Source organism: Zootoca vivipara, chromosome 14 (genome assembly GCF_963506605.1).
Source record: "Zootoca vivipara chromosome 14, rZooViv1.1, whole genome shotgun sequence".
Lineage (NCBI taxonomy): Eukaryota > Metazoa > Chordata > Lepidosauria > Squamata > Lacertidae > Zootoca > Zootoca vivipara.
The window spans coordinates 1,919,052-2,063,230 of NC_083289.1; the positions used below are offsets into that span (position 1 = coordinate 1,919,052).

At 44.9% G+C, this 144,179-nt stretch overlaps 1 protein-coding gene across 1 annotated transcript; it reads left to right on the forward strand.

Moving 5' to 3' along the window:
- The first annotated feature begins 17,088 nt into the window (after positions 1-17,088).
- Positions 17,089-105,073, forward strand: CHRNA7 (cholinergic receptor nicotinic alpha 7 subunit). The gene is made up of 10 exons (XM_035103153.1): positions 17,089-17,143; positions 26,486-26,625; positions 70,448-70,492; positions 76,540-76,649; positions 89,281-89,360; positions 93,439-93,606; positions 96,731-96,925; positions 101,328-101,414; positions 102,243-102,352; positions 104,436-105,073. Exons 1-10 carry the CDS (start codon positions 17,089-17,091, stop codon positions 104,952-104,954), a joined length of 1,509 nt encoding a protein of 502 aa, XP_034959044.1. The 3' UTR covers positions 104,955-105,073.
- The last annotated feature ends 39,106 nt before the right edge of the window (positions 105,074-144,179 follow it).

Genomic DNA, 144,179 nt, shown 5'->3' on the forward strand with positions numbered 1-144,179 from the left:
CTCCACCCCCCCCCCCAATCCAGCAAATTCCATAATCAGCAGACCAGTTATAAACCTGTTAATCCATCCTTATAATCACAACATCACTTTCCCTTCACCCCACCCCCTGTTTACAGTCTTTTGCCATCCAGGCCACCATACAGGACCCCTGAATTTCTTCTCTTCTCTGCATATTTTTTCCTTCTTCCCTGTGGGCGTTCTGGAGTTCCAATAATACCAATCGTGCCCCCCTCAAAGGCAGGGCACTCCATCCAACTTTTTGTAGAGTAAAGTCATCATTTTTTTCGTGGTGTGCTTCATTTTGTGTTGAATCATCACAGTCCTCATCTTCATCTTTTCCTTCCAAATCACAGTCACCATCATTGTCATTCTCACATTCATCTTTTTCAGTGTCAAAAGCTTCATCTTCTAAAAAATCATATTCTGCCATCACCATCTGAAATTGTTGCTGTAACTCTTGCCGTCGTGTCTCCTCTTGACATAGCTCTATTCTTGTTTCCCACATTAAGGTCAAAACAGACCGCTGGAACTCAGGGGAACACTTTTTTGTTGACATAGTTCAATCCTGCCAAGGTCAAAACTTGTCACGTGGGGTGGAATATGATCACAGTTTATTTTCTCGACTCCATTTTAACAAACTGGCTGCATTCTTCAAGTCTTATTAACAATAAAGTTCGAACTCACATTTCACAAACATTTAAACCAAAAAAGAAATTCCACAAAGTCCAGAAATACAAAGTGAAATAAAAATTGACTTATAAATCCTGATCAACTCACTGGGTTGTCTGGGCTGCCGGCTCCCGAGGAAAAGAAAGGTTTTTCTTAGTCTTTACCTCTTGCTGCAGGGCACTCACAGCCACAGTCTCTCTCTCTCCCCTTTCACCCTGCATCAAAGGGGAGATTCTCTTTGATGCCTTTGAGGGATCCTTTTGAATTGCAAATCTTCTGTTTACGGCTTCGGGTTTCTATTTACTGTCTCTTTTGTTGCCGTGGGGGGGGTGGCTTCCTCTTTTCTCCCCTCTCTCCCAGATCCAAATTGTTTTATAATCCAAATCATGAGGTTACTTACAGTCTTGTTTCCAATCGTTTTATTTTCGGAAGAATCCAGCGCTCTCCGCCTTCGGCTTGAAGCTTCTCCCTGCTAGAATAACGTTGCCGCTCAAAATGGCCCCCGCGACTTCTACCCTCCTCGCTCCGGAGCTCTTATTAGAGCTAGCCGAAGGGTTGGGGAGTCCGGATTGGGGCTGTGCCGAGCAAATTTGCCCCCGGGACGCCCTTCCCGAGGTTCTAAGGGGCGCAGCGGCAAATCATAAAGTATTGAGTTGGAATGTGAATGGATTGAATAACAAAGCAAAAAGAAAAAGGATCGAACATGAAATTCTTTTTTTTTAAAAAAAAGTAGCTATAATTTGTCTTCAGGAAACACAAGTAGCAAAAACAAACAAACAAACCATAAAAGAGTGCTGGTTAACAAAAACTAGGGATGGATTTTATTTCAGCAGATAATGCAAAAAGATGTGGTGTAAGATTCTATATTAAGTCTGCACTTGAACCCAAACTAATCCAAAAAGATGACAAAGGGAGAATTCTAGTGGTACAAATTAAAATCCAAGGAGAAAAGATATTATTGGTAGGAATATACACACCAAATGAAAACAAATCAAAGTTCTTTCAAAAACTGGAAACAGATCTTCTGGAGTTTGCAGATCAGAAGATAATATTAATGGGAGACTTAAATGTGGTATCATCATTAGACATGGATAGAACAATTAGGGGGAAAAAAGTTACCAAAGAAGGTACGCTACCAAAAACTGTTTTTGACATGACACAGACATTGAAGCTAATAGATATTTGGAGAGTAAAACATTTGTTTGATAAACAGTTCACTTTTTTCTCTCATGTACATGGTAGTAGTACCCGACTGGATGTGGTTTTTTGGATTTCAAAAGAATTAGAACTAAAAGTTTAAATAATTGAAATAGACCCTAGAACATTGTCAGATCATAATCCTATAATAATGGAAATCCAGAAAGAAAATCAATCCACTTTTAGATGGAGATTGAATGAATAATTACTAGATGATAATATTCTGTTAAAAAAAGCAAAAAAAGTTCTGGGAGATTATTTTGAACTAAATCTTAACAATGGAACCAGGCTGCAAACAGTGTGGGATGCGAGCAAAGCAGTTACGAGGGGACTGTTTATCCAACAAAATTCAATCAAGAAGAAGGTAAGAGAAAAGAAAAAGAAAGAAATTTTGGATGAAATATTAGGGAAAGAAAAAGAATTAATAAAAAAACCTAATAAGGAGGCAACTAAATGGGCACATAAATTATTACAAATTCAATATTCAATGTTGATCAATGAGGAAATAACTTGGAAAATTAAAAGGATGAAACAAAGTATTTTGAACATGTCAACAAGCCAGGGAAACTACTAGCAAGGCAAATGAGGAAAAGTGAGGGGGGAAAAAAACCCTACATAAATAAAAAAAACATAATGGCAAGGTCACTGATAAACCAAAGGAAATAAGGGAAGCCTTTACTAAGTATTTTACAGACCTTTACAAAAAAGGAACTGAAAATAAGAGCCTGATGGAAGAATATATAAAAAGTAGTAATATCCCAAAAATAAAAGCAGAAAAGCTAATATTATTAAATGCCAAAATAACATCACAGGGAATACTTGAAGCAATAAATCAAGCAAAGACAGGTAAATTTCCAGGACCAGATGGAATATCAGCAAAATATTATAAAAAATTAAATGAACAGCTTGTGATTCCCTAAAGCAGGCATCCCCAAACTTTGGCCCTCCAGATGTTTTGGACTACAATTCCCATCATCCCTGACCACTGGTCCTGTTAGCTAGGGATGATGGGAGTTGTAGGCCAAAACATCTGGAGGGCCACAGTTTGGGGATGCCTGCTATACGCCTTCTTCAGTAATTTAGAATTATCATCTATAATATCCCTTTGGAATTTAGAAACTATGTAAGTAAATCCTCTCTTATTGTCCTCTTTTAAAATTTTGTTTAGTTGCCTGTGATGCAACCAACTCTGAAGGTGTTCCTTTATCTCATCATAATCTTAAAGTTTTAGCTTTCCTTCTTGCAATGGATCTCTATATGTTGGCCACATTCCTTTCTTTGTTGATGCTTTGGATGATAATGCTTCAATACGTGATAACCACCACTGGGTTTTAATTTCCAATAAATCTTTATATTTCCCCCATATCTTTAGTAGAGATTTTCTTATTATATGGTTATGGAATCCTTTATGTACTTTTGCTTTCCCATACCATAGGTATGCATGCCACCCAAATCTGTTGTCATGTCCTTCTAGGTCTATTGCCTCTTTTTTCCAATTCAATCCAATCCCAAATCCAAGTGAGGCATGCTGCTTCATAATAAAGTTTAAAATCTGGAAGGGAAAAGCCTCCTCTTTCTTTTACATCTGTAAGTATTTTATGTTTTATCCTTGGCCTTTTCCCACTCCAGATGAAAAGTGAGATATTTCTTTGCCATTTTTTGAAGCAGGCATTATCACTTATCAGTATTGTCTGAAAGAGGAACAACATTATTGGCAGTACGATCGTTTTTATTGCTGCAATTCTTCCTAAAAGGGAAAGATTCATCCTATTCCATATTTCTAAATTCCTTTTCATTTCATTCTATTTTTTTCATAATTATCTTTATAAATATTAAGGTTTTTTTGTTGTCAACCATATTCCTAAATACTTTACTGTCAATAGATTCTGATAGTTCTTTCTTTTCTAATTCTTTAAGGATTTTTAACTAACAATTTAGTTTTATTTTTATTTCCTTTAAAACCTGCCACCTGTCCAAACTTGAAAGCTTTCAATTTATATTCACTTTATTCTTATTCCTACTACTTCTTTGTCTGCTCTGATATTCCTTGCCAAGACCTCCAGGACCAGAATGAACAAAAGCGGTGATAACGGACATCCTTGCCTAGTTCCTTTCTGTATTTTACATTGGTTTGTTATCACCTGATTAATAATTAATTTTGCATTCCATTCTGAGTATATGGCTTGTATTCCCTTATTAAATTTTGCTCCAAATTCCATTTCTTAAAGAACTCTTTTCATGAAGTCCCAAGAAACATTATCAAATGCTTTTTCTGCATCTATAAACATCAGAGCTGCTTGCTTTTCATTTCGTGCTTCCAGGTATTCAATAATGTTTAAAACATTTCTAATATTATCTTTTATTTGTCTACCTGGAAGAAATCCTGCTTGATCTTGATGTATATATTCTTGAAAAGTTTTTTCCCCCATTCTGTTAGCAAGAATATATGCAAACAATTTGTAATCATTATTTAATAATGAGATAAGCCCATAATTTTTGACTAATATTATACTGTATCTGAATCTTGTTTTTGCATTAATGTTATATAGGCCTCTTTCCATGTTTCCGGTGCTTCCCCTGTTTTTAAAACCTCATTCATCATATCCTTTAGGGCAGGCATCCCCAAACTCCTGGGGAAGATGGGGATTGTAGTCCAAAACATCTGGAGGGCTGAAGTTTGGGGATGTCTGGTGTATAGTATACTTTTGGAATGGGAAACTAAAGATGAAGTTCAATTGTATAATTTATAAATTGTATAATGTATAAAACAGAACAAAAGAACTGTTGGAGATACAAAGAAGGGGAAGGTACATTTTACCATATGTGGTGGGACTGTAAGATTATTTTAAAAAATTGGGATATTGGATATTTGTTATGAGAAGAATATATATATATATATATATATATATATATATATATATATACACATATACATATATATATACACACACACACAGCTGCAAAACACCTTTCCTCAGCAGTACTCAACAGCATTCCCTAACAGTACACACTACACCACTTGATCAACTTAAATACAGTGTTCAAATAATCAATTACCCTATCACATCACTTCATTCGGTGCAGTAGGTAAGCTCCCCCTGCTAATTAGTTAAATTGTTAAGATACCTCAGGTGTGCTGAATTGTCAAATACCCCACCCCCAACAGCTTCTACTCCTGCACCTGCCAGCAAGCTAGATGCATCATCACATTCCAGGGATACATTGCGGCCAGACAAAAGTCCTTGAAGGACTGGTGAGGAGCTGCTGTCTGATAGAGGGCCTGATAAAGAGCCACACTCCATGAGAACAAAGCTAGAGAGAAGAAGAAACAAGATGTACTGCTCAATGATAATAGTAAGACTTGAATTCTCTAATGACAAAGCCTTAGAAAGCTCCTCTAGGACTTGGGTCTAAATCTATACATTTTTAAAAGGTACACTGTGACTATTACTGTATTCAGAATTAGGTATGACAGTTGATAAATTGCAAAGCTTAATTTATTGTATTATTCAGTATAGAACCATTTACTTCCTGCCACATACAGAAACACTATGTTTGTGTGCATATATACAGAGTGAGAGTAAGAGAGAGAGAGAGAGAGAGAGAGAGAGAGAGAGAGAGAGAGAGAGAGAGAGAGAGAGATGATCTAGATCTAGATACCCACTCTCACAAGGGAATCTAAAATCAAGGCTTTGAAAGTGCATTCATAATCTAGATAATGGTAAAGGAACCCTTGACCATTAGGTCCAGTCGCGGACAACTCTGGGGTTGCGGCATTCATCTCGCTTTATTGGCTGAAGGAGCCGGCGTACAGCTTCCGGCTCATGTGGCCAGCACCATTTACCTTCCCACCTATTTATCTATTTGCAGTTTGACGTGCTTTCGAACTGCTAGGTGGGCAGGAGCAGGGACCAAGCAATGGGAGCTCACCCCATGGCGGGGATTCGAACCGCTGACCTTCTGATCGGCAAACCCTAGGCTATGTGGTTTAACTCACAGTGCCACCCGCTTGTCTGCAATTACTTAAGAAGCTACACTGGGGGAGATGAAAGCAGTCAACATCCCCAAACAGAAATCTCAAAAGCTCTATAGATACCACCAGTATTGCAATGAATGTGTGTGTTTACATTTCAATTTGTTTGAAAGCAAACAAATTCTTAAAAGCATATAAGAACACATCTCATTATAACATTGCAAGGTAATTTACAGAACAAAATCAATATCACACAGGCAGGAAGATCCTAAAAGAGTCAACATTAGAGATAGCCAAACTATCCAGTAGGGCTAATGCTAAAAACCAGTGCTTGGGAAGCCCTCAGAATTAAGTATGCTTAAACCATATGATTCAGGACACATAAAAAGATGTCCTCCTTCATGCAATGTAGTTGAACTATGGAATTCTTTCCTGCTTGGCAGGGGGTTGGACTGGATGGCTCACTCCCACGGGCATTTGATTGGCCACTATGAGAACAAGATGCTGGATTCGATGGGCCATGGGTCTGATCCAGCAGCCAGGCTCTTCTCAGGTTCTTATGCTCCAGTAGATGCCTGACGTATCTCAGTGGGAACTGCTGCAGCAGCTTCCAAAGCATCAATTCTCTTTAATCTCAGGATTGTCTCACACAAGCATTTTGCAAGCACATCATTAAATAACACTCTGGAAACCATCCTCAGAGAAAGGTTGTGTTTATTCAAATATGACAACTTGGAGGGTTTGCAAACTGTAGATCAACCTGATTAACTGAATCAAAATATAGTCTGTGCAGAGAAGTTCCCTAAGGCAGAAGGGACCAACTCCTTACTGGGCACATTTCCAAGCTCATCCTGTGGCCCCACAGCCAAGGTTTGGGAGGACTTCTCCCTTCTCACCAGGGACCCAGGTGGCGCTGTGGTTAAACCACTGAGCCTAGGGGTTGCTGATCAGATGGTCGGCGGTTCGAATCCCTGTGACGGGGTGAGCTCCCGTTGCTTGGTCCCAGCTCCTGCCAACCTAGCAGTTCGAAAGCACGTCAAAATGCAAGTAGATAAATAGGAACCGCTACAGCGGGAAGGTAAACGGCGTTTCCATGTGCTGCTCTGGTTTGCCAGAAGCGGCTTTGTCATGCTGGCCACATGACCTGGAAGCTATACGCCGGCTCCCTCAGCCAATAATGCGAGATGAGCGCGCAACCCCAGAGTCGGTCACGACTGGACCTAATGGTCAGGGGTCCCTTTACCTTTACCTTTACCTCCCTTCTCACAAAGAGCACCTTGACCAGTGCACCGGCTCCACCAGTTTGGCATTCACCCTCATGTGCTTGCTGAGCCCAAAGGACACCCCAAGGCCCCTCAAATCCAAGCTGGCATTGGATGACCCAGGAGTGCCCTCAACCCAATATTGCCTCAGGTATTTCCGCCAGATCTTAAAATTCACTTTCTGGTCTGGCCAAAAGCCAATTAAACCAATCAGAATGCCACTCCAAGGGTCATGGACTGGCTGGGCACAGAGGAGTGGTGGGAAGCACCAGTTGGGGGCTGGAGCCCCCTAGGGAACCTGCAGGGAAGAAGGCTCAGAGTTGGTGATGGATCAATGAATGGTCAGAGGGAGAAGAGGGAGCAGACTGGGAGGAGGAAGTGTCAGAAGCAGAAGAGGTGACAGGGGTTAGTGAACAGGAAGAGGCTGCAGCAGAGCACAGTTCAGGCTCCAAGGCTTGAAGACAGAGAGGCAGGTGGCTGAAGAAGCCAGGGAGTCTCTCCCTCCTGCTGGGAGCAGCTCCCCTGCCCCCTGGCCTCATACAACTCAATGATAAATGAAACAGGCAGAGCAGAGGGGGTGTGCAGGCAGACACAGCCTGAGACTCTGTGGGGAAGACCCTGGAGAGGGGGAGTCCTAGTGGGCTCACAACTGCTTCATCAGGGCAAGACCTCCTCAAAAGAGTTGCTGAGACCACTAGGTCGGAGCTGTGATTTGTTCCCTTGGATAAAGAGTTAATTTCACAGGCCTCAGTTGATTTATTGTTTTGTTGCTGACTTATGCCTGACTCCAGCCTTGACACCAGGATGTTGTTGTTGTTGTTGTTTAGTTGTTTAGTCGTGTCCGACTCTTCATGACCCCCATGGACCAGAGCACACCAGACACTCCTGTCTTGCACTGCCTCCCGCAGTTTGGCCAAACTCATGTTCATAGCTTCGAGAACACTGTTGAACCACCTCGTCCTCTGTCGTCCCTGTCTCCTTGTGCCCTCAATCTTTCCCAACATCATGGTCTTTTCCAGGGAGTCTTCTCTTCTCATGAGGTGGCCAAAGTATTGGAGCCTCAGCTTCACGATCTGTCCTTCCAGTGAGCACTCGGGGCTGATTTCCTTCAGAATGGATAGGTTTGATCTTCTTGCAGTCCATGGGACTCTCAAGAGTCTCCTCCAGGATAGAAACTCCCAAAAGTATGAAGCAAGTGCAAAAGGGAAGTCCCAGGGTCAATCAGATCCCCCCCATTCCTACTCACCCCTGAAACAGCCAGCTGAGGGGAAAAAACCCCAAACCCAACCACAATTTTGTTAGATCTTCTTCTTCTTTGGCAATCACTCATAGACAATGAGATTGAAAATGACGGCAGTTCTGCGTACAGGACGCTCACTGCCTGTGTTAGCTGTATATTCCATGTTCCAAAGTTCAATTGTCTTTTACAACCGCTAGGTGGTGACCCCACTGGGCGCGGCAATCCAGTCAGCGGGAAAGGGAGGCAGACTATGTTTAGGGCATCTTTTCTAGCCCGTCCTCCTTTTCAGGGTGAACAGAGTGGATCATAAAAAGGGCTGCTCAGTCATGGATACAGGTGCTGAGCTGCTCAACTGCCTCATTCCTTAAGTCAGAATGACTGAATCTGTGTCCACCGCCCATGTGCCGGTTCATGACTAGGGGCTTGCAGATTTCACGATCCTGCCCCCGTTACCATTTGCCTATCACCATGGGACATCACCTTGCCTACAAAGGTCCGTATAGTTAAAGCTATGGTTTTCCCAGTAGTGATGTATGGAAGTGAGAGCTGGACCATAAAGAAGGCTGATCGCCAAAGTATTGATGCTTTTGAATTATGGTGCTGGAGGAGACTCTTGAGAGTCCCATGGACTGCAAGAAGATCAAACCTATCCATTCTGAAGGAAATCAGCCCTGAGTGCTCACTGGAAGGACAGATCGTGAAGCTGAGGCTCCAATACTTTGGCCACCTCATGAGAAGAGAAGAATCCTTGGAAAAGACCCTGATGTTGGGAAAGATTGAGGGCACTAGGAGAAGGGGACGACAGAGGACGAGATGGTTGGACAGTGTTCTCGAAGCTACGAACATGAGTTTGACCAAACTGCGGGAGGCAGTGCAAGACAGGAGTGCCTGGCGTGCTATGGTCCATGGGGTCACGAAGAGTCGGACACGACTAAATGACTATACAACAACAACAACAACAACAACAACAACAACAACAACAACATGGGACTTTTGGGGTTTGGGTTGGATTTTTGGAAGATGCCTGTGCGTGATTTTGATTTATGTGTGTACATCAGTGCATGTTGACCAACACACAGTCTTCGCAGTAGGGCTCTGTTCCGATGGCATGAAGTAGTCACAACAAACCGGTAGATTCCTATCTGCTGCAGCCTTCATCTGCCTTCGCAACTGTTGTAACATACCGCTTGTTAGCATCGGCCTGTTCTGCCGTTGAAGACTTCTTGGATCATTCTTTGTCTAGCTCCTTCCCTTTGACCTTACTGCCTTGGGTGACCCTGCTGGGAGTACGAGATTCCCAATGGCTTCGCTCGCAAGGGTCATAGGAACATGCAAGCCCACTCACCATGACAAGGTGATGATTCAGCGAGTGATTGTTAGATCTAAGGCCTTTCTTGCATAGGTACCCTCTCTGTGGAACTCCATTCCTTGGCCACCTCACTACTGAGTTGACCAATGTGCTTTTATGTAGAAATATGAGCTGGGGTGGGACGCGGGTGGCACTGTGGGTTAAACCACAGAGCCTAGGGCTTGCTGATCAGAAGGTTGGTTCCTGCTCCTGTCAACCTAGCAGTTCGAAAGCACGTCAAAGTGCAAGTAGGTAAATAGGTACCGCTATAGCGGGAAGTAAACGGCGTTTCCGTGCGCTGCTCTGGTTCGCCAGAAGTGGCTTAGTCATGCTGGCCACATGACCGGGAAGCTGTACGCTGGCTCCCTCGGCCAATAATGCGAGATGAGCACCGCAACCCCAGAGTCGGTCACGACTGGACCTAATGGTCAGGGGTCCCTTTACCTTTTATGAGCTGGGGCTTCTGGAAGGAGATTGGGTTTTGGCTGCGCTGCATGTATGTGTGTGTTACTTTCATATTAAGTAGACAATAGTTGTATACAGGGAGCAGCTGTGTCCTTTTTGTGGAGATTTATGAGTGCAGCCTGCAAAGAACTTTCTGAAAGTACAGTGGTACCTCTGGTTGTGAACGGGATCCATTCCGGAGGCCCATTTGCAACATGAAAAGGCTGCATCCTGAAGCACCACGTCTGCGCAGGTGCGTGACATAATTCGGCGCTTCTGCGCACACCGAAAGCGTGATTTAGCACTTCTGCGCATGTGTGTGTGCTGAACCCAGAAGTAAGTCATTCCGGGACTTCTGGGTTCAGCGCGTCCATATCCTGAAAAGACGCATCCTGAAGCGGGCGTAACATGAGGCACGACTGTAAGAACTTCCCAATGCTTCTTTACTGAAGGTTTTTAAACAGAGGTTGGATTGTCATCTTCCAGGGATTCTCTAGCTGTGATTCCCATATTGCAGGGGTTGGATGAGATGAGCTTTGAGGTCCCTTCCAAATCTACAATTCTATGGTTCTGTCTGTCATGTTGTGAGCATCACCCAGCAGACTTTAGTTTTCACTTGCTTTCCAGTTCCCTTTAATGGACCCAATTGTCAGAGAGCAGTTTTCTGGTTGGATCAATAAAATTCTTCTTGATTTGTTTGTATGGATGTAGAGGTAATGTCTACTATGACTTTGGACCAAGACTTCAAAACCACTCATAACAGCCAGCGAAGCAGTAGCAACTTTGCTCTGACATCACAGCAGAGCAGGTAACCCACGGAATACACATGTTTATATTGCCGCATTATGGAACTGCATCCATGTCCCCCTACATAGGGTTTTTCATGGGAGGAATTCCAGTGCAGAAGGCTGAGCATATTAATAATAATTATTATTATATGGGTTTCCCCAGCCACTCTGAGCGGCTTCCAACAGAAAAATAAAACACAGTAATCTATTAAACATTAAAAGCCCCCCTGAACAGGGCTGCCTTCAGATTAAAGAAAACAACTCTGTATGTTCAAGATTTCACATCTGCCTTTGGAGTGTGTGTGTGTGTGTGTGTGTGTGTATTTAGTCAGCTCAATACAAAGTAGCATATTCAGTCGATGTTCATATCTTTCTTTTTTTCCTGCACACTAATTACTTGGAATTTATGATTTAAAGATCGCAGCCTAATTGTTTGTTTCCCTTGGAAATGTGGCTTTACTGTATGTTATGTTTTAGGGAATTGTGAAATATCCTACTGATGCTAATCTGTATAAATAAAAGATTCATAAGGCTCTTTGACAAATGGAACTGGCAGCTTGCAAGTCTGCTTTTGACAGACACTTTAAGTAAGATCTACATTTTTGTCTCTCTCTCTCTCTCTGTATGTGTGTGTGCTCGCACGCGCATATGTGTGTGAGAGATCTCATGCTTGAGGTCATTACCTATCAAACACTCATGAGAACTGACTACATTTCACGGACAAATGACACTGTCCCATTAGATTATTTGATATTAATATTAAATGCAAATGTTTCAGTGTCTCTTCAAAATGCTTGTAATAATAACAGTCATCCTCTGATTGGGATGAACCATATGTGTTCCACAATTTTGCCTGAAGACAGGCAAAGGACAGAAAATTGCTTTGGGAAATGGAAGGCAGTGTCCTAAGAATCTCAGCTCCCCTTTTTAAAAAAATGGATTTTGGTCCCTGGTGCCTGAAAAAGCACAGAGGCAGTAACAGAGGGCAGCACAACAGAAGTTTCTAAAACTGCATGTGGGGTAAAGAAATTGCAGAGAGAAATATATATCTATATCTATCTATCATCTATCTACCTACCATCTATCTATCTACTGCCAAGATATCTATCTATATCTATCTATCTATCTATCTATCTATCTATCTATCTATCTATCTATCATCTATTTATCTATCCCTCCCCTCCCATTAATGCTAGAAGCCCAGGTCATCCAATGGAATAAAATGGCAGTCGATTCAGGAAAGTAAAAAGTTCTTTCCTGAATTGAAGTCCGTCACACAACTCAGTGAATTCATGGAATTATCTGACATGAGATATGGGGTATAGATGGCTTAAAAGAGGGATTTGACAGATTTGTGGATAATGAGGCTGCCCCTGGTTCCGTTCCTAGCCATATCAGAGGCATCCTGTCACTCTGAATGCTGGTTGCTGAGGAACTACAGAGAGTGATCAGGAACACCCTTCTCATGGGTGCTCCTGAGCTGTCCCATCGATCTGCTATGAGCAGTGCTTGGGCAATGATCTTGGCTCAATCAGGAATACTGGAAGGGTCTCAGTGTGCAAAATAAAAATAAATAAATCACTGTTAATTGGAGACTGGCCAAATATTACCCAGTGAGCTTCATGGTGGACTGATGATTTGAACCCTGGCCTTCCAGGTCCTAGTAGAACATTTCCACCTCAATTTTTTAAAATTCATTTTGCATATAAACACGCCACATACACATAAAAACATAATAATGAACATAATAATAAAAAGAAAACAAAAACAAAAACAGACAAAAAAACAAAAACCAAGAAACAATCTCATAATTATAGTCCTTATTTCTTAACATTTTGACTTCCTCAAGTCCCCCCTTACTGTGTTTCATTATAAATCATCTTTAGTAATTTCTATCTCATAATTTCAATCAATTAATTATCTAACATTCTTTTCACTTATTCTTACTTAGCATTTATATATAATTCTTAAAATACTTAACATATCTATCCTCTACAGCCTATATCAACTTCTAAATGTGAATCACACATTTCAAATATTGCAACTCTTTTAAAAATATGCTTTAAATTTCTTCCAATCTTCTTCCACCGATTCTTCTCCCTGGTCCCACAGTCTCCCGGTTAGATTTTTCAAAGAAGTCTCTGGTGCTGACAGGATAGCAAGGTTGACACCAGGTAGGCTTCTCTGAGAAAATAATTCCACAAATGGGACACGTCATACCACAGCAGGAAGGTTACCTGATCACTACCTTGGGGGAGAGCCTCTCAAGATGATCTCAATGCATGAGCAGGTTGGTTCAGATAACATATTTAAATATATTGCTTTAAAGAAACTCATAACTGAAGAAATGCTGACGAAATGAACTGGGCTTCAGATGGTTCATTATTTAAGAGTAATTTAATGAACCGAGAAAGAAATGTTTGTGGAGTTCAAAAAATTAGTATTACAATTGGGGAAGCAGCATGAAAATGAAGCCAATATTCGTATTGTCATAGCCCACAACTCAAATAATGCATTGTTAAAGTGACCTTTCTTAAGTGAGACATTACTAGCAAAGCTATATTAGAGAATATAGAAGTAGCACTAGGACTCATGGACATCCCATGATGCTGGATGTTGAAAGATTTAGGACACAGTAAAGAAAGTCCTTCACACAGCACATGGTTCAACTATGGAATTCACTCCACCAAGAGACAGTGAGGGCCACAAACCTGGGTGGTTTTGAGAGGATTAGACAGATTCATGGAGTGACCTGCTAACTCTGATGGCTAGGTTCTAACTGTACTGTTGGAGGCAGGATGCTTCTGCAGGCCAGTTGGTGGATATAGCAGGAGAAGACTCTGGTCCTGCTTGGGAGTTTGCCATTGTGGCATCTGCTTGGTCCCTGTGAGAACAGGATGCTGGATTAGATGGGCCATTGGCCTCATCCAGCAGGCTCATTGGATGTTCTTAAGACCTTAAGGTAAAGGGACCCCTGACCATTAGGTCCAGTCACGGACGACTCTGGGATTGTGATGCTCATCTTGCTTTATTAGCCAAGGGAGCCGGTGTACAGCTTCCGGGTCATGTGGCCAGCATGACTAAGCCACTTCTGGCAAACCAGAGCAGTGCACAGAAATGCCGTTTACCTTCCCGCTGGATTTACTTGCCCCTATTTATCTACTTGCACTTTGAGGTGCTTTCAAACTGCTAGGTTGGCAGGAGCAGGGACCGAGCAACGGGAGCTCACCCCGTCACGGGGATTCGAACCGCCGACTTTCTGATTCGCAAGCCCTAGGCTCTGTGTGGTTTAGACAACAGCGCCACCCGCATCCCTTTCTTTTGACCTTAGAGTTGGTTAAATACAGTCATCATTAGGCTTATTAGCCAATCCACATCTTCTTGACTTCTTCCAACCTTCTGTGGGAAATGTTTAGAAAGATAATCAATTGGGGAAGATCTTTGTTTTTTTAATGTCAGAAAGCTCCTTAATAATTAGAGTCATAGAATCATAGAGTTGGAAGAGACCACAAGGGCCATCCAGTCCAACCCACTGCCAAGCAGGAAACACCATCAAAGCATTCCTGACAGATGGCTGTCAAGCCTCTGCTTAAAGACCTCCAAAGAAGGAGACTCCACCACACTCCTTGGCAGCAAATTCCACTGTTGAACAGCTCTTACTGTCAGGAAGTTCTTCCTAATGTTTAGGTGGAATCTTCTTTCTTGAAGTTTGAATCCATTGTTCCGTGTCCACTTCTCTCGAGCAACAGAAAACAACCTTTCTCCCTCCTCCATATGACATCTTTTCATATATTTGAACATGGCTATCACATCACCCCTTAACTTTCTCTTCTCCAGGCTAAACATACCCAGCTCCCTAAGCCGTTCCTCATAAGGCATCCTTTCCAGGCCTTTGACCATTTTGGTTGCCCTCTTCTGGACATGTTCCAGCTTGTCAGTATCTTTCTCGAACTGTGGTGCCTAGAACTGGACACAGTACTCCAGGTGAGGTCTGACCAGATACAGTGGTACTATTACTTCCCTTGATCTAGATACTATACTCCTATTGATGCAGCCCAGAATTGCATTGGCTTTTTTAGCTGCTGCATCACACTGTTGACTTATGTCAAGTTTGTGGTCTACCAAGACTCCTAGATCCTTTTCACATGTACTGCTCTCAAGCCAGGTGTCACCCATCCTTTCATTTTTTTTGCCCAAGTGTAGTACTTTACATTTCTTCCTGTTAAAATTCATATTGTTTGCTTTGGCCCAGTTGTCTAATCTGTTAAGGTCATTTTGAAGTGTGATCCTGTCCACTGGGGTACGATCATAGAAAACGTTTGACATTTTTTTTTGCTTCTAACAGTTACCACTATTGTGGGTTTTTTAAAACCTTGCATGCTTGCATGCTGTACCATGTTACCTTGTAAATATTGTTTGATATTTCTAAGTAAGCAATATTTTTCTTAACACCTTTCAAAGGAATTTGAATAATGCTTAATGTCTGTGCAATATCTGTCATGAGTCATGACCCCTAGGAAAATCCAGGTGTATATCACATTCTGATGAATTTTATTTTTGAAATTTATACACTGCTTGATTGTAAAAAAGCAGCTCACAAAAAAAACACAAAATAATAAATTTATCATTTAAAATGACGCTTTAAAACACTCAAAAGAGAAAATCAGCAATAAACTTAAAACAGATTAAATCATACATCAAGTTTTTTTTAGCAGGCACTGAAATGGGTAGAGTGGTGTCAAGAGTGGTGGGATGTTATAGAACATATGTGAGCAGTCTTTAGAAACATTCCCCCCCCCCTGAAGAACTCAAGTAGCCTACAGATTGACTGCTGAGAAGCAAATTTTAATGAGGTGAATGGATGTTATTATTTGTATGTTTCAAACAGATCTTATATACATGCATATAGTTTTAATTATTGTTTTTTCCAAGTTTTTTAGCGAGTCTTGTTTTTATCAGTAAGCCACCTTGAGTCCCACCAGAGGAATAGATTGGGTATAAATAAATAAATAAATAATCACAACCTTACCACCAAGTAAGTGAGTGAGCATCTTGAGTAGCTACTCTGACAAAAACTTTTTGTGGAGCCTGCATGGCAAAGGGCACAATAAACTCTTTCCTTTAAAGAAAAGAAAAGTTGCAGATTTATATTGTCAACATAGTTATAAAGTAGCCAGCGGGTGTTGAGTCCCAGATACGTACGTTCAGGATTGCCGCCTTAAAGTGTCAGTGTGAGTGACAATTTAATTTTGAATTTATTTTACAGCAGATCTTTACACCGTGCCGCACCCCGCACAGAGAGCGCCTCCGAGGCTGTGAGAAGCCCCTCTCCATCGCCACGAATCTGCCTCCGCACAATTCCGACAACCGGATCCTCGATGCCCAGTTACGTTTACTCGGAAGCAAGTGCCGCTGTCACATTAACGGGACTCCAGGTGGACGTGCAATCGGATCTCAGGCTGAAAGCAATGCGACGAAGTCCTGCCAGACTCCCTTGCACGCTGGCTCGGGAGTCGGGAGGAAGCCCTAAAAACACCCAACGGCTTCCTCCCCGCAGCCCCCCCCCCCGGGAAGCGTGCGCCTGCCATGTGCGCCTGGCCCCGGGCAGGCAGGCAAACGCCGCTGCGGAAGCACCGCCAACTCCCCCGGGCAGTCTCTGGAGCGGGAAGGGACTGAGCCTGAGCCAAGCCAGAAGGGGCCATAGGTGGTTGATGGCTGTGGAGGAGGGAGGGAGGGAGGGAGGGACGAGAGAGGAGGAGGCCGGGGCCAGCCTGGGCGCTCCCCCTATAAAGGCGGCTCTGCCCGGGCTGGGATTCTGCATTCTTGCCTGTCGCTGCTGCAGGATCAGCCTCCTTCTGGCAACGGATGGTCCTCGCCGGCGGATCTACTCGCAAGGAGGGAAACCCGTCACGTGGGGAGAGGAGGGAGGGGGTGGTCGTGGAGGAAAGAAAGCAGCGCCAGGCGATTGACATTCCGGCGCCGCGGCTGAGCCGGCAGCTGGCGGAGGAGAGAAGCGGAGATCAGCCCCGAGAGGCCGCCAGCGCGGGGCTCCACGGCCCGCCGGCTGCGAGGCATTCCCGATCTTCCCGCCGGCCGCCGCTTCCGGACCGCAGGAGACCCAGCTTGGGCTGCCGGGGCTGCGAGAGACCCGCCGCCAGGATCCCGGGATGGGGACCCGGGAGCTGTCCGTGGTGCTGATCCTCGCCGGGGGACTCGTGCACGGTGAGCCGCTGCCTCCGAGCGAGGAGCCGTCCTTGGTGCTGAAGGAGAGTTTGCTGTGGTGGCTTAGGAGTGTCTGATCAGGACTTTTGGTCTGGACCGCACACATCTCACAGGCATGGCTCGCCCCCGCCCACACACACATCGCCCAATACATGCATTCTGTCTTAGTCTGGATGATCTAGTCTGGATAGAGAGGAAGTTTCCTCTGAGCTTGTGGGTGCATTTCCATCTCCCGATATTTCCCATGCATATTGGTATTTGTGTGGCTTCCAGAGAAGAGGGTGTACTTTGATGATATTTATGTTATTGATGTATGGTGTGTATTTTAAGACTCTTAGAGCCTGCCTTTTAATAGGGTTTTTGGTGCGGAGAACCCCTCCCTCCCACAAAAACCTCCATAATAATGATGTAAGTAATATGTTAGAGTAAAGAAAGAATCACAAAAAGAATATACTAGCCAAACAAGGACAAAGTGTGGATTGCTTTCAGCATGCATGATATTGGACCGGCTCTGCATGTCTCTTTAACCAGCCTCTCTGGATAAAGCTTGGAATTGGCTCACCTGATCATTGCAGAATATCAGGAAGGTGCTCAAGATAGTGGGCACCAGCAGGTAAGGTGAAAGATTAGTATTATCAACTCCCAATTCGGCTTGAAGATCATTAGGAGCTTGAGAACATGAGAGCTTAAAATGACAAGAGTCTTTTGGCACTTTAAAGAACAACATTTTTACAAGCTTCCATGGACTAGAGACATAGGCAACCTTAACTCTCCAGGTGTTTTGGAACGACAGCTCCCATGATCCCTGACCACTGGCCCTTTTAGCTAGGGATCATGGGAGTTGTTGTTCCAAAACACCTGGAGAGCCAAGGTTGCCTATGCCTGAACTAGAGTCCACCTTGTCAGGTTTTCTTTATTGCAATTACTGTATAGCATTTATATCCCAGCCTTTTCTCCAAGGAGCTCAATATGGTGTACATGGTTCTTCCTCCTCCTCGCTTAATCCCCACAACAACCCTGTAAGGTAGGTTAGGCTGAGAGGAGCAGTGACTGACCCAAGGCCCCTCAATGAACTTATGACTGAATGGTTGGAACCCTGGTCTCCCAGGTCCTAGGCCAATACTTTAACTGCTTCACCACACATGGCATATGTGTATATAAGTGTATATAAGCACTGAGTGTACATACACATGGTATTGGGGGTGATTGTAAACAGGGAGGTCAGAGGGAAATTGAATGCAGAGAAGTATAGGCAGTGATAAACATGTAACTAACAGAAGTAAGTCACAAAAGCAGTTAAAACAGAAATCCTGTCATTGGTAAGCCAAATAACACATCTAGGTGGAATCTACACACTAATAATAATAATAATATGAATAATAACAACAACGCTGTGAAACTGATTTTTTAAAAAACGTTTGGAAAAATAGATTGAATTTTGCATCTAGTGTCACATTTGTGTATTGCACTTTGCAACACATTTAAAACATTTTATTTGCAGCTGTGAAGCTGAGTCCCTATTGTGCTGTGGGGGGCAGCGTGGCACCCCCTCGCTACTGTGGCGGCGGCGCAACCGCCATCGCGGAGGCCCCAATGTTTCTGGCCTCGCCCCTCACTTCTTCCTGGTGGGGCGGTGGCAAGGGGTGGGCCAGAGATCAGCGTTAACGGTAGCCGCTGATGCCCCTCGGCCTCCGTCTGAGTAGGAAGAAGACAAAGTGCGCGGCAAGCCGATCCATAGCGTGCTTTGTCTTCTTCCTACTCAGGCGGAGGCGGAGTGGCGAGGGGCGTGAGCGGAGATGCTCCTTGCCGCTCTGCCTGAGTAGGAAGAAGCACATGTCGCACTATGGATCAGCTTGCTGGAGCGCCGCCCCCCGGCAACCCGCTCCGTAGTGCGACGTGTGCTTCTTCAGGCGGAGCGGCGAGAGACGCCCCTTGCCACTCTGCCTGAGTAGGAAGAAGCACATGTCGCACTATGGATCGGTTTGCCAGTGGCAGTGCTCCAGTGCCCGGATCCAAGGATCCGGGTGCTGGAGCGCCGCCCCCCTGGCAACCTGCTCCGTAGTGCGACGTGTGCTTCTTCAGGCGGAGCGGCAAGAGACGCTCCTCGCTGCTCAGCCTGAGTAGGAAGAAGCACACATGCGCTATGGAGCGGGTTGCCAGCGGCGGTGCTCCAGCGCCCGCATCAAGCCCAAGGTGTACAAATCTTGGCTTCATCAAATAGATACAAAGCCTGAAACCCAGTACTTGAGAGTAAAGTTCTGTTGAATTCAGTGGGACTTAGTTATTTCTACACAGGTTGTAGTTGTGCTGTGAAGCTGAAAAACTAACTTAAGAGGAAGCCTGATTGAACTTGACAGGGGTTACTTTACTCAGAAGTAAAGTAACATACAAAGTAAAGTGACATACAAAAGATTGCCCTATTAGTGCAACTGTTTGAAAATGAATTAGGAAGACTAATTCCCTTTTTAAAAAGTATCCTTCAAAGCTTGAATTCCAAAGATACAGTTGGTCCATTCTTATCATTTATGTTAAACTGCACAAAAATGCTATGTATTATTAGAATAATAGATTCATAGAATTATAGAGTTGGAATAAACCATGAGGTCACCTAGTCCAGCCCCCTGCAATGCAGAAATCTTTTTGTCCAATGTGGGGCTTGAACCCAGAACCCTGAGATTAGGAATCTCATGCTCTACCAACTGAGCTATGTTCATTTATATGGTTGAGTGTGTGTGTGTGTGTGTGTTTGGTGAAACTATATAAAGATGCAAATACTTCAAGAGGAAACTTTGAAAATGTGGACATTAAAAAGAAAAAAAGAAAAAAGAATCCTGAACCGTTTGCCAGTTTTCATATTTGTGTGAATCTTCATTTCAGTTCCTATCCTCACAGCAGCTTTTGATCCTCCTGCTTAAGTGTGCAATTTTTTTAAAAAAGGTGAGCACATAAAGTGTTATGGGAAAGGATTATCCTGTCAGATAACCAGTGACCAAGCAGCACACCAACCCCCTAAATAACTGCAGGACGGCTGTGGGAAATCCTCACTCTCTCTGTCTAAATTATTCATGCACCCATTTGGGACCAAATCAACCTTCCTCGTTGAAATGTTTCAATATTGACTCAAAGCCCTTGAGTGAGGGTCTAATTCTGACATGATATTTTCACATATGCAGATCCTTATCAAAATGCATGCATTTGTGTGTGCATGGTTATGCTAGTGTGCATTTGTGGCATGTGCAGGAAAGCTGATGTAGGATTGATGTTGTTATTTTCTATAATAGTCCCATCAATGAATATGACATTTGGTAGAGTGATAAAATCAAATACAATCTGAATTTCAGAAGCAGAGGGAAATAATTAAGGGAAGGAGGAAGGATGGGGAAGAGAAAGAGATGTAGATACAAGCACAGCAGTACTTTCTAACATATGCATTCGGATGACAAATAAAATGGGTGGTCCCTCATATTTTTCCTCCCCATTCCTTTTTCCTTTTGTGTCATGCCCTTAGAGTATAAGCTTGTGGGCAAGAGCAGTCTTACTTTAATTGATCATATCTAATCTGCATTGAGAGCTTTTTCAGCGGAGGAGTACAAGGCTCTAAATAGACAAACATTACAAAATGCATAAATCATTGCATGTACAGAAACACAATGTGAGGAACAACACCAGTTTGCCAAAGCTATCTTCTTAAAGTAGAGAAATGTCAAATTGGTGAAAAGGCTAGTATCCAATGGTAGCCAAAAACCCTGAGCAGAGAGAGATCCTTTGCAACACTGGCCTTCATTCAAGCTAGCATTGACAAGGAATGTTTGTACTTGCAGTAAGCTGTGTTTTAGGGCTTCTTATAAATGCCAATCCCAGTGGGCTTGCTCTAAGGGCAATTGTCTCTAACCAATCAGCTTTGAGCAGAAATTGGTCATGCTATGGAGTTCCCAGGGAGAAACTCAACAGCGGGCTTGTTACCATAGTTGATCAGCTGATTTGCACTTCCAGCAACCCTGCTTTGGGCAAGCATTAGCTGAGCTACAAAGTTTTCATTGGGAACTCTCTAGCACAGCAGATCAAGTTTTTGGCTCTTCTAGCAAGGCCGCTTTGGGCAGGCATCAGCTGTGCTATGAAGTTCCCAGTTCCAGCCTGTTTGCAGTTGCCTCCAGGCAAGCATTCCTTGCCAAGGAACAGTTGGGAACATTGGGAACATTGTAAGAAAATAGAAAGGGCCTGCCAGATCAGGCCAATGTCCCATCGAGTCCAGCATCCTGTTCTCACAGTGGCCAACCAGATGCCCCAATGGGAAACCCACAGGCAGGACCTGAGCACAAGAGCAGCCCTCTCCGCTCCTGGGGTTGCCAGCAATTGGTATTCAGAAGCATTGCTGCCTCCAACTGTGGAGGTAGAGCAGGGCCATCATGGTGAGTAGCCAATTCACCTTCAAAGCCATCCAAGTTGATGGTCATCACTGGCTCCTGTGGGAGAGAGTTCCATAGTTTAACTATGGACTGTGTGAATAAGTACTTTCTTTTATTCGTCCTGGACATTCTTCCTCAGAAGCCACATCACCACCTGCTGCACACTTGATGGCACATATGAGGTCAGGTGTGAGGGGCAAGTAGGTGTGGTTTTGGGGAAAATTGACTTATTGGCCAAATTTGGACCCCCACCAGGCCTAATTTAGCCTGTGGGGTGGATGTTTCCCACTTCTTCTGCAAGAATCAGGAGGAATGGAGCAAGCAGCATGCAGACCTAGCATGCAGACCAAATGGAGCAAGCAGCATGCAGACCTAGTGGTGGGACGAAAATATCCTTAAATAAGAGACATGGGGGAATGATCAACGGTCTTCAATGTCTGTATACTAATGCACAGAGCATGGGAAATAAACAAGATGAACTTGAGCTCTTGGTACAGCAAACTAAATATGACATAATAGGCATCACTGAAACCTGGTGGGATGAGTCTCATGACTGGAATGTAGTAATAGAGGGATACAATCTATTTAAGAGAAATAGACCAAACAGGAAAGGAGGAGGAGTAGCTTTATATGTTAGGGATATGTATACCTGTGAAGAGATCCAGGATTTAAAACTTCAAAGCCAAATTGAGAGTATCTGGGTCAAAATTAAGGGAGAGAAAAACAACAGTGATCTCATTGTGGGAGTTTACTATAGATCCCCAAGCCAAACTGAGGACACAGATGGTGCCTTCCTGGAACAGATGGCCAAGCATTCCAAAGGAAGTGAGATAGTAGTAATGGGGGATTTCAACTATCCTGATATTTGTTGGATGTCAAACTCAGCCAAGAGCATAAGGTCGAACAGATTCCTCACTGGCCTTGCAGACAACTTCATTGTCCAGAAAGTGGGAGAAGCAACAAGAGGATCAGCCATTTTAGATCTGGTCCTAACCAATAGTGATGACTTGGTTAGTGGGGTAGAAGTGGCAGGATCATTAGGTGGGAGTGACCATGCTCTTCTGGAGTTTATTATCCAGCGGAAAGGAGCAACCAAGCATACTAAGGTCCAAATTCTAGACTTTAAGAAAGCCGACTTCAGAAAACTTAGGGAAACGCTGGGTGAAATCCCATGGACAGTAATACTAAAAGGGAAGGGAGTTCATGATGGTTGGGAGTTTGTTAAAAGGGAGATATTAAAAGCACAACTTCAGGCAATACCAATGAGACGGAAACATGGAAGGTGCCTAAAGAAGCCAGGCTGGCTATCTAAAGAACTTTTGACTGAGTTAAGATTTAAAAGGGATATGTACAAAAAATGGAAAAGGGGGGAAATCTCCAGAGAGGAATTCAAACATATAGCCAGCACGTGTAGAGACAAAGTCAGAAAAGCTAAAGCACAGAATGAACTCAGGCTCGCCAGAGAGGTTAAAAGCAACAAAAAGGGCTTTTATGGGTATGTCCGTAGCAAAAGGAAAAACAAGGAAACAGTGGGGTCATTCAGAGGAGAAGATGGTGAAATGCAAACAGGGGACAGAGAAAGGGCAGAACTCCTCAATGCCTTCTTTGCCTCAGTCTTCTCCAAGAAAGAAAACAACGCCCGACCTGAAGAATATGGAGCAGATGATTCAGCAGGGGAAACACAGCCCAGAATAAGTAAGGAGGTAGTACAAGAATACTTGGTTAGTTTAGATGTATTCAAGTCTCCAGGGCCAGATGAACTACATCCAAGAGTATTAAAAGAACTGGCAGAGGTGATTTCAGAACCACTGGCAATAATCTTTGAAAATTCCTGGAGAACAGGCGAAGTTCCAGCAGACTGGAGGAGGGCAAATGTTGTCCCTATTTTCAAAAAGGGGGAAAGAGAGGACCCAAACAATTACCGCCCAGTCAGCCTGACATCAATACCAGGAAAGATTCTAGAGCAGATCATTAAGCAAACAGTCTGTGAGCACCTAGAAAGAAACTCTGTGATCACTAAAAGTCAGCATGGGTTCCTGAAAAATAAGTCATGTCAGACTAATCTGATCTCATTTTTTGACAGAATTACAAGCCTGGTAGATGAAGGGAACGCTGTGGATGTAGCCTATCTTGATTTCAGCAAGGCCTTTGACAAGGTGCCCCATGATATTCTTGTAAAGAAGCTGGTAAAATGTGGGCTAGACAATGCTACCATTCAGTGGATTTGTAACTGGCTTACTGACCGAACCCAAAGGGTGCTCATCAATGGCTCCTCCTCATCCTGGAGAGTAGTGACTAGTGGGGTGCCACAGGGTTCTGTCTTGGGCCCAGTCTTGTTCAACATCTTTATCAATGACTTGGATGATGGGCTTGAGGGAATCATAGCTGCCAAGTTATCCCTTTTTAAAAGGGATTTTCCCTTATGCTGAATAGACTTCCTCGTGAGAAAAGGGAAAACTTGGCAGCTATGGAGGGAATCCTGAGCAAGTTTGCAGATGACACCAAATTGGGAGGGGTGGCTAACACCCCAGAGGACAGGATCACACTTCAGAATGACCTTAACAGATTAGACAACTGGGCCAAAGCAAACAAGATGAATTTCAACAAGGAGAAATGTAAAGTACTACACTTGGGCCAAAAAAATGAAAGGCACAAATATAGGATGGGAGACACCTGGCTTGAGAGCAGTACATGTGAAAAGGATCTAGGAGTCTTGGTTGACCACAAACTTGACATGAGTCAGCAGTGTGATGCAGCAGCTAAAAAAGCCAATGCAATTCTGGGCTGCATCAATAGGAGTATAGCATCTAGATCAAGGGAAGTAATAGTACCACTGTATTCTGCTCTGGTCAGACCTCACCTGGAGTACTGTGTCCAGTTCTGGGCACCACAGTTCAAGAAGGATATTGACAAGCTGGAACGTGTCCAGAAGAGGGCAACCAAAATGGTCAAAGGCCTGGAAACGATGCCTTATGAGGAACGGCTTAGGGAGCTGGGTATGTTTAGCCTGGAGAAGAGAAGGTTAAGGGGTGATATGATAGCCATGTTCAAATATATAAAAGGATGTCATATAGAGGAGGGAGAAAGATTGTTTTCTGCTGCTCCAGAGAAGCGGACACGGAGCAACGGATTCAAACTACAAGAAAGAAGATTCCACCTAAACATTAGGAAGAACTTCCTGACAGTGAGAGCTGTTCGACAGTGGGATTTGCTGCCAAGAAGTGTGGTGGAGTCTCCTTCTTTGGAGGTCTTTAAGCAGAGGCTTGACAGCCATATGTCAAGAATGCTTTGATGGTGTTTCCTGCTTGGCAGGGGGTTGGACTGGATGGCCCTCGTGGTCTCTTCCAACTCTATGATTCTATGATTCTATGAATTCTATGAATTCTATGATTCTATGAATGTCTCCCACTGTTCAGAGGATGTACATGGAGAAAGCACTTGAGAAGAGATGGCTATGTTGTTTGGATAGTGAAACGTCTTCTCACAACTGTAATCCTGTACAGACACAATGCATGCTAATAATGTGGGACCTTCACTTGGTCCAAAATGCAGTGCCCAGGTTGCATTCAGAACTCTTATAACTCCTGTTTTAAAACTGCTGCATTGGCTGCCAGTTGGTTTCCAAGCCCAATTTAAGGTGCTCATGCCCCAAATATCTGAAAGGTTGCTTCCTTCCCTAGAGGCCTTCTTGGGTGCAGAAGCGCTGGTGGTGGTCCAGGAGATAGGGCATTCTCTGCTGCAGCCCTTAATTGTAGGATTCCTTCCCCATAATGATTGTGATCCACCCTGGGAGCTTATAGGGAAGGGCTGGTAATAACGCAGGTTAATTACAACAGCTGCAGCAGCAACCCAGAGAAGTGAGCTTTGCAGAGTCTACAGCAGCAGCAACTGGCCACCTAAATATTTAGTATCATGTGCACTTGTGAGAGCTGGCTCTGTTTCCTTTCCCCTGAATAATGTACACTTTGTCCAGACCCTATTGGATGGATTTATAGAAGCCAGGATGATTTCCTAAATGTATCTTGACAGGTCATTTTGACTCTAGCCAAACTCATACTCCCACTCTTGTCTAGGGCTCTTTTTGCCGGTAATTCCCAAATTATCTCTGGCTGAAGGCATACTTTGTGTTCCCTGGTCATCCCCACTGGACCTCGGGGGGTGGGGGGTGGGGAGAGATTAGCTTGTAATATATTCTTGGCTGCAGGAATAAGAAATCTCTCCCTCCTCCCTCTCTCTGTGTGTCTATATCTATGGTTGGAGTCTTCTTCATCTGTTTAAAGCCACGGCATCATATCAAACCCTCATCCTTGATACAACTCTCAATTAAATATAGCTTTGTGCCTTTCCAAAGATGCCTGATTTAGAAGGGCCAAGGGAGTGACCTGGTCCTAGGCAGATCTCTCTCTCTCTGTGCTTTGAACTAAAGCAAAATTAAAAGTCCACATCCAGATTCTGCACCAAGAAAAGATGACTAGTGAGCTTTGGGACTGAGCAGGGATTTGAATCCAAGTCTCCCTATTCATTGTAATCACTACACCACACTGTGTCTTATTACTCTCAAGGGTAGATGCCAGGCTAGACTGAGAAGCAGTGGATTGCCTGAGGCAGTCTTTGCCAACCCTGGCAGCCTCCATTTGTTTTGCTTGCACTGGCGCTGATGGGAATTGTGGTTCAAAACACCATGGTGGAAGCACACATGACATTACCTACAGAGTGCTTTGTGGAGTTGAGATTTAAATGGAGCCTTTCTGGCTCAAGGGTTGCACTCTGAGCTCTTGCCTGTCACCATATCTCAGTAAGATTATTCAGTAGCATGACAATTTAGCTCTTTGGCTCTACCCACTGCTGATTTGAGCAGAGTTTTGAACATGTCAATGACATTGAGTTGACAGTGACATTTTTGTAAACTCCTCTCTATTTGCCTCTGTTTCTCCAGTGTCCCTGCAGGGGGAGTACCAGAGGAAACTCTACAAGGAACTTCTGAAGAATTACAACCCTTTGGAAAGGCCTGTGGCCAATGACTCCCAGCCACTCACTGTCTCCTTCAGCCTCAGCCTCAGGCAAATCATGGATGTGGTAAGTCTTTTCATTTGTATAATTCAGATCTCAATGACTGATAAGGTCTTATGTAGTAGAAGGTTCACTGGCAAACACTGGAACCAACTCCAGGGGGCCGTGGGTGGTTTGGCACCCACAATAATACATTTGCATGTGTAGACCTTTTAACCACCCCCAAATAAATTCAGACAAGATTCAAATTTTTGGTTTGGTTTTTGGCAGAATTTAGGCCACAAATTTATTGATTACAATCAAGTGAGTGGCTGCATAGGCTCTGGTTCAACTAGCTCCCTGCACCCTTGCAAGCAGCGCTGACCCAGGGCACACTGTAGGTTAGCCTTGGGTAAACACCCGGCTTAGTGAAAGGCGGTGTTCAACCAGTCCACCAGCCAGATGCCCCCCTGGACTCTGGCTCCAGACACAACCCCTCTAAGGGAAGACCAACCAAGAGTCCCAGGATTCCTTTAACGAAATACCCAATGCATAGGGTTGGCTAGACCGCTCTGCCACCCCTATTACCTGAACCAGAGCCTATCCACAATCTTACAAGTTGTGACGATTTGCTACACGGCAGGTGAAACCCAAATGGCACCAGCCAATCAGCCAAGTGGGGAAATTCCTGCTGTGCCCCTGTCCCAACGACAGATGACACACGATGGCATAGCAAGGTCATGCGTGCAAGCCCTAAATATAGGGAGAGGTGGGCAGATGTTCCGATGCACTGGCCCCAAAGAGGAAGCTCAGAGACACGTGCATGGGCTTAAACAGAGGTCCCTTGATAGACTTTAGCTGGCACCCCATTGGTCTAATTGCACCCAGCATCAAGGGACCTCCAATAGGGTGTTGTGGCTATCCAAACGTTTCCACCCACAACACAGGGTCTGGTTGCCAGGTCGCACTGCAACACATGCCCTCTTGTTAGGGAGGACCCAATTTGTGGGGCTGGGCCCACACAAAGTTGAAGCCCTTCATTGCAGTCACCCACAATTTTTGGTGTGAGGTGGCACGAACGAGTATCCTGGCAAATATACAGGTTAGTAGGCAGTGCAAAAAGCTACACAGGGAAGGTTCTCTTTGTTTGTCAAAATGAACAAGCATGGTCTCTTGTCATTTCTCAGGCCTTGAAGTATTTAATTCTGCTCTGATTAAAATCCCCTCTAATGTTATCATTTACAATCCAGTCTTCCATAGCTGAGTTTAAGATGTTTTAGTCAACAGCGACTAGGTGGATAAAATCAGGTTAGGATTGGAGTAGGCTGATGGATGCAAACTAAAATGTTGCTGCCTGGCTCATAAATGCAAGCCAACCATTTCCCTTTCTTATGACTACTAAGGATCATACTCCTTCAAGGTTAACTACTACACCATGAAGGTGCCCTGGCTCATTGGTAGAGCTGATAACTTGCAGGTGGAAGATCCCAGGTTCTATCCCCAATGGCAGTTCCAGGGGTGACTGGAAAGACTCCCTGCCTGAAATCCTGGAGAGCTTCTGCCAGTCAGTGCAGGCAATATTGATCTAGATGGACAAAAGGTCTGACACAGTGTGTTTTATTTTATTTATTAAATTTATATACCGACTTTCATCAAAAGATCTCAGGGTTGTTCACAGAATAAAATACAAGATAAAACACAAGTAAATAATTAAACCAAAACAACAAAACTATAACACCCCTCCCACAAACACATTTAAAAGGCTGTAGAATATTAATCAGCTTAAGACCTGGTGAAAGAGGAACGTTCTGGTGCCTAAAAATATATAATGAAGGGACCAGGTGAAGCTCCCTGGGGAGAGCATTCCACAACTGGGGAGCCACTGCAGGCCTTTCGCCCATTCTTGCGTTGCCACCCTCCGGACCTCACTTGGAGGAGGCACAGAGAGAAGGGACTCAGGTGGTGAACGCAGAGTCTGGGATGGTTTATATCAGGGGTGTCAAACTCAAATTCATCGGGGGCCGCATCAGCAGTTTGGTCACCCTCAAAGGGCCGGTAGTATCTGTAGGACTATGTGTCCACTCTTTACTATCATAAATTATTGTCACTGCATTCAATTATTACTGTTTTTTGTAATAATGTAAGTAATAACTAACATAGTCAGAATAATGGCAAGTAGATATTCAAATGTACAATTATTGTATAATTTATTGAAAAATGATTTTTGGTAACTGCACTGGGTGGTGGAGGCTCGCTAGGGTTTCATGCAGGAGCTTTGCAGAGCTACTGGTACCTGGAGATGCTGGGGTCCTTCTGCATGCAGGACAGATGTTCTGCCAGTGAGCCACCACCCTTCACCAAAGGGACTGGCTGAGGTTGACTCACTGGAGCTGTTCTCCTGGTTCCAGGGTTTAAGGGCCAGAAGTATAAAGCAGCATCCTACCGTGTTTTCCCTTTTTTAAGACACCGTCTTATAACTTTTTTTCCTCAAAAAAACACAGGGTGGCTTATTTTCGGTGGGTGTCTTTTTATTATTATTACTGCAAGTGGTTCCAGCAGCACGCGCAGAGGTTCATCTGGACCTGAGTCTTTTTTTCTTCTTTTTGGTACCAGGTGAAAACATTGTATTACCCCAGACTTTTTAGATGTGGTTTTATGACCATGTTACTGCTGATTTTTTTTTATAAAAAATGTGTTCTCCTTTAAAGTTGGTTTGAATGAGGCTCGGGGTGCTCTGCGTGCGCTGCTGGGTGTCGACCCAAGCCCCTGGGAGCCGGCAGGAGGAGGAGGAGGCTTGCTGGGTTGTCACCCAGCAGCGCGCGCAGAGCACCCCGAGCCTCCGGCAGCCAGCAGCAGCAACGCTCCCAGAGACTCGGGGTGCTCCGCGCGCGCTGCTGAATGACGACCCGACAAGCCTCCTCCTCCTCCTGCCGGCTCCCAGAGGCTTGGGTCGGCACCCAGCAGCGTGCGCAGAGCGCCCCGAGTCTCTGGGAGCGTTGCTGCTGCTGGCTGCACTTTGAATCCTCCTGCTCCTCCACGCGGCACTGCTGGGTGCTTTGTCTGTGCTTCCAGGCGCCGAGCCGTGGCAGGAGGAGGAGGATCCAAAGTGCTACAGAGCACTGCTGCGTCGCAGAGGCTCGGGACTCTCCGTGCGGCGCTGCTGGGCGCTGACCTGGCATGCTGCCTCCTCCTTCTGCTGTGGCTCGGGGCGCTCCACGCAGCGCTGCTCCAGCCGCCTTTCTACCCCCCCCCCAGGTCCCAGCTGTTTGTCGGCGCTTTGTCGGCACGGCGCTTCAGCAGCAAGGTCCCGCTGCTGGGTCCCGCTGGCTGGGGCGCTCGGCGGGCCACATGACGAGGTCTGGCGGGCCGGATTTGGCCCCCGGGCCTTGTGTTTGACACCCGTGGTTTATATGGAGAGAGCCTGTCCTTGAGGTATTGTGGCCCTGAGCAATTTAAGCCTTTAGAGGTCAAAACCAGTAGCTTGAACTGGGTTCAGAAGCTAATTGGCAGCCAGTGCAGTTGGCCAGGATCAGTGCAATATGTTCAAACAGTCTCTGCACTAGCTGAAATTTCTGAACCATCTTCAGAGGCAGCCCTACATATAACACGTTGCAGCCATCTAACCTAGAGGTTACCAGAGCATAGACAACAGTAGTTAGTAGCCAAAGTTGATGGAAGGCAATCTGTGCCAATAAGGCCACCTGAGCCTCGAGCGACAGCAGAGGATCCAGGAGGACCCCAAACTACGTACGTGGTCCTTCAGAGGGAGTGTAACCCCATCAAGAACAGGCAACCTCCCAGCCATCTGGTCTGGGGAACCAGCCTCTACTAGTGCCTCAATCTGATCAGGACTGAGCTCCCATTCAGTCCACTGTATGGCAGTTTCCAATTTTTTCTGGACCATACCAGGTGGCATGGGTGTAGCCAGGATTTTTTTTGGGGGGGGGAGGCAGGCATTATGTTAGGAGGGGAGCAGAATTGAGTTACTTGCAATGCAACTGATCAGTTAGTTAAATATTTTTATTTATTTACTTGATTTAGGGGGCAGTTGCCCCCCCTGCCCCCTGCCGACACCCATGCCACCTTATGAATGCATTGGGCCATAATAAATTCTCCATTGTGCACCTTTAGAGTAAGATTACCAGATTTCCCCCCAAAGAATCCAGGAACACTTTTTTTTTAAAAAAAAGGGGGGGGGACATATTTTTTAAAAAGGTTTTTTTTTAATTAAAAAAAGAAGTAATATCTTCTCTTTTATGGTCTCCTCTGTCACACGGACTTCCTCTGGGCCCCGGCCTGCTCTCTTGGAGTGCTAGCTGCCGTGGAGGAGGCTCAGGTTGGGCCTTGGCTTGGCCACATGTCCTTGCCCTCCTGGTGCTCTCCTACGTCTTCTCCTCAGCAGCGGCAAGGTTGGGGCTCCCCTCTTTTTTCTCCTTCCTCTTTCTCTCTCTCTCTTTCTTCTCCTTCTCCTCTTCTCCTTCTGTGTGCATCGGCTCCGGGGGTTTCCTGGCCCCAGAGCACCACTGGGCAGTTGGCTGGGTGGCTGGACACTCTCACTCCCGGCTCAATTTAGGTCGAGTGTGTGTGTGTGTGTGTGTGTGTGTGTGTGTGTGTGAGCAGTTCCCCCAGTTGATGCGCCGGGCGTCTCCGGTTCCCCCTCAGCAGTCTCAACAGCCCAGAGCCAGCCTGGTAGCGTAGTTGGCTCTGGCTGGCTTCAGGAGCAACTCGATGCTTGGCATCTGCCATTTTGTCTTGTGCCATTGAACCAATCACGCAACATTCAATCCCTACTATAAATCTACAACACTTAAAATATAAATCCGGGGACATTAAATGAAATCCAGGGACATTCCGGGGACAGATTTTGTCTGGGGACAGAGTTGTAAATCCGGGGACTGTCCCTGGGAAACAGGGACATCTGGTAACAATACTTTAGATGCCTCCTCTCTCCTCCATTTCTGGTTTATGGCTTTAAAGAAGACTGTTAAAACATTGCATTTCAGTCCTCTGGCTTCTGCTCTGTATATTCCATAGCAAATATTCCTGTGCTTTAATGGCAAGGCAATAAACTTTCTGTTATTTATAGGATGGATTAAGCTATTTTGCTCCTTTAAGTAGAACATTTTGCTGGTGGGGGGAACAATCTAAGAAAATTGATTAGAGTTATATAACTGTTTTTGTTGTCTAAAGCTGTGAAATTGTTTTTTCAGACACTTTGGGAAAATCCACTCTTGAAGTTTTTCCTCCCAGTGTGACACTAATAGAAATTCTGCAGTTGATCTGTTTGATATGTGAATGGCCAACAGGCAAGGGCAACTTCTGGTGATTCCGTATTCTTGGGTATATCAGACATAGGATTGCAAAATTTAACAATAGCCACAGTAGATGGAAGTCAAAGGCAGGTTGTCAGCTGATTAGGATAATACTCTGCACCTACTTATTTATCTGGAGAATTTTTATTCCACCACCATTCCATTGTCAAAACAATGCTCAAGTTGGCGCACAACATATTTAAACCCCCTGAAAGGCACCTAAGTTTCATGATGCACTTCATAAAATGCATTAACAATGGCATCTTTTGCATACTAAATTGAGCAGGTGGCCAAGCATCAGGGATGCAGGAAGCTGTGGCCCTCCAGATGTCAGACTCCAACTCCTATCAGCCCCACAAGCATAACCAATGTCTAGGGATGATTGGACCAATAGTTCAACATCTTCCCCATCCCAGCCATGCACAGGGGTAGCAACAGATACATTTTAAAAAGTGCCACAGGGTTCTGTATTGGGCCCATTGTTGTTCAACGTCTTTATAAACAGCTTAGGTGAAGGGATTAAGGGGATGCTCATCAAATTTGCAGATGACACCAAAATGGAAGGGGTAGCTAATGCCACAGAAGACAGAATAAGGATACAAAATGACCTTAACAGATTGGATAACTAGGCGCAAGCTAACAAAATGTATTTCAAAAGGGACAAATGTCAGGTTCTGCACTTAGGCAGGAAGAACCAGATGCACAAATATAAGATGGGGGATACTTGGCTTGCTAGCAGTACATGTGAAAAGGATCCAGGGGTCTTGGTGGACCAGAAGCTGAACATGAGCCAACAGTGTGATGCAGCAGCAGCAAAAAAGAAAAGAAAAGAAAAGAAAAAGCTATTGCTATTCTAGGCTGCATCATATCAAGGGAAGTACAGTAATAGTCTCACTCTGTTCTGCCTTGGTCAGACCACATCTGGAATACTGTGTCCAATTCTGGGCACCGCAATTTAAGAAGAATGTTGACAAGCTGGAACGTGTGCAGAGCAAGGTAATCAAGAGGATCAAGGGTCTGGAAACTAAGCCTTATGAGGAACGGTTGAGGGAGCTGGGTATGTTTAGCCTACCTTAAAATATCTCAAGGGTCATCACATGGAAGATGGAGCAAGATGTTTTTTAAGCTCTGGTGTGTGGAACTTGAACCAATGGCTTCAGGCTACCAGAAAGGAGATTCTGACTAAACATCCAGAAGAACTTTCTGGTGGCAAGAGCTGTTTGACAATGGAATTCTCTCCCTTGGGAGCTGGTGAACTCTCCTTCCTTGGAGGTTTTTAAGCAGAGGTTGGCTGGCCATCTATCATTGATGCTTCAGCTGAGATTCCTGCATTGCAGGGGGTAGCACTAGACCACCCTTGGGATCCCTTCCAAGTCTTCAATTCTATGATTCTAAAGACAAGTTTTAGGAACAAATTGAAGTGGAATGTAGCATAAAGGTAGCCCTGACCATCAGGTCCAGTCACGGATGACTGGGGTTGTGGCGCTCATCTCGCTCTATAGGCCGAGAGAGCCAGTGTTTGTCTGCAAACAGCTTCCGGGTCATGTGGCCAGCATGACTAAGCCGCTTCTGGTGAACCAGAGCAGCACACAGAAATGCTGTTTACCTTCCTATTTATCTACCTGCACTTTGACGTGCTTTCGAACTTCTAGGTTGGCAGGAACAGGGACTGAGCAATGGGAGCACACCCCGTTGCGGGGATTCGAACTGTCAACCTTCCGATTGGCAAGCCCTAGGCTCTGTGGTTTAGACCACAGTGCCACCCGCATCTCCCAAGGAATGTAGCATAGCAGTCCCCAATAATTCAGCATTTAAGATCCCCCAAAGTAGAATCCATTGCTAGCCATAAACTTCCCAATTACTTTCTCTCTCTGCTTTGCATACTTAGAAGGAATCATTGACTAGATGACTTGCCGTATTGCCTACCTCCTCTGACACAGCCCCTGCTCCATCGCTCACCTGATTTTCTCATAGCAAATGTCCTTTGGCCTTCTCATTCCTTCATCCCCTTGCTTGTTAATTCACAGCTAACTCAGCACAGCTGGATGTGCCAGGCATTTGCATGGATGAGAATGGCTTCTGTGGGGAAAATGCCCCTCTTCAAAAGGAGAAGAGAATCTGGAAAAGCAAACCATTGCTAAAGTAGCAGGCAAATTTGGCACTGGAACCCAGAAGATATATAAGCTGCTTATCAAAACTCTGCAGCCTCTCCTACTTACAGTAGCCTTAGGAGAAGCTCATCAAATCAACATTGTTCTTTTAATTGTTTGAGTTTTGTAAGCAGATTGGAGCGGGGGGGGGGGGAGCCTATCCTCCCTATCCCCCATTCTATTTTGAGATTGTTCCCTTGTGAAACCTTAATCCTCCTCAATTTGCCACCACACCAGGAAGAAGGCTCAAGACAATGAAATGTAGGTATTTTATTAAAATTTAACAACTTGAGGACCTGCAAAACAAAATTGATTAACCAAATTCAATCAATGTAACCAAATCAAATTAAGTTTGTGCAGGTGGTTTTCAATAGATGGGAGTAGTTCAACCCACATCACCTGTGCATGTTAACAGCTACAGTTGGGGTGTATGAGCCCCCCAGGCACATCGTGTCTCCCTTGGCCAACATTCACCCCATGTGTCTGCCTGGTCAGAGGGCACCCCTCCCCAGCAGGCCTCCCTGCAGGCCATGCCCAACAAGAGCAACACTACCTCAGGTAGGATTAATCTTTCCTTAAAAACTCTCACTTGCCTAGTCTACATGCCAATTAGTGTGGAGGAGGCAAACAAGAGAAGACCCAAAGCCAGTCAGGACCCACCCCCTCAAATTCACTACTCAGCCCCTTGGAAACAGACTACTTGCCTTAAGGTCCACACTGCAAAATGGGGGTCAAATTAAGAAGAGGAGAGAGTACAGGTGGAGTAGGCTTAAATCCCCTGCCCTGCCTCTCCCCATTGGGCAAAATTGCCCTCGGGCAATAACGGTCTCCATCTTGCCTCTTCTTCCAGGAGAGGATGGGTGTGAAAAATTTGCCCCCCCCCCAAATAGTGGGATGGCATTCTTAGGAGGCAACTTGAGATTTATCCATTTTGTTGTTGTTTTTTAAAATTCAAACATATTTCTAACTAATGGTCTATCCCAAGCAGTTAAATATTCTACAGGCACAACTTTTTATAAAGCATTATCAATAATATTTGGAATAAATGCACTTTTCCTTCATCCCTCATGGGAAAGATCACAGGGTTGTTTTATTCTGGAATGAAATTTATCAGGAGTTATCAAAGAATACTAAAACACATATTCAAATTTATTCCCAGTTTTCCCTACTAAATATGTGGAAGATATTTGAAGATATTTTTCCAAAAGGAACTTTTGACATGGATGCTGCCAGGAATTCTGTAGCACAGCAGTGTAAGCTATTTTTAAAACTTGATTATATCCTTATGCTATAAATATACCTGGAATTTGGTTATTGCAGAAAAAAGTAACACATAAGTTACTGGTCTCTAAGGGACAGGAAGTTTCTGATAAATTGCATTCAGTATGGGGGGATTTTGTTTCATATAGTTTTCAGATTTGCAGGTATCTCTCTCGGTGCCATGGAGAGAAATATGGTTGTCATGTTTTTAGGTTGGATTTTATTATGTAATATCTTTAGGTTTTGCACACCGCACCTTTAGTTGGACGTATTATTGAGAATTTTTATTGTTTACCTGTGCTTCTATAGTAATTGAAAAACTTATAAATATATATTAAAGAATAATAATACTAATACAAAAACCTGCATTCGAGATACAACTTAGACTTCATAGAGCAGAAGACCCAAGACGAGGGTCACCCATGAGGATTTTCATTGGTTTTGCTAATTAGCAGCTCACATGGCTAGGGCTGGCCCTGTCATTGGGCGGAGTGAGGCAGGGGCCTCAAGCGGCAGATGCTAGGGATTGTGGCAAGAGCCCACCATTCAGCCTAACTTCACATGAACTAGCCTGCTCTGTGCTCCTTAAGCTAACTACACAATAGCTGTTGGTAGGGTGCTGTTGCTCAGCTGCCCTCAGAAGGCCAAACATGTCCTGGTGGTTCCTGAGAGGAGATCTCTGTGCAGTGGGGTTGCAGTGGCAGTGCCAATCCAATGCTCCTGTGGACACACCTGCGCCATGCTGAGGTCGCTGTACCTCCCCTTCTCCCTCTCCAGAATAGGAATAGGAATAGGAATAGGAATAATTTATTGGCCAAGTACCAAGCATACTTGGAATTTTACTTTGACTACATTGCAATGTAAAAAACGTACCTCATACAAACACTATTCTGCTCACAATACAATACAACAGCACAGCAAAGGAACCCCACCCCACAACTGGCCTCCCCTTCCACTACCCAACTACGAATTTAACAGTTTGATGGCACAAGGAAAAAAAAAACCTCTTCCTGTGCCTAGCCGTTTTTGTGTATAGAGTCCTGTAGCGACGTCCAGATGGAAGTAAATAAAACAAATGATGACCGGGATGCAAAGGATCTGCGACAATTCGCTCTGCTCTCTTCCTACCTCGGATAGCATAAAGTGTCTCTATTGAAGGCAAACTAGCACCAATTACCCTTTCTGCAGTTCTTATTGCTCGTTGGAGCCTTTTCTTGTCCAGCTTGGAGGCTGTGCCATACCAGGCAGTAATAGAATTACAGAGAACAGTTTCGATGATACCTCTGTAAAATTGGATCAACACTTCTTGGGGCAATTTAAATTTTCTTAGTTGTCACAAGAAATACAACCTCTGGTGGGCTTTTTAAAATAATACTATTGATGTTGCCTGACCAATTTAAGTTTTGAGAACTTATAGAGCCCAGAAACTTAAAGGACTCTACTAGTACAACCATGTTACCAAGGATGGAAAGTGGTGGCAAGATGGAAGAGTGCCTTCTGAAATCGACCACCATTTCCACTGTCTTTTGGGCATTTAGCAGCAAGTTATTCCTGCTGCACCACGAAACAAGATGGTCCACTTCCCACCCATACGCAGATTCATCCTCCTCCTGGATAAGCCCAATAACTGTTGTATCATCTGCAAATTTCAAGATCTTAACTGATGGGTCAATTGAGGTGCAGTCATTTGTGTATAAAGAGAAAAGCAGTGATGTTCAGCATTGGTACTCAGAGAGTACCAAACCTGAAGAGAACATGTTTTGTGCCACCCAGCTGATGGAGAGGTTTCTGGGCACCATTGTCATTTGTTTACCCCACTCTCTTAATCCAGAATAAATAGCACTGGGATATGAAAAAATAAGAATAATAAGAATAATTTTATTATTTATACCATGCCCATCTGTCTGGGTTGCTCCAGCCTCTCTGGGTGGCTTCCAACACATATAAAATCATAAAATCAAATCATGTTGCAACATTTGGGACTTTTTAGTTTAGAGGAAAAGGCAAGTAAGAGGCAATACAGTATGATAGAAGTTTATAAAATTATGCATGGCATAAAGAAAGTGGATATAGAAAAGTTTCTCTCTCATGACACTAGAACTTGGGGATATCCAATGAAGCTAAATGTTGGAAGATTCAGGAAAGATGAAAGAAAGTATTTTTTCATGCAGTACATAGTTAAACTGTGGAACTCCCTCCCGGAGGAGGCAGTGATGGCCACTAACATGGAGGATAGGACAAATTCATGGTAGAGAGGGCTATCGCAAGCTACGAACCATGATGACAATTGCTCTGCCTCCAGGGTTGCAGGTAGTAATGCTTTGAATGCCACTTGTTGGAAAGCACACAAGGGAAGGGTGCTTCTGTGCTTGAATCCTGCCTGCTCCCCCCCCCCCCCCTCACAGGTATCTGGTTGGCCACAGAAAGAACAGGAGGCTGAGCTAGAAGGCCCCTGAGCTCTGTTTTTGTTACTTTTTTTAATTAAAGATTTTCTTGAATTACAGAAATATGTGCAATGTCTCTCGGAACATTTTTGAATCAGTTTCATTTGTTGAGACATTAGGAAGAAAAGGGGAAAAGAGGTCACTGAGCTCTTTTTATTTAGAAATAACATAATAGTCTTAAATGGTCATCTTTGAAAAGCATTTGTAAATTGTATATGCCACTTTAATTGGAAATGTTTGAAGCAAAAACAAATGGAGTATTCCTTTTTAAAGAAAACACCCCCCAGCCCCCACCTCTTTCAATCTAATTATAATTATTCCAAGTATCAAGATTTCATCCTAACAGAAACATATGACCTTTAAAACAGATTACAACCTCTCCATGTATCAAAGTTTCATCTCCCTTCCTTCCTTAACAGCATAAAATTCTTGGTCAACAAATCATCTGTTTTATGCAAAATATTGATCCCTAAGAATTTTACAGCTTCTTGATCCATGTAAAAATAATAATTGCAAAACTTCCCAGAGCTGGTTATCTCACCTGAATCATCACTCACCCATTATTACTGTATTTTCAGTATTTATCAGCTAACCAGGTACTGCTGCATAATTCTTGGCTTGTAATTTAAAAACTCCATAAAGTAAGCACAAGCCTCTTACTGCATGTGCTCGCACACCTCTTTCTATGCTCGCCAGCATCCAAGGACTCTGCTTTAATGGAGTTTATATGGTTTTCACTTGCCCTAGGATCTCATGGATTATTTTATTATTTCAAATAATAAAATAAAACAATAAGGATGCATTCCAGCCTATTGAAAACTCTCACGGGCAGTGCAGGGCAGGGCTGGGGAGACTTGGGGCTTGGGAGGGAGCTTAGCCCAGGAAGTCTGAAGGGCTTGACCAAGAGGCCTGGAGGGCTGCCTTTGGCGAGTGGGCCGAGGTTCCCCATCCCTCCACCTTCACACTATATGTTTAAGGGGGATTAGAGATTAATGATTGGGGGGGGGCTAAGTAGACAAGGGCCTTGACCACAACTGGCAGGCATTTCTTGTTCACTAAGGCAAAGCAGTTTGAGCATATCACACCGATCCTGGCTCAATGACACTGGCTGCCAATTAGTGCTGGTTTTGACCTATAAAGCTTTAAATGGCTCAGGGCTGCAATACTTGAAGGACCACCTCTCCCCATATGAGCCAACCCAGCCCTGAGATAATCCTCCAAGGGCCGCCTTTGTGTTTGCCCTCCATGAGAGGTCTGGAGGGTGGCAACATGAGAGCGGGGCCTTTTCCTATGGTTCCTCCCCATTTGTGGAATGCTTTCCCAATGGAGATTCACCTGGCACCTTCATTATACTAGCTAAGAGATATTATACATCTTTAGGTGCCAACCAGGTTTGGGGCTGATTAACGTTCTATGTCCTTTTAAATGTGTTTGTGGGAGGAGTGGTGTTTATTGGTTTGTTTTGTGCTTGTTTTTATTGTGTATTTTGGGTTTTTATTTTGTATTTTTTGCTGTGAAGAATCCTGAGATCTTTTGGTAAAGGCCAGTATAAATAAGTAAGTAAGTAAGTAAGTAAGTAAGTAAGTAAGTAAGTAAATAAAAGAATAAATTGTGAGGAACTAAGTTGCAGTTAAGTCACTAATGAGCACTCAAAAGCACCAGGATGGTGAGCAGGGATTCCCCAAGTCTTTTATCTAGGCTTTGAGACTTGGAGGTAGGGAAAGGGACCCACAGCCAGAGTTTTGGGGCGAGTGTGTGAGAGCTATGTGAGGCATCCTTCAACCCAACCAGAAGAAGGGGAGCCAGATGGGACAGAAGCAGTTGGTATATTGCTTTCAGCTCAGCCTGGCATCAGTCTTGCAGAGGTGACTCCTGTTTTGGACAGGTTCCCACACGACGTTTGAATAGGAATAGAGGAGCATAGACAGCCCGTGAATCTGACTTGGTTTAAGGCATCTATCTAACTCAGTATTGTCAATGCAGAGTGGGAGCAGATATCCAGAGTTTGAGACTGCAGACACATCAGAACCTACCTGGAAATGCCAGAGATTGAACCCGGGAGCTTTTGCATGCAAACCAGGTGCTCTGCCACTGAGTGATTGCCTTTTCCAAATCTTTGCTTATCTCCATGCTTTGTAAATATAATTGTGTTCTTAGTTTGTCTTATAGCAAGTGTCTCACCTCTTTATTCAGAGTCTCACCTCTTTATACCAGATTCTATTATTATTTATTAAATATGTATACTGCCCCATACCTGCAAGTCTCAGGGCGGTTACAACATGAAATCACAATATAAAAACAGAAAATACATAATAAAAAAAACAACAACCCAATAACCTGCCCCCGCCCCAACATATTTTCAAAACAGCCAAAGGCCTGGTTGCAGAGGTATGTTTTTCCTGATACTCTAAAATATATAATGAAGGTGCCAGGCAAATCTCCCTGTAGAGCAAGGCTGGGTGGTGCAATGCGCCAGGGTGCCAGGCTGCCAGGGGGCGCTGTGCTGGAAAATGGGGGGGGGGGCTCAGAGGGATCTCTGCACCACGGCACCAGGGCACCAGATATGCTTAAGACGGCCGTGCTGGAGAGAGCATTCCACAAACGAGGAGCCCCTGAAGAAAAGGCCCGTTCTCATGTTGCCACCCTCTGGACCTCTTGTAGAGGAGACACATGAAGAAGGGCCTCCGAGCCAAGTGCTTTCACACGCCACTCAAGCGTTTTGAGAAACATCTGGTTGGTCAATGTAGCAAGTAGGATGTTGGAACAAGTGGCTCTTCAGTTTTATCCTGCAAGCAACTTCCTGTGCCCTTGAAAAGGCCCACCTCTTCCTTTGTCCTTAGACCTGGGTTTCATTGACCCCTTATAAAATTGTCAGTGACCATTATGCAAAAACCTAGAAATGCAAAAGAAATAATAATCAAGAAATATAAATATATAATAAACATTTATTAATAATCAATTGCCATTGTGACAAATCATAAAATGTAAAAACAAACAAACCAACAGGGACTTTGTTGTATTGTGGAATCAACTTGTTAAACATAGACACATTAGTGACAAGGCTGATGTACCCTGTAAATGTCTATGCCTTTCATTTCTGAGGCTTATAGTTTCTTTTATTTTTTTTACATTATACCTAGTAAACTCCTTCCCCACCTCCTTTTGATACCCAGGATTTTATTTCCTCCTGCACGGTCCCATCAACCCCAGCAGGGTTAATGATGGCCACTTTGGGAAATCCTGCCTGTTCTGAAAATGAAGCCATCAGAAACTGGATCACTCTGACAGGAGGACCTTAAATGTGGTCGGTGTAACTTAGGACACAAATTCCCTCCAGTAGCTCATCAGAGCTATTCAAAATGTGAAAAATTAGGTGGACATCGTGAATCAATTACTTTGACTGGTTTTTTAATGGGATGAAGCTGACTTTGTTAGCAAAGGGGCTATTTTCACAATTTCCAAATAATTATTTCTCTTGCTAATAATCCTTAATGGTAAAGGTTTGATCTGCAGCAAATCTGCAAATGATCAAGCTACAAAGTTCTCTAGTTGTAGCTACATTTCCTGAGCAGGTACGGAGGCACATGTCATCTCCAAAGCTATAGCCGTTAGCATACATATTATATAACTTTAGAAAGTATGTGTTAAGTGGACTTTTTGTAAAAATGTCAGCTGTGATTAAGGAGCCTTTGGTTGGTGTTTTGTGAAAATGCCTATGATGCTAAGAAGACAGATTGTACATGATTGATTGCCATAAACTACTGGGGCCAGATCATAAAACTTCCCCATTTAACACTAGAACTCTTACTAAAACAACAGAATCAGCAAATCCACATGCCATGGAATAGTTATGGTCACCATTAAGCAGCTAATGCAACAGAATTACTGCTCTGTGTGTAATTTTTATGCCTCAGGCATGCATGGTTCAAGTGTCCCTTGCTCATGTCAGGTCCATTTTATATACAGTAAGTTGGGGGGGGGGGTTAAATATATGCAATTACAAAGGAATAGCAGAGTGGGCTACCACACCAGAAACTAAGTGGAGGGCAGCTGCTAATTAGCACGCAGCATTTACACATTATTTCCATGTATGGTGTGAGTTGCAATCTGGACCTTGCTGGGGAGTAAGACCTTTCACAGTGACCTTCAACTGATGCTGGGAAATAGTAATTGTGGCAAACAAGGCAGAGGAGGAGGAAAGCTGTCCCCTTGTAAACTGGGTAGAAAAAAACATTTAAGGCTGTTTTAATTTAGAGAAAAGACAAAGGGGCTATAGACAGAAAGTGGCATGTGAGTGGGAATAAGTTTGGTTCTCTCTCTCAGCTCACTATCAATGACTTGGATGATGGGCTTGAGGGCATTCTGAGCAAGTTTGCAGACGACACCAAATTGGGAGGGGTGTCCCCAGAGGACAGGATCACACTTCAAAATGACCTTAACAGATTAACCAACTGGGCCAAAACAAACAAGATGAATTTTAACAAGGAGAAATGTGAAGTACTACACTTGGGCAAAAAAAAAAAAGGCACAAATACAGGATGGGAGACACCTGGCTTGAGAGCAGTACATGTGAAAAGGATCTAGGAGTCTTGGTAGACCACAAACTTGACATGAGTCAACAGTGTGATGCAGCAGCTCAAAAAGCCAATGCAATTCTGGGCTGCATCAATAGGAGTATAGCATCTAGATCAAGGGAAGTAATAGTACCACTGTATTCTGCTCTGGTAAGACCTCACCTGGAGTACTGTGTCCAGTTCTGGGCACCACAGTTCAAGAAGGATACTGACAAGCTGGAATGTGTCCAGAAGAGGGCAACCAAAATGGTCAAAGGCCTGGAAACGATGCCTTATGAGGAACGGTTTATGGAGCTGGGTATGTTTAGCCTGGAGAAGAGAAGGTTAATGGGTGATATGATAGCCATGTTCAAATATATAAAAGGATGTCATATAGAGGAGGATGAAATGTTGTTTTCTGCTGCTCCAGAGAAGTGGACACGGAGCAATAGATTCAAACTACAAGAAAGAAGATTCCACCTAAATATTAGGAAGAACTTCCTGACAGTAAGAGCTGTTCGGCAGTGGAATTTGCTGCCAAGGAGTGTGGTGGAGTCTCCTTCTTTGGAGGTCTTTAAGCAGAGGCTTGACAGGCATATGTCAGGAATGCTTTGGTGGTGTTTCCTGCTTGGCGGGGGGTTGGACTGGATGGCCCTTGTGGTCTCTTCCAACTCTATGATTCTATGACTAGAACTCAAGGTCACCAGACGAAATTGGTCCTCACTAGATTCAGTACGTAGAAAAAAATGACTTCTTTGCACAATGTGCCATTAACTTGTGGAACTTGTCTCCACAAGATGTAGCAATGATGGCCACTGGCTTAGATGGATTTAAAAGGGACTTAGACAACTTCATGGAAGAGAAGTCTTTTGGCGGAAGTCTGAGTTTCCATGTTCAGAAGCAGTGTGTCATTGAATACTCATTTTTGGAAGCAACAATGGGCAGAGCTGGAGCCTTAGAAAATAAGAGGAACAGAAATCTATAACAAAAGGGATTCCTTATGGTCCAGTGTCCAGGCTTGCAAATCATAGCATTGGATGAAGAGGGATCTGTGGAACCTAAGATAAGGTTACCAGACGCCCCCGTTCTCTCCCCCCCATCTTAGGATGCAGCCACTGGGGACAGCGGCGTCACTAGCCTTCTGGCTGCCCAGGGCGGCAACCCAGAAGGCACCCCCCAAGGGGGCGGGGCGTCCATCGTGCGCATGCGTCACGTGTCTTGATGCACGCGTCACGACGCACGACACACATGTCACGCTACGGAGCGGGTTGCCGGGCGCCTCAGATCTGGGCGCTGGAGCACCACCGCCGGCAACCTGCTCCGTAGCGCGACGTGTGCTTCTTCCTACTCAGGCGGAGCGGCGAGGGGCATCTCCGCTGATGCCCCTCACCGCTCCGCCTCCTCCTGAGTAGGAAGAAGACAAAGTGCGCTATGGATCGGCTTGCCACACGCTTTGTCTTCTTCCTACTCAGGCGGAGGCGGAGTGGCGAGGGGCGCCAGCAGCCGCTGCTGACGCTGCTCTCTGGCCCGCCCCTTGCCTCCGCCCCACCAGGAAGAAGCGAGGGGCGAGGCCAGAAACATTGGGGGGGCCCTGCCAGCACTGCAGTGAGAGAGAGTGAGTGAGCCAGGCAGGGGCAGAGAGCTGCGAGTTTGAGCACGCCCCCCCCCAGATGTTGCACCCGGTGCGGCCGCCCCCCTGCACCCCCCACGCTACGCCACTGACTGGGGAGCCTTTTGCATCAATGACAAGGGAGACAATAGCTCCTGCCTCCTAAATGACTTCCTGCCTACATAATCCCCATCATCCCCAATGACACCACCATGACATTTCCAGATATGTCAGATCTATTTCCACAACCAAAGTCTTTTCCTCCTTAATGGGGACACTACTGCAGGGAAGGCCAATGCTGTTAGCATTACAACTGTAATTTTAACTACTTGAACTTTTGGTATGGTTCTGCTCAATGCTTAGCTCCTCCTGCTCTGGACACTCTGTTCTCTTGCATGCCAGCCTCTGTCCAGAGTCCTGAAGTTACCTTCGCCCCTTGAAACTTCTGAGTGATGCTGTAGAGTAGACTCACTGCTAGTTCCTGAGAATTTCATTCAATCCACATTTAAAATGAATTAAGCTAATTTGCAACTTCCAATCCTATATGCAAATCAGAACACAGTATTGATCAGATTACTCATATAATACTCATACAATATAATATGCAGTGCTGTTTCAGGTCTGTTTTCAAGTTTCTAAAATGCATATATAAATGTATATTCTACAATGAAAATGTATTTTAGGAGACTGCATAGAGCAGGGGTCAGCAAACTTTTCCAGCAGGGGGGGGGGCTGGTCCACTGTCCCTCAGACCTTGGGGGGGGCGGACTATATTTTGAAAAAAATATATTAACGAATTCCTATGCCCCACAAATAACCCAGAGATGCATTTTAAATAAAAGGACACATTCCACTCATGTAAAAACATGCTGATTCCTGGACCGTTCACAGGCCGGATTTAGAAGGCAGTTGGGCCGCATCCGGCTCCCAGGCCTTATTTTGGGGACCCCTGGCATAGAGAAGCACACAAAATACATATTGTAGAGGGAAACGGCATGCAAAATGTGTCTATTCGGAAAAATTCATACAAAAATGTGACTTTTTAAAGAAAAGATCAACAATTTAAATGTGAAAGTTCAATGTTTTTCTTAAAAAAACTGCAGAAAATGGGGTAGGTTGAGCTCTGCATTCCTATCATGAAACAACCACTGTCAGGAGTCTGGACAATTTCTAAAGTTCTGTCTTTGCTGCTGGGAAGTTTGTCTTCTGTGGGCTTTGGCATTAAACAAGGAAAGATCTAACCTAAAGTGTTTTTAACAACAACAACAACAACAACAACAACAACAACAACAACAACAACAACAACAGGATGGTGGTAATATTTTTGGGGCAAGCATGTATGGAGGAGTTTCCTCTGTGAAAATGACTCTCAGCTCTTCTTTTCTTACTGCATTTTTAGTGGATGTTCCTTCTGACAAAGTGATCGATCAGCTTCCTTAACACTCTGGACAAATGCACTGCGGGACATGTTTATCTCCAGAGCAGCCTAACAATCTTTTTATAGGTTTGTTCTTTGCGTGGAACTGTTTTCTAGCATTACTTATCTCTGAAGCCTCAGGAAGATTCCCAGGGAATCTTCCATCATGTTGTCTGAGAACAAAATCCTTGTTCAGATTGATGAGATAATTGTGCTGCTAAAAGGCACCAGTTAAATGTAGCCCAAGCAGGTAATGGAAGGATGATGAATGGAGGGCAGGCAAACAATCACTGACTGACAGAACAGGGATGCTACCTCCTGGATTTTCTTTTCTGGGCATGCAGCCGCCTTTGGTTAGCTGTGCAAGGTTTGATGGCTCTTGTCCAGGTACTTAAAAGATCTGAGGTCACAGATCCATGATACAAATTTGCATGAGATATACATGCAAATTTGGGCTGACTTTTAGAGGGGGAGAAGCCAGACTCTGACTCTTTGTGTCAGGGCTTAATTAGCCTCTGGGCAGTTTAAGTTGGCAGGCAAGTGGGATCTCACTGGCACTGTATTTTGCAGGGCACCCAGCTGCCATGTAAGAAAAGTAAATAAATACCTAAATAAATAAATAGTTAGGTTTAAAAAACGAAAATGGGGGAGAGACAGGAGACCTGGGACCCAATACAAAGGTTTTGGAGTATAGTCCCCTTGGGTTGTGTGCCTAGAAAAGTCTTACTACTATGAAAGCTAAAACTGTCAACAGAGCTGTGTGTATTACTATTGCTATTAAAAGTAAAAGTTTAGGTAAAAAAGGACCCCTTGATGGTTAAGTCCAGTCAGATTTGGACACTGTGACGGAAGCCAGAGTGTACAGAAACAGCATTTCTCTTCCCGCCACAGCAGTACCTATTTATCTACTTACACTGGTGTGCTTTTGAACTGCTAGGTTGGCAGAAGCTGGGACAGAGCAATGGGAGCTCACCACATTGTGGGGATTCAAACTGCTGAGTATCTGATTGGCAAGCCCAAGTGGTCTAGACCACAGCAGCACCTGCCACCCTCAATTATTGTTATTAAACATGTTTAAAGTGTATACAATTTTGTAAGCACTGTACAGGAATTATAAAGGAAGAGAGCCTGGAGGCCTGCAGTCTGATAAAATATGGCACAAAAGGAAAGCCCAGGTCCTCCATACACACTGCCCAGGCTTGTGCCTTTGGGAGGTCATTTTGCTGCTGCTAATACCCCCCTCCTCAGGCTCACTCCATTGTTTCTTGAGACAGACAAATGCCAGCAATGGATGGCTCCCATTTTAAAACTTACCAGTAAGTTTCTAAGCATCAGTAAAAGAACTAGTTATGACCATATATCAGCAGTGGGGAACCTCCAACCCACAGACTTAATTTGGCCCACCAAGCCTCCCTATTAGGCCTGCCAGGCCTATGGTTAAGCCACACCCACCTGCTGTAAACCTCACATCACTGTTGATGTCACATTTTAAGACACAACTGAGCCAAAAGTGGGGTTTGAAAGCATCAACAACCAGTGGATCATTGGAGCTTCTGAGCACAGTGCTATGCAAGCCCTGACCATCAGCTGACCTTTCACCGGTGAAAATCTTTTCAATCAGGTCTTTGCCCACAAAGCTGGCATTACAGCCATTGTAAATATGCTGCCCATCCTACTCCATAGTAGCAGGAGATTGCAGGAGGACACTGAGTTCCTTGAGGTCAAGCAGCAGCTTGCAGGTGTATAGAAGGACTCCATTTCACCTAGTTGCTTGCTGGAACAACTTTGGAGCTCTGTGTTCCTGGAGCGATGTCTGAACCCCACCTAAACCACATCTTTCATTGCACCCCAGTTGGACCTTGCCTTGCATTTCCACACCACAGGACAGAAAACAAGTCATGCTTTGATATGCTCCATGCTCATTCTGGATGCACACAAACACAGATATATGTCATGTGAAAGAGGAAGACTTATGTATGAAGCACACTATGCTCTTTACAGGAGTCTTCTCAACTTGGTACCCTCAAGATGTTGTAGACGGCAACTTCCACCATGCCTGACCATTGACCACGATGAGTGGAACTGATGGGAGTTGTAGTTAGCAGCATCTGGAAGGAACAAGGCTGTGGGGTGCTGCATTATATAGTATTATACATGCACATCTGCTTTGCAAAACATTCTTTGCAACTTCTAAAAATGTTATTAATATCCAGACACTTATAGTTATTTGAAACTTTCTGACTTCAAAATGAAAATATGAGTTTAGCTTTCAATAGTAACCTTCAATTTATGTGTGGAAGTGCAAATACAGTTTCCACAGATACTGCCTTACTATTTTATTACCTAATAAGCAAGATAATTTCCCTTGCATCAGTAAAAAAGATCCATTAGTATGTAACAGATCAAACCTTTTTTTATTTAATTAAAATTTATAAATGTCTATGAGAGAAAGTGTGAAATTTTCAAACACTGGAGATCTGTAGACGTTGACTATTTGAACTTCCTTAAAATCTTCTGAGCAGTGCTTTGCAGTGAATGCAGGGCGGGGGGGGGGGGAATCAGCCATGAAAACATTGCTCTGCTTTGTGAGACAACAACATTGGCACAGATTTTCATATTCAAATACAGACATGAAATATGCAAATATGTCTAGGAGCCATTGTTGACCTGCTTTCATATGATTTTTAAACAATATTTTAGAGATGGCTACTGAAAACTTTTGTTTATTGTGCAAAAGCTGTTGTGTCTTAGCAGCTTTTTAAAATTCAGTTCATTTTGCAAAACCCTTCCAAGTTAAGGAAAGTCATTTGAGTTTCCTTGCAGAAATTGTAACAAGGGTTTTTCCCTGCTGCCTCCCTCCTGACTAGTAGAAGAGCCTTATTTGCATATGTCTCCTACAGCCTGACACCTTCCAGATGTCTCCACTCTGGAATGAAAGTCTGACCTAGAAGGAGCAAAACCTGTCATTTTTTTTTAAGGCAAGGAAGCAGCTTCAAAGCTTAGCTGATGCATTCTTGCAAACATGTAGATGGAAATGTTCCTGTTTGTTTCTGGTTGGGAGGGAGGGAGGGGTTTCAAGGTTTTGCCACAAGTCTCCATGCAGTCCCACTTCTCTTCCTTAGATGGGGTCTTTTCCCCCTGCAGAATCACAGGCTTGATTCTGATAGGAGGTTCTATTTGGCTATTATCTTAATAGCCATTGATTAAACATATATTCCATGATATACGTACATTGTGTGTGTGTGTATGTGTGTGTGTGTGTGTGTGACAGATATGTCAGTTTCAAGTTCATATTTTTTCCAGTCATGCATTCTACCCCATTTCCACATCAGTCTGAGATTTGGGGTTTTAGGTGTGTATCAAAAATCATGGGGTGTATGGGGTGTTAGGGGAGGGGTAATACCTCTGGTGGGGGACACATTGTGCACCTTCTGGGATAGTTTTCCCACCTTTGGTCAGCACCCTGCACTTAGCTCTCACCAATGGCTCCTAGCCAGCATGGAATGGCTTTGACTGGCTGGCTAACCCTGGTGAAGGTAGCCAATGGGTCTCAAACCCTTGGTGAGTTAGGGACTACCCCTGCATGTGAAGACAGGCTCTGGTAAATGGAGTGGATGAGACCAAGAGTGGGTCCAATGGTCAAGAAGACAGTTTCTGCAGGTGCTACAGAGGGACATGAGGGGCAGATGGGGCTTGTCAACCTGGGAAGGTACCCCATCTAGGAGAAGGAAAATTCTGATCCTAAACCTCCACTGCCTGTGAGATATCTTTCGGAAATGAAAAGGCTAAGGAGTGAACCCTGCACAAATTATTCTGGTGTGGGGTCCCTAAGAGGTTTGGATAGTGCCTTGTATACTTGCAGCCAAGCTGGTGCCAAACATACTGCTCTGCTTTCCTTTAGACCACATCAGCAAGGCTGAGAGGAAGGTCCTGTTGTCTGGGCAACCAAGGATCTCCAGACACTCTGTCCAGGCTTGCATCCCAGGGAAGTCCCTTTGATGCTGCAAACACAGCAATTTGACTTCATTCCATGAGGCATACTCTATTGTCTTTGAAGGCAGATGGATGTCTCCAAAAATACATATTTTTGTGTGCATTTCTGCTAATATGCACATTTTTTAAAAAAATATTGAGGAACAGCACTGCAAATGTCAGAAAAATGCAATGAAATAGAACTGCAGTTCAGCTCATGTGTTGGTTCAAGAAGTGCAAATTAGCTGGGTTTGCATTAAAGCAGGGGACAAATCTATTCCCCCTCCTCAGTCACACCCTACCTCATGTGTGGAGAACCTTTTGCTGAATTATAACTCCCATCATCCTTGACTACTGGGCATGCTTATTGATGCTGATGGGAGTTGCAGATCAGCAACATCTGGTGGGTTCCCCAGATCTGGCCTAGTCAATACTTTTCGGTGGAGTCCTGTGGCTTTTTAAAAACTTACCAGGGGTTCATTGATAAGAAGACAAATAATAGTCAGCAAATAAAGGTTGTTCGCTATCTTCCCCTTGAATAGCAGTAGCTGCTAAATAGAGGGTACATTCCAGGGCACACACAATTTTCAGCACATTTCCCAACAAACCTGGCTGGGATCCACTGAACTGATCCCACATTCTAGAACAGGACTGCCAATGTGATAAATCCCATACAGCTTTCTTCACCTCTTGGGTGGGCGCCATTGCCATTTGTGAGGGACAGGGGATATCGCGAAGTCCCTCCCCTCCTGAGTTCAAGCCCGTCCCCGAGCAAAGGGGAAAGCAGGGAGAGTTCCGATTCCAGTGGGGAAGCAGGAAGTCGTGTCCGAGGCTCAGGCAAGGTAGAGGAGCCAGGGTCCCAGGTGGGACAGGAAGGGGCAAGTAAGGGGGGAAGACCCATCCCCCCAACTCCAGAATTACGCAGGAAGAGGAGGGGCAAGAGGATGGGTCTGCCAAAGCTTTTGTGTTGGAGAAAGACGCGCCAAAAGCCATTAGGAGGTTCTGAAACCGACTGACAACATCGCTCCGTGTAAATAGCAATGACTTGAGCACTGTAAATACGCAGCACCAATAAAAGAATAAAATGCAGAGCTGCGTAGCGTCGTTACTCTGAAGTAGTCCACTCCGGCCACTGTGACAGCAACCTCCTAATCATTTTTGGGCTACTTTGGAGTTGCCGGGATGAGCGTGTCAGAGGCGGAGAAGTGGCGGCAGATCGCTGAGCAAGCCCAGCTAGAACTGCAACAGCTGTCGCTGCAGGCGCAGGGAGAATTGAAGGCAGCTAAAGAGGAGACTAAGAAGGTCCAGGACGACCGGCTACAACTTGCGGAACAGGTGAGAGAGCTCCAGGAAAAAGAGCAGCATTTAAGGGCGGTGGCGGTAGACCTCCAAAACAAGCTGGATGCAGAGAAAAACAAGGCGGGAGGGGCACCCCAAGTCCAAGTGCTGCCAGGAAGGAGAGCCGGGACCCTAGTAAGCAAGTTCAATGGAGACCCGAAGGAGTTTCAGGGCTTTGAGACTGAGATTGTGTATGCTCTTGAGCTGCACCACGATGAGTTCCCTGATGATGAGCACAGAGTAGCGTTTATTGTGGAGCACCTTACAGGGGCGGCCAGGGAGTGGCTAAGACCGTTAATTGCAACAAGGAATCCTTGCATGAAGAATGTCAAACTATTTCTAGAAGGTTTGAAAACGATGTATTCGTCCGATAGTCATATGGACCAGACTAAGGAGGAACTTCATAATTTACGCCAAGGAAATATGACAGTTCGCGCGTATTGGGCGAAATTCACCATGCTGGTGCACAGATTGGGGTGGGATCTGGAGTCTGCCCCAATGCAAGCGGCGTTTTACTTGGGGTTGCATGAGGAGGTGAAGGATGAGCTCTCGAGAGGTCCAAAGCCCAGTAATATGGATCAACTGAGCAAAGCGGCTCTGGCGGTGGGGGTGAGGCAGGAATCCAGATGGAGCGACAAGCAAGCAACGCGCGCAAAGCGGGCTTGGTTCCCACGGTCGCAGGAGAAGCCACTCCCTCAACAACCCTTTCAAGCCACGCCTGGGGCCAGTCAGGACCAGGAACCCATGCAGATTGATAGCGCGCGCGCGCGGGCTTTTCAAACCCCAGCGGCGCCAAGACGCAAGGAGGGAAGGGGTGGGAATTGCTTTCTCTGCAACTCCCCCCAGCATCTCGTCAGAGACTGCCCACATCGCAGGGAGTGGCAAGGAAAGGCGGGAACGGTTGTGCCCTCCCCCACTGACGCAGCACCACAGCAGGGAAACGGGAAAGCCTGGCTGCAGGAGACAAGGGGCGGCAGCCAGGCACAGTCAGCAGACAACAGCCCCAGCCCACCCACCCGCACAGAGAGGAGCAGAGCCAGCCCACCCCTCCCAGAGCAGGAGTGGTTCTAGAAGTGACGCTCACGCTCCCAAATGGCTATCCATTGACGGTCCTCGCCCTAATTGACAGTGGTGCCTCAGCCAACTTCTTCTCGAGAAACTTTGCAGAAGAGCACCAGATCCAGCTTCTGCAGCTGGATTTTCCTCTGCACGTGGCAACCATTGACGGCAGAGAGCTGCTGGGAGGGGCCATCACTCATCAAACCCCCCCCCATGAGAATGACGGTTGGAAGGCACTCAGAGACACTGGCATTCAACGTCACCACCATCTCAGACCCCCCAATCGTTTTGGGCATGAGCTGGCTGGCGCGCCACGACCCCTCCATAAGTTGGCATCAGAGATGCATCACTTTTGGATCGGACTTTTGCCTGGAACATTGCATGCAGCACCAACCAGGGGAGGGGCCTCCGATAGCCACGGTGGCCACCATGCACGTCAAAGGGGGTGAGGCGATACCCAAACCATACTGGGACCTGCAGGAGGTCTTCAGTGAAGCGGAGTCCGACCACCTGCCCCCACACAGGCCTTTTGACTGCCAGATCAACCTGGTGCCTGGGGCAACTATACCCCCAGCCAAGCTGTACGCCATGTCAGACCAGGAACTGGAGGATCTGCGCGCTTTTATCGACAAGAACCTCAAGCGGGGGTTCATCAGAGAAAGCAAGGCAGCAGGGGGCAGCCCGGTCTTCTGGGTGGACAAGAAAGACACGCAACAGCGCCGTCTTGTGGTGGATTTTAGACGGCTGAATTCGGTGACAGAGCCAGTGGCTTTCCCCATGCCCAGAGTGGATGATCTCCTGACAGCGGCACGCAGAGGCAAGATTTTCACCAAGCTAGACCTGAGGGGGGCGTACAACTTGATCAGGATCCGGGAAGGCGATGAGTGGAAAACCACGATGTTCACGCCTCTGGGCTCTTTTGAATATCTGGTGATGCCCTTCGGGTTGCAAGGGGGCTCAGCATGCTTCCAGGCCTTCATGCACCACGTCCTGGGGTCCCTACTCTTCAGGAAATGCTTGGTCTTTCTGGATGACATCCTTATTTACTCCAACGACCCAGTGCAGCACGTGAAGGACGTCAGGGAGGTGTTACAGCGCCTGAAGGAGAACCACCTGTATGTGAAGCTGGAGAAGTGCAAGTTTCACACCAAGGAGGTGGACTTCCTGGGCTACAAGCTGTCAGACAAGGGGCTGGCAATGGACAAGGACAAGGTGCAGACCATCCTGGACTGGCACAGCCCCAGGACGCGCAAAGATGCCCAACGCCTACTAGGCTTTGCCAACTTCTACAGGAAGTTCATCAAGAACTTCTCTCGAGTTACGGCTCCCATCACTGACTGCCTGAGAGGCAAGCAGAAGTTCAGGTGGACACCAGAGGCGCAAGCAGCGTTCGAAAGCCTCAAGAGGGTGTTCGCCTCAGACCAGAACCTGTTCCACGTGGTTCAGGACGCGCCCCTACGCATTGAAACAGATGCTTCTGATAAGGCTGTGGGCGCCATTTTGTTGCAACTGGACGCCAACAGAGAGTGGAGACCCTGTGCCTTCTTCTCCAGGAAGTTGACCCAGCCCGAGCGAAACTACACAGTTTTTGATCGGGAACTTCTTGCGATCCACGCGGCGTTCCAGCACTGGAGACACTTCCTGGTGGGCGCCAAGCACCCCATCCAGGTGTGCACAGACCACAAGAACCTGGAGTTCTGGAGAACTGCCAGGGTGCTCAACCAGCGGCAGATACGGTGGGCGGAGTTCTTCTCGAACTTCAACTTCTCCATACACTACATCCCAGGAGAGCAGAATGTCAGGGCGGATGCCCTCTCCCGCAAGCCAGAGTACATGGAGGAGGAGGCGCCACCAGCCCCAAGGCACATTTTCCCCCCGTCGGCATGGTCCTGCGGAGCAGCAGTGGTGAGCGAGGCAGAACTCACAGCACTGACGGCAGCGGATGAATTTGCCAACCGCATCTTCAGAGAACTGAGAGGGGGGAGGGAGCAGGCAAAAGACTTTGCAGAACGCAGAGGGCTGCTTTTCTACAAGGGTGCGCTGTACCTACCCACCACCCAGCTTCGACGTACGGTCCTCAAGCAGATGCACGACAACCCTACAGCGGGGCATTTTGGAAGGGACAAGACCACTCACCTAGTCATGAGACACTTCTGGTGGCCAGGGGTGAGGGAAGATGTTCGAGACTATGTAAGGGGCTGTACCACCTGCCAGCGGGCGAAGGTGGTCAGAGCAGCGCCACCAGGGTTGCTGGAGCCCTTAGCCACACCACACAGGCCGTGGGAAGTGGTGTCCATGGACTTCATCACAGATCTGCCTTCGTCCAGGGGTAAGACTGCAGTGTTGGTGGTGGTGGACCTCATGTCCAAAATGTGTCACTTTATACCGTGTGCCAGGGCAGTCTCGGCAGAAGAGACAGCCAAACTGTTTGTTGATCACATTTTCAGACTGCATGGATTACCTTTAAGGGTTATTTCGGATCGTGGCCGCCAATTTGTTTCCAGGTTCTGGCGGCGGCTCATGAACCTCCTGCAGGTGGAGGTCAGCTTGTCGACGGCTAGACACCCGCAGACCAACGGACAAGCGGAGAGGGTCAACGCCATTCTGCAGCAGTACCTGAGATGCTACGTCAGCCAGCGGCAAACGGACTGGGTGGATCGCTTGCCACTAGCAGAATTTGCCTACAACAATGCAGTGCACGTCTCCACAGGGGTGTCGCCCTTTAAGGCCAATTACGGGCGCGACCTCAGATCTTTCCCAGAGAGGGAGAGGGAGGAGGAGGAGGAGGGCCCACAGGCTGAGGATTGGGCAGAGGAACTGGAGACGGTGCACCAGCAGCTCAGAGAACACTTGGAGAGGGCCAAGGAAGCGTACAAAAAGGGGGCAGATCGCCACAGGCGACAAGGGGAGGTCATCAGGGTGGGGGACAAGGTGTGGTTGTCCTCGGAGGGCCTTCCCACCAGGGGGAGGTGCAAAAAGCTGGCACCCAAATGGCTGGGCCCCTTCACGGTCACGCAACAGGTCAACCCGGTGGCATACAGGCTGGCACTGCCAGAGGACATGAGGGTGCATCCAGTGTTTCATAGATCGCTGCTGTCGCCGTACAGGGAAAGCAGCAGGCTCAGAGACAGCGAACAAACCCCCGAGGGAGGGGGGAGAGGGAAAGCAGGGAGCAACTCAATGAGGCCACGGCCATCCTGGATTCAAGGTGGGGGGTGGGGGGCCTGGAGTACCTCATGGCATGGGAGGATGCTCCACCGTCCCAGAATGAATGGGTTCCCGCCACTCAGATACAGGAGGAATTCTTGGTGGAAGAATTTCACGCCCTCTTTCCCCACAGACCCAAGCCCTGGCACATGGAAAGGGAGGGGGAGGAGGAGGAGGCACGGGAGAACAGCTCACCATGGCGCTGGGAAGCGGAGTTTGAGGAACCAGAGGATGAGGTATGGGTGTCGCCAAGATCCACCCAGTCAGAGGAAGGAGCAGATTGGCAAAACATTTTTACCCCCACCAGCTCTGACGCCACGGACTTTTTGGGATTCCCGTCCTCCCAGGCGGAAGGGGGGGGCTCGCAGGACTGGGGGGAGGTGTTCACACCAACGGGCTCGGAGAGCACCGAGTTTTTAGGCTTCCAGTCGTCACCGACACATGGGGGGGGCCTGGGGAGGGGTGAAGGAGAGCTTGGGAGGGGGGTGGATGTGAGGGACAGGGGATATCGCGAAGTCCCTCCCCTCCTGAGTTCAAGCCCGTCCCCGAGCAAAGGGGAAAGCAGGGAGAGTTCCGATTCCAGTGGGGAAGCAGGAAGTCGTGTCCGAGGCTCAGGCAAGGTAGAGGAGCCAGGGTCCCAGGTGGGACAGGAAGGGGCAAGTAAGGGGGGAAGACCCATCCCCCCAACTCCAGAATTACGCAGGAAGAGGAGGGGCAAGAGGATGGGTCTGCCAAAGCTTTTGTGTTGGAGAAAGACGCGCCAAAAGCCATTAGGAGGTTCTGAAACCGACTGACAACATCGCTCCGTGTAAATAGCAATGACTTGAGCACTGTAAATACGCAGCACCAATAAAAGAATAAAATGCAGAGCTGCGTAGCGTCGTTACTCTGAAGTAGTCCACTCCGGCCACTGTGACACCATTATAAGAGAAAAGGGGTGATATTCATGGCGAGTTCCAGCACCTCTTTTTCTAGAAAAATAGCACTGGTTATAAGAAAAGCCCGCTGGGTCAGTCCATCATTCTGCTCTCACAGTGACCAATCAGATGCCTAGGGAAAGCTCATAAGCAGAACGTGAGTGCAATATTGCTCTCCTCACTTACAGTTCCCCAGAGGCACACAGTGGTGGTATCATGGCTAATCCTATTTTAAAAGGTAAAGGGACCCCTGACCATTTGGTCCAGTTGTGACCGACTCTGGGGTTGCGGCGCTCATCTTGCGTTATTGGCCAAGGGAGCCGGTGTACAGCTTCCAGGTCATGTGGCCTGGAATGCTTTGATGGTGTTTCCTGCTTGGCAGGGGCTTGGACTGGATGACCCTTGTGGTCTCTTCCAACTCTATGATTCTGTGATTCTATGATTGGTTGGCCCCTTGTGTCAATCATGAAGCTACCTTGCCTCATTTTCAGAGTTGGGCTCTGTTAAATGCTAACTGGCTAGTCCTTGTGTCAATTATTATGCTACCTCTTCTCCATTTATAGGGATGGGCTGTTTACAGTGCTATCCGGCTGGTCCTTGTATCAACTGTGAAGCTACCTCTGCTTCTCAGAGCAGGGCTATGCATAACACTGATTGGTTGGCCATTATGTCCATCTTAAAGCCAACTTCCATCCTTGTCAGAGCACTTTTAGAAGTGTTACAAAATAGAGAAGGAAGGCTTCCTGTTTCCTGTGGGATGGATGCCTCTTCCAACACCGTGGAGAGAGACAGAGGGAGATAATCAGAAAATGATGGGGGAATTGGGTTTTTTTTAATTGGAGTAAACTACAAGTGAGTGCTAGAGATGGTGAGGTAAGAAACTGAAAAAACAAACCCAGCCACAAGGATTTTAAAAAGTTTGGATTGAGAGGGGATTTCATTTGGTGAAAGAGAGGATGGGAGAAGGGGGGCCTACGGTTTGCTTATATCAAAGATTTTCTCTACATTCATAATACATCAACCCTCCTGGAATATAAATTCTTTTAAAAAAATCTATACAAGTGAGGTAGGAAGAAATTGGAATATAATATGAAATTTAACAAAACTGGAACTATCTGTGTGAGAGAAAGGAACTGAGAGGGAAGGGGGTGCACTATGCTCTGCTATCCACAATGGGATGTGTTTGAGATAAGGACAAGTGGCCATAAATCAGTGGTAAGGAAGAAATGTGTCTACCAGCTGTGGGAATAGAAGTTTTTGGATTAACTATTTGCAGTCTGAATTCAGACCATTCTTCTTATGCTGGAAATATGGTGAAGATGGTTTGTTTATTGGAAGCCAAATCATGGGATGAAGTGACTTTTGGAAACTGCGAGATAACGGCTTTTCCTGAGGCAGGACGGGGTCCATCAACAGTTGTAGGAATGAAGAATATAACACAATGGACGGGAAAACGTCATGGGGGGGGGAACTGTCACACACAGAAAAGAATAAGGATTACATTTAGGAGTTCCTCACTTGAAACTTTATAAATTACCTATTATACCAACATGAATGAAATCACAAGATTGTAGCTGTTATATAAGGGATTATTATATCTGAATGGAATGGAATGAAAATTATTAAGATTTTAGAACCCCGAAAAAATGTATAAGAAGTAATCAAATCTAGCATGCAGGGAGGTCAGTTTGATTAAATTATATAATTTGACATTGGACTAATTGGCATTAATAATTGTATTAATTAGATAAAATTGCTACTGTTATAATGAGGCTGAAATTGGAAAAATATTGGAAAATCAATAAAAACATATTTTAAAAAATGAAATAGAGAAAGGAAGCTTTCTTTAAATGTGCTAAACAAATGGAAGGTGATCTGATACAGTATAGGTTTTTGGGGAAGAAAAGCTCTGTCCCAAAGTAAAGAAGATAGTTACCCTGAAACACAGGGACACCCACAGGAGTCAACAGATACCTCTGGTCCAGCCGACCAGAAGCAGTTCCTGTTTGCTTGCCCATTTCAGAGAACAGCCACGCTTGCCTCACGGAAGTTGTGCCCACCCCATTTCCTATGGGTGGTGTGTGTTGCTTGTTGGATCAACCACACCTGGAATATGGTGTCCAGTTCTGGGCACCACAATTTAAGAAGGATATTGAGAAGCTGGAATGTGTGCAGAGCAAGACCATTAAGTTGATTAAGGGTCTGGAAACCAAGCCTTATGAGGAACAGTTGAAGGAGCTGGGTGTTTTTAGCCTGGAAAAGAGGAGATTGAGAGGAGATATGATAAGCGGAGGTTGGGTGGCCATCTGTCAGGTATAATCTAGTTGAGATTCCTGCATTGCACAGGGTTGGACTAGATGATCCTTGGGACACCTTCCAAATATACAACTGTATGATACTATGATTCTAATAATCTGCTTTTGATCAATTTAATTCCACCGATCCTTTTAAGCCGTGCTATTGCCTTAATCATTTTATCTTCTGCTTGTTGCATTTTGGGTGTGACTGCAGCCTCAAGTTATTTTGGCCATTCATTATCAGACCACCTTAAGGAGCTTTTTTAAAAAGGAAATTATATACATAATCTGGCCAAATTGGGACATTTATTCATTCCTTTGATTCTGGAGGGAGAGAGTCAAAATGCAATACTACATATGTCTGCTGTGTTCAATAGGAATTGCTCCTGGGTAAGGGCACATAGAACTGCGGCTTTAAACAAATGCACAGCTTCTCTCTCCCCCCACCATTGAAATCAGGGAGACTTAAGAACATAAGAAGAATCTGCTGGATCAGGCCAATGGCCTATCTGGACCAGCATCCTGTTCTCACAATGGCCAACCAGATGCCTGTGGGAAACCTGCAAGCAGGACTTGACCACAAGAGCACTTCCCCCTCCTATAGACTCCAGATATTCAGAAGCATTAGAGCTTCTGACCATTGAAGCCATTGTGACTCCTAGCTATAGATAGCCTTATCCTCTATGAATTTGTCCAGTCCTCTTTTAAAGCCACTCAAGTTGTTGGCCATCAGTGCCTCCTGTAGCTGTGTTTCATGGTGCTATGTTTCTTTTATCTGTTCCGAATCTTCTAGCATTTAGCTTCATTGGATGGCCATGTGTTCTAGTGTTCTGAACAAGGGAGAAAAGCTTTTCCCTCTCCACCTTCTCCATGCAATGAATAATTTTATAACTTCTGTTATGTCAGCTCTCACTTGCCTTCTCTTTCAACTAAAAAGTTTCCAATGGAAAACTTCCCCCCCCCTTTCCTCAATGGAAAGTTGCTCCCTCGCCTCGATCACTGAGCTTGCCCTCTTCTGAAACTTTTTCAACTCTACACTATCCTTATTGAAGTGAGAGGACCAGAAATGTACACAGCATACCGCTGATTTTTATATATTTTTTTAAATTATATTTTATTGATTTTATAGTATAAAAAAGGAAAAACAACAAACAACAAAAAAAACAGATATGGAAAAGAAAAAAATACATAGCATATTTACCACTGACTTCCGTCCACCCTCCCAGAGCCCTCTCCTCCCACCAGAGGGACCCCCGAAAGGTAGGCAGCCGGCAGTGTTTCATTTTATGGTTGAATTTCTCCCCACCCCTCCCTCCCCTCCCCGGGGGCTCCCCCTGCCACCGAGAGGCTCCAAGAGAGGGAACGAAGGGGGGGCATCCGTCCAACCAATTTCCAAACAAAGAAGAAAAAGAAGAAGAAGAGAAAACAAAAGAAAAAAGGAAAAAAGAAGGGGGGGCAAAAAGAGAAAAGGAGAAAAAATAAAAAGAAAAGAAGAAGAAAAAATGAAACTAAGAAGGACTAAAAAGAAAAAAAAGAAAAGAAAAAAGGACCTCCCCAACCTCCCCCCTATCCCGATTTCCATTTTCAATTCTTATTTAGCAGTATTCTTATTCTTATTCCCATTCTATTACCACAAAAAAATTAGCCTTATGCTATAAAAACTAGCCCAATTTTTAAATCCTCTTTAGTCAAACTAAATTAATATTTCCGAATCTTTTCATAGTCAAATCTACCCATTACTTTTTTTTTTGACCTGCCTATTTTTCCCTCCAGAGAACCTCTTTATTATTCTTACTTTCACAAATTTTTAAATATCATAGTTTTCCCCTCCCCACCCCGGTCACGGCTTTTCCCTTCCAGTTCAGCAAGTTCCAAAGTCGTCAGTCCAGTTATCAGTCCTTTTTGCCTGTCCTAAATAGTTAAGTATTCAATCTTCCTTCAACCCACCCCCTTCCTATAACCGTTCCTCATCCTCATCCTGTACCCTTTTTTCAGTTAAAACCTTTTCCTGTAATTCTTGTGTTCTTTCTTTAAACAAATCCTCTTGTTGCAAATCTTGCTCCTTTTCATTTGGTAAGTCCCGTTCTCTGAGCTCCTGTAGATCTTGGTTTATTTCCAGCAGTTGTTGCTGAGTCTTATATGTCTCTATTCTGAATTCCCATAAGAGTCTTATCACTTTGTCCTTGAACGCAGATGTGTGTTCTTTTGTTGCCATTTTTCCAACTTGCTGAGGATGGAGCGAGGCTTGAGAGCCAGGAGATGGTTACAAAAGACATATATTATCACAAGTCCAAACTGGAAACTGTATATAATCCATAATATGTAGCTTCAACTTTAAAAATGTTTCAGACAATCGATCAAAGAGTTTTTAAATATCAAATCCTTGTTAACATCCATCTTCGCAAGCAGCTTACTGTCCTCTCCGGGCTGCCGATTTCGGGTTAGAGAGAAGCTCTCCCTTTCTTGAGATGCAGGAAATATCAGCCTTGAAATAGATCTCACCCCTTTACCCTGCCTCCGGCGGTAATTCTTTAAAATAATCTCTGAAGGAGTTCAAATAGTATACTGCTTTTCACCGGCACTGGTCTCCTTTTTTATTACACTGCGTCTTAAGTCAATCAGTGGGAGAAGGTGGCTTCCGTTATTTTTCCCCTTGCTCCCGTTTATCAAATTGTAATCCAATATCATAGTATTTTCAAGCTTTACTCACGGGTTCCAATTTTCCGAATCAGCAAATTTGGAAGAATCTGCCGCTCACCACCACCGGACTCGAAGCTTCACTTCGCTGAGGTAACGCTGGTCTCCAAAATGGCCCCCACGACTGCGACCCTTTCTCTCCGGGGCTCTTATTAGAGCTCACCAGAGGATCGGGGAATCACTAAAAAATGGGGCACCGCTGGAGCTTTGTTTCCAGAACTCTCTATCTGGAACTCTTTTGGGGCGCTGCGGCGCTTTCACAGCCTTCCCCCCCCTCAGCACAGCCGGGCTGTCTCGGCGCTCGAGACAAACCCCGCTGGCCAGATCGGGCGACAAACCGGAAGTCCCGCATACCGCTGATTTTTATAATGGCATTACCATATTTGCAATTTTGTTTTCAATTCCAAACGTTGAATTTAATTACCCCTCAAAAAGCAAATATTAGCAAGATGCTTCTATTTATTGCTCAGAAATATAGAAACCCCTCCCCTATTCATTTTATTCTGATTTAATGATGAAGCAGCAATGTATGAGAATTTCGCTGGAAAAGGCCACACTGTTTAATGCTTAAACACCTCTTTACTGCCCAGAAATGCGAGTTTGTTTTATTGTCCATGCAAGAATGCTGGCACTCAACTCTGTTAGACAGAATTTACGGCCTCCCATGCCTGCCTGGCCACAATGACCATCCCTTCATTAATTATTTGGTCTTAACCTATTACTGCAGTTAACTGTGCAACAATTTAACCTCTGCAAGTTGGAGGGTCATTACTTGGTCAATGACTGATGGAAGAGAAAGGGTTAGCATTGCTTCAAGAAGGGCTGGAGGAGAGCAGAAAATAAAAGCTGAGTAAATTAAAAGCTGCTCTCATCAGCTAAATGGGTTCACTGATAATTTCACAGCAGTCCCCCTGCATCCATAATTCTTCTTCCTTGATTTATGGCATGCATTATCCAAAGAGGACAGCATTCATCCTATGGGCAAACAAACAAATAAGAGCAGGGAGCCAAGAAGTCACCAGGAAGCTGCCTCAAACTGAACCAGAGCACTGAATCCATCTTGCACACATTTGTCTACTGTGAGAGCCAGGAATGTTCTTAGGCTCCAACTCCCATCAGCTCCAGACAGCGTAGCCAATGGTCAGGGATCATGGGAGCTGGTGTCTAATAAAATCTGGAGGGCTACAGGTTCCCAAGTGTTTCCCCCTCAAATGAGGGTTCTTCTCCAGGAATGCAGGACCCCCTTGCCCTGCGCATTACTATTTAAACTTTCAGTAGGGTTCTGATCAATTCTGGAGCTATACGCTAGGCCGGGGAAGGCAAAGTAGCATCTCCCAATGTTGTTGGACTAGAACTCCCATCGTCCCCAGCCATCATGGCAAATGATCAGGTATTATGAGAGTTGTAGTTCAAAAGTATCTGAATGGCACCACATTACGGTAGCTCCCCCTGCTCTAGGCTCTTTGTTCAATTGCATGTTAGCCTCAGTCCGTGGTCCTGAAATTATATTTGCCACTTGAGACTTCCAACTGATGATGTAGACTCATTGCTACTTCCTGTCTGTTTGATAGGGATGGAGGAAAATGTCATTCAATCCACTCTTGGCCAGGGGTAAGCAACATGATGTCTTCCAAATTTCATACAAGCATAGAGTTGGAAGGGATGCCTGCAATGCAGGAATCTTTTGTCCAACCTGGAGCTCAAACCCATCACCCTGAGAGATTAAGAGAACTATGCTCTACCAACTGAGCTATTTGGGCATTTGGGCTATAACCTCCATCAGGTCCAGGGACTTCCGGTCTGCTGCGCTGGCGTGAGGGCGCAGAGGCCTCAAGCTCCGAGGCTTCTGGCTTTCGAGGAGGGGGGGATTCCCGCTGGGGCGCGCGGACCCCCACAAACCCCGGGTTGAGCTTCCCGGGGGCTTTTTGGCCCGGCGGAGCTCCGAAACGCAACTCCTCCGCTGCCCGAGAAGCCGCAGAGCTCTCGAGAGTCAGCGGGGTGGTAGTTGCGGGAGCCATCTTGGGCACTTTCATCACCTCCAGAAACGATGCCCTGATCCTTCAGCCAGTAAGCAGTGGATGTCTTCCGTAATTTAAAGAATTGGAAAAAGAACTCCACGTGAGTAAAAACCTTGAGCGGCAAAATTTTGATTAAAGATGGACATGTTGGGAGATTTTAAAAAACGGAAGTCGGTCTCTCACATTGAGTACTTTAAGATACAGTAATTCGATCCCTGACGGGGGAAGGGAGAGGGGCAACCAATTCATCAAAAATAAGACTTCTAAACCCTCCAGAAGGTTGGACCTTGGTCCCTGGAGAGACCAGTGAATGGACTTAAAATTTTTGTTAATAACATGACGGGTTGATGTGTTTTATTTGGACTAATGGAATAGCCAGGACTGGACTTAAAATGGATTCCACTTTGTAATTTGATTCCTGCCACATCCGGCTTCACTATCTGCTGTTTTCCCACGGGACTTAAGAGTAATGACGATGGAAGTTCCAACACAATTACAGGATTTCTATTACCAAAAGATTTACCTAGAACTTTTGTGCATTAAAGATGAGCTGAGCAAGAATAATATCCAATTGAGACAAATTAATAAAAGACTTGAGGAACCAAGGGATAACATGGAAAAAGATAAGGAAAGAGAACAGACCAGCTCTGAGACAAGAGAGGAAGAACTACAAAAGACGGACAACGACGACACTCGTGAAGAATTTCAAAGATACAAAGAAGAGGAGGAAAAGGGATGGCAAAATGACCCACAAGTGAGAGATGTGGGTCAGACTTGGGACCTGATTAAAGAACCCCCCAACTGTGAACCAGAAAGGATCCTTGCATTCCCAGTGAGAGAGGGAGTGCTGGGAAACCACTGGGAAACTGGGATGGGAGGAGGGTGCTGGAAAGCAGCAAGAAAAATGGGGAAACAACAGGCTGGGTTCACAATATATTGTGGGAAGTTTGTGGAAAGGGTGGGTGTGGGTTAAAAAGTTTATTTATGTGATTTAAGGCTGGAGTGATTGGAAAGTCTGACACTGGTATGAATTATGGAGTTTGCTGGCTTTTCTGGGGTACCGGGGTCCGGGGGAAGGAGGGAAGAATGAAGGTTAAAAGGGATTTTTTTTTTGATGGAAATTTTAAGTTGGGGAATTTTTTAATTGGAAATGTATCTATATAAAAAATGAGTTAATAGATAAAATTGAAAGGAGATAATTAGAGAGGAAATTGTAATTAATTGGAAAATAATTGGTAGTATGTGAAAACTGTTTTATAAAGATCTCGAAATGGGGAATCAATGGGAGGGGAACCGGGGAAGTCTAAATGATTTGATGTTGATATAAGATCATTAGATTTTTTTTCTTTTTTCTTTTTTTTACTGTGTGCTTGTTTTGTTTTTTTCTCATGTTTTTTCCCTTTTTTTCTTATTTTTTGTATTTTTGTATGGTTTTCTCTTTATGTGAAAATGAATAAAGATGATTTAAAAAATAAATAAATAACCTCCATCAGGTCCAGGCAGCATAGCTGATAATCTAGGATAATGGAAGTTGGAGCCCAGTATCATCTGAAGGGCTACAGGTCGCCCACCCATGCGCATGAGGTCTTTGTCAGCTCTACTTGGTGATGATCAGTAGACGTGGCCTGGGACTGGGAGGGAGGAGAGTTAAACTGAAACAGGTCTTGCTCCCTGGAATCTGGAGTGGAGAGAAGGAAGTGGGAAGAGAGAGTTGAAGTTATGGTGGTTGGGAATACAAAAGCCAGTGAGATTGTATTCAGGGGCCAGGACTTTTTTCCAGCTGGAACTCACCAGAACTCAGTTCCAGCACCTCTCAGGTGGGTGCCATTGCCATTCTAAGAGAATGAGGGAGGCATTCTGCCACCTCTTTTTTCTAGAAAAATAGCAATGTATATATTGAACTATGCACAGAATGTGTATATTGCGCAACACACAAACAGTGCCCTGTATGTACACATTGCATGTGCCTGATATTGTGATCCAACAATTGTAATTGTTCATTTTAAGAAATGTAGATTTTAACATAACCAAACGAGTCCAGCTGATGTTGGAGGCTGCCTTTTACTGAGTCAGACCCCTTGGTCCATCTAGTTCAGTATTGTCTATATGGTGGCTCTCCACAATTTCACACAGAGATTATTTCCCTATCTGGAGATTCCAGGGATTGAACCTGGGACATTCTGCATGCAAAGCAGATGCTCAACAACTGAAATTAAATGTGCAGATTGACCCATATCAAGATGTTTAGAACATTCCATCCCTATCTGTACCATATACTTTTTTCTAATGGTGTCACCTGGCTTTTTGCAACTTTGCCTTGCAGGTAGATTGGTGGGTGATACATGAAGTGAGACCTGTTCTTGAGCTTATAAATTCACTGTGTTATTCTGAATGAATACTTCTTTACACAAAGCAATTTATCCTACGTTTTTAGCTTCACTCACCTCCCTGTTTACTATGTGTGCCTGCAGGGAATTCTGAATAAAGCATCCACAATAGATTGCCAAACCACAACAGAACAGCCATTTTGACACCAGCATGGTGTGTGTGTGTGTGTGTGCGTGCGCGTGCGCTGCAGTGTGTGTTCACTACAGGCCATTTTCAATAGAATTTGTATGTGTAGAATCTGTAGCATAAGGAGCTAGTCCTGTACAGCAGATCCCTCCCTTTCCAGTGTCACCTTGTATTGAACTCCACATTCTGTTTCCTCACAAAGTCTTTAATTGACTCATCTTGTTCTTCATCAGAACCTTTCCAAAGAAGATTATTTGAGCATTTATCTACCTGTGCAGGGATGTATTTTTTGCACACATTATGTGGAAGGAGAATTGCAATTCAGAGAAATGCAAATTTCAAAGGATGGCTGCATTTCAGTTCACATGTTGTTTTGGCATTGAAACTGTTGCTGATGTCCTATGGCAAAGGGATAACACATGGTTTGGCCTTGGGAAGATGATTTCCTGAGGCACTGTGGTCTTTCTGCTCATTAAGATGTTGTCTGCAGCTGTGGCCCATCTCCTGCTGGCAGCAGCAACAACAACAACAACAACAAGAACAGCCCACTGGAATTATTCACCCTTCATGAGTCATCTTATTTGTTGCCAATATGAAGACTGATACTTTTGCAAAAGGAGAATCCATCATGTTCATTGTTTGGCAGGAGATGTCAACGGTCTCTCAAATATGTCCTTTTATTTCCAAATGGAAGAACAAAGGCTCTGGAAGAGGAAGGAAGTCACACTCCTTCTTGTGTGGATGAGGAATGGCCCAAACTCTTTCAGCGAGGGAGCTGCAGAATTGTTTCCTCTTTGTCACTGATGCTCAGTTGTGAGCTCTGCCAAACTGTACAAATTAGTGATTCAGGAACAAGAGTAAAGTACGTGGTTCTCCACTCCCATTTTTCTTGATGCCTTGTCATGACATTTGAGTCATGGGGCTCTTAAGAGCTCATGTAAACTCAGGGTAGCTCCCTGAGATGGGTATAAGAAGAAAAAACAATAATCTAGGTACTTGGGTATTCATTCTTTCAGTCAGACAGACAGACAGTCAGTAATTTGATTTATATCCCAGTCATTGGCTGGACCAGAGCCCCCAAAGCAATGTAAAACAGTCAAAAGGCAGTGGTTACGCTACAAGTCTTTCATTTTAAAAATTAAAGCCATGTAAGGGAGGGGCCTGCAAGAAAATGCATTTGGGGAGGGGAGAGACAATGAGAGCCTTTAAAAAACAGAATGATAAAAGGCAAAGAAGAAGAAGAAAGAAATGAAAGTTAATGGCTTTTCCACACTTGTGTTATTTATTTATTTTATTTATTCTATTTGTATCTCAGCTTTTTCTCCAAGGAGCTTGAGGTCCTATTTCTATGGTTCTCTCCCTCCTCATTCAATCCCCACAACAACCCTGTGAGGTAGGTTAGACTGAGAGAGGCAGTGATGGGCCAAAGGTCACCGCAGTGAGTGTCATGGCTGAGTGGGGATTTCAGTGGTATGTGTGGATTTGCCTCATGCCCCCCCCACTTGGGGAAAGAGACCTCAAGGGGGTCTTTTTCTTGGGAGGGGGCCTTGAACCAGGTGGGCCTGAGAGACCAGTGGGAGTGCAGGCTAGTCTGGTATTTAAGGCTACTCTGCCCACTCTTTTACACTGCCCTCCCTCCTTCCCTTTATAGTGTGGACTTTAGCTAGCCATCTTTTATGGTGCTGAGTAGGAATTGGGGGGGGGGTAGCTCCTGATTGGCACTTGGAAGTTTCTGCTTTTGCCTGTTTCACGCTGTTCAGTTTGTGCTGATTTTGTCTTTTTTTGCATTCAGTGCAGCAGGTGAGGAAAGGTGAGCCCTTAATTCACTGCTCCCCTGAGACATGATAGGGGGTACTCCTGTGTCATCACCCACAGCTGGAGGCTTGCAGGTCCTTGGGGCCTGGTCTGCACATCATGATGAACCCTGGATAGCAGGGAGATACTCCCCCCCCCCCTTGCCTAAGGAGCAAATAACCAGCGGGCTTCCAAACCCAGCTTCCCTCTTATGTCATCATTGACTTAGTTATTTGGCTGATTGACAGATCCTCTGATTCATTATATTTCAATAAATACAACCTTTCTTAAAACCACCTAATAAGTTGTCTTAAGTCTTCTTCCTGGGAAAATGGAGGAACTTTTAATCCTTTGGAACATGAATGGAGAAGGAAAAGAGCAGCAGGAGGGCCAGCTCTGAGCTGATCCACAGGCCAGTATAGGATGGTGTCCTCACCTCCTTGCCTGCCCTCCCCTCCTTTTTCCCTCAGAGGGCAAGTGGTACATGGGGATAAAGGAAAAACAAAATGAATCCAATATAACACATTTTAAAACAAAGCAGCATTCTCGTAAATAAAAACACTACAGGCAGCCAGCAGACAGGTGCAAAACCTGGACAAATAAGTGAGTTTTGACCTGGCACCACCAGCATTATGCTTTCCATTTTTAAGTTCGGAATAGAGTAGTTGCTTTGGAAGACGAACATCAGGCACCCGCACAACATGACCAGTCCAACGAAGTTGATGTTGAAGAAAATTGCTTCAACACTGGTGATATTTGCTTCTTCTAGTACACTGATATAAGTTTGCCTGTCTTTCCAAGTGATGTGTAAACATTTTCAGAGACACCGTTGATGGAATCTTTCAAGGAGTTGGAGATGGCGTTTATAAGTGGTCCATGTTTCACAAGCATATAGTAAGGTTGGTAGTACAATAGCTTTGTAAACAAGCATTTTGGTTTCCCTGAGAATGTCCCGGTCCTCAAACACTCTGCACTTCAATTGGGAGAAAGAGCTCAGGCGATGCTGGATTTCGGCATCAATGTTGGCCCTTGTGGAAAGGGAACTGCCTAGGTAGGAGAAGTGATCATTTTCCAACGTTACACCACTGAGTTGGATTTGTGGCACTGCGGAAGGGTTATTTTGTACTTGTTGCAGCACTTTGGTTTTTTGGATGTTGAGTGATAGGCCAAGCTTTTCGTAAGCTTCTGCAAAGATATTTAGGATGGTTTGGAGGTCATTCTCTGAGCGTGCACATACTATGTTGTCATCAGCATACTGAAGCTCTATGACAGAAGTTACGGTAACCTTACTTTTTGCTTTCAGCCTGCTCAGATTGAAGAGCTTTTCATCTGTTCTCACTGTCATTCTCATCAAACCAGTCCTGGTGTTTCTTGGTTTGGTATCCAATAGTTTGTTCCCAGGCTCCAATAATGGATGTTTTTAGCTTGGTCCAGTGTTCCTCGATATTATCAGGGAATTCTGAAAGCAGAGGATCCTTAAGAGTCGTTTGGAAGCAATCCCTCTTAATGGGATCTTGAAGGGCTTGAGTGTTCATTTTGCGCCTTGGTTTCCTTCCTTGAAGCCTGCGTTGAGGTATAATCTTGATAGCCATTGTGGAGTGTATTAGTTGGTGATCTCTCTAGCAGTCATCAGTGCTCGCCATAGCTCTGGTAAGGAGCACATCAAGGCGATCTTTAGCACAGACAATAACATAGTCTAAGAGGTGCCAGTGGTTTGCCAAGGATTTATTTTTCTGTCAAAAGAGTATGTTGGTAATAACAAGGTAGTGTGTTGCACATATCGTCAAAAGTAAGATTCCGTTCTGGTTGCTGTTGCCAACTCCTTCTTTCCCAATAGTCCCAGGCCACAGATCGAAATCTCGCCCCAACTCTTGCATTAAAATCACCCTCTGTTTTACTTAAGGTTATACAAGCCTGATTATCAATGTAAACTTGTACTGGTTCTCCACAATTTACATTTAAATCTGCTAACAAATGCTTGACATAAACCACCTCGTTGCTCAATTCACTCAATGCAGCGTACTCAGATTCCGTTGACGACACACTTACACTGTTCTGCTTGCACGATCGCCAGCTGATTAAAGCTCCTCCGAACATTATGACTAATCCTGTGACAGATTTTCTATCTGACAAATTTCCCCAGTCACTATCACAGTAGCAACTCAACATTTCATCCTCTGAAGAATTTAGTTGTAACATATAGCCAATTGTCTGTTTGAACTTGAAGTTCTGTCTCAGAACTTGCTTTACCTCTTTCCAGGCATTTAGTGTGGGTTTTGAGACCAATCTACTTAGTATGCCTACTGCATAGCTAATATCAGGTCTGGACCATTGTGCCATTGTTTTGGAATTAATACCCAGGCTTTTGACCCAAACACATGCAAGTGGTCAATTTGGGGTTTTTTTCTGAAACAATTTAAAGTACGGAGTTGTCCCTATTGTTTGCTTGGAGCAAAGAGAAAACTCCAGTTAAACCATTTTTTATATCCAGGCTGCATATTTACATGCATCATTATCAGAAGACCTGTATCTAGCTGAACCGCCTGGTTATGAGACAGGTTCCAATAGAGTGCTGAAATTAAACAAAGCTCTATATGGTCTCAAACAGGCTGCAAGATCTTGGAACAAATGTTTGCATGAGGCCTTAGTGTCATTTGGCTTCAAGCAGAGTACAGCTGACAATTGTGTTTATGTGTGTGGTACAGGCAGTGATCGAGAGTTCTGTCTGATCTATGTAGATGACGTATTGTATGCTTGCAAAACAGATAAACAAACTAAAAGGTTTGCCAAGCAATTGTCAAGTAAGTTCAAAGTGAAGGACTTAGGCCCTGTTCGGGCATATCTAGGGTTGGAAGTGTGCTGGGCCCAAGATGGCAGCTGCCTAATTAGTCAGCAGAAGAAAATCAAACAGCTACTGACTACGTACAGGATGCAGGATTGCAAAGGGGATCCAAGTTTCATAAAAACACTTCATACAGATGAGAGTCCTGAATTTATTTAAAAAACAACAACAACAGAGTTGATCTGAAAAGCCTGAACCCACCCCTGCTCTAGAGGATCCGGTTGAGCTGTCACACAGGATAACCCACAAGCAATAAATAGCCTGATGCCCAGTATCAACTAGAATGATAGTTCACATTAGTCAGCGACCTATTTCTGAAAGTGCTTGATGCAAGGTATTATGAAGGAACTAGATGCCTTTCAAGCTGGATCCTTTGGTTTTGAGCAGGCAGTTATTTGAGATTCATAGCAGAGGGAAGCTATTTCACTAACTCTTCATAACAGCTTTTTTTAAAAAAATAAAAACAACAACAACCAACATTGATTTGTTCCTTTCCTTTCCTTTGGCAGGATGAAAAGAACCAAGTTTTAACCACCAATATTTGGCTACACATGGTGAGTGTTAAAGTTCAGAAGGGTCCTTTAAGAGGGTGATTTTAGCAGTAACTTAGGAAGTTCTCACATGCCAAGATCTAGCTCCATATTGTCTACACTGGCTAGCAGTTGCTATCTGGGACTTCAAGCAGGGGACACCCCAGCCCTCCCCAGAGATGCTGGGGATTAAACTTGGGACCTTCTGCATGCAAAGCAGAGGTTCTATCATGGAGCTACAGCTCCTCCCTTTAAAAGAAATATGTGGGCACCATGGAAATTGAAACTGCAGAGACACAGAAGGCTGCTATATATCAAGTCAGACCAATGGTCCATCTAGTTCAGTATTGTCCACACTGACTTGCAGCAGCTCTCCAGTTTTTCAGACAGGAGTGTTTCCCCAGCCCTACATAGAGATGCTGGGGATTGAACATGGGACCTTCTGCATGCAAAGCAGATGTTCCACAGTAAAAACAGCAAAAAGACCTTAAAGGCTAATAGAATATGACAAACCCATTATTTGCTTCTTGTGATTGGTTTAGTGAAAGAATTCATTTACAGTAATAAAATATTGGTTGTTTTCCAATGTAAGATGTATATCAGAGAGTGTCAAACATTAATTGCTACTGCATGCCAGCTGTCAAATATAGTCAGAAATACTGAATGAGTCAGTATGTCAGCTGTCCACTCTTGTGAATTCCCGACTGCTATGGTAGGCCAGCTATCAGATGCTGTCCATTTGGGACAGCACTGGACAGCAAATGGACAGCACTGACTTTCACCTTCCTCCGGTGGCACCACAACTACGATGTGTAATGGAAGGTGAGAGGCGGGGTGTGTGTGTGTGTGTGTGCGTGCCAGCCAAATGTTGGTGTTGTACAGAGCACCACTGAAATTTGAAACCCCAAGGTCTGCCACTGACATGGATTGTACACATATCAAATGAGCAAACATCCCTTAATCAAAAGCGAGGAGTACTCACAAGGACTCCTGAAGTCGTCTGAATCTGGAAGTTAACTTCATAAATTTCTACTCCCTTTTTCCATCCCTCCACTTTTTTCATTGCATTCATTTCCTTCTGAAATATACTCGGAGTTGAGTGTTGATTTCATGCTCTTTATTTCAGCTCATGGTCATCAGTGAGTGAGTTTTTCCCCCAAACCCTCTGGCTATATATACATTATTTACACAACGGGTCCCGTGTGATTGGCTGATTCAACTCCCCTCCTGGAGCCTGATTGGACTGCTCCTGTAGTCCAATCAGGTTGCTGATTGACTTCCTTCTGGAGCCTGATTTGGGCTGCTCCTGCAGCCCAATCAAGTTGCTGCCTTCTAGGATTCTACCTGCCTATTTTTCTAGGATCCAAGCTCAGTACATAACACCTTCAGTATCAACCATCAGTTACATCAAAGAGCAATTTGCTCACAACTGACTGTATTTCAGGACACAGTGACATAAGTGTGTTACTAGAAATTGACATGAAGTGTATTTACACAACTCCATTTTAAACAAAGTGAGGGGAGGGTTACAGGATGCAGAACAGGGGACACTGCGGAAGATAAAGAACTACAGTATTCAATTCTTGGAAATGCCAAAAAAATGGGAATTATTTTCATATGTGGTGGAAATGCCAGTATATTTTAAAAATGGGGAAAAGTTGAGAGTTTAATAAGAGACCAGCTACATATATGCAAGGTTCCCCCCTTCTTTTTACAGTCCTCCCCAGTACCAAGTATCACCCTTTGTTTTTGCTGCTCATGGCATCCATTTTGTGCTGGCACTCACAGCACTTTTATCAACATATGATTTAAAAAAACACTGCATTGTAAGGAATGGACACAAGGAACTTATCTCATATGTGTTGAAAGCATCAGGGTTACTGTATGCAAGCAAGTGAAGATTACAAACCACACCAATCAATAGAATGGATTGATAAACACTGGGAATTTGTGTCAATGACAAAATTAACACATTTTATAAAAATAAACCAGAAAAAAACAGTGGCAAGATATTTTTGAAACAAACTGGGAAACATTTATTGAATAACAAAGACAAGGCTTTTCTACTACAGTACTTTGAATTAGATTATTTGAAAAATGAGTATACAAGCAGGATTTTTTAAACATATTTTTATTAAAGATTTCTTGGTTTACAGAAGTATGTGAAATGTCTCTTTTTTCAAGTTACGTTTTCTACATATAAGTTCCATTTGTTGAGACATTAGTGTTACATTAGGAAGAAAAGGGGGAAAGCATGATTTGAACACAAGGGCGCTCTCCCCCTCTTGTTTTCTAGCAAGTGGCATTCAGAAGCATTGCTGCCTCCCACTGTGGAGGCAGGGCAGAGCCATCCTGGCTAGCTGGTAGCCTTTGACAGCCATCTCCTCCATGAATTTCTCTAATCCTCTTTTTTATACTTTTTATTAAAGATTGTCTTCTGTAACAAATAAACAAAAAGGAGTACCTATAGTGTTTCCGCTTTCAATTGACAGTTCATTTGCATTCAGTATGAGACACGGTCATATACAGTCATACCTTGTTTTGCAACCGGGATCCGTTCCGGAGCCCCGGATGCTAGACGAAAAGGACGCACGGCAAAGCGCCGTTCTGCGCACACATGTGGAGCGGTTAGGTTACTTCCAGGTTTGCTGCGGACGTTCAACAAAATGGATGCTCAAAATGAGGTACCAATGTACGCTATTTGGGGGGAAAGTGAGAGGAGGGGGGGAATTATATTTCGTTCTGTTGCATAGTGTTTGTGCAGGGTTTTTATGTCAGCATCACATGGTTAGGTCCTTTATTCATATATTTATTTTTGTTACAAAGCCATTACTGCCTCTCATGGCAGTGAGTTCCATGGTTTAAGTATATGTTGCATAGTTAAACGTATTGGCTGACTGATGTTGATGAGACAAAAAAAGAAGTTATCTTTTGCTGCCATTGCATTTTAAAAGAAGATGTGGAAAGTTATTTTATAAAAGTTATTTATAAAAGTAAGAAAACTTTTCATCAGCTTTAAAAACTGGTCCTGGAAAAAACCAGGCAGTTTAATCAAGGACAGATTTATCAGTGTCACAAGCCCTGGGAGAGACAAGAGCTCATCACTGGGCATCCTGACTGGAGTCGACCTCCAGCAATTGACATCTGTAGAGCTGGAGGGCACACAGGAGCACTGCTTTGTAAACAGCATACTGAGTTGCAAAAGAATTGCCCAATACAAACTAAAGGAAAAAGCACAGTGCAGATTGCAGCAAACCATGGAGCTAAACAAGAGGTCAAATTTCCCTAGAATGAGGCTATCATGCATTGCGTGGAGCAAAACAATCATCTGGGGGAAATGTGTGACTTTCTGAAGCTAAAACTAATGATTGGAGCACTGATGTGAAATTATAGGAACCTGCCTTAGGTGATCTCCACTTAACCTTGTGCAGAAGCTGGCTGGTTAGTGCAAATCAGTACAGGATCTTCATCCCACCATGTTTCTTTGTCCCCCATTGTTTGAGGTTGGTAGCTCACAAGGCTGCAGTCAAGATAAACACAATGCAAAGGAGGATGAGCCTTGCAAACATTTAGGGCAGGAATGGGGAGCCTCAGGTCCAGAGGCCAAACGTGGCCTGCCAGACTCCTCTATCTGGCCCACAGGACTCTCTCCGAGCCCTGCCCCTCATGAGCCCCACACCACGCTCTGTTCAAGTGCTCTTGCCTGGCTGGAAGGTGGCCTCTTGCTTGCCTTTGTTTATGTAACTACTAAGCAAAGCCTGCCTTTCAGGGATCAAATCATGAACTGAAATGTGAGTAAACTTTTTGTTATTTTAATCAGGAAGACTCTTGTGTCTTTATTCTTTTAAGAGGGATCAAAGGGGACACCAGGAAATAATCTTAACTTAGAGATTCAAACAAATCTGCAAACTAGCTTCCAGCTAAATTAAGGGGAATTTGCTCTGCTACATCACTCACTAGTGTGAGTGAAGGAAGGATAATATTTATTCAATATATCCTTTCATACAACCCTTAACATTCCTACAGTGACAAGGGTGAGCCAGCAGAAAATAACACCAAGCAAGCTGGAGTTAACTCTTTATTAGCAGAACAGGATCTGTACAGGAGTGTCAGGCTTAATGAGCACAATCTTAAACAACTCCTCACCCACAATAATACAACCACCAGACTTAACATGGACACTGGTACCAGAGCCTGCAATAAACCCAGATGCCAACTTTGCTGCCACATACACATGGACAACACCATTACTGGCCCCAACAACATCCAACATACCATCTCAGGACTATTTAATTGCTCATCTTCTAACATTGTGTATGCCATCAAATGCTAACAGTGCCCTTCAGCTCTCTATATTGGACAAACAGGCCAAACCCTATGCCAAAGGATAAATGGACATAAATCTGACATCAGGAATTACAAGACAGAGAAACCAGTAGGAGAACACTTCAATCTCCCAGGACATTCTATACAAGATCTCAAAGTAGCTGTCTTACTACAAAAGAATTTCAGAAATAGACTGGTAAGAGAAGTTGCTGAATTGCAACTTATCACCAAGCTTAAAACCATGGAGAGACCTGGTTTGAACAGAGACGTTGGATTATTATCTCATTATACATGATAAAGCGATCCTCAGCCACCTCACCCCTTGCTTTTTCATGCAAGTCCATTTGCAGTCGTTTGCAGTCAACAGCTATCAGTCGGTCTATCACCCATTTCCACCACCCCTCCCCACCCTTTCTCTACATATAAGCGTCTGGGGACTTCTAATTCAGTGTATCTGAAGAAGTGTGCATGCACACGAAAGCGCATACCAAAATAAAAACTTAGTTGGTCTTTAAGGTGCTGCTGGAAGGAATTTTTTTTATTTTGTTTATTCTGAGATCTGCTTAGCTAAGCACTCTTGCTTCCCCCTTAAGTCTTCTATCACCAGGTGTGTAAGAAGCCACTTGCTTTCTTCAGCTAACATGGTTAAACTATGGAACTCACTCCCACAGGAAGTAGTGATGTCCACCAACCTAGATGGCTTTAAAAGAAGATTAGACAAAGAGGAGAGGGCTAGTGATGGCTACTAGCCAGGATGGCTGTGCTCTGCTTCCACAGTTGCAGGCAGCAATGCTTCTGAATGCTGGTTCTGGAAGCCACACGAAGGGAACTTGAACTTGAATCCTGCTTGTGGGTTTCCCCCTGGGGCATTTGGTCAGCCACTGTAAGAACAGGATGCTGGACTAAATAGGCCATTGGCTCTTATGTTCTTCTTTGACTTACCACTGGGCTGGCTAGCTCCAGAACTGCTGCCTTTTCCTTTCTCTCCTGCTGTGTCCCAAGTCACTGTGGCAAGGCTTGCTAAACAGCCTAGCTCTTTACTCTTTCCTTATTCTACCACTCCATCTCCATCCTTTCTCCTCCGCCCAGCTTGAGCCACTCTATTAATGTGCCACTCACCACACCTTCATCCTTCAGCTGGCTGAGCATTGCTTCTTCTCTGGCAGGGCCAACCTGCCTAGCCTCTCCTGGTTTGTTTGGTTCATCTCTACAGATGGCCATCAGGCTGACACCACGAGTGTGTCAGCCACTTCCTGCATACAGTACTACAATTCCCATTATCCCTTACCAGTAGCCATGCTGGGGCTGATAGGAGCTGTAACTGAACAGCACCTGGATGACACTTGTTGGGGAAGGCTGCAGGAGAGAATACGGAGCTAGATGAACCATCTGAGGCAGCTTCCTATTTCCTCTGTGGGACCTTTAATATATATATTTCAATTTCATGCTTGAGATGGCACAAACTGTAAGTCACAAGCAGAGCGGCATTTCTTTTATAGGCTGCTGTGTGCAACTGGGTGACCTAAAAATGAAATTTTAATGCCTTCAGTTGTACCCCCCACCCTCTAACCCCGCCTCAGTGGCTAAATGCACAATTTGTAGAATTTGGGGTGTTTTTTGCAAGTAAAATGCCACTTCTTGAGAGTTCCAGACATTCATTTGAGTCCTAACTCTGCCATACTCTGGAAGAAGTAGAAAAATAAAATTAACCTGTGTGTGTTTGCTTATTATTCTTAATTTTCCAGTACTGGACAGACTACTATTTACAGTGGAATATGTCAGAATATCCTGGAGTGAAGAACGTCCGTTTTCCTGATGGCCAGATTTGGAAGCCGGATATCCTTCTATATAACAGGTAGGCTTACATGGTGCAAAAGGTTGTTGTTGTTGTTGTTGTTGTTGTTGTTGTTGTTGTTGTTGTTGTTGTTATACATAGTTTTCATACCCTGCCCTTACTCCAAGATAGGAACACAGGGTAGCTGATGACATAGAATATGCAATAGAGCACAATAAATATATAATAAATTGAGTCTCAAATCCACGATCAAAGACACTTTAAGCACAAATCTGCCGCATCAAGTAATAAGCACACTCTCTTTATGTTCTACTGAGCTGAATCCTGTGTGTTCAGGGCCAAGAGACATGGGCGGTGAGAGAGCTGTTGCAGTGACCTACAACTCCTGTGCCATGTTTGCATTTCTGCTGGAGAATGTGCAAAACTATACAGTACCTGCAGCAAGTGCAAGTTGGTTGCCTTGCTGGAAGAGAACGTATAGCAACTTGAGGCCTCCCTATCCACACTTTGAGATACTGGGCAAGATGAAGAAATTATCACGATACCAGAGTGGACTGTCTTGGAACAGAGATGCAGGAATAATGTGAAACACAGAAGCCAGGACTGTCAGGAGCCATGCTGAGTCACTATAGTTTCAAAATCGATTTCATGCCCTCATCTCAGACACCTTGCTGAGGAGGAAGGACAGCAGTTCTGTATTTTTATTTATTTACTTGATGGGGGGGGGAAACAGGTGATGTTGTCAGGAAAGGGTTGGCTTCTTGGACCAAGGTCCTAATTCCATGAGGAACAACTTCTGGCAAGATATAGGTTGTATCTCACAACGGTTGGCAAGAATGTGTTTGCTAAGACTCTTGTGAACCCGATCAGGAGAGTGTTAAACTAAATCCTGAGGAGGAGAGAGACAGTATTACAGATGAAAAGGGAACACCTGGTACTGGGAATAATAGCTTCACTGATGCACCAGAAAATGAGGTGGTGCTGCTGAAACCTGCTAAAGGGCAGGAAACTGCAAGAAGGCAGCTGGAGGGAACAACTCATGGTTTCAGTTGTCTCTACACAAATGCACAGAGTATGGGAAACAAACATTTGAGCTCTTGTTGTTTAGTTGTTTAGTCGTGTTTGACTCTTCGTGACCCCATGGACCAGAGCACGCCAGGCACTCCTGTCTTCCACTGCCTCCCGCAGTTTGGTCAAACTCATGTTCGTAGCTTTGAGAACACTGCCCAACCATCTCGTCCTCTGTCATCCCCTTCTCCTTGTGCCCTCCATCTTTCCCAACATCAGGGTCTTTTCCAGGGAGTCTTCTCTTCTCATGATGTTGCCAAAGGGGGAAATGGATTGCAAAAATGCATCTGTTGGACAAAAATGTGTGTATTCAGAGAAATGTGCATGAAAATTCATACGGATTCCCATGTAGGGTTTTTTTGGGGGGGGGGTAAATGCCTTTTATTAACTTATTATTACAGCACATACACACACAACACTTGGAAAACAAACTACGAAAGAAAACACAAAATAAATGAAAAAAATCTATCTATCTAATCTATCTATCATCCATCTATAAATGTAAGCAGGCCATGTTTGCGTGTCTCCACTTTTCACCGAAACCGCTGGACCAATTGCGATAAAATTTTGACAGAACGTCACATGCGAATACGCGAGGGATCTTATGCAGTTTGTGTAGACAGATTTCACACCTGAGGCAGGTAAAACCCAGTTTTTAGGAACTCAACACAGCACCATCTAATGGCCACTGACACAACTACAGCTACAATACACGACTCAAACAGCTCCTTTTCCAAAGGTGGGGGCAATATCCTGACATCATAAAACACAGCATGCTGTACCTGCCACCACGCCAACTCCTGCTCAAAGAGCAATGACAGAATCCTACCCCTTGGGCCAACAGCTAAGTGAGAGGCACCCAGGCTGGGCCAACACCGCCAACAATGCCGTTGGAGACAGGCCACCCCACACCATCGCCACAACCACTGCCATCACACACGCCCCAAGAAGAAGGCTAAGCCCTGACGCCGCCAACTCCGGCATCGCTGACATCGCAACGAAAGACAGAAAGACAGACCGTGCCCCCCCCACAACCACCACATACTCCACATACGCTCTCACACCCAAGTGAGCCGCGCTGCCAACTCCGCCCACACAAGCAACGCCATCAGAGCCAGGCCGAGCCCCACTGCCACCGCAGCCCCTGCCCCCAAAGGCAACACATCAAAAGACAGGCTTTATCTCGCTACACCACACCTCCCAACACAAGCAGCCCCCCCCCACTGAACCAACCACTACCAGGTGGCTAGGTAATACACCGAAAGTCCCCAAACTTCATGCCATGTCAAGTTGCCCCAGTACCCTCCCACTCCACCACACACACACACACACACCTCCCAAACATCAACTATCTTATTCCTTTCTTCCTAATTTCACACACAAAGCCACAGCAATGCGTGGTAGGGCCAGCTAGTATATCCATAAATTTGCAAGTATCTGCACGCAGACTTATGTTAGCCAATCTTTAATTCTTATTCTATTTTCTTATTCTATTCTAGTAGACTTCCTTCCTCTTCAACAGGGGTCTGATTTTAAACTTAATAAACTTTCTCATTTCGTCTTTTCTACCCTTCTCCATATGTTGTATTTGTAAACCATATTTTGTTTTGCAAAAATTATTTGAAGCAAGTCCAGGTTTTAATTTGAGTGCACTGTTGTTGTTTTTTTTAAAAAAATAATCTCTGTACTTTCCCCATTCTTTTTGAAATTTTTGTTTAGACTGTCCCCTAATTGCATCCATCATTTTTGCCAACTCAAGGTAATCAAATAATCTCTCCTGCCACTCTTTTTTTGTTGGTACTGTTTCACTTTTCCAGTTTTTTGCAATTAGTATTCTTGCTGCAGATGTTGCATAAATATTCTCTTATTTTCATTTGCGATGTAATTCTTCTTTTTCTTGTGTAGACATATTTTTTTGCTAAGATACTAGCTTTATTTTTATGTAATTTAAATCCTGCCACCTTTCCAAATTCAATAATTCTTTCTAATATTTTTTGAACACTTTCTTCCAGGTTTTCAGTAGTTATTCTCAAATCATCCGCAAAGGCTTTTATTTTATGTGATTTCCTTCCTACTACTATTCCTTTTATTGCTGGATCTTTCCTTATTGCGATCGCTAGAGATTCTAGCACCATAATAAACAGTAGAGGTGACAGAGGGGTGATTTATGTGTGGTTCCATTAAGTAATATTTTTAATCTGTTGGCTATTATGTCAGCAAATATTTGTAATCGTTATTTAATAATATCAGTCTATAATTTTAATTAGCATTGGATCCTTTCCTTGTTTGGGTATCAGATTGATAAAAGCTTCTTCCCATGATTTTGGTATTTTTTTAAAATGCCATTCATGACTGTTTTCATCTGTTCTGACAATATGTCTTCTAATTTTCTTGTAATACACGGCAGATAAACCGTCTGTACCTGGTGACTTTCCTGTCTTCGCTTCGGAAATTGATTGTTGCATCTCCATCATGGTTATTGGGGAGTTTAGTTGTTTAATTTTTTTGCCTGTTATTGTCGGGAGTCTGTTCTGTGCTATATATTTTTCCATGGCTTTTTGGTCTTCATCTTCTGCTTGATATAACTTCCTATAGTAATTTGTAATTTTTTCGCATATTGCTTTAGGTTCTTCTATTATCTTCCCTTCCTCTTTCAATTGCTCTATTGTTCTCTCTTTTTGCTTTTTCTTTAATTGCCAGGCAAGCATTCTGCCTGGTTTGTTGGCAAATTAAAAAAGTTTCTGTCCCACTCCTTGCTTGCTTGTTTGGTTTGCTCCTCCATTTCCTTCTACATGGGCCAATTTGCAGAAGCGGCATGATTCAGCATTTCCTCTCCACCATGTTGCAGCCTCTCACTTTAGACATTGCCTCTGCTGCTGTCACTTCCCCCTCCTCCAAATGTCCACAACCAGTTTTCCCATTTTCAGGCAATGTGCCGCTCTGTTGTGTGGGGCTGGCTATCAGAGACTCTTCACCAGTCCTCTCTGCAACAATGCAGCGTTTCCTTCCCCTCCTCCTCCTCCTCTCTCTCTCTCCCCCTCCCCCCACTGATACTCCACGGCCACAACAAAGAATCAGGGCGTCCGTCACTTCTTCCCACCCATCTCAGAGATTTCTCCAACAGGTTCCAATTTTCTGTATTTCAAAATCCTTGACTCACAAATTAGGAATTAAGTCCTTAAGTTCTTCTTTTTGCAATATTTAGAGCGCAGTGTCTTTTAAAACCACATTTGAAGGTGGCCTCCTTCCTCCCCCTTGTAACATTAGACTCCTTTTTGTTAACGAATTGTCTGCCAATTGTTGTGCATACCTTCTTAGGTCTTTCTTCTTTGTTTGCCAGTCAGCAGTCTTAATATTTTAGTCTCGAATTATGGAGAGATCTGTAGCTGAATTGCTCAGGCGTTTGAGGCATCTCATAGAAAGGGAAGGCTGGGGTTCTCCTTCTCTCTCCGCCACTTTACTAAGTGCAGGAGCCTTTGGGAACCCCCTTTTTGTGCTGCTTGGCTTGGTCAAAGCTCAGAACCCTTTTTGAGCCCTTTTAGGGGTATTGCGTTGCCTTCACTCTCCCTTTCAACCTTTTCTATGATTGAGTCATCCCGACAAGCTCACTGGATGAACTCATGACCTGAACATGATCGTGACCAATCCGGAAGTCTCTTTAAACCCCTCATGTAGCTTTTTTAAAAACTGAAAAGTGATGCAGAAATGAGATTAAGTGAATTGAAGACCGAAAAAATGAGGGATTGAGAGAAACTGAAATTAACACATCTTTCTATCTCTACCAGTGGATAATCAAGTTATGGTTTGGCAAACTGCACAGAATTGTCACTTAATTGTGCAATATGGTTGCTGTCATTATGATTCTTTCATTTTAGCCTTAATCGCAAAGTCACATTGCATTATGACAAAGAGCACTTAATTTTGATTCAATGTAATTCACGTCTATACCAAGAATGTCATTTCCTTAATATAACAATCTCACCAGAAGAGGCTTTTACACTGAATAATAAACATGTACCTCATTTTTGAACTATAAAATCTCATTAGAACTTCATAAGATTTCCTGCAAAACATTTTGCACAAGTGGCCATGGGTTCAGATAACAGCTCTAAGACAAATAGGAGTAATTCATGTCAGTTTTTCTTTTTCTTTTTAAAGTTAAAGTATGGCCCACAGCTCAGGTGCAGAGCACACACTTTGCATACAGAAAGTCCCAACTTCAACCCCTGACATCTTCAACTGACCCAAAAAAATAAATGGCCTGGAAACCAAGCCTTGTGAGAAATTTGGGTCTGTTTAGCCGGGAGAAAAGAAGACTAAGAGGTGATTTGATGACCATCTTCAAATATCTGAAGGAATTTCATGTCACAGATGGAGCAAGCATGTTTTTGCTGCTCCAGAGGGTAGGACTCAAAGCAATCAATTTGAATTACAAGAAAGGAGGTTCCAACTCATCATTAGGAAGAACTTTCTGATGGTAAGAGTTGTTTGACAGTGGAAAGGACTCCCTCAGAAAGTGGTGGACTCTCCTTCATTGGAGGTTGTTAAGCAGAAGTCGGATGGCCATCTGTCAGGGATTCTTTACCTGGGATTCATGCATTGCAGGGGGTTGGACTAGATGAACCTTGGGTACCTTCCAACTCTACAGTTCTATGTACCAGAAAGATCAGGTATCAGGCTCCATTGAGATCTGTGGTGGACCCTTCTCTGCCTGAGACCTTGGAGACCTGCCACAAATAAAAGAAAACATATGGTTTACCCCACACTTGTTTTTTTGCCCTGCTCTTTCCAGGAACAGGTTCAATATCAATACCCCAAGCTCTCCCCATGAAAACCTGCTTTTTAGCACTCAATTGGAGTGCATTTGAGTTTTCCATGGATTGCCGTTTGCTCCCATTCAGCTTTAAGGAACGTGTTTTCCTTGGGAAAGCTCCAGGGGGGGGGGGAGGCTGCTTGGACATGGACTTTTAAAGTGTGGCGCATGCCTGGAAAGAGCAGAGGGAAGGTAAGTGTGAATAAGCCCTCAGTACAAGACTGGTTTATATGTCAATATGTTTGGTGAAGCTGATGGTAACCATAACCACAAATAATCCAGCTCACTTTGGGTGAGCCTTTCTGTTAGCAGAGTGAGGCAGCAGCCCCAGGGAGCAGGTACTCAGTGGCAACTTGGTAAGGCTGGCAGTCTAGATATAAATTGTTCCAAAATGGAGGGGACGGTCTTGTCCAAGAGACAAGCCCACATAAATAGTGCTTAGATGGACACATGATCAAGCAACGCTCCAGCTTTCAATATCTGGGGGTGTGATTCCCCCCATGGCAGTTGGAAATCCCTTATAGAGGCAGCAAACCCTTCAGCTCAGAGGGCAGCTATGGCAGTTCTTAGCCTAGCAGATCTATACTGATTGCTCCTGTGACATGTAGAGGCTGTGCTTCTGCAAATACTGGTAGATGGGAAGTGCAGTTATTGGGATGCAAGAGTTGGGTGCTCAGCATGGAACCCCTGTACTCTTTCAAATTTCCTTGCTGAATGCTGAGAAACGGCTAATAATAATAATAATAATAATAATAATAATTTATTTTTACCCCGCCCCTTTGGCCAGGTTCCCCCAGCCACTCTGGGCAGCTTCCAAGAAAATATTGAAATACAGAAATCCATCAAACATTAAAAGCTTCCCGAAACAGGGCTGCCTTGAGATGCCTTCTGAAGCTCCCCCCCTCCCGTGTGTGCACATATATAAAAACATCTGAGGCACATCATTAAAAAACTTATGCCATCCCTTTTCCAAAGCTGCCTTCTCGTCTCCTGCTGTTTAGCTGGCAAATTGCCCTTTGGAAATGATGTTCTGCAATTCATGGCTGTCCATGCTCATTTACCTTGCCGAGCTGGACACTGTATCCATGCACAGTGACTGATATTTATGCGCTGGAGAGAAGTGCCTGCCTTGTGACTGCGTGTCTGAGAGTGGAATTAAGCTTGGCAGGGTGCTTAAAGATTCCCAGGTCGCTTGTCTTCTTGCTTTTCACTCTTTTGTTCCTCTGTACTCTCCAGGGACTTTTTGCATGCAAAGCTCTACCACTGAGCTACAGCTACAGTCTGCTCAGGGAGGGAGGTCCCCTGAAGACAAGGACCACCCCAAACCTGGAGCAGACACTGCCTGGCTAACATCCTTAAAGGTGAACTGCCCATGTAAGTGCACCAGAACTGCATTATAATTTGGAGCCTGGCTTTGTGAGGATACAGGAAATTTGCTTTCTTTGGTCCTGCCTTGGTTAGAGTAAAAACATAGAATAATATAAGCTTTTGGGGGATGTCAGTTCTTCTTGGGTAGCTTTTGCAGGATCAAAGGGATCCCTGCTTCTCTTTAGCAATTCAACACATTTCCATAGCAGCATAGCCCTCGATTCATCTGGAGTCTGTGTTCTGCACTGAACCATTTTTTAATTTATTACTGGCTTTGAATAGCTGAAGATCAAAAGCCCCTGTTAGTTTTTATATGATTTTACATGCTACCTTGGGTGAAAGCAAAAGCGTCATGATGCAAGTGGGGGGTGAGGCTGCTTTAAGATTCCCATTCATCCTTCATCTTGGGCTGTGGGTGTTGGACAACAATCCCTTGCCCTCTAACAGAGAAACAAGTCCCGTTCAACTTGGTGGGGTGCACACACAAAAAACCTCAGCTGCAATCAGGCAGCAAGCTACTTAGTGCACATTTGAATGTGGGGGCTCTGGGAACAAGGTGGGGTGGTCACTGCCTCTCCTCCTCTCCTCCTAACTTACCTCACAGGGTTGTTGTGGGGATTAAATGAGGACTGGGAGAACCCAAGTGGGAGAACCAGGTTTAGCACCTTGAGTCCTGTTTTAGTTAGAGGAGGATGGATTCCTTCCTGCCTCTGCTGAAACTTTTCAGATTGGTACTGGGCATTTCTACCTATCCCCTTCTCCCATTCAAGCCCAACCCTCTAGCATTGGCACCACATTGGCTCAACAGGACTTTGAAGCAGATGCTGCATATCTTATCTAAGATCTGTGTCCAAGACTAGAAGCACTGTTGATTGGACACTGCAGTTGAGGAACTGAGGCCCTGAGCAACTCCCAGTATCTTCCCAACTAATGCCATGTCCCAGGTCCAAGACTGAAAGGATTAAACAATCAAGACATCTGTTTTTGCACCACATCAAAAGTATGCTTTTCTTCCACTGTTTTTCATCCATTGTGGTGCAACACAAGTTTGGGGTCACCCTGCTGCCTTGTGGAGGTTTCAGTTCTCTTTGCCATATGTCTGTTGATTGAATGCATCCCTGCTGGGTACAAAGAAACCACATCGCTTTTCTCCATGTCAAACAGCATCTTTCTTTGGGTTTCCCATCTACTTAGAATAGCCAATGTCAGCTGCAGTTGCGCCTGCCTCCTCCTTCCATCTGCCCACTTGACTAATGTTGCTCTTCCAGGTGGTGTTGACTTGTAATATTGCTTTCACTGTGTGTGGAGAAGATGGGTCTTCTGTCACCCCCCTGAATGCTCCTTCTCTCAAAGCTGACAAACCCACTTTGCTTTTGGTATACTCTGAGAACCTCTACCTGCAGTGTGCTTTATGTTAAATGATTTGGGATGAACCCTGCTCTAAGGTTCACTGTGCCTACCGCGTCCACCTGTCAAGTCCAATGGCTGTTTTAGCCTTAAGCATTTGAGTCCTGGCTTGGGTTCTGCATGGATTAGTTTTGGAGGAGAGGAAATCAGAGTTCTCTGAAACCTTTCAGGTATGAGATGGGTTAGCAGATGTTCAGAGCAGGTGTTCTGTTCTACATTAATCTTGTTGAAATCATTTGCCCCCTTGTAAATTTGGTTTCTCTCCAATTTAAAGAAAACTGAAGGAATACCATAGGGGCTTTGTGTATTGGTCAACCTCTGCAGTGATACAGAGACAGGATTGAAAAGTCAGGACCATTTTAAGAAACCCTACAAATTTATCTCCATATATTTTGTACATAAATAACGTAAAACATAGTAAAGTACACAACTTTTGAACACAGTGAGAAGATACAGTTTTGACTGACAGGCAGAAGACAGTGTAGAATCATAGAACTGTAGAGTTGGAATCTACCCAAGGGTCATCTAGTCCAACCCCCTGCAATACAGGAATCACAGCTAAATAATTCCTGACAGCTGGCCATCCAACCTCTGTTGAAAAACTTCCAATGAAGGAAAGTCTATCATCTTCTGAGGTAGTCTGCTCCACTATCAAAGATCTCTTCCCAGCAGAAAGTCATTCCTAATGTTTGGTTGGAATCTCTTTTATTGTCATTTGAATCCATTGGTTTGGAATTTATGCTCTGGAGCAACAGAAAAGTATTGGAAAATAACATATATAATAAGAATAATATTGGAGAAAACTGGGTATTGAAACTTGCTTAACCTAAATCATATATCCCAGTTTTCAGTGGCCCTTTAAAGTACGCTTCACGCAGAGTATACGCAGTCAGAAGTCAACCTGGCTAAGAAAACACCACCAAGAGCGTAGGGTATTATCTCCCTTATATGAAACCCCTTACTAGCTGCACACTTGTAAAAGTATGCAGATGAAAATACAAACGGTTGGGTTTCTTTAACTGAAAAACAAACTGAATCTAAAGAGACTTTAAACTAAAGATACTCCCACATTCCAAACCTCCCACAAACTCCCACAAAGCTCCCATTAAACTACCCGAGAATTAACAGTAAACTAGCTTTATAACTAAGCAACTCTCATACTAAGATTCAACTGAGGAATCTCTTAAACTGAGAACAACTGAGAGAGTGATCTACTTGGAGATGAATCAAATGGAAAGATCTAACTAAGAGATACAGAAGGCTTTCTGGCAGAGCCTTATATACAAAAAGCAGAGCCCACGCCTGTGAGCAATTAACAGAAACACTGGCACCTGTTTCTCTTAAACAGACAGTATTTACATTAGACCGGCTCTAAAGTAACTTGACTATTCAAAAAATTCAACAAAAAGAAGCCTGGTCCATTTTCCATGTAAAATCCCTTCAGCTGTTTGAAGATGGTCTCATAATTCATAATTTATCCTGAGTGTCTGATACTCAAACCTCCCTGTATGTGGCAGTTCTGTTTTGGTTTACTATGGTAAATTCCATTGATAGATCCATCCGATGTAAGAATTGCATTTGCTGGATCTGACTAGCACCCTGCTTCTCTTTGTGACCAACCTGATGCCTCTAAGCAGCCCACAAAGAAGGGGGAGGGGATTTTCTCTGGCTGTTAGTCTTCAACCCCTGCAGTTCAGTGACATAAAGCCTCTGATGATCATGCCTAAGGCCCCATTCACACCAAACATTTAAAGCACAATGCTTCCTCTTTAAACTGTTATGGCTTTCCCCAAAGAATTCTGGGTGCTGTAGTTTGTTAAAGGTGCTCAGAGTTCTTAGGAGACACATTGTTCCCCTCACTGAGCTGCAATTCCCAGTGGTTTAACAGCCAACCCCTCTTCACAGGAAGGGAAATAAAGGTCTTTAACAACTCCCACCACCATTACAAACTGCAGCAGTAAAATTACAATAAGAGATAAAGAAAGAAAAACAATTAGTTAAAATACAGGTTAAAATACAATTTACATTTAAAATTTTAAATGCAGCCTCATTTTTAAAAAGACCCAAGTCAAAAACCATAAGGGAGGAAAACATACCATAGGAGTCAGATTGAGTCCAGGCCCAGGGCTGGGTGGCGCAATGCACCAGGGCGCCTGGCCACCAGGTGCTAGCGGGCATCAGCGCTGCCAGCTGTGTGCACTCGCATTGTGCACGCTGCGCATCCCTGCCCGGGCCACCGCCACCACTTGAGATCCCCCTCGATGACGGGCAACCCAGTGCCCCTCTAGCCAAGCCGCTCCTGCCATCCGCTGTGGGGAGGATGAGGAGGGGGCGCGCCGGCATTTCCTGCCCACCACCTGCCTGGAAGCTCGGCTGCAACTCTTGCTACCGCCCCTGCTGCTTGCCACCTTGCTGTGCTGTGGTGCGTGCTGCTCCTCAAGTAAGAACTGCAGCCTGGCGGGTAACTTGGCCGCGCACTTTTGCGCCCGGTCTGGAGACCAAAAGAACCCCGCGAGGCGGGAAAGAGCAGGTAGAAAAAAATCCCCGCGCAAAGTTCTCGAGGGTTGGTGGGGAGAAGTTTCTAGAGGGGTGGGGTGGGGTTTTTTTTGTTTTTTTGGGTCGGCAGGTGGTGGGCAGGAAATGCCGGCGTGCCCCCCTCCTCATCCTCCCCGCGGCGGACGGTAAAGTTGCAGCGGCAAGTGCAGAGACGGGCGGGCGCAACAGCTGCTTTCCCAGAGAAATGCTGCCCCTCTCCTCCTCTGGGCGCTTCCCAGGTGCTCGGTCCCCATCGCCGCCACCACCGCAGCGCCAGTGACAATGGAGCGGCAACAGGTCTGGTGCCTTGTGAGGTGCAGCTGCTTGAACAAAGTGTGTGTGTGCGCGCCCCCAAGGCAGTGCATGGCTTTCCGGCTGGGAAAGGGGGGGCAGGGCGCCAGCGGGATCTCTGAACCATGGTGCTGGATAGGCTTAAGATGGTCCTGTCCAGGCCAAAGGCCAGGCGGAACAGCTCTGTCTTGCAGGCCCTGTGGAAAGATGTCAAATCCCACAGGGCCCTAGTCTTTTGTGAGAGAGCGTTCCACTAAGTTGGGGCCAATACTGAATAGGCCCTGGCCCTAGTTGAGTACAATCTAACCACCTTATGGCTCGAGATTTCCAATGTGTTGTTATTTGTGGACTTTAAGGTCCTCTGCGGGGCATATAAGGAGGCGGTCCCATAGAGGTGGGAGGGTCCACATCCTTTGTGTGAGACAAGGGTTACGATCTACCTCTGATAGAGGGCTTTGTATTTTCTTTTCTTTTCTTGTTATTTCTTTTTTCATTTTTATTTAGACTACAGTCATGCCTCATGTTGTGTCCGCTTCAGGTTGTGTCTTTTCAGGTTAAGAACGCGGCAAACCCGGAAGTGTTGACTTCTGGGTTTTGCCGCAAGCGCAGAATGCTTCTGTGCGTTTCGCGCACACGCAGAAGCACTCTCTCATGCTTCACACATGTGCAGAAGCACTCTATCACGCTTCACACATGCACAGAATCGCCACTCTGGTTGCGGAATTTTCGGGTGCGAATGGCACCCCAGAACGGATCGTGTCTGCAACCAGAGGTACCACTGTAGTCTGTTTTTTATTGTAATCTATGCTGAAAAGTTTCAATAAAAATAAATTAAAAAGGAAAAACTTTGACTGTAAGAGCTGTTCGACAGTGGAGCCCTTGGAAGGTGATGGACCTTCCTTAGAGGTTTTTAAGCAGAGGTTGGATGGCCCTCTGTCAGGGATGGTTTAATTGAGATTCCTCCATTGCCTGCATTGGACTAGATGACTCTTGAGATCCCTTCCAACTCTACAGTCCTATGATTCTATGACTGCCCAAAGGTGAGAGGCCTTGAGCTTCCTGGCCAAGGGGAGGATTTGATCCCTGGTTTCCAAGTTCCTAGTCTGAGACGCAAACCGCTATACCACCCAGGCTTCACACTCTGCAGTAAACCATGTTTTATTTTTAAACTGAAGGACTAAATTTGCTTTTCTTCATTATTCATTTTAGTGCTGATGAGCGCTTTGATGCTACATTTCACACCAATGTTTTGGTGAACTCGTCAGGATACTGCCAGTACCTCCCCCCAGGTAAGAATGGTCTTTTGCCCTGTGAAAATTGTGCTTTGCAGGGAACCTGGCGTGTTTTCATAGATGAGAAGAGGAGATCAATAGGCAGACAGAAGTCCCTTGTTGCTACAGCCATAACAGCTTTTGCCACCACCTCAGTAATGTCAGGATGGAATAATATAGGCATTCTTCTTTGGCTCAGATTAAATGCAACCCAAGATAGAGAAAACTCAAAGCATCAATGGTTACCTTTTTATTGAAGGTACTGCTGTGCTGAACCCCCCCCCAACTTTTCTACCCAACCATTCTCCATCATTTAATGAAAAATGAAATTGCATTCAAAAATTATGCAAGGAAAGGGAAAATTTAGTTGAAATTCTCATGGGTTGGGTGGAATATTTTGTTTGTGTGTGTCATGTTTTTCTTTTTCTTTTGAGGTGGCCAAGGGGTGTTTGTGACTGTCCTTCCTTTCATTCTTCAAATCATTTCCTCTATGCAGCCTTTCTAGGTGCCCATGTGTCAGTCAAATCATGAAGTGCCTCCTTTATCAGATCAGGAAGTCTAGACAGCCAGGGAGGCTGCTGGGGAAGCGCTGGGGGGAATGTTATGATAATTGTTCTCTGAGCTGCTCCAGTGAAAGAGGAGTGGTATGATCATAGCTGCCAAGTTATCCCTTATTTTAAGGGATTTTCCCTTATGCTGAATAGGCTTCCTCGCGAGAAAAGGGAAAACTTGGCAGCTATGGGTATGATTTGTGTTTGTCATGTGAGTGTCTGTGTTCAGTGTGAATCATAGAATCATAGAGTTGACATATGCCTGTCAAGCCTCTGCTTAAAGACCTCCAAAGAAGGAGACTCCATCACAATCCTTGGGAGCAAATTCCACTGTCGAACAGCTCTTACTGTCAGGAAGTTCTTCCTAATGTTTAGGTGGAATCTTCTTTCTTGTAGTTTGAATCCCATTGCTCCGTGTCTGCTTCTCTGGAGCAGCAGAAAACAACATTTCATCCTCCTCTATATGACATCCTTTTATATATTTGAACATGGCTATGATATCACCCCTTAACCTTCTCTTCTCCAGGCTAAACATACCAGCTCCCTAAGCCGTTCCTCATAAGGCATTGTTTCCAGGCCTTTGACCATTTTGGTTGCCCTCTTCTGGACACGTTCCAGCTTGTCAGTATCCTTCTTGAACTGTGGTGCCCAGAACTGGACACAGTATTCCAGCTGAGGTCTGACCGGAGTAGAATACAGTGGTACTATTACTTTCCTTGATCTAGATCAGGGGTCCCCAAACTATGGCCCGGAGGCCGGATGCGGCTCAATCGCCTTCTAAAGCCGGCCCGTGGACGGTCCGGGAATCAGCATGTTTTTACATGAGTAGAATGTGTCCTTTTATTTAAAATGCATTTCTGGGTTATTTGTAGGACCTGCCTGGTGTTTTTACATGAGTAGAATGTGTCTTTTTATTTAATATGCATCTCTGGATTATTTGTGGGGCATAGGAATTCGTTCATATTTTTTTCCAAAATATAGTCCGGCCCCCCACAAGGTCTGAGGGACAGTGGACCGTCCCCTTGCTGAAAAAGTTTGCTGACCCCTGATCTAGATGCTATACTCCTATTGATGCAGCCCAGAATTGCATTGGCCTTTTTAGCTGCTGCGTCACACTGCTGACTCATGTCGAGTTTGTGGTCTACCAAGACTCCTAGATCCTTTTCACATGTACTGCTCTCAAGCCAGGTGTCCTCCATCCTGTATTTGTGCCTTTCATTTTTTTTGCCCAAGTGTAGTACTCTACATTTCTCCTTGTTAAAATTCATCTTGTTTGCTTTGGCCCAGGTGTCTAATCTGTTAAGGTCATTTTAAACTGTGATCCTGTCCTCTGGGGTATTAGCCACCCCTCCCAATTTTGTGTCATCTGCAAACGTGCTCAGGATGCCCTCAAGCTCATCGTCCAAGTCATTGATAAAGATGTTGAATAAGCCTGGGCCCAAGACAGAACCCTGTGTGAGAAAGGAAGTCTGTGTTTTATCTCCTTTCTACCATGTGATGTTATTGTGTTTTTTTAGTTTCGCTTCTGGTTCTCAATGGAGTAAGAAGCAAGATGCCGAGCTCTGTTCTGTTGGAGTTTTGGGAACAGAGAAACAGAGAATGGACTTTGTAAATAGCCTTTTAATTAAGTAGCTTTAGACCTACTTTTGGCTCATTCTTTCCTAGTGCATGGAGCAGGGAAATGGGTGTGCTTTTCTCTATGGAGGGAGGTCGCATATCACTGGCCTCTGGACTGCTAGGGCATCGGCAGCCAGGATGGCCACAGAGAAGTGCTTGGAGTCTGGGGCACTTTGGCGTTTGCCCCGATTGCTTTTCTAACAGAAAGATCACTCCCACTCCTGGGGTGAATTTATAAGCCAGTTCTTTCCCCAAACTTTCCCCTCTTCTTCACTATGGCACCCTCCCTCCCTATACAGTGTGGGTTTTGCTAGTCACCCATAAAAGGGACTGAGTAGGATTTCCTTTTTTATAGCTCCTCATTGGCCTTGCAATTCGTCTTTTTGCCTGCTTCATACAGTTGGGAGTAATTTATTTAGAAAGCATCTAATTTGTTTCCATCTGGTGTCTGGTTTGGGTAGGAAAGAGAAATTAAAGATCTAGTGGGCTAAAATCCTGAGGCATTTATGAGGTGAGGGCACTGTTTGGTCACCCTGCACAGCATTTGCTTTGTGGGTTATTGGGGATGCCCTGTGGGTTTTGCATGTGCACCAGGATGAATGATGAGCCAGCAGAGCAATGATGCACTTGTCAGGTTAACAGACCGAAGGCCTTGGTAGCAGGGAGGAAGAATTCCCTTGAGCCCTTGCTGCGTGGCCACATGAGGCACCTGGAAACCTGTCCAGGAGTTGGGAGGGAGATGATTCCTCCCTCCTTAGGGAACTTACCTGTTTGGACTATGTTCAATTTTGGTGAATGGGTTTTTCCCCTGTAGAACCTGTATATTGCTATGCTATGCTATATTGCTATGCTATATCTATAAATAGATATAACCTTTTCCCTCTTTAGTCATTGTGCCTTGGGTCTCCTTTATGGGTGTGATGGAAATGCTTCCTGGAAATAGACACACTTGCAAACATATACACCACCCTTGGTCACTTGCAATGAGCAGATGAATTCAACATTATCCCCAATACTGTATTCAAAAGGAGCTAGAAAGAATATTCCATTATTTAATAATGAAAATGGAAGCCTCTTTCTCAGGAGAATACATTTTTGAGAAATTGGAGGACAGATTTCAGCGCAAGTGAGAATGCTTTCCTGGTGCTGGTGACCCCCAGATTGTGGAATGCCCTCCCTGCTGAGCTGTGCCTTCATGGTGCCATTTTTGGCATCATGCCAAAGAGTTTTTCTTCACCCAGGGCTTGGGGTGAGTGGATGTTTACCCTGTTGGTGTGCTTGCGTTGCTCTCTAGTTTTGCTGCTCTTGCGATGGTGTCGAGCTTTGTGGTTTCAATGAAATAGTTTGAACAGTTTGCATGTTGTTTTAAATTGTGATATTCCATGAGCCATTCAGCGATGGACAGGCAATAAACATACATAAATAAATCTTATGAGAGTTCATTTTCTAACCATATGAATTTTTCTGGCATCTCAATTCACACAAGATCATTTCAGTGTGTTGAATTCACTGAAGGTGTGAATCAGTCACAACTGCAAATAATCACGTGAAGTGATGCCTTGTTCCTGCAGCTGCAATGGATCTATGAGGTTCACATTTGGAAATACCTGAGGTTGAGCATTTATGTGCGTATGAAATAATTCAGTGGTGGGTGGGTGTAAGTGGAAATGTTGTTTTGTCAAATAAAAGTGAAATGAACAGCAATCCTCAAATGAGACAGCACAGAATGTCACTGTTTTAATAACAACAGTACTGACCTTGATACCCTTATTTTCATTCAGCTTTGGGGAAAAACACTTTCAAGCAGATCAGTTGTTTTAAATGTCAGAGGGTGGGAGCATTTTCCTGTGAGCAGCTATACAAAATGGAAAGAGAGAATTGCTGAGAAATGCCTGCTCATATTCTTTTCATCCGAAACATCCATCTAGGAATATTCAAGAGTTCTTGCTCCATAGATGTGCGCTGGTTTCCTTTTGATGTCCAGAAATGTAAATTGAAGTTTGGATCCTGGACTTACGGTGGATGGTCTTTGGATTTGCAAATGCAAGAAGCAGAAATATCTGGATACATTTCAAATGGCGAGTGGGATTTAGTCGGTAAGCTGTATGGATATTCCTAAGTGCAGTGGCCTTCAGTTCAGTCAGGGAGATCCGCTTCCAGAGATGGAACTGATGTGCCTTTGAATGAACATTGCCAGTGGCATTGGGATACTCTCCTGGGTCCTGTTTAAATGTTTAGCTGAGTCTTTTTATGTCAATCTTCAACAGGGCCGGCCCTACGGCGAGGCTGGGTGGCGCAGGCCGCCAGGGCACCGCCAGACAGCCATGCTGGGAAACGGGGCGGGGGGCACCGGAGAGATCTTCGTGCCAGGGCGCAGGATATGCTTAAGACGGCCCTGATCTTCAATTCCCTCTGGAACACAAGTAGTGCTAGATCATTGTCATCATGTTCACACACATTTCTGTTCCTTGGATTCTCAGAGCAGGAAAGTGCTCCAGGGATTAGGGAAGGATCATAATATTCCTTGAACAATACAAGGCTGGGCCAGTCCTCTTTCCTACATGTTTAATTTAAAAATAAATTAGGGTGCTAGCCCTCAATGGTCCAGTGCTTTGCTGGAAGAACATAAAAAGAGCCTGCTGGATCAGGTCAATGGCCCATCTCGCCCAGTATCATGTCAAAATGTTTTTCTTTACCCAGGTTCTTTTTTACTTAGATGCCTGTTGGAAACCCTCAAGCAGCACTTGACCACAAGAGCCCTCTCTCCTCCTGTGATTTCCAGCAACTGATATTCAGAAGCATTGCTGCCCTTTGACAGGAGGCAGAGCATAACCATCCCTGCTAGTAGCTACTGATAGGCCTCTCTTCCACGAATTGATCTAATCCTCTTTTAAAGTCATCCAAGATGGTGGCCATCACTGCCTCCTGGGGGAAGAACATTCAGCTTCATGGCATGTCCATGAGTCTGGCAGAGCAGAAACTTTATTAATTGTTTTATTACTCTCCCTTCACCATAAGTTCCCAGAGTACATCGTAGCAATTTATAATGAAATGTTCAGAACAGTTTAAAGGAAAGTAAACTAAAAGACAGTAAGCTATTTTATACTGAGTTGGTCCTTGAGTTCATCTATCTCAGTGTTTCCCAAACTGACTGGAAGCTGCTCTCCAGGGTTTCAGGTGAGGGGATTTCCCAGTCCTACCTTGAGATGCCACTGGGAATTGAACCCGTAACCTTCTTCATGCAAAGCAGATGCTCTACTGCAGAGCTACAGCTCTATTTGAATGAAAGGGTTTGGGGGTAAGACTTGCAAAAATTGGCTAAGGGATTTGGGCCTTTCTTCTCTAAAGCACCTAAAGGATAAGCAGAATCTCAGTTAATGCTCTTATACATTGCCTGCATTATCAATGTCTAATTCTCATAAGCCTGAAGATGAATTTAGCCCCTTGCATTATACAAGTCTTCGAAACAGGCTAAACAGTTTGAACATGCTGCTCTACACCACACACTTATCTGGAGTTTGCATTGCCCAGGTAGATGCAAACTGCAGTCCAGTGAGAATGATGTAATAACTGAGAAAGGGCACAGGTGTTGGGTGAAATCAGGCTCGATCTTTTTTGAATACAGAAGGTAAGCAGAGTTGGCATGGCAGCAGGGTAAGGATCATTTCCTCCTTGCCCTCAACCCCTGCCATTGCAAAGGCACCTTACCTGGTTGGGGAAGTGCCAACCTTGCTCCATGGGAATCACACAGCATTGAACCCTGTCATGGTGTAAGCCAAGCATCCAGGTTCTCACTGGGCATCCAGGGACAGAGATTCCAGTCAGGCAGAGGCTTAGGGCATCCCTCAGCCAGCACCCCCCTCAGGCCCCTTTCCAGTGCTATTCTTGCCCAATGCCATTTCTGCCAAGTTATACAGAATTCATTCAATGTGTCCACTTGGGGAAAGTCCACTTGGGGAAAGGTGACCCTCACGCCAACCAGGGGGCCATGTCAACCAGTGGCCTAGAAGACCCAGTGAAATTGTAATTCTCATGGCAAAATGGCCTTCCCTTTCCTCATGAGATCTCACAGGGGGGTCCCTATTCTGCAAGACCTTAGCATTGTATTGCAGAGGAGATGTAATTCTACCTCCCCCTTGTTTTCTTGGCTTCTGGGCACCTTGTGTGCAGCTCACACCCAGAATGAGGCTAACAGACCATGGACCTTCCCCCAAGGAAACCTGGGAACTGTAGACTGGTGTGGGTGCTGAGCACTGTCTTGTAAAAATATATCTCCCAGGGGTTTCTAACTCTGAGGAAAGAGAGTGTGAGGAAGAGGAGCCCACTCTTCATACTGATGCCCTGTTTCGTAAGCTATTGAGGCTACAAGGTGGAGTAACATCTGCACTATCCTAAGAACATATGAAGAGCCCTGCTGAATGAGGCCAGTGGCCCATCTAGTCCAGCATCCTCTTCTCACCATGGCCAGCCAGATGCCAGCCAAGTAGGGCATGGATGCAACAGCATTAATCCTGCTTGTGATTTACAATTACTGGTGTTCAGAGGCCTGCCACTGACAATAGTGGAAGCAGAACATAGTCATCCTGGCTAGTGGTCCCTGCTAGCCTTATCTTCTCCCTTACAGATGTGCTCCCTCAGCTGCTAAACCTCTGCTTGGTGGGGTGGTGGGAGGCAGAGCAGTTTTACATGTGGGGGGAAGCACATGGGATGACTCTCCTGACACACACTGTCACTCCCATCACCATCATACTGCTACTCTGACAGGCAGGGTGCCAGTATCATACAACCAAAACAGTATTTGGTAGGCTGGAGAATGATAATTTCTGATGATCATTTATTTGTATCAGTTGCTGTCCTTTGCCAAGCTCCCTGCATGGGGAGGCAGCAGCCTCTGGAAGCAGGTAGTGAAGTTGGTGGTAACAGAGGGGCGGCTGGAGGATCCATTTACAGGTAGGTAGCTGTGTTGGTCTGAGTCGAAACAAAATAATAAAAATTCCTTCAGTAGCACCTTAAAGACCAACTAAGTTTTTATTTTGGTATGAGCTTTCGTGTGCATGCACACTCCATCAGATACCATGGAGGATCCATGTGGGCTTCAGTGAAGTTCTGCCAGGGCCACAGATGGCCTGCGAGCCATGAATTGCCCACATCATCTGGGAGATTTTTCTCAGTAATTGCTTTGGTGAAATTCACACGAGATCTTTTGTCCCACCCCCACAGGTGTTCCCGGGAAAAGAACCGAATCTTTCTATGACTGTTGCAAAGAGCCTTATCCGGATGTGACCTTTACGGTGACGATGCGACGGAGGACTCTGTATTATGGGCTCAACCTTCTCATCCCCTGCGTGCTGATCTCAGCTCTTGCCCTTCTTGTTTTCCTGCTTCCAGCTGACTCTGGGGAGAAGATTTCACTCGGTAAACATATTATTCTATTTGTTTATAAGCAAAGCTATTTTGCATGCATTTTCAGCTTAAATGTCACAGTCAGTTTCTGGCAAGGAGAAAGTAGTTACAAGTGGAAACTCTCAAGAAGTCACAGAATGCATGGCCCAGGGATAGAGAGAGAAGGAAGATGAATGGAAAGGGGAAAGAACCAATTCATGGCACAATCACAGAAGGAGGGATACTGAAGTGATACTGGATATGTACCCTGGAAATGGGATGGATCAATCTGTCAAATGCAATTTCTTTCACTTTCATCCCCCCCCCCCAATCTGAAGTTCAGTTCACTACATTTCTGCACCAGTTTGCATTTTTTTAAAAGAAGGAAATGTGTCTGTAGTTCTAATGCAGATTTTAAATTCATCCATTTGTTGCATGAATTTTGGCTAGACATTTTTCAAGTATCCGCACCCCCATGAGAAGAAGAAGAAGAAGAAGAAGAAGAAGAAGAAGAAGAAGAAGAAGAAGAAGAAGAGGAAGAAGAAGAAGAAGAAGAGGAGTTTGGATTTGATATCCTGCTTCATCACTCATCACTACCCGAAGGAGTCTCAAAGCGGCTAACAATCTCCCTTCCCTTCCTCCCCCACAACAGACACCCTGTGAGGTGGGTGGGGCTGAGAGACTTCAGAGAAGTATGACTAGCCCAAGGTCACCCAGCAGCTGCATGTGGAGGAGCGGAGACACGAACCCGGTTCCCCAGATTACAAGACTACCGCTCTTAACCACTACACCACACTGGCTCTCTTGGGATATTGTGATATTTTTCTGCTAATGTATTGGGATGTGTGGCTGAGTAGGGACAACAGTTTTAAAGTGTTTCCCCTCCCTCTCCTAGGATGATGTTGGCTGCACCCCATTCAGGGCCGTCTTAAGCAAATCCAGCGCCGTGACACAAAGGTCCCTCCGGCGCCCCCTCCCTTTCCCCAAGCTGCTCTCTCTCACCCTAGCTCAGGGTCCCCAGCACCACCAGCCCAGGCTTCCCGCCGCCCCTCACCTGCTGTGCGGTGTCCTGCTGCCAGCCCAGGTCACACCGCCGACCCCTCTCCCCAGCTCCTGCCACCTCCCTGGCCCGGAGGCCGCGTGTCCCAGCGACCGCCATCTGCAGTGTGCCGCTTGTTCCCCGGCTGGCTGAACGGTCCACCGCTGCCTCCGCCTGTGCTCTCTCGCTGCGCTCCCAGCGACCTGAGGAGCAGGAGGCGGTTGCCACGCTGCCGCCTGTGCCCCGGGAGTGGTGGTGGTGGGGCGGCGGGCACCAGATGTGGAGGAGGCCCCTCAGGAGCCACTCCCACACCCGCCACCGGCGCTCCCGCAGGCGACAACGGCTCGGCGGGCAGCGGCTGAGGGGATTCCCACGGGCTGAAGGAGAGGAGGAGGCGGCAGAGCCATAGGGCTCAGCCATCAGCTGTCTGGTGGGTGCAGCAGTGCCCCTGGTGGCCAGGCACCCTGGCGCATTGCACCACCCAGCCCAGGCCTAGAGATGGCCCTGACCCCATTCCATGCCTCCTTCTTCCCTAAACCCAGGCAATAGCAGCACCCCATACCTCCACCACCTGCCCCCTCTGACCCAGGAACATGGTGCTGCTCTTTGTTCTTTGCACAGCCACTCAGTCCCACCGCAGGAGAAGTCAAGATATTCCAACCGCCTTCAATTAGGGGAAGATGTGAGTGGGCTGTGTGGATGTGGGGAGGTGTGTCATTGAGCCCCCCATTTTTTTTTCAAGGAAGGGGCCTCCTCAGAATTCCCCGGTGGCTGTATGTACACAGTTTAAGAAAGGTATTGACAAGCTGGAAGGTGTGCAGAGTACGGTGACCAAAATGATCAAGGGTCTGGAAACCAAACCTTATGAGAAATGTTTAAGGGAGCTGGGTATGTTTAGCATGAAGAAGAGGAGACTGAGAGGTGATATGAGAACTATCTTGAAATATCTGAAGGGCTGCCATATGGAAGAAGCAGCAAGCTTCTTTTTCGCTGCTTCAGAGGGCAAAACCTGAACCAATGGATTACAAGAAAGGAGGGTTGGGCTCAACAATAGGAATAACTTTCAGATGGGAAGAGCTTTGGTTCTTTGGTTGTAATTTCTGCATTGCAGGGGGTTGAAGTGCATGACCTTTGGTAAACCTTCCCACTCTACATCTCTACATCTCTATGATTCTATGATGGATTGTAGAGGCCTTGTACTTGTCCTCAAAGAACACAGGCCTCTGATATAGTCTAGAATTCTCCTTGTGGTTTCAAGACCTTTGATCATCTTGGTTGCCTTCCTCTGCACACATTCCAGCTTGTCAACATCCTTCTGAAATTGTGGTGCATGCCCAAAATTGGACACAGTATTCCAGATGTGGTCTGACCAAGTTAGAAGAGAGTGGTACTATTACTTCCCTTGATCTGGGCACTAGGCTTCTGTTGATGCAGCCTAGAATAGCATTGGCTTTTCTTTTGCTGCTGCATCGCACTGTTGACTCATGTTCAGCTTGTGGTCCACTAAGACCCCTAGATACTTTTCAAATGTACTACTGGCAAGCCAGGTGTCCCCCATCTTATATTTGTGCATCTGGTTCTTCCTGCCTAAATGCAGAACCGTACATTTCTCCCTACTGAAATTCATTTTGTTAGCTTGTGCCCAGTTTTCCAATCTATTAAGGTCATTTTGAATCCTGATTCTGTCTTCTGCAGTATTAGCTACCCCTCCCAGTTTGGTGTCATCTGCAAATTTCATGAGCATTCCCTTAATTCCTTCACCCAAGTCTTTTTTATAAACACATTGAACAACAACGGGCCCAGGACACCACCCTGCAGCACCCCACTTGTCACTTTTCCCCAGGATAATGAGGAACCATTAATGAGTACTCTTTGGGTTCAGTCAGTCAACCAGCTACAAATCCACCTAAAAGTTACCTCATTCAACCTACATTTTATTAGCTTCCTCAGGGGGGACTGTATCAAAAGCTTTACTGAAGTTAAGATACACTATGTCCACAGCATAGCTGCCAAGTTTTCCCTTTTCTCGCGAGGAAGCCTATTCAGCATAAGGGAATTTCCCTTAAAAAAAGGGAGAACTTGGCAGCTATGGTCCACAGCATTCCCCCTATCCACCAAACTTGTAACTCTATCAAAATAAAAGGAACGAGATTCATCTGACATGGCTTTTGTGTTTCCTGCTTGGCAGGGGGTTGGACTGGATGGCCCTTGTGGTCTCTTCCAACTCTATGATTCTATGACTTGTTTTTGAGAAACCGGTCCTGGGTCTTAATAATCACAGCATCCTTTTCTAAGTGCTCACAGATTGACTGTTGAATTATGTGTTCTAGGACATTTTCTGGTATCGATGTCAAGCTCACTGGTCAGTAGTTACCTGGGTTTTCTACCCCCTCCTTTTGAAGTTGGGGACAACATTTGCCCACCTCCAGTCTGCAGGGACCTCACCTGTTTTCTAGAATTCTCAAAGGCTCTGAGATTACACCTGCAAGCTCCTTCATCAGGTTGATCAAGTTCATCAGGTCCTGGAGATTTGAATTTATTTAAAGTAGCTGAGTGTTCTCTTACCACCTCTTTTTCTACCTTGGGCTGCAGCTCCCTCCTTACATCAATTATTCTGTTTTCATCAGGTTGGGCATCACTTTCCTTTTGGGTGAAGACAGAGGCAAAGGAGGTGCTGAGCAGTTCCACTTTCTCTCTGTCACCCAATAGCGTTTCTCCATCTTCTCCATACAGAGGACCTACAACTTGCTTGTTTTTCCTCTTGCTTCAAACATAGCCAAATCAACCTTTTAAATTATTTTAAACCTCTCTTGGAAATTCATTCTGAGCTTTAGCCAGCCTGACCTTCACTGTTGGCTAGTTGTGTATACTCCTCTTTTGTGATTTCCCCTTTCTTCCATTTCTTAAACATTCCCTTCTTAAACCTCAGCTTATCAGTAAGCTTCTTATGCTGCCACACTGGTTTCTTTAGATTCCTCCCACTTTTCATTCTTGTTGGAATTGTCTGCCTTTGGAATTCTCTGCCTTCAATATTTCTCCTTATAGAAACACCCATCCTTCTTCGACTCCCTTCTCTTTGACTATTTCCAACCACAGGATCTCACCCACATGTCCTTGTGTTATAAGAGAGGGTGGGGGAAAGGTTTTTTTAAAATCTTCTCTCATTGTATAATGCATAATTTTATAAACTTCTATCATTTTTTACAAAAGTGTTTTATAAATATCATAATTTTATAAACTTCTATCTTGCCTTTTTTTAAAATAAAAAAGCCCCAAGCTCTGCAACCTTTCCTCGTACATATTTTCATTAGTATGTGAGCCTCTTAATAATTTCTTTTCCTCAACCCCAAGAGTGCCTTTATGTCCTGATTCCATACCCAATACTTTGCCTTTCAGGAATCACCGTTTTACTCTCCCTCACAGTGTTTATGCTCCTGGTGGCTGAAATTATGCCAGCAACATCGGATTCAGTGCCATTAATAGGTGAGTAACAGCAGTATTAATGTTCAATGAGCAATTTTATATTCAAACTTGCAACAGAACAGGGCCACAATAATATAGACCAGGAATTGTATGTGTCCAGTAGATTTACTGGTTTAGAAGTCTTGGCTTGTGGTTTGGGGGTAGGAAATTGCACAGTTGGCCAATATTTGGTGAGGAAAGAAATTACAATGCTTAAAAGTAAAAGGTTTATGCTGTGGTGCTGGTAGCCAATTACTGTAAATGGTTAATTCTACTGCCATGACTTAGAGCCTCCAACATGTAGGGGCTTCTAATCTCTTCATTCATTCTATAAAAAGAGAGTCAGTGTAGTTACAGCAGGGTTCAGATCCACATTGGGTGACCTTGGGTCACTGCCTCTCAATCTAACCCAACTCAGATTTGTTGTGAGGATAAAATGGAGGAGGGGAGAACCACAGACACCACCTTGGGCTCCTTGGAGGAGAGGTGAGGTATAAATGCAATGAATAAATAAAAGGAATTAAATACTGCACATATGCAGAAGTATTTCCTGTCTTGCACTCATCCAGTGCTTACTTTCTGGTAGGATAGAATAAAATGCCCATATCCAATGGCCAGGAATGGTGGGAATTGTAGTCCAACAGCATTTGGACTACAATGTTAGACTATCAGGTGAGTGACAGCTATTGGAAGTGACATTGCAGCCCAAATTCTCCCCATAACCTGGTCATTATCTCCTCCTCCTCCTCCTCCTCCTCCTCCTCCTCCTCCTCCTCCTCCTCCTCCTCTTCTTCTTCCTCTTCCTCTTCCTCTTCCTCTTCTTCTTCTTCTTCTTCTCTCCATTTGCAGCACAGTATTTTGCAAGCACCATGATTATTGTTGGACTTTCAGTTGTGGTTACCGTGATTGTTTTGCAGTATCACCACCATGATCCAGATGGGGGGAAAATGCCCAAGTGGGTAAGAGCCCAGATGATGCATATTTTTCCCTCCCTGTCTATATATAACTGAAACCCTGCAGATCACAGTCTAGCTTCAGGAGCAGGCAAGTCATTTTTGTTCCCCAGATATTAGTTGGATGAGGCAACAAAGGGAAATGGTTTGACAGCACGTATGTCTGTGCAATCCTAGTTGAGCCATACGTCAGAGATGGGGGACCTGTGGCCCTTCAGCCAATGGTCGTGGATGATGGGAGGTGGAGTTCTGGAGGCAACAGGTCAGGAGCATTTCTAGCGAGTGGCTCAGGTGACCTGAACCTTGGATTCTTCTGCCTGGGCCCTGGTCTCCTATCCTTCTAACTTCAAAAAACATTTCTAAAAATCTTTGCTTATGAAGTGGCTGGACGTGCTTCAAACTGCAGTCAGATCTCAGCCATTGGGGCAGATTCTACTCATTCAAAAAAAAATAAATGTATGCCTTTGTGCCTTCAGACTTCACTATGTTTAAATACATACTCCTTATCAAGGTCCATTAGGATGCCCTCTGATAAAAATGATATCAGGACTTCTGCTTGAGACCCTTGTGAGCTATTACCAGTCAGGGCTGAGTGTGCTAGGCAAGATGGACCAATGATTTCACTAATCACCAGGCAGCTTCTTAACAAATGCACAAACAAACAAACAAATAGTAGAGAGGATGAAGACAGGATATTCAAAAGTGGTTTATGAGTTTCTCTGAGATCTTTTTTTGCATTAGGTGATATATATATCCACAACATCTGGTTTAAGAATAGCTCTTAAACATTCCTGCACTGAGAGAGTTTGAACTGTCAATAGAAAATGCAAAACTGAAGATTCTTAAAAATAGTGTGTTAAATTTGATTGAAAACAGTATTTTGATTTTGGAGAATTTGAGATGAAAACAGGAGGAAACTGGGCAAATTGCAAAACCTAGACATTGTTGTCTTAAAAAAAAGAGAGAGAGATCTGAACAAAAAGAAGGTTTTTGTAAAGTAGTTTATCTGGAAGACACTTTGCAGTGTGATATTCACAATTGGTGCACATGTGTGGCTCAGATGCCAATGGGGAGGTTTGATTTCACAAGACCCTGGCTCATTCACAGGGCCAGCCAGAAACATTTTGGCCCCTGAGGTCGACCTGAAAATGGTGCCCTCTCCTCACTAGGGAAGAAAGGGTGAGGGAAGAACTACATCAGGAACAGGGTGGGGAGGGGAGAGAAAGATCTAAATTGGAATCTGCTGCGCCTGTGGATCCTGCTGCCTGAGGCGGTTGCCTCATCTTGCCTCATGGGTGGGCCAGTCCTGCTCATACATTCAGCTAGGACAGTTTGGCAGTAGAAGTGGTGGAGAAGCAACAGAAGCCTTTTTGTAGCATCCACTACAACCTGGGTCATCCAAGTGTGTACCTAATTAATGCAATCCTCCCCTCACTCTTTTGAGGGGAGAATTGTGTAAGGTGGCCTTCATGTGACTGGCAAGTCATGTAACTGGCACATGTGGCCCTCCAGATGTTGCTGAACTAAATCTCCGCTCATCCCTGACCATTGGCTGTGTTGACTGAGGCTGATGGGAGCAGGAGTCAAATAACACCTGGAGGGTCACAGGTAGGGATGGAAAGGATCATAGAACTGTAGAGTTGGTAGGGACCCCAGGGCTCATCCAGCCCAATGTCCTGCAATGAAGAATCACTGCTAAAGAATCCCTGGCAGATGGCCGGCCATACAAGCTCCACCACCTTCTCCGGTAGTCCATTTCATTGTCCAACAGCACCTACTTTCTTCCTAAAGTTCTGTCGCAGGTGCCCATGTCCCTGTTTCAGCTGGAGATTCTAGGCATGGAACCTGGCGGCTCCTGCCTGCTAAGAATGTGCTCTTCCACTGTGCTGTGGGCTCCCCTTTAATTCTGCTCCTCCTCCACACTCTTGTAGTGCTAGCCCCCAACTGAATGTATGAACCAGAGTGGAGTGCAGGCACAGGGCTAATTGGTCAATGACTTTACCATTGCTAGACAAGCAAGTAACATGCAAGGGGCCAGATATCTTCCAAGATATAACAGCTACGGTGTGTTTTTATACATGTTTCCCAGACCAGAATCATCCTTCTCAACTGGTGTGCCTGGTTCCTGAGAATGAAAAGACCAGGGGAGGACAAAGTGCGACCAGCATGCCAGCATAAACAGCGTCGATGCAGTATGTCCAGCATAGATGTAAACACTGTGAGTGGCCAGCAATCCAGTAATGGGAATATGCTCTACATAGGCTTCAGAGGCCTGGAAGGTGTCCATTGCACCCCTACCACTGATTCCGGTGTGATCTGTGGGAGAATGACTTGCTCCCCGACTGATGAAGACAACCTCCTTCACAGTGGACATCCATCTGAAACTGACCCAGAACTGGCAAAGATCCTAGAGGAGGTCCGATATATTGCCAACCGGTTCCGAGACCAGGATGAGGCAGAAGCCATTTGCAATGAGTGGAAGTTTGCCGCTTCTGTCGTGGACCGCCTCTGTTTGATGGCTTTCTCGGTCTTCACAATAATTTGTACCATTGGCATTTTAATGTCGGCCCCCAATTTTGTAGAGGCTGTTTCTAAAGATTTTGCTTGAACTGCACTTGTGGACTTGCAAAAAAAGTTTTTTTATGTTGGCAATCTATTAAAATATATTAAGTAGCAATAGCATATTCAGTGCACTTGGCTTATGTAGGATGTTTGGATGCAAACTTCTTTTGGGAGGTACAGTGAAAGAAACAGACAGTGTCAGTATTAATAGCCTTGGCAACTGCTGGGGCCTTCTGTATACTGCACCATCTTCACAAATTTACAAATCTGGTGCCCAGAATAAATTATTTAAGTTAAGTCTATTTGCATCTTCTTTGCATTGTTTATTTTATTCCAGTATTTAGAATTTGGAAAAGGATTGAGCTGGTTGTAAATATAGAAAGACAGACATTGGTACTAGAAAATACATGGAGTCCTTACCAGCACCTCATAAGAGAAAACGCTGCCTGACCATCCTTTGATTTTGGGGACTCGCCATTGCTTATTGGTGGAGCAATGTTTTGTCTGCAGAAAGTCCCAGGTTTCACCCCTGGCATCTCTAGGTAAAGCTGAGAAAGCGTCTGACCTGGACCCCAGAGGTCATTATACAAATACAAAACTAAATGGACCAATAATCTGGCGTGTCGATTTTTAAAAGCTTTTTACCCTGGTCCTTGGGGGTGGGGAGGGGAGATTTCCCACAGTGGCTTATAAAGATCATTAATAAGACAGTCCCTCACCTCCTGGCACAAATGGAGAAGGAACTGGGAGGGAGAAAGAGAAAAGTAAATCCAGACATTAGTTCTTATCGTAGTTACATAGTTCCTAGAATGACCACTTGGAATACATACTATTCAAGGAGTGAAGGAGTAAAATGTTGCCGGTCTCTCAGGTAAGGCAATAGAATGGTTCTCTCTCCCTCCCTCCCTCCCTCCTCCTCCTCCTCCTCCTCCTCCTCCTCCTCCTCCTCCTCCTCCTCCTGTCTTATATAAAGCATGCTGCCAGATGACAGACAGCTGATGGCAAGGAATAGCCTGATGCTGCTGGCTTTGCAGGAAAAGCAGTTGAATGGCCCTTTGGCACAGCATGAGAGTATGGCTGTTGCTGGATGACATTCCAGCAGAGGGGAATATGACGAAGCTGGTTTCCTGTGTCTTTGCACAATGCAGCTTCCTGTGTTCCTATATGCCTTCACATTTTCCCACCCTGCATGTTAGACACTGTCTGAGGCCGTTGGGATGGCAAATTGAGCACCAGGTTCTCATTTCCATGCATGGAAAGCCAGCATACCTGGAGTACATACAGAATATAGGCAACTCTGATCATTTGTGTTCCTGCCAAATGGTTACAATAGAATCATAGAATCATAGAGTTGGAAGAGACCACAAGGACCATCCAGTCCAACCCCCTGCCAAGCAGGAAACACCATCAAAGCATTCTTGACATATGTCTGTCAAGCCTCTGCTTAAAGACCTCCAAAGAAGGACACTCCACCACACTCCTTGGCAGCAAATCCCACTGTCGAACAGCTCTTACTGTCAGGAAGTTCTTCCTAATGTTTAGGTGGAATCTTCTTTCTTGTTGTAGTTTGAATCCTCTGTGTCCGCTTCTCCGGAGCAGCAGAAAACAACCTTTCTCCCTCCTCCATATGACATCCTTTTATATATTTGAACATGGCTATGATATCACCCCTTAACCTTCTCTTCTCCAGGCTAAACATACCCAGCTCCCTAAGCCGTTCCTCATAAGGCATCGTTTCCAGGCCTTTGACCAATTTTGTTGCCCTCCTCTGGACACGTTCCAGCTTGTCAGTATCCTTCTTGAACTCTGGTGCCCAGAACTGGACACAGTACTCCAGGTGAGGTCTGACCAGAGCAGAATACAGTGGTACTATTACTTCCCTTGATCTAGATGCTATACTCCTATTGATGCAGCCCAGAATTGCACTGGCTTTTTAAGCTGCTGCATCACACTGTTGACTCATGTCAAGTTTGTGGTCTACCAAGACTCCTAGATCCTTTTCACATGTACTGCTCTCAAGCCAGATGTCCCCCATCCTGTATTTGTGCCTTTCATTTTTTATTTTTTTTTGCCCAAGTGTAGTACTTTACATTTCTCCTTCTTAAAATTCATCTTGTTTGCTTTGGCCCAGTTGTCTAATCTGTTAAGGTCATTCTGAAGTGTGATCCTGTCCTCTGGGGTATTAGCCACCCCTCCCAATTTGGTGTCATCTTCAAACTTGCTCAGGATGCCCTCAAGCCCACCATCCAAGTCATTGATAAAGATGTTGAATAAGACTGGGCCCAAGACAGAACCCTGTGGCACCCCACTAGTCACTTCTCTCCAGGATGAAGAGGAGCCATTGATGAGCACCCTTTGGGTTCGGTCAGTAAGCCAGTTACAAATCCACTGAATGGTAGCATTGTCTAGCCAGCATTTTACCAGCTTCTTTACAAGAATATCATGGGGCACCTTGTCAAAGGCCTTGCTGAAATCAAGATAGGCTATATCCACAGCGTTCCCTTCATCTACCAGGCTTGTAATTCTGTCAAAAAATGAGATCAGATTAGTCTGACATGACCTATTTTTCAGAAACCCATGCTGACTTTTAGTGACCACAGCGTTCCTTTCTAGGTGCTCACAGACCGTTTGCTTAATGATCTGCTCTAGAATCTTTCCTGGTATTGATGTCAGGCTGACTGGGCAGTAATGGTTTGGGTCCTCTCTTTCCCCCTTTTTGAAAATAGGGACAACATTTGCCCTCCTCCAGTCTGCTGGGACTTTGCCTGTTCTCCAGGAATTTTCAAAGATTACTGCCAGTGGTTCTGAAATCACCTCTGCCAGTTCTTTTAATACTCTTGGATGTAGTTCATCTGGCCCTGGAGACTTGAATACATCTAAACTAGCCAAGTATTCTTGTACTACCTCCTTACTTGTTCAGGGCTGTGTTTCCCCTGCTGAATCATCTGCTCCATATTCTTCAGGTTGGGCATTGTTTTCTTCTTTGGAGAAGACTGAGGCAAAGAAGGTATTGAGGAGTTCTGCCCTTTCTCTGTCCCCTGTTCACATTTCACCATCTTCTCCTCTAAGTGACCCCACTGTTTCCTTGTTCTTCCTTTTGCTACGGACATACCCATAAAAGCCCTTTTTGTTGCTTTTAACCTCTCTAGCAAGCCTGAGTTCATTCTGTGCTTTAGCTTTTCTGACTTTGTCTCTACACGTACCAGATTTGGTCTTGATGACTGTGGAGGCTGGTCCACTGGGGGGCAGGAGGCACTGCCCCACCAACCTCAGCCTGCCCTCAGCCAGCCCCACCTGCCTTCCTACTTACAAGTAGTCTAGGGCTTGCCTTGTCTGCCAGCTGCATCCTCCTTGATCTCAGTATTGCCCCTTTCACATCTCAGCCGTAGGGAGGAAGACTGGGACAAAGCTATTAATTGGTTCTACCTTTCATTGGCTCTGGGCCCACATCATGTTGGCCTCTCCACCTTCCACCCTACAAGTCCCAATGGACAGCAATCTCCAGTGCATAGGAAGTTTGCCACTGAAATATTCTTTGCCCGCCCCCTCCCAGGAACTATGCTACATCTTAACAAAGTACTGATCTGGTGGGGACTCTTGAAACAAAATGGCTGGACCCCTTTTTGCCCCCAGAAGCCTCCATCACAGTGACACTACACCACCAAGTAATGTAGCATCAGAGGGGTTTTGTGGTAAGAAAAGTGTGGTCACCAATGGGGCTTCTGAGAGGAGCTCAACAGTGATGTCAAGTAATGCCCCCCCCCCATTTTACCCCCTTGAAAATTGCCAGGAAGCATTCAATCCCACTTTCCCATGTCTCCTGTGCCCAAATTCAGGTGTGAAGTTTTTTGTGGATAACCTTTGGCTCAGCCTTCTTAAAAACCACATTTTAACAGCTCTTTTTGGCTCAATAATGCTATTTGGCTCTGTCAAAACACCTTCATGTTGAAGCAGATGTGAATCGGCCTACATTACGTTAGGCCCATCACATTTATTTATTATTTGATAGTTGGCATTATAGTTTATAAACCACCCCAGAAAGGACTCTGGAAGCTGTGTAGAGAACATAAAAGGGAAAGTACAATAAATATAAAACAACCAAATAAAAACAATGTTTGAACAGCAGGTGGAAAAATGTACACAGACTCAACAGAAAAAGCAAACAGCTTCCTTAAACCAAGCAATTTCAGGAGGGACAGACTAGAACTGAAGGCTCAGCAAACCAAACTAAAGCAAAGCTCAGTGCAAAGCAGTGCAAGGTTTAGTTCAGGTTCTAGCTAGTGCCCTGGAGAGCTCCATGCAGGCTCTCAAGCTGGAAAATGGTTTGAGCAGGCTTCATTCAGTCTCAGAATGATACCTGTCTGGATGGTTAGCTCTTTTAGTTAAAGGGGCTTTGCCTGCTTCACTGTGGCTTCATTGGGACTTCTGGGCAAAAAGCCTTGTATAATGGGAGTACAACCTCCTCAGACTGGGGAGATGGTAGAGAGATGGGCTCTTGGTGCAAAGGGCCATCACTCAGGCTCAGCACTGAAGCTGGTTCTTCTTCCTCCTTTGACACTTCACTCATGAACATGGCTTCATATCCTGAATTTTGTCCTGGTTCATGACAAAAATCTTATTGATGACAAAGGATAGCTATGATTTGAAGGCATATCTAACCACACTTTCTGAAGCAAAGCATGTCTGTTTCAAGTCAATGCCTAGATGGGCAACCAACTGGGAAGGAACCTCCTGTCCATTGCCCTGAGTTCTAACACATAAGAAGGTCAGGATATAAATGCATCATGAAAAAATAACTGATGTGGCATTTGGATGTGTGAAATCTCACTGAAAAAATATTCCTACTCTCGATAATCGTTTGGCTTTCCTCAATATTCATTAAAGATTTTGCTTAAAGAGATGCCTCTAAGTCTGCTTTGAAATTCCACTGACAACTGTGGGTACTAGACTGTCCTAGGTAAAGGTAAAAAAGGTAACGGACCCCTGGACGATTAAGTCCAGTCAAAGGCGACTATGGGGTTGTGATGCTCATCTTGCTTCAGGCCGAGAGAGCCACCGTTTGTTCGCAGACAGCTTTCCGGGCCATGTGGCCAGCATGACTAAACCGCTTCTGGTGCACAGAGGGCCGTGACAAGTGCCAGAGTGCACAGAAATGCTGTTTACCTTCCCGCCACAGTGGTATCTATTTATCTACTTGCATTGGCATGCTTTCGAACTGCTGGGTTGGCAGGAGCTGGGACAGAGCAATGGGAGCTCACCCCATTGTGGTGATTCGAACTGCCAATCTTCCAATCGGGAAGCCCAAGAGACTAGACCACCCTATCCCCACCCAAAGTTATGTTGAGTTTCTAACTGAAATTAATTTGATTTCCTGCAAAATCCCACTGAGATTTTGTTAAAAAGGAGAATGCCTGCAATTCAGCTTTGAACTCACTTTGAGATGCAGGTGGTGTTGTGGTCTAAACCAGAGAGCCTAGGGCTTGCCGATCAGAAGGTCGGCGGTTTGAATCCCCGTGACAGGGTGAGGTCCCGTTGCTCGGTCCCAGCTCCTGCCCACCTAGCAATTCCAGCGGGAAAGTAAATGGCATTTCCGTGCACTGCTCTGGTTTGCCAGAAGCGGCTTTGTCATGCTGGCCACATGACCTGGAAGCTATACGCCGGCTCCCTCGGCCAATAATGCGAGATGAGTGTGCAACCATAAGTTTGTTTGTACAGGAGGGGAATTAATCCTTGCCCAAAAATGAAGCATAGATCATAAGCTTGAATAATTTTTGACGTCTGATCAATCCAATCCTACTTAGTTCATTTACATTAGATTTAACTGCTGAACAGAGAAGCAGAAAGTGGAAATTTATCCAGGAGAACATGGGCAGATATATTTCTTCTTCCTCCTCCTCTTTATAGCTCTTTAATGAGAGATAACCAGAGGACAGAACAAACAGCTAGCTCCATCTGGTACGCAGGCTGAGACCCTACTTGCCTGCGTACTTTCTGGGAGCAGAATACCTGAAAGATCACCTCACCATTATAAAGCCAATTGAGCACTGTGCTCTGCAGGCGAGGGCCTCCTCCAGATACCATCTTATCAGGGTTGCAGAAGACCTTCCTCTTTCAATAAGCCTTTTAAGCCAAGATCATCATCCCAGTCTGCATCTGTATTGCATTCAGTTGGGTGATGGTCAGCGTTGACAGAATTTATAGTACAACATCTGCAGGGGCACCAGGTTGGGGAAGGCTGACCATTCCAGAGCTCATCCACAAGTCTTTCACATCAATAGTCATTGCTGGGTGGCTGAGCATCTGCGTTGCATGCAGAAAGTTCAGTCCCTGGCTTCTCCAGGAAGAAATGGGAGTGACCCCAGCCTGAAACCCTGGAGTGCAGCTGCTGGTCCATGTAGACAATACACAGGAAGCACAACAATGGTCTGGCTCAGTATAAAGGAGGGTTCTGCTCCTAACTCCTGCAGTAGGGACAGGAGACATTCCTCATCCAGCTGGGGAGATGCATGCAGAACCACATGTACATCCCCTAGAAGGAGAGAGGAGGGCAGTGCCATAGCTGGGGGCGGGGGTTGCCCTGGTCCAGTTAGAGGAGGGGAGAAGGTTAGAAAAGGGGTCCAGTTAGAAAAGGGGAGAAGGTTGCTCACAGCCACACCCTCAGGCATTCTTTAGTGCTGGCATGACCCACCGTCCCACCCTCCGAAAAACCAGCCTGGGATCTGGCTCAGGTGAGGCCAGTGGCATCAGAGGAAGAGGGGGAGATCAATCCAAACCCCATTATCATGGCCATGCTGGACACAGAGCTTGAGTTTGAATAATCTGGAACCCTAAATAAGGAATCTGCAGCCTTGTGAGCCTGCACATAGACAAATTCAGCTCCCTTGGGCCAAAGGTCCATCTGGGTCCACATCTTGTTTTCACAGAGGCCAATCGAGTGCAGCAGTCCTTTCCCCGCCTACAATTAGAAGTCATATGAATGTCTTCAATCCATCAAAATAATAAATTCCCAGAACTGGTACTCAGAGGCTTTACACATCACTTGGGAAGACAGGTGAACTAATGCCAGTGTACTGGAAGAAGCAAGTGTTGAAGGAATGATTCTTCAATTGGTCATGTTGTGCGGATGCCTGATGATCGTCTTCCAAAGCAACTACTCTATTCCAAACTTAAAAATGACAAGCATAATGCTGGTGGTCAACAAAAGAGGTTTAAAGACTGTCTCAAGGCAAATCTTTAAAAATGTAGTATAAACACTGACAACTGGGAAACACTGGCCTGCAAGAGCTCCAGTTGGAGAACAGCCTTTACCAAAGGTGTCATGGCCTCCACAGTCACTTACGGACCCATTGTTAAAACCGTGTTTATGGAAGACAATCTTACTCGGCTATGAGTGATCACCAAAGAAGAAGATCCTCCACATCAAGGACGCGCCACCATTCCACCTTTTGACCCCCTCAGTGCTGGGGGACATTGCCTGAGGACAGAAGTGCAGGGCCCCAAGCCTCCCCTTTCAGGGTCTTCTACTCCTCAAGGAGGGGGTGGAGACCAGTATGGATGGTCCAGCCTTGGAGGAGTAAAAGGCTTCAGTCCAGTCCAAGGCATCATCTATTTAAAGGAATTTCTAAACCTCTTGGGGTTTCCCTTGTGCTTGATCCAGAAGCTGCAGTTAGAGCAGAAGTCTGCAGTGTGATTGCTGACAGCAGTAGGACCTTGTCAGCATACAACACCTGTGCTCAGAGATCTGCACTGGCTGCCCCTTTGCTACTGGGCCATGTTCAAGGTGTTACTATTAGTATATCAAGTCCTTAACAACTTATGGCCAGTTTACAAGCAGATTGTCTTACCCAACATATGTCTGCTCAACCACTTCAGTCTGTGAAATGGTACTGCTATGTGTGCCACATAATACCCATTCCACATTTGTAAGAAATTTAACTTTTAGCATGAGAACACCTACACTTTGGAACTCCCTGCCTAATGACATCAGGCAGGCGCATTCACTGTACTCTTTTTGGCATTTGCTAAAAATATCTTTGTTTAGGCAAGCCTACCCAGATATATAGAATGCTGACATGTCTTTCAATCTAGCTTTTAGTTTAATGTTGATTTCAACATTGATTTCATTTTTTTGGATGAATTAAATAGCTGTTTTTAAACTTTTTATGGACAATTTTGTTGCCTTGTTCTTTTTGTAGATCGCTTTGAGGTTTGCGTGCTTATGAGCAATCAAGGGGTACATCGATTTCATGAAATAAAAAATAAAAACCAGGCGAACAGTTCCGCTGCTCCCTCTGAGATCTCCAAAGTGCCCGTGTCCCTGTTTTAATACAAAAACCTCCCATGAATCAGCAGATTGCTTGGACTGTGTGGGGAAATGAAGACACCTCATCACTTCCCCCATGCCAATAGCTGATGGAGTTGAAACAACCCCCGTTTCAGAGAAGCTCCAGAAATGATTGGCATTTTGGCTGCCATTTATCTTCAGCATCCATCTCATAGGTGCTGCATTCCTAATTTTCCCAGCTGAGCTAGGCAAAGTTAGCAGCAGCAGCAGCAGCAGCAGCAGACCGACTATCTCATTACCTCCCAGGCACCTGGCAGCATGCAACCTGGGAGCTGTTGGGACCCCTGGGTGTGAATGTGCTGGTCAGCAGAACATGCCCCCACCATCACTAATGGGAAATGACTTCATTGCAGAGTTGATTGGCAACTACAGTTGCCAGAGGATTTTATCACGAATGAGGGCAGTGACAGATTAAGTCCCCCGAAGAAGAAGAAGAAGAAGAGGAGGAGGAGGAGTAGTTTGGAATTGATATCCCGCTTAATCACTACCCAAAGGAGTCTCAAAGCGGCTCACAATCTCCTTTCCCTTCCTCCCCCACAACAAACACTCTGTGAGGTGAGTGGGGCTGGGAGACTTCAAAGAAGTGTGACTAGCCCAAGGTCACCCAGCAGCTGCATGTGGAGACGCAAACCCAGTTCCCCAGATTACAAGTCTACGGCTCTTAACCACTACACCACACTGGCTCCTTGTAACTTTTTCTTCTGCTATCTCCCAGAACCTGGTGGGGAATCCTTGGGAAAAGGAGCCCCTTCCTTCTTCAGTAGCCCCCAACACATGCTTGGATCAAAGAAAATTAGCCCCCCTTAGTGGGGATTGCAGAGCAAGTGCTATAAAAGATACTTCACTACTGGATGTCACTGAATCTAGGGATTTAGAGCGAGACTCATGCCAAGTGGCCAGAGGCAGTTTTCAGGTAGCATGACTGGTTCAGCCGCACTGAGCGCCACCACAATGCTGGAGAATGGAGGTGCATCACACTGGGAACCACTCAAATTTAAGAGCCCAAAGTCTGCTAATAACATGGCATTAGACTTCCTAGGACAGGGGTAGTCTATGCAGTACCCTCCAGATTTCTCACCTCCTTGACCACTAGCCATGCTGGCAGAGAGGGTACCACATTAGAAATCGATGGTCACTACCTGAATCCCAATAGGGGATTATATGGACCTTTAGTGCTCACATGAAATAACCTGCCTGCCATTCCCTAACCTGGCATAGAAACCTATGGATATATTCCTGAAGACTGGGGACTATCAATAATTGCCCCAATACATTAAAAAGGCAAAAAAGATGATCCTGCCAACTATAGACCAATCAGTCCTCTCAACATAATAAGTAAATTGTAGCAAGACACTTGCAGTGGAAATTCCAATACTGGCTACAACAAGAAAACATTCTTGATGAGCAAGCAGGATTCCGAGAAGGTCGTTTGACACGGGGCTGCCAGGGAGAGGACTCAGGGCCGTCTTAAGCATATCTGGCGCCCTGGCACCATGGTGCGAAGATCCCTCCGGCGCCCCCCGCCCCGTTTCCCAGCGCGGCTGTCTGGCGGACACAGTGCGGCTATCCGCGGGCTCAGCAGTGCGGCGCCCCCCTGGCGCCCCGGTGCCCTGGCGCCCTGCGCCACCCAGCCTTGCCGTAGGGCCGGCCCTGAGAGGACTGGAAAGGAGGGAAGGGTCGGAGCAAGGCGAAGGGGAGTCTCTAGGCAGTGACAGGCAGGAAGGGAGAGAAGCAGGAGATAAGGAGTTAACGGAAGAACACTCTGAGGCGGAGGGGGTCTCGGAGGCATGCAGGGAGACTCAGCACCTCTTGAGCAGTTCCAGGACTGAAGGGGAGGGGCTGCCTATTCCCTCTGCACAGGAGCGTAGGGGGGTGGAAGTGACGGGAACAGAGAAAGAGGGTGGGCTGAATGCATCAAACTACAATGCATTCAAACTACACTCCTTGGCAGCAAATTCCACTGCCAAACAGCTCTTACTGTCAGGAAGTTCTTCCTAATGTTTAATAAGACTGGGCCCAAGACAGAACCCTGTGGCACCCCACTAGTCACTTCAAGATGAAGAGGAGCCATTGATGAGCACTGAATGGTAGCATTGTCTAGCCCGCATTTTACCAGCTTCTTATGCATCAGGTTCTTCCTGCCTAAGAGCAGAACCTTACATTTGTTCCTATTGAAATTCATTTTGTTAATTTGGGCCCAAAGTCTCCAATCTGTTCAGGTCATTTTGAATTCCGATTGTGTCTTGTGCCATATTAGCTAACCCTTCCAGTTCGGTGCCATCAGCAAATTTGATGAGCATTCCCTCAAATCCTTCATCTAAGTAATTTATAAAGATGTTGAACAAGATATGTAGTTCAGAGCTCAGTCTCTTGACCTCAGGATTTCACCAGCCCCCCAAATCTGCTGCTATACGGTATTTTTTGCTGTTTGGCCCAGCGTTTGGCTCGAATCCCTTCCATGAGTTGGTTCAAAAGCCATCAATATCCCTTCCTGCAGAATCACAAACTGCATAATTGAATTGCAAAATGATGTATGCCAGGAACTGTCACAAGTCTACAAATAATCCATAGCCCCTTTCCACAGATGGCAGCAACATTGATTTCCCATTCTCCTCGGGGGGAGAGGGGAGGAAACTAGACATGCCATAAAAACCATTTGAAAATGTTTCCCTTCTCCTTAAATAAGGAATATGTCAAATCTATTCATCTGACTGAAACTCAAGCGGCATGAGTGAATGCATTAGATCAAAGTCCATGGCAGAGGAACCTAATTTTAAGCCTTGACTTGAGGCTGGAATGAGACTTGTTTTGAAAATTGTATTGGTCCACCCTTGACAATCTTGGAAGAATAATGAGAAAGGATACAATTTAGGGTCCCTTTTGCATACACAGGGAATCGGACCCCAAAGGGTTATGGGGAGGGGGGAGGAACAGCTGTTCTTGGTGACTGCTCCACTATCCCACCCCAAATTATGAAATTCTTCCCACCAAAGATCCACCAAAGTCCAGATTTGAGTAACTGGCCTTTCGGGGTCTGACCTATCAGGATGAAGTAGAGCAGAGGTCAGCAAGGCTTACTGGCCATGGGCTGGATCCCTCTCGCGGAGATCTTCTGTGGGCTTGGCCGGCGCAGCGCGACGCCAGAAATCGCTTCTGTGCATGGCCAGATGCCTGCACAGAAGTGATTTTCAGCGCCTGGGTATGCACAGAAGTGATTTCCGGTGCCGCGGACATGTGCAGATGCAATTTCTGGCATCTGGGCATGTGCAGAAGCGATTTTCGGAGCCGCGGAAGAGAGTCCCCACGCCATGCTGCACCGCTTTAGTGCAGCACGTGAGGCCTTGCTGTGCGGGTGGCTCGGTTCTGGAGCGGCTTGTGGGCCAGTTAAATGGCCTCCATGGGCCACTTCCGGCTCATGGGCCTTAGGTTGCCAGTCCCTGAAGTAGAGGAATAAAGGAGAAATGCCATCAGATTAAATTGAATTGTGCTCTGTTTTGCTGTAGTGTTGTTGTTTGCTGCTTTGCTTTTTGTTATCTTGGGACAGGGCAGAATGATATAATCATAGAATCAAAGAGTTGTAGAGTTGGAATGAACCATGGAGGTCATGGAGTCCAATCCCCTGCAATGCAGGACTCTTTTGCCAAAGTTGGGGCTTGAACCCACAAATGTGAGATTAAGAGTCTCATGCTCTACCAACTGAGCTATCCCAGAATATAAACAGAGATACACACAGAGAGTGTCTCCTTCTTTGGAGGTCTTTAAGCAGAGGCTTGACAGCCATCTGTCAGGAATGTTTTGATGGTGTTTCCTGCTTGGCAGGGAGTTGGACTGGATGGCCCTTGTGGTCTCTTCCAACTCTATGGTTCTATGATTCTATGTTGTAGGTTCAGGGGGTCAGTCTGCACGATGCTTTGAGTCCTTCCCAATTCTTGGGGTCCTGTACTCATCAAGGGTTAAAATCTGATGGAAGATTCAATTCTAAGATAATGACTCAGCTTGCTAGCTAAGTACCTTCATTAGTATTACCCTGTGCTGGAGGATAAATAGGTGGGCTCCTCCCTCCCCCCCCCCCCGGTGGGTGGCAAATAGAAGGACAATAGCTAGGTGGGTTGTGTGACAGCTGGGTTAGAAAGCAGACAGAAGTTGAGAGGTAGGGACCTCCTAAGCTGTGACTAAGCAGGAAGCCATCTCTGCTGGGGTGTTGCTGCTATGAGCCCCTCCATATAAAGCCATTACTGTATTTCATCTTCCTTATGATCTTTCTTCCCAGCCCCATAAGAATTAAACACCATTGCAATCCTTCAGTATGTCTCTGATTTGTGCTGTGTCTAACAAAGGATGATAAAATGGCTGAGACTGTTGGAACAAGAAACAGATGTCCAAAGGTTGCATTTAGAAAAAACCCATGGATGCCAGCTCTATTTTTCATCAGAAGAGTGGTCCAGAGGAAACCATGTGCTATTATATTTCAGTTATCAGATTGGAAAAAGAGAGAGAGGATGTGATCAGGCTATTTTCTGTCGAAGTGCAGAATGTGCCCTTGCTGAGTTAGCAAAGGCTTGGAAATATGTGAGGATGGAAGTGACAGTTAGTCACCAGGAACCATTATTTATAGAGCTCATTGGCTAAATCTGCTTGGAAAGAGAGGGGGGAGAATTACATTAAATATATCAAAGAAGACAAAGGTCTCCCATAGTCCATCCAATAACTCCAGATAGCTTTAGAGCTCTTTCCAGTGGATGGATACAAAATAGAGAGCTAGCAGAAAGTATTCAGGTCTTAGGTCAGCTTAAGTGCAGCCCAGTGCCCCCCCCCTGCTTGGGACTCCAATTCTCAGCAACCTGCATGGCCAATGGCCAAGGAGGGTGGGAGTTGTGGTCCATAACATCTGGAGGGAGACTGGCCTTGGCTTTGTTCTGCTCTTGTAGGGGCTCTAGGGACAATTTTCACAACAACCCTGCCAGAGAGGTCAGATTGACAGGTGGCAGCTGATCTTTCTGCAAGCTTCTTGTACAAATTGGATTTAAGCCCAGATCTCTCTAATCCAGCACACCGACCACTACACTGCACTGACTCACCAATGTAATTTTTAGCACTCTCACCCAAATGGCTCTGAGATTCAGAACAATGAGTTAGTTGCCTTCTTGTGAGGTGCGCAGCAATGATGTATCATTTAAACAAGGACAGCCAACATCTGTGATTCATAAAAAGAATGCATATCAGATTGGGCAATGGCTGAATTTTAAACAGCCTAGTAAAATAACAGTTGAAGCTCAACTAATCCACATGCGCTCAGTAAACTCGTACAAGGGTTAAATAACTTATGTACTGACATATACCAATCATTTTGGAGACACTTTTCTGAATTTCATGGCTTTGCCACCAGTGGTAAGAAAAACACACAAAACAAGGTCACTAATTATGGCACAAGGGAAACTCATGAACTGCAGTCCTTAGTCTCAGTTCTGACTATACTTTTTAGATGTCCTTGGAGAAAACTTGTATGGGCAATGCACCTCTAAGTAGGTGCATGAGATCTGGCTATCATGATTGATCAATATCTGTATTGATTCTAAAGGCCATAAAAGGGGTTCAGACCTTGCCAATCATCTTCTCCCCAAAACCTTACCTAATTACATTTTGGTACAGGTGACTTGCAGTTTAAGCACATTTAACTCATGCAAATTCAGCTTTTATCATTTCAGAAGCATCTCATTCAAACTTGTTATCTTTCTTTAAAAGCGCAGATAGCAGCTTTGAATAGCATATTACAGTAATATCCATTGTTTCTCCCATATGCTTATGTTTTAAGGAAGATCTATTCTTTTTGAAATCACAATATTTCCAGAACTTTTATCATTTACCTCATAGTGTTTGCCAAAATAGACATTCCCTTGCTAACTGACTTTATCTCATGTAATGAGGCATAGGGGGGAGTAGGAGAGAAGGCATGGAGAAGTTGAGAATTATTTGAAGGGATATGGTTTGAATATTGTCCTTTATAAAAAATCAAGCTGCTTAAGCAAAATAAATATAGGCGACCCGGGGAGGGGGGTGATAATAAATCTATAGTGACAAGTTCTCATTGGACCAGAAATACAGTTAAAATGTGGGACAATTAAAATGGTAATGGGATTAGGAAGAATTTCATTCCAAAACCAGAGGCATGATCTCTTCCTGTGTGGATGGCGGGGGTGGGACGGGACGGGACAAACCCTCTTTCCCCTATTTTAAGACGTAGTCATAAAATAAGCCATAGCAGGATTTTTAAGCATTCAAGGAATATAAGCCATACCCCGAAAATAAGACCTAGTGAGAGGCACAGCAGCAATGCTGGCCGTGGCAGGAGGAGGGGGGGGAGAGATCTCCTGAAAATAAGGCATAGTGCTTTTGTTTTTGTTTTGAGGAAAAATATTTTTGGAGAAACACGGAAGTTTTAGGATGTAGTCTTCAAGCAGGGAGGGGTGGGACCATGAGGGTGGTCCATGCACCTCAACCTCATGCACTGTCTCATAAGAAGCTAGGAGGAGCCCGATGGCTCAGACCACTGGCCCATCTAGTCCAGCATCCGGTTCTCAAAGTGGGAAAACTGCAAGCAGGATCTGAGCACAAAAGCAGATGTCCCTTCCTGCAGTTTCCAGTGACTAGGATTCAGAAGCATTGCTGCTTCTGACTGTGGAGGCAGAACAGAGCCATCCTGGTTAGTAACCATTCCCTGAGCTTTCCTCCATGAATGTGTCTAGTCCTCCTTTAACACTATCGAAGTTAATGGTCATCACTTCCTGTGGAGTGAGTTCCATAGTTTACCTATGTGGTGCATGAAGAAGTCCTTCCTTTTACCTGTCCTGAATCTTCTCCTGTTGGAGGTGTCAGGCCTCTTTCTGGGAACTGCAGATAAGGGAATGTGGATGGGCGCGGATGCTGCTTGCAGAATTCCCACAGAGGCATCTGGATGGCCACTGTGAGGACAGAGTGCTGAACTAGATGGGATGTGGCCTGTGGAACATCCTCCCATCAGATGTCAAGCAGATAAATAACCATACAACTTTTAGAAGACATCTGAAGACATCTCTGTTCAGGGAAGTTATTTATGTTTGAAGTTTTAGTATGTTTTTATATGTGTTGGAAGCTGCCCAGAGTGGCTTGGGCAACTCAGCCAGATGGGCGGGGTATGAATAACATCACCACCACCACCACCATCGGGGGCAGTGGTCAAAGGCAAGAAATGGTATTGAATGATAGAGGAAGACTTGAAAGTGTTGTCTCTAGCAAGAAGCGAAAGGGTCTTGGATGATGGGCTTGAGGGCATCCTGAGCAAGTTTGCAGATGGGAGGGGTGGCTAATACTCCAGAGGACAGGATCACACTTCAAAATGACCTTAACAGATTAGACAACTGGGCCAAAGCAAACAAGATGAATTTTAACAGGGAGAAATGTAAAGTACCAGTACTACACTTGGGCAAAAAAATGAAAGGCACAAATACAGGATGGGTGACACCTGGCTTGAGAGCAGTACATGTGAAAAGGATCTAGGAGTCTTGGTAGACCACAAACTTGACATGAGTCAGCAGTGTGATGCAGCAGCTAAAAAAGCCAATGCAATTCTGGGCTGCATCAATAGGAGTATAGCATCTAGATCAAGGGAAGTAATAGTACCACTGTATTCCGCTCTGGTCAGACCTCACCTGGAATACTGTGTCCAGTTCTGGGCACTACAGTTCAAGAAGGATACTGACAAGCTGGAACGTGTCCAGAGGAGGGCAACCAAAATGAGCAAAGGCCTTATGAGGAATGGCTTCGGGAGCTGAGTATGTTTAGCCTGGAGAAGAGAAGGTTAAGGGGTGATATGATAGCCATGTTCAAATATATAAAAGGATGTCATATAGAGGAGGGAGAAAGGTTGTTTTCTGCTGCTTCAGAGAAGCAGACACGGGGCAATGGATTCAAACTACAAGAAAGAAGATTCCACCTAAACATTAGGAAGAACTTCCTGACAGTAAGAGCTGTTTGACAGTGGAATTTGCTACAAAGGAGTGTGGTGGAGTCTCCTTCTTTGGAAGTCTTTAAGTGGAGGCTTGACAGCCATCTGACAGGAATGCTTTGATGGCGTTTCCTGCTTGGCAGGGGGTTGGACTGGATGGCCCTTGTGGTCTCTTCCAACTCTATGATTCTATGGTCATTGGGGCATTCAAAGAAGACAGTAAAACATAGAGGGCAGGTACAGCTAGTCCTCACTGCAGCCACACACAGCCCATATTCAATGTTTTTGGTTGCACATGAAAATAAATGCTGCCTTGTGTGGCATGACTAACCTGTATGGAGATAGGCCTCCTTCTTGCAGAGATGTTCAATGTGTGTATGGGGGCTCACAAGATGGATGGGATTCATTCTTCTACCCCCTGTGGAGCACATGGGCTGCATATATGAACTCAGTGAGGAGTATATGTATAGGATTGCCCCATAAGTGGTGGGGAGATCACAAATGGCTGGGGATGAAACGAATCCTTCCTGCCTTAGTTCAACTGGTGGTCTCTGAAGGTGCTCTGCTGATGCTTCTTCAAATGGGGACAATCTCTTCCAAGACCTACTGACACCCCCCCCAAATTCTCTGTAAGGCAGGAAAAATAAAAATAGCAGTATTGATTCCCTCACATGAAAACAGAGCACAACTGTATCAGAAATATCTTGAAGGCTCTTATATAATTAGTATGAATGTAAATAAGTATTTACATTCTGCTGCCTTCTGCTGTCCAAAGCAATGGAACAATCAGTGGCTTTATACTTTGTACACAGAAGGGAAATATTTCTAAAACACATTTAGATTTCAGATGGAGTGTAAAACGATTTACACACTGTAGTCTTTCATATTTCCCACTCTGGTTTGTCAATATGAGCCATGTGAAACAGAGTAAATAGAGAAATAAATTGCACAAGCAAAGAGCTTATTTTAAGCCTCATGCACCAAATGAAATATTTTTCTCTCTTTTTAGAGTTTCATTCTGCCTTGACAGATTGGTTTCTGATGACAGTTTAAGTTTCTGGCTTTCTTAAACAAGGAAACGAGGTTAGGTTAGAGCAGAGGGGAAAAATATTTTCAGTAGATTCCATTCTCTAGAACAGGGGGTCTGAGAAACCAAAGCAACTTTCACATTTCTTTTAATCACAGGTGCAGCTGTTGGCATTCCTCTTTAAGACAGTGTCTGCATCATTGACTCATGCTATTTATTTAAGTCCTTAGCCACAGTATGAGCCTCAACTCCTTCAGCTGAAACTCCTATCAAGGGGAGATACCCTGGATCAGTAGCAGAGCACATGCTTTGTGTGCCAAATCCAATGCCAGGCACCTCCGGTTAAAAGGATCAGGTAACAGGTGATGCTTATAAAGGCCTCCAAGTCTGGCACAAGACATTCTGCCACCTGACCAGAGGCAGACCAGCTGCCTCTACTTCCCTATGCACAGTGACAACTGCACACCCCCCCATTAACCACCTGCCCCCACCTCCTCCAACCTCAGTACTGTCTTGCTCTGAAAGACATGGTGTCCTTCCTGCTGCTCTCCAGGGTTGCCTCGCCCCAAACACCTCACTCCACAGAAGGCCTCTTCCTTGGCCCAAGGCACAGCTAAGGGAGGCAGGGATTTATGAGCACTAGAGCCACTTTGCTTCAGCGGGAGGGAGGGTGCTGCTGCTCTTAGAGTCCTAGGCAGCTGTATCTGGGCTAGAATCATAGAATCATAGTTGGAAGAGACCACAAGGGCCATCCAGTCCAACCCCCTGCCAAGCAGGAAACACCATCAAAGCATTCCTGACAGATGGCTCTCAAGCCTCCGCTTAAAGACCTCCAAAGAAGGAGACTCCACCACACTCCTTGGCAGCAAATTCCACTGCTGAACAGCTCTTACTGTCAGGAAGTTCTTCCTAATGCTTAGGTGGAATCTTCTTTCTTGTAGTTTGAATCCATTGCTCCGTGTCCGCTTCTCTGGAGCAGCAGAAAACAACCTTTCTCCCTCCTCCATATGACATCCTTTTATATATTTGAACATGGCTATCATATCACCCCTTAACCTTCTCTTCTCCAGGCTAAACATACCCAGTTCCCTAAGCCGTTCCTCATAAGGCATCGTTTCCAGGCCTTTGACCATTTTGGTTGCCCTCCTCTGGACACGTTCCAGCTTGTCAGTATCCTTCTTGAACTGTGGTGCCCAGAACTGGACACAGTACTCCAGGTGAGGTCTGACCAGAGCAGAATACAGTGGTACTATTACTTCCCTAGATCTAGATGCTATACTCCTATTGATGCAGCCCAGAATTGCATTGGCTTTTTTAGCTGCTGCTGTAGTGGCTGGTTTTTTAGGGCTGTAGTGGCTGGTTCCATTCACCACAGTTCCATTCACCACAGCAACATTTAATTGGCCAGCTGGGAAAACAGCACTGAGTGGTTCTCTTGGTGGGTGGAGCTGGCAGACGTGGGTGAGCCAGGGGACCCTAACTCATGGTCTGCCACCTGCGGCAAAGGGTTCCACTTGCCTAATGGGTTGGCGAACAGGTGCCTATCAGAATACAGAAAACCTGCTTAGATGGTCCAGTGGTCTGACATGGTCTGACATGGTCACCTGTTGATGCTCCTCTTTTCAATAGACACCACCCCCCCTTTGGAAGTACAAGGAAAGGGTTGAAGGTGGAAGAGATATTATTAACAATGGCTACATAATGATGATTCTGTATGCATTTTTGAAGATGGCTTTAAAGGGTTTTATGATACCTTCATGACTGAGTTTTAAGGAAGGTAGATTATATTATTTGTACAGCATAGCATAAATCTTTTCTCTAACCAGTCGCCCTCTTCCAAGTTCTCTGTCGTTTGGTGTAAGTATTTTGACACTGATATGGGGAAGAATTGGCTGCCATGCCCTTCACTAGTCTCATCCATATTCCCCTGGCTTTAATTACTCCTGTCAATTCTTCATGTTTCATTACCTTCACTTCAGACTTTGTCTGTATAAACATTTGGGGAATATATGTCCCCCTCCTCTCAGTGCTATCATGAAATGGTATCCAACCATCTGGATGTGTAACCTTCTTGTCATCAAATAGCTGGTGTACATATTATGCAGTCCTTATTAATACCCAAATTATCTGTTTCCCGCTCTTCAAGCAAAAAGAGGATCTTTCATGGCAGAGTAGTAGTTATGGAATGAACTTTGATGCCCTTTGTGGAAAATAATTATATAGCATTTAGCCATAAATAACAGATCCTTTTCATTTTCTTCATGGTGATTGAGGTGGATCAACAACTTCAAAAATAGCTTTTAAAAAATTGGGGGAAAACATTTAATAGAATGCTATGCCTCAGAATGAAACTGATTGTGCTTATTATATATCATTTGCAAATCTAAACACTATCAGCAACACTGAATAGCTGGATATGCAGCTCAAAGATGATGGGAATTCAAAGCCAAGTGATGAACCGGCATCGCTCCAGACCACATTTCCCATCATCTTTGACCATTGGCCATGCTGGCTGGGGGCTGATGGGAATTGGAGTCCAACAATGTCTGGAGATCCAGATGTTCTCCATCCCTGGAGTATAGGAAATGGGAAAGTTTCCCAGGGGGTTGGACTGGATGGCCCTTGTGGTCTCTTCCAACTCTATGATTCTATGGAGTGTTATAAACTAAACAAGGCAAATCATTGCAGTCCAGCAGAAGGGAAAGTAGCTGTCACCATATTTGGCCATGTGTTTCTACCTAAAAAGACATGAAAGTTTAAGAGCACAAGTTGATTACATCCTACCTTTAAAAGACCCAGTTCTTCTGTTCCTGGAGGAGCTACAGTATAGTCCATGCAATGAACTTACACTCAAATTTAATGGAACACAATCACATGTGCTGACTTAAAAATAGAGGGAGATTTTACAGAGAAATCACTATTATCTGCTAAGGAGCTGCTAGCTGTTATAAGAATGTGATAAAGAATTTACTAGCATTATAATCTCAAATGGACAGAAGTAATTTAAAGAGACTGTGATTCATAGCTAGATAGAGAGACAGAGATGCTCCTTGGAATCTTTTAATGCTAGTCATTTGGATGTCTTCAATGAGCATTCAGAATCAAGTTCATGAGCATGGATGCTCATTGCTTATTAAATGGTAAGCATCAAATGATGAGATGTTGGTGTGATTAAACCGCTATCACAAATGAATGACCAAAGACGGGGCTCTTGCTGAATTCAAGATCCGTTTCTTTCTGAACCACACCAAGTTCCTACAATCTCGGGGGTGGGGTGGGGTGGGGAATCACCCGTCAACTCACGCATTGGGAGGTTGAGGATCTGGTGAAGCAGCAGTGAGGGCAAAAACAATCATGGCAGCCAATGAGGTGTGTTGGAGGAGAGGGAGTCAGTGGCCTTACTGGTGGGTGTCACTGTGAGTCAGAAGATGATACATGTACTACAATGCAGAGCTGGTGATATCATAATCCCACCCCCGTCTGGGCATGGCTGGTCATTGAACAGCTGAACTCCACCGCTAGCAATGTAAGGATATGAGCAGCCAGTCTCCAGAGCCTTCCTTCATGCAGCATCTGCACTCTGGCTCTTCAGGAGGTCAGGTGGATGAGGCCGTAGGGCAAGAATGAGAAATTTGTGACCTTCTATCAGTGTTTCTCAACCTTGGGTCTCCAGCTGTTTTGGGACTACAACTCCCATCATCCTTAGCTAGCAGGACCAGTGGCCAGGGATGATGGAAGTTGTAGTACAAAAACAGCTGGGGACCCAAGGTTGAGAAACACTGTTTTAGACATTGTTGCGACTCCAATTCCCATCAGCCCCATTCAGCATGGCCAATGGGCAGGAAAAATGGGAGTTGGAGTCCAGCAGAAAATGGAGGGCCACAGAAGCGAATCAGATGATCTTCTGGCTTGCACAGTGCCAGCTGATTTTACAAACTAATTGGGACACACCAGGCCCCATCATGCCCTTAAAGCCAAGCTTTATCAGTCCAAACAGCTTTCCTTTAGCACTACCACCCTGCCTGAAGACTGTGGGTTGTGACCCTGCCTGACTGTGGTCTTTGCCCCTTTCCAACCCTCTATTTGTTGCTTTGGAATGCAGCCTTCCATTAATTCTTTATTTTTTAAAAAGGATGATTGGATTCTATAAGTTTACAAAGCTAAAAATGAAAACATAAAGCATAATAATGAAAAGGAAACATCACAGATTCCCCCACTCTCCGATCTCTGTAGCCCTCAGTGGCACTGTTCAATTATAAGTCATTTAAAAATTCTAATGCTTGTTGGTTTCATTTCATTTCATTGTGCAACTACAAGTGATCAGAATGAGTCTGAGTAGAGTTTCATTTGCCATCGTAGTGGAAATTGTGTGAGGAAAATATGAATCATTGTGTGTGCAGTAAATAACAAAATAATCGGCTGGGTGCCTGGATTCAAAGCACAGCAGGGTAAACTCACTCTCCAATGCTAAGTGAGTTTAACATGCTTTAGAAGGTATTATGCAGCAGAAGAGGAGAAATTGAAACACAATAGAAAATGGGATGGGAATTCAGAGAAAGATAAAATTATGTATTGAAATATACATGTTAAACTTTTGAAAACTCAATAAAAATATATTTTTTAAAAATGCTTTGCTTACAGATTCAAAGGTCAAATTCATGCATTTATCCAAGCAGCAGCAAGGAGAACATAGGCAGAATACTATGGGGTAGAAAATACAGAAAGATAGTTTCAAACACATGCTCCAAGCTTGGAGCTTGCTTAGGCACATCTTCCTTGGTGAGTTACATGGCATGGAGAGAAAGGGAACAGGAAGAGGCGGCTTCACTTCCTCCCTTGTCAGAGAAGAGGGGGTGTGACAGCTGAGTCTAGGAATCCAGCTGTATTGTCTTAACTCCTTTGTGCACTAACTTAGCACATATGCATAGTTATGTTTGACTACAATTTGCGTGGACAGGCAGAGTCCCCCCAAACCCAGGCGACCCCTGAGCGGAATAATGCTGCAAGACAACGTGCTATGGGATTAAAAAATTGGCCACAACTTTATTGAGATTCAGATGTAGGGAGACCTTGGCTCAGGCATTGGGCGTTATCCTCTCCCAGGCCCCAGCCGGGGTTCTGGGAGGCTTCGGGGTTATCCAGAATGTATGGGGGGTAGGGCTGGCTCTGGAGAACATATGTTCAAGCAGAAACAGCCCGCCCCCTGTTCGCTGCCTGCTGCTGGAAGGGGGGAGCAACGTCAACCTCTTGGCATGGACAATGCTTCCCCCCCATACCCCTTAAGGGGGGGACCCCGTTCAACTCGCCGCAAAGGGGGTGAGGTCACCGCCTCACGCCCCTCCCATCGGGAAGATAGCCTAAAGAATTCTGCCCAAGGCCTGACACCGTCAAAGTTGTGACGTACTGCTACGGGAAAGGTGAAACCTGCCAATGCAGGGAAATTCCTTTCCGGCCCTTCAACAGCGACCTGTGGAAAAAGCAGGTTAATCTGCAACAGAAAGTCAGTGCGCTGCAATGAAATGGTCCCTGAGGGTGTGGAGGGTGGGAGAAGCTCCATAGCCAACTGGTGCCTGTAAGTAGGATTCAACTTCTATTGTGTGAGCTGTAAGACCCTCCCCTTACCTGGCCAGACCCCTGGCAAATGCCTCCCCCAGGCAGGATTGGGCAGTTGGCTGGGGTAGGCGGAGACCCCCTGCATCCTGCCTGGTGAGGTCGTGCCAGATCCGAACTTCCAGGGAGTCGCCTTTTGGGGTCAAGGGGGCTGTGCGCGACCACGCAAAATGCGCCTCCCATTTTATGTGAGGAGCGGTCATTCCCAAAGAAATGAAGAGAAGGGCCACCATCCTGTCACAGCAATGCTATGTGATGTTCATTTGTTTATGCTATGATATCCATATCTGTGGCTGAATGGATGATAATTGGCCTGTCCCATGATTGTCATTAATATATGAAATAAAAGGCCATCAAATCATAAAGTGTCTGGTTTCTCTGTGCTTATAGCAACGTGGAGATTGTGTGTTAGCTTTTTGGCTATAGCCCATTTCCAGATGTTTTTGTACGAATCCTTATGAATTCTTTCCATTTTGGTACAATGGATAGACAGGTTGCAGTTAACAGACAAGCTCTTTTGTTTCACACTGTTTATTAGCCCCTTCAAAGATAGGGAGTAAAAAGAGTTGTGGTGTAAGTTCAACGTGACCAGGTATGATGTTTTTGTATTTCGGATCCAATTTAATCTCAAAATGTCTTAATTTCCAGGCAGTCCCACTGAAGGTGAAGGAACAGGCCCCTTTGGGCACATATTCTGTTCCGACTCTGTCCTTATTACTGGTCCTTTGCTCCTCACCCGCCTGGCCTGTCACCTAACCTCCAGCCCATCTGTAGGTCACTTCTCACTGCCCTCCTGAGTCTTGTTCCTTAGCACCTGAACTGGCCTGGCCCCTCGCTGCAGCCCATCAGGGAGTGTGACAGGCATTTGCTGCCCCCCCCATTGGTCCCCACAGGGGATGTAGAACTTCTGACATGGATCACAAAAAGCCATGGAGTGTCCTGTCTTCTGCTGAGCGACAAATCCTCAGCCACACCTACAGCTAAGGTACAATAGATCTCTAGTGTAGCTCTTAAAGCAGACAAGTTTAGGTGGAATCTTCTTTCTTGTAGCTTGAATCCATTGCTCCGTGTCCGCTTCTCTGGAGCAGCAGAAAACAACCTTTCTCCCTTCCCATTTTGGTTGCCCTCCTCTGGACACGTTCCAGCTTGCCAGTATCCTTCTTGAACTGTGGTGCCCAAAACTGGACACAGTACTCCAGGTGAGGTCTGACCAGAGCAGAATACAGTGGTACTATTACTTCCCTAGATCTAGATGCATACTCCTATTGATGCACCCCAGAATTGCATTGGCTTTTTTAGCTGCTGCATCACACTGTTGACTCATGTCAAGTCTGTGGTCTACCAAGACTCCTAGATCCTTTTCGCATGTACTGCACTCAAGCCAGGTGTCACCCATCCTGTATTTGTGCCTTTCTCCTTTTTTTGCCCAAGTGTAGTACTTTACATTTCTCCTTGTTAAAATTCATCTTGTTTGCTTTGGCCCAGTTGTCTAATCTGTTAAGGTCATTTTGAATTGTGATCTGTCCTCTGGGGTATTAGCCACCCCTCCCAATTTGGTGTCCCCTCCCAATTTTTGGTGGAGTGGAGACGTGAACCCGGTCCCCCAGATTATGAGTCTTCCGCTCTTAACACCACCACACTGGCTCCCACGAGGTGAACTGTTGCATTGGATCCAACAGGCCTTGTGGCACAATGGGCCAGGTCATCTGGCTGTTAACCAGAAGGTTGGTGATTCAAGCCCATACAGCTGTGACAACTGTGGGCAGGATTCCTGCATTGCAGGGATTTGGACTAGAATTTAAAATCTACAATTATATGATTAAAGCTCACCTAAGGCGCATTATAACCATTGCTAAATCTGTCAACTTTTGTAGGTCCTTTCTTAAATGGCATCTCACCCAGCTTTCCCCAATTCCAGATGTTCTTAGACTGCCAGCTCCATTGGCATCACCCAGATTAGCCAATGGTCTGGGATTATGGGCTTGCAGTTCAACAACAGCTGGAGGACATTGGGTAGGGGAGGCCAGTCTAAGGTGAAGTCTCTTTAGCTCAAGTTCTATACTGCACTCACTTATACTGCTTTTGAGTGGCCTTAGCAGCATCAGAAGCTGATGAATCTTCATTTCACATCTGCATTCAGAGCCCTAAACCAGATCGTCCCAGCTATGAAAAACAGCTGATTGGTACACAAAGCACATCTGATTCCTTTTTACAATTTCCATTTAATTCCTTTTCAGACATCCAAGCATTCATAAACTTTTAAAATTATCGAGAGAATCTTGGGGGTGGGGGACCTATCACATTTTATTAGCTTGGCAACAGAGGACTTTTTATAACTGAAAAGACATATACTCTGCATCACACTTTTATCTCCATAGTGAGGAATTCATTATTTGTGTTGTGGTAGCGTATGTTAGGGACCCAGGTGGCGCTGTGGTTAAACCACTGAGCCTGGGGCTTGCTGATCAGAAGGTCGGCGGTTCGAATCCCTGTGACGGGGTGAGCTCCTGTTGCTTGGTCCCAGCTCCTGCCAACCTAGCAGTTCGAAAGCACGTCAAAAATGCAAGTAGATAAATAGGAACCGCTACAGCAGGAAGGTAAACGGCGTTTCCATGTGCTGCTCTGGTTTGCCAGAAGCGGCTTTGTCATGCTGGCCACATGACCTGGAAGCTATATGCCGGATCCCTTGACCAATAATGCGAGATGAGCGCGCAACCCCAGAGTCGGTCACGACTGGACCTAATGGTCAGGGGTCCCTTTACCTTTACCTTTACCTAGCGTATGTTAGGTGATCAGAGGTCAGGCCCAGGCTGTGTACTGAAGAGCCTCCCCCCCCCCATTATGATAAGTCTTATAAAGTGCAATGTGGCTTCTAAACAGATCCAAAGTTTCAAGTAATGTGAGCTCATTATCAACCACCTGATGAATAATGCAACTCTCTCCAAAACTTAGGGAATTATCGGTGTCTCTGTGGCTCAGCCAGCTTGCAGACCATGACTATACTGCTTTCCTTGATTATATTGTCTCCTAAATTCAGTTGGGGATATTTCAGCTAGGGAACCCTTGTCACTGATTGCTATTTTGAGGATTAGAAGAGATTTTAACACTTTTCTAGAGGGAAGCTATGGTAACAAAAAGCTATCATAAATACTTTCATGAAATTAAAATGTCAGAACACAATGTAGCCAAAATTTATAAACTTTCCAGAACTTTATTTGAAAATTCATTCATTTGTGAAAATTGATGTATGTAAAAGGTTGGCTGCATCTCTGATAGATATCCTGATTAGTTTAAAAATTAAGAAAATGTGTTGACATTTCAGTTGGGTTTATTGCTCTGTCATATCATAGGAACATGTAGGAAGTGGCCTTCCAGTGAGTCCAAACATTGGTCCATCTAGCTCAGCACTTTCCACACGGAGTTTCAGGCAGGGTTCTCTCCCAGTTCTGCCTGGGGATGCCAGGGACTCAACCAGAGACCTTCTGCATGCCATACAGACGCTCTGCTGTTGAGCCAGTCCTTAAGAGTGGGCAGCCTTTTGCTGTCAAGGGTCCTCTTCCCCCAGGCTGATGTTGTGGGGCTGCATGCCAGCAGGGGGCCAGAGGCAAAGGGTTCTGGAAGGACTAATCCAGAATAAAGAGTGCTCTGCTTCAGTTTTCACCATGGCTGCCTTGGATTACAAGCCACCATGGTGTGTGTGTGTGGGGGGGGGGGGTTGTACTCAAATAAGAATACAGCTAAAGCAAGTGAAAGTAATTATTTTCTAAATTTAGTGTGCTGTACAGACAGACAGACAGACAGACAGACAGACAGACAGACAGACAGACAGACAGAGATGCATGCACACACACACACCAATTTGTTCTCAGACAGCTTTTTTTGGGGGGGGGGTATTCTTTTCCCCAAGCTCTACAATCATGGGTGTTTTTTATTATAATAAAAAAATCAATCCATGTTTAATAAAATAAAATACTGACCCTTCCACTTGTTCTCAAATTAGAAAGAAAGGAGGGCACTTAGGATAATAGAATTGTAGAACTGGAAGGGACCCTGAGGACCATCTAGTTCAGGCATCCTCAAACTTCGGCCCTCCAGATGTTTTGGCCTACAACTCCCATGATCCCTAGCTAAGAGGACCTGTGGTCGGGGAAGATGGGAATTGTAGTCCAAAACATCTGGAGGGCCGAAGTTTGGGGATGCCTGATCTAGTTAAACTCTTTTAAATACAGGAATATATAGCTGTCCCATGTGGGAATCAAAAGTATCAGCATCTGCTCCAACCAACTGAGCTTTCCAGGAAGTTCAGCTGAACATTAAGAAAATTAAGCAGGAAACAAAGAGGAAGGAACCCTGATGGGATGAAATAATAAGTCCCATTAATAACTGTACATAGGATTGACGTTTTGGCAGTTGTATATAGCATGATAGTTGCCTCAGATACAGTTAATTCCAGCAACGTCAATGGATTCAGAGTTTCAGGATCCTACATCCAATACAAGTTGAGCCCCAAATTCCATTATATATTTGGAACCGACTAAATTCAACACCAGACAGCTCTCACTGAAAGCCAGTGTGATGTAGTGGTTAAGAGCAGTAGTCTCGTAATCTGGGGAACCGGGTTCGCGTCTCTGCTCCTCCACATGCAGCTGCTGGGTGACCTTGGGCTAGTCACACTTCTCTGAAGTCTCTCAGCCCCACCCACCTCACAGAGTGTTTGCTGTGGGGGAGGAAGGGAAAGGAGAATGTTAGCCGCTTTGAGACTCCTTTGGGTAGTGATAAAGCGGGATATCAAATCCAAACTCCTCCTCCTCCTTCTCCTCCTCCTTCACTACCATTTCCCCACTTCTAAGCTAACATACTTTTGTGATGGGAAAACCAGAAGTACAAAAAATACAAGTATTCACATGTAAGAGCAGACTCAAGTATACTGCAGAAGCTTGACAGACAGTCCCAGTCTGTCAACACCAAACTTTCATTGAGTTACCACAGATTTCTCAATGAAAGACCTCACTCTGCTCTTCAATGTTAATAATCTTTGTGTTTTCACCATCTAGCTACTGTTGCTTTTAGAGGGAGTTTTAATGGGGAGTAATGCATCCAATATGAAATTCACCCTATAAGTAATATTGCTGAAAGCCATGCAATATTATACCCAGGCGCTTAGGAGGGGGGGATGATGGGAGCGTGTTAGGGTTAGGGTTAGGATGCTCTCCGCACCCGGTGCCAGAGCATGAAGCTCAGCCACTGATTATACCTGGTTCTTTTACAGGAATGTTTTACGTTCCATTAAAGTGTGTGCCCACATTGTGCCCACCCTCTCAGGGACTTATACAACTAACCTCACTGACTTAAATACAGTGGTGCCTCGCTTTACGAATGCCTCACACAACGAAAAACTCGCTAGATGAAAGAATTTTGCGTTGCGCGAGGCATTCATAAGACAACAAAATTTTCTATGACCGCCGCTTCGTCTTATGAAGCGCGGCCATAGAAAGTGGCAAAGGAAGATCAGCTGTCAGCGCGGGAAGCTGACAGCTAATCTCCCTTTGCCAGGGGGGACGGAGCCGAAACGTGGGGGCAAGCAGCGCCCGTTGCAATTCGGCTCCGTCCCCCGGAGCCATCACACCGCCACGGAAGACAGGCGGGAGGCGGAGGGGGAAGAAGCGCTTCTCTCCCCCGCCGCCTTGCCACACACCAGCGGCCCCCGCCAGCGCCTCTCGCCGTGCACAGCCGGCATGGGGGAGGCAGGCGGGAGGCGGCAGTGGGAGAAGCTCTTCCTCCGCCGTCGCCTCTCACTGCACACAGCCGGCATTGAACGCAACTTCGGAGGTCTCCAAAGCTGCTCCATGTCAGGGGAGGCAGGCAAGGCGGTGGCTGGGAGAAGATAGCTTCTCCCCCCGCCGCCTCGCACACAGCCGGCATTGGACGGGGCTTCGGAGACCTTCTCCGAAGCCCCGTCGCATGCTGCTGCCATTCCCCCAGAGCCTATAGGAACACATTGATTAAGTTTCAATGCATTCCTATGGGAAACGGACTCGCTAGATGAAAAATTCGTTACACGAATTGACCCGTGGAACGAATTAATTTCGTCTAGCGAGGCACCACTGTAATGGGTAAACAGTTCATCAGAAATATGAAGAGCAGCAGCAAAGTCAGTCCTCCGGGAATATGCAAGTGACCTGGGAAGGGACAGCACATGGACTGACCAAGCCTATGAGGAGGCGTGTAGTGGTGAGGGGTACAGAAGCAGTGATCTGTGGGCCTGACAAGATGTCTCGAAAGGTGTGCTGTCTCCCTGGGGCCAAGATCCAAGATTTAACAGAACGGCTGCAAGGAATCATAAAACCCACTGACAAATACCATGTGGGAACCAATGAGACTGCAAGCCATAGCCTCAAAAGATCAAAAGTGATTATGAGGCTCTGGGCAGGAAGTTGAAGCAATTAAATGCACAAATTGTCATCTCATCTGTCCTCCCAGTTGAACGATGTGGCCCAGGGAGAGAGGGCAAAATAGGGGAAGTCAACAACTGGCTTCGCAAATGGTGCAAGAAGAACGGTTTGGATTCTTAGATCACGGTCTGCAGTTTCTTGAAGATGGACTTCTGGCAAGTGATGGGCTGCACCTCACAAGGATTGGGAGGAATGTTTTTGCCATGCAACTCAATGTCAAGGACCAAATGGAGCAAACAGCACGCAGACTTAGTGGTGGGAGGAAAAAAATTCTTAAAGTAGAGACTAGGGGGAGTGATCAATGGTCTTCAATGTCTGTATACTAATGCACAGAGCATGGGAAATAAACCAGATGAACTTGAGCTCTTGGTACAGCAATATTGGCTGCTCACTCTCCACCTTAGAACAAATCTATATCACCAGGTGCCACAGGAAAGCACTAGACATATCAAGAGATCCATCGCATCCTGGTCACCGCTTTTTCGAGCTCCTGCCATCGGGACGGAGATACAGAACAATGAAGGCGAGAGCAAGCCATCTCAAGAACAGTTTCTTCCCTAGAGCAATTTCGGCCTTAAATGGAAAGTCTGGACTTTGAAGTCATCTTATTTTTACTTGCCACTTCGTATTGTATTGTTTAATTAATGTCTTGTAGTTATTTTAAATTTATGTGAAGTGCCTTATCTGAGTAGATGGAGCAGCCAAGTAATTTCGTTGTTCCTGCAGGGGGGCAATGACAATAAAGATTATCATATCTTAAATTTTGGCTCTCAAAAAGGAAAGGAAAGGAAAGGAAAGGAAAAATATGCTGTTATTTTCCATATCTACCATCCCTTCTCCTGCCTTTATTTCATCTGATGGGAAGAAATAGCAAATTTCAGCAGATAATCTACGGTAGTGATAAAACAATGGTTTTGCCAGTAGAACAAGTTTGATGTTCATGAAGAAGAAAGAAGAGTTGCCACTTTTGCTCTGGCAAAATACAGGATGGGGGGGGGGCAATTTTGTCATCGTTCCCCCCCATTCTGAAATGACCTGAAGCAATCCATTACACTCTGTTGAAGCCTAACCGGTTGTCCCTTCTGGAACTGGTCACACACTCACTCACGCACACACACCTGCACATGAATTTTAAATGTGCCTGTGTTTTGCTACTCAGAGCTGAAATGCATGACCTTTCACACACATTCAGTACAGTACAGTGATACGTGCAGGCTGGGGCAATAAATAAATAAATGGGGGGCATATTCTGATGAGCTTTGTTCCACATCTTACATTTCTGAAAGAGAGAGGTCGGGGGGGGGGGGTAAGCCCCAAGTCATCTAGCAGTGATTCCAAATTGATCAAGTAATTCCAGTCAGCAGGTCAGCAGTGATTCCAAATTGATCAAGAAAACAAACCAAAGATGAAGGCAGGGGAGGGGAAGGGAGAGCTGCTGACCTGCAGGACCAATTTGGCTCCCCCCCCCTTCCTGTTCATTTGGCAAGGCTTATTTTGGCCAAGTCATTTCCGCCTGCCCTACACACAACATGATACATGGCTTCAGGCGGGGCAACATCTCAACATGGCAGGCCCAACATGAGCTTTTCAGGCCCTGTGGATCAGCAGGTGGGTGGACCTGTAGAGCCCCAGACACTTTGATGTCAAACTACCTGGTAGGGTTGCCATATGTTCTCTTTTTCCAGGATATGTCCTCTTTTTCATGATGAGAGTCATCATAGAGATCCCTAGTTTAAAGTAGAAGTCGGCAAATGTGTCCTCTTTTTTGCTCTTCCAAATATGGCAACCCTACAACCTGGACAGGAATAGGTCACCTGATGCCATCGCTCCACTTACCTGCCATGCTTTGCTCAGGGAGGCAGGGGGATAAGAATACAGCCCACCTGCTGGATCTAGTTCCTCACTCCGCTCTAAAAGCCAGTAAACTGTTCAAGAAGGGGCAAGGTGGGTCTCCCTCAGTCTGCTTACCAAATGGGGCATGGGCATTCAAGTGTGTGCATGTATTGTATATTCATTCAGAAGAATATCAAGGCATTCACTCCCCACTGACAGATTTAACTTCTAAAGGAGGGAGTGGAACGCTGAAGAAGGACAACAACTTTTTCACAAGGTGTTCCCAAAAGATGTGAACAGGGACAAGATGTGGGTTGTGGGCTTTTTTCAGGAACTGAGGCCAAAATATATGAACTGTTCTTGGGAAGTTTATTCATTGCTCCTCTCTCCTCTTGACAGGGTGAAAAGACAGACATCAGGAGCACTGTGAAATGTGATTTTTCCTGTGCTACTTACTTGGATCAGGATCCCATCTCTCCTTTCACCTGACCTGCACTCAACAGGGAGAGATACTACAAAATTGTCAACCAACCTTAGTGGAGCAAAGCAAGGAGAGAGAGAGAGAGAGAGAGAGAGGAAGATAGCAATGCAGAATAGGAAGCCTCGTGGTGTTTGAAAAACTGATTTCAGGCAGCAGGCAAATTGGGTTGTCCTTCAGAGGTCCACCCATTTTGATTTACTATTTTGTGGAACACAAAAACCATGGGGATATATTATTCAGGGCACTTTCAACTCCCTAAAGAAATATTTGTCATTCAGACTGCAATTCAGCATAACGAAATAATAGTAGAGACTTACAATAAAAAAGGAAGTACATAACAAACACAGCCAGGACTTTCTCCCTTTGCTTATTCCCTATTTATCAATGTCAAAAGAGGTTATTTCCTTTAAACTTATTTGTTCTTTTAAAAGCATATTTGTGGAGGGAAAATACCAATGATAATGGCGTTATTTGTCTTGTCAGAGACAATTCAATAGAGGATGACTCATGTTTAATAATGTGAAATGGTTGTTATAATTTTAACTTGAAAAAAATATTATACATGTAACTTTAGAGGGTACCCTGAAAAAACAAGTGAGTACATGGAGAACGGGTGAGGTATTCCCTGCACATTTAACAAGAATGCAAGCACTCGCAGTGTTCCACAGCTGGATCCAAGGCTTCTCACATGTTCCTGAGTTTAGAGTCCCTTTGGCAAGGCTGAGACACCCACATTTCTCCTGCGGCTGGAGATGAGCAAAGGTTTACTGTGAGACCAACTCCTGCAAGTTTCAGATTGGAGAGACAATATGCAGCCAGCGATGTAGGGCAGGTAGGATCCCAGCAAGGCTTTGACTGAGGCTTTGCAGGTGTGTTGATTAGCCTGGCGTCTCCATATTTGTGGCCTCCTCACAGAGAAAGGGCTATTCCTCAAGGGCTATTCCTCATTGACTCAGCACATTGAGTCTTTCATCCTAAAGGTTTTTGTAAAAATAAACTTGGGTTATCTTGTATGGAATATTATGAAGCCTTAATTAAAGTTTATGAAGAATTTTGGAACCCCGAGGGGAGAAGGTATGATAGGCAGAAGTGCTAAGAACAATGAGAATGAGAGGAGTCAAAGAAGGAAATGAACTGGGAGCTTGCAGAGAGGAAGAGCTTTTAAAAAAATTGGGTTTTATAAACAAGAATAATGTTATACAAAGAAGCATATCAAATTTTCTCATGTCATTTGTATATCACAAAAAATAGCATAATAAATGTGGAAAAATATCTACAACATATGTTTCATTATTAGTGGTCAATTTATAAGTTCTTGGTTAATGAATTTGTTTAAACAAGTAGGAAGAAGGAAAAGGGGGCAGGGGGGGAATGGTGAATGGGGTGGGGTGGGGTGGGGTGGTTATGCGTCTATTATTCTACTTAGTGGGTGGGAGTTTGTGTCAGTGTTATTGTATGGGTTCTCTTACTACCGTATTCACTCGTTTCATCTGACGGCTGAGCTAAGAAGGCCCTTCCACTTTGGTAAGCCCATCTGCAGGCTGCAGGACCAGGAACATAAGGAGAGCCTCCTGGATGAGGCCAATGGCCCATCTAGTCCAGCATCCTGTTCTCACAGTGGCCAGCCAGATGTTTCAATGGGGAACCGCCAAGCAGGATTCAAGCACAAGAGCCCCCTCCCCTCCTGTGGTTTCCAGCAACTGCTATTCAGAAGCATTGCTGCCTCCTACCATGGACTGATCCCTCTTCTCCATTAATTTGTCCAATCCTCTTATAAAGCCATCCAAATTGGTGGCCATCACCGCCTCTTGTGGCAGTGAGTTCCATAGTTTTAACTTTGCACGGCTGCAGTTTAACTATGCCCACCATGTGCCTGTTGCCCTTGTGGGTATGCATGGAGGTGGAGGTGGCTGAGAATGGTTGCCTGTCCTTGAAGCAGAGTCTACATAAAGGGAAAGGGACCCCTGACCATTAGGTCCAGACACGAACAACTCTGGGGTTGCAGCGCTCATCTTGCATTATTGGCCGAGGGAGCCGGCGCACAGCTTCCAGGTCATGTGACCAGCATGACTAAGCCACTTCTGGCAAAAATAGTCTTGAATAATAGAAATTTAAAAATGGGCTTCCCTTCATTTGTTGTTGTTGTTTAGTCGTTTAGTCGTGTCCGACTCTTCGTGACCCCATGGACCATAGCACGCCAGGCACTCCTGTCTTGCACTGCCTCCCGCAGTTTGGTCAAACTCATGTTCGTAGCTTCGAGAACACTGTCCAACCATCTTGTCCTCTGTCGTCCCCTTCTCCTAGTGCCCTCAATCTTTCCCAACATCAGGGTCTTTTCCAAGGATTCTTCTCTTCTCATGAGGTGGCCAAAGTATTGGAGCCTCAGCTTCACGATCCGTCCTTCCAGGGAGCACTCAGGGCTGATTTCCTTAAGAATGGATAGGTTTGATCTTCTTGCAGTCCATGGGACTCTCAAGAGTCTCCTCCAGCACCATAATTCAAAAGCATCAATTCTTCGGCGATCAGCCTTCTTTATGGTCCAACTCTCACTTCCATACATCACTACTGGGAAAACCATAGCTTTAACTATACGGACCTTTGTCGGCAAGGTGATGTCTCTGCTTTTTAAGATGCTGTCTAGGTTTGTCATTGCTTTTCTCCCAAGAAGCAGGCGTCTTTTAATTTCGTGACTGCTGTCACCATCTGCAGTGATCAAGGAGCCCAAGAAAGTAAAATCTCTCACTGCCTCCATTTCTTCCCCTTCTATTTGCCAGGAGGTGATGGGACCAGTGGCCATGATCTTGGTTTTTTTGATGTTGAGCTTCAGACCATATTTTGCGCTCTCCTCTTTCACCCTCATTAAAAGGTTCTTTAATTCCTCCTCGCTTTCTGCCATCAAGGTTGTGTCATCTGCATATCTGAGGTTGTTGATATTTCTTCCAGCAATCTTAATTCCGGTTTGGGATTCATCTAGTCCAGCCTTTCGCATGATGAATTCTGCATATAAGTTAAATAAGCAGGGAGACAATATACAACCTTGTCGTACTCCTTTCCCAATTTTGAACCAATCAGTTGTTCCATATCCAGTTCTAACTGTAGCTTCTTGTCCCACATAGAGATTTCTCAGGAGACAGATGAGGTGATCAGGCACTCCCATTTCTTTAAGAACTTGCCATAGTTTGCTGTGGTCGACACAGTCAAAGGCTTTTGCATAGTCAATGAAGCAGAAGTAGACGTTTTTCTGGAACTCTCTAGCTTTCTCCATAATCCAGCGCATGTTTGCTATTTGGTCTCTGGTTCCTCTGCCCTTTCGAAATCCAGCTTGCACTTCTGGGAGTTCTCGGTCCACATACTGCCTAAGCCTGCCTTGTAGAATTTTAAGCATAACCTTGCTAGCGTGTGAAATGAGCGCAATTGTGCGGTAGTTGCAGCATTCTTTGGCACTGCCCTTCTTTGGAATTGGGATGTAGACTGATCTTCTCCAATCCTCTGGCCATTGCTGAGTTTTCCAAACTTGCTGGCATATTGGGTGTAGCACCTTAACAGCATCATCTTTTAAAATTTTAAACAGTTCAGCTGGAATATCATCACTTCCACTGGCCTTGTTATTAGCAATGCTTTCTAAGGCCCATTTGACTTCACTCTCCAAGATGTCTGGCTCAAGGTCAGCAACCACACTACCTGAGGTGTACGAGACCTCCATATCTTTCTGGTATAATTCCTCTGTGTATTCTTGCCACCTCTTCTTGATGTCTTCTGCTTCTGTTAGGTCCTTACCACTTTTGTCCTTGATTATGGTAATCTTTGTACGAAATGTTCCTTTCATATCTCCAATTTTCTTGAACAGATCTCTGGTTTTCCCCATTCTATTGTTTTCCTCTATTTCTTTGCATTGCTCATTTAAGAAGACCCTCTTGTCTCTCCTTGCTGTTTTTTGGAAATCTGCATTCCTGTATCTTTCCCTATCTCCCTTGCATTTTGCTTGCCTCCTCTCCTCCGCTATTTGTAAGGCCTCGTTGGACAGCCATTTTGCTTTCTTGCATTTCCTTTTCCTTGGGATGGTTTTCATTGCTGCCTCCTGTATAATGTTACGAGCCTCCATCCATAGTTCTTCAGGCACTCTGTCCACCAAATCTAAATCCTTAAACCTGTTCCTCACTTCCACTGTGTATTCATAAGGGATTTGATTCAGATTGTATCTTACTGGCCCAGTGGTTTTTCCTACTTTCTTCAGTTTAAGCTGGAATTTTGCTATAAGAAGCTGATGATCTGAGTTACAGTCAGCTCCAGGTCTTGTTTTTGCTGACTGTATGGAGCTTCTCCATCTTTGGCTGCAGAGAATATAATCAATCTGATTTCGATGCTGTCCATTTGGTGATATCCATGTGTAGAGTCGTCTCTTGTGTTGTTGGAATAGAGTGTTTGTGATGACCAGCTTGTTCTCTTGACAGAACTCTATTAGCCTTTGCCCTGCTTCATTTTGAACTCCAAGGCCAAACTTGCCAGTTGTTCCTTTTATCTCTTGATTCCCTACTTTAGCATTCCAGTCCCCTGTAATGAGAAGAACATCCTTCTTTGGTGTCATTTCTAGAAGGTGTTGTAGGTCTTCATAGAATTGGTCAATTTCACTTTCTTCAGCACCGGTAGTTGGTGCATAAACTTGGATTACTGTGATGTTAAAAGGTCTGCCTTGGATTCGTATCGAGATCATTCTGTCATTTTTGAGATTGCATCCCATTACAGCTTTTGCCACTCTTTTGTTGACTATGAGGGCCACTCCATTTCTGCTACAGGATTCTTGCCCACAGTAGTAGATATGATAGTCATCCGAACTGAATTCGCCCATTCCCTTCCATTTTAGTTCACTGATGCCCAGGATGTCGATATTTATTCTTGTCATCTCATTTTTGACCACATCCAGCTTACCTCCACTCATGGTTCTTACATTCCAGGTTCCTATGCAATATTTTTCTTTACAGCATCGGACTTTCCTTTCGCTTCCAGGCATATCCGCAACTGAGCGTCCTTTCGGCTTTGGCCCAGCCGCTTCATCAGCTCTGAATCTACTTGTACTTGTCCTCCGCTCTTCCTCAGTAGCATGTTGGACGCCTTCCGACCTGAGGGGCTCATCTTCCAGCGTCATAACTTTTATATGCCTGTTGTCTTTGTCCATGGAGTTTTCTTGGCAGGGATACTGGAGTGGCTTGCCAGTTCCTTCTCCAGGTGGATCACGTTTAGTCAAAACTCTCCTCTATGACCTGTCCATCTTGGGTGGCCCTGCATGGCATAGCTCATAGCTTCTCTGAGTTATTCAAGCCCCTTCGCCACGACAAGGCATTGATCCATGAAGGGGGCTTCCCTTCATAGGATGCAATAATAATTTTGCAATCCACCGAGATGTGAGGATTTGGGTGGGGTGGGGTGGATAGAGAAATAATAAAACAGCATGCTAGTTTTGTGAATTTAAATCAGCTACTTAGTTTGCCATACACAATAAATACTTCCAAAGACATGAATTTATTTATGGTATCACAGGCTTCTTTGACTGTTCACTAAGGGAACATTTATTGTCAAAACCAAGAAAGTATATAATCAGGGCTCTGAATGACAAAACACACAGAGACTTTGAAACTCAAAATGGATTAGTTTCCCTTACTGGATGCTTATAATACCTCACAGTAACAAATATGGATTGACGCTGACTGCACTCAGTATTTTCATTCCTTTTACAGACACTGATGTACCTCCCAAGTAATATCAGTACAGTATCTGAAAGCATCTTGTGAGGATATGGCTGCAGCATCCGATGCCCACATGGGAGTAAATTGTATTGGCCCCAGTGCAACTTGCTTCAATGGAAGCAGGCACAGGGTTGCCCTGTTTGTTTTCTTGTTCTTTTAAATAGAAAGCATCATGTGTAGCATCTGATAGGAACATTGGATGCTGCCTTAAACCAAGTCCACCAAGCACAATATTGTCTACATTGACTGATGGTGGCTGTCCAGAGTTTCAGACAGGGATTTTTCTTGGCAATATTTGGAAATACTGGAGATTGGATCTGGTACCAAACATTAGCAGTCTCTGGCAAATTTTGTGTAACAATTTTTAATTACAGTGGTACCCATAGCTGCCAAGTTTTCCCTTTTCTCACAAGGAAGCCTATTCAGCATAAGGGAAAATCCCTGTAAAAAAGGAATAACTTGGCAGCTATGGTGGTACCTCGGGTTAAGAACGGTTTCAGGTTAAGAACAGACCTCCGGAATGAATAAAGTTAGTAACCAGAGGTACCACTGTATAATGATCCAATAGAGCCACATTATCACAATACTAAATTACAATGCAATTAAATAGCCAATTATGCAAATGCCAAATTAAACAATTTTGGGTGACTTCCCGTGTGTTGGATTGAAGGGTACAAAGTTCTTATTTCTTTCTGCTTCCACAGTCTTGATTATTCCAATTACAACAGCTCTGATCTTGATCCTTTATTTTACAGCCACTAGTTCCATGACTTTCATTCGTAACTGCATGTTCAATGAATTTTATTTCTGCAAGAGGAATTTATGTCCTGCTAGTTTCTGTGTGTGAGGTTTATTTTCCCTTTATTTCTTCATTCTTCCTGTTGTAATCCATATACGGTTTTCTGCTTCCACTTTTTCACTGTCTCTCTTCTCTTCTCTGCTCATAAGTGCTGTGTTTTTCCATGTCACACGCCATCTTGTTTGTCAAAGTCTAACAAAAGCTCTGGCATCCCGCCATAGCCCCAGGCAGTTCTCCAACTTATCTTTCTCATCCCACACTCAGCGGCTAATGATCTGGCATCCCAGCAAAGCTATGGTAGATCTTCAAAAGCCATAGCCCTCATTGTGATTCAGTGTGAGCTTGATGCTTTAACCATATCAATATTATCTCACAGTTCCATATATTTTGTAATAATCCATAAATATCATCTTGTTATCAGTGATTTCCTCTTGCTTTTTATCACTCCATTAACTTTCAGGGGGAGGTTTGCTGAATCAATAAAGCAGCACACATGGTATATAAAAAGAAATGGTAAAGGCTCCCCTCCCCCAACATACCGCACTTCGCTACGAAGAAAATCATCTCTCCGGATCAAAACGTTGCCGCTCAGTGGCCGATTCATTTAGCAGATTATCTTGACTCATTAGTACAGTACACGTCTGTTAATTAGATCCAATTTCTTTCCAATAAACAGAAGAACCTCTGCCTATAATGGCTGCGTCGGTGTTGGGATATTTGTACACCAAGCTCTCAAAGAGCAGCAAAGGGTGGTGTGATTTGTGTCTGACTTTACCCGTGGGAAAGGAAATGTTTTTATTACTTTTGTATCATGTGATGTTTTTCACTGTTCTGTTCCTTTCGCTTCTGTCTCCTGACTAGAAGCAAGATGTCTGAGCTCCGGTTTTTACTTTGTACATAAGCCCTAAATAAAGTAGTAATAAATCTACTTTATGGCTCTTTATCTGTGTGTGCTCAAGCCAAGCAGGGTCGCATATCACAATACCGGCGTGGCTACCACTAG

Excerpts from the sequence above, each read along its gene's own strand:
- CHRNA7 (XM_035103153.1), top strand. The coding sequence starts at position 17,089 with ATGGGGACCCGGGAGCTGTCCGTGGTGCTGATCCTCGCCGGGGGACTC. Across the intron at positions 96,926-101,327 it reads TGGGGAGAAGATTTCACTCG|GAATCACCGTTTTACTCTCC; the intron begins GTAAACATATTA and ends TTTGCCTTTCAG. Across the intron at positions 102,353-104,435 it reads GGGGGAAAATGCCCAAGTGG|ACCAGAATCATCCTTCTCAA; the intron begins GTAAGAGCCCAG and ends CATGTTTCCCAG.